Source organism: Chelonia mydas, chromosome 2, assembly GCF_015237465.2.
Source record: "Chelonia mydas isolate rCheMyd1 chromosome 2, rCheMyd1.pri.v2, whole genome shotgun sequence".
Classification (NCBI taxonomy): domain Eukaryota; kingdom Metazoa; phylum Chordata; order Testudines; family Cheloniidae; genus Chelonia; species Chelonia mydas.
The window spans coordinates 213,781,724-213,925,902 of record NC_057850.1 but is presented as its reverse complement, the minus strand read 5'-3'; the positions used below and the strand labels follow the sequence as shown (position 1 = coordinate 213,925,902).

At 42.8% G+C, this 144,179-nt stretch overlaps 2 protein-coding genes and 1 long non-coding RNA gene across 3 annotated transcripts; 1 reads left to right on the top strand and 2 right to left on the bottom strand.

Annotated features, from left to right (window-relative positions):
- Positions 1–90,514: 90,514 nt before the first annotated feature.
- LOC119565407 lies at positions 90,515–122,662 on the bottom strand. Its single transcript, XR_005224042.2, has 3 exons — positions 122,359–122,662; positions 120,276–120,755; positions 90,515–90,690 (listed from the first exon to the last, which is right to left on the bottom strand). It is a non-coding gene; the product is annotated as an uncharacterized LOC119565407 (long non-coding RNA).
- On the top strand, positions 115,023–119,576 carry DLX6 (distal-less homeobox 6). Its single transcript, XM_037890624.2, has 3 exons — positions 115,023–115,535; positions 116,702–116,895; positions 118,497–119,576. Exons 1-3 carry the CDS (start codon positions 115,172–115,174, stop codon positions 118,746–118,748), a joined length of 810 nt encoding a protein of 269 aa, XP_037746552.1. The 5' UTR covers positions 115,023–115,171; the 3' UTR covers positions 118,749–119,576.
- Positions 122,663–124,879: 2,217 nt separating the features above from the next.
- Positions 124,880–132,498, bottom strand: DLX5 (distal-less homeobox 5). Its single transcript, XM_007061798.4, has 3 exons — positions 131,903–132,498; positions 129,973–130,157; positions 124,880–128,880 (listed from the first exon to the last, which is right to left on the bottom strand). The coding sequence occupies exons 1-3, from the start codon at positions 132,396–132,398 to the stop codon at positions 128,554–128,556; spliced, it is 1,008 nt and encodes a 335-aa protein (XP_007061860.1). The 5' UTR covers positions 132,399–132,498; the 3' UTR covers positions 124,880–128,553.
- Positions 132,499–144,179: the final 11,681 nt, after the last annotated feature.

Below are 144,179 nucleotides of genomic sequence, written 5' to 3'. Positions count from 1 at the left end.
CCCAGATGACAAATAGCCCTTGCATGATAGCCAAGGTTCATCCAGCTGCTCGGCCCCATATTATGTGATTGATGGTGTTGATGTTCTAAATAGGCTTAAGATATGCCAAGTATAAGAGCCATAACAAAGTCCTTCAGATTTATACTGTAGATAGGCAAGAAGGCATGTTCCCAGCATATGGCAGTTCTAAGAATGGTGTTGAGATTACAAGTAACCTTGCATGGTTTGTCTGGTTTCTTTCAAAGTTAGACAAAAACTATTTTCTGTTCAGGAATGAATAGGGTCACATAAGGTCTGTCTGAAGCTTCCGATTACCACAGATTCTGAGTAACTGGACACCCTTTGGAACTATAACAACATTTGATTTCTTAGTAGAGATCAATAAACTGTTTTTCTGCCTGGGTTCAGAGAAAAAAAAAGTAAGACATGGTTGAAAGTCTGTTTTTTTTCCCTTAAAGAAAGAGGATCATAGCTGAGAGTTTTATCTTAATAACATGATGGTACAAATTCTTTTTTACTAATTCAAAGAACTGTTCATTTAGTATATCCCAAGAGCGCATGTAGTCACAGCACCGAGGTGCCATTTCCATTGGTTATTGCTTTCCCCCAAACAAGCTGCTTTTATTTTTTCTTCACTTTAGCATAACTCTGGTGCATTTGAATGTGAGGGGCTGACTGCGTTGGCTGATGGAAATGGAAACATGGTGTGGGAACTGAGTAGATATGATTGCTAGTGCAAATTATGGCCTGATCCTGGATTTCTTGAGCACCTGTAACTCCCGTTATGGGTGTGCAAGGAATACAGGATTAGGCCCTTATTCCTGACCTGCAGCTCTCTTACTGTCCATAAGCAGGGGAGAGACTTCCTTGTGGTGGATCCTGCGGTAGGTTTAGGAGGCTAGGTTGAGACCGCAGAAGTCATTTTCACTGAGTGATCCCAGAAGGGTTTAAAGCACTATTTCCAGAGGTGAGAGGCTGTTAGGTCCAGCTGTCTCTGCACAGAATTTTTAATCCATCCTCAGGGCAGTAAATCTGTCTTCAAAACTGACCTTTTCTTAAAACAGGTGTTGCCCCCAAAATACCCAGACACATCTTGGGCCAAATTCTGTGCTCAAACATATCGCAGGAACCCAATTAGTTATACCAACAGGTATAACTGAGGCCAGAATTTGGTCCCTGACTTTTTCAAGGAGCAACTCGCCCCTCCTTTAATGTTTAAAGAATAATTGGATGGTATGAGAGACACCTCTAATAAATACCTACATAGGGATGAGAAGACATTTATCAGTAAAGCACTGAATTAAAGGTAAATATGATACTCTTGAAAAAAGAGATCCCCTTGACAGGTGCCATGTCGATACAGATGGTACCTCTGTATGTGAGGCTCATGACACAGCCTGCTCTGTTTTAGCATAGTCCTACAGAGGATAAGTTCAGTTTCTCTCTCAGTGTAGGCAATTTATATACCTGAGGTTCTGACTCAGGCAAGCACTTAAGCACATGCTTTTCGGTAAAGTGCCACTGTTCATCCCTGTCAAATGTGCCTACTTACTGCAGGTCTTTAAAAGTCAATGGGCCTGATTCACCGCAGCATTGTTCTGGTTTTACAGCAGTAGAACGGCACTGATGAATCAAAAGAAATGTTTATTTTAAGGTACAATAGAGAAAACATACACAAAATGAAAAGGTTTTAAATGTCAGCCATAAAATACAGGAACTTGGCAGACCTAGTACATGAAATTCAGTATGTTACCATGGGTATTCCTTTTCTCAGATATTATAGCTACCTGTTTATGACCTGTTGTATTCATTTAGATGGACTACATAGGCCAAAGGTGTTAACATAATGCAGTCACTGTCCCACATTAAATAGTGTTAAACAAAGTCTGGGGTTTGCTAGGCAGAGACCTCAGCCTGCTTAGTGCCATGGCAAACACACCATTACAAATCCTCTTAAGTTTTTATTAAAGATAAAAAAAGAAAGGAAAATAGTTAAGCATCTTAAATGTAAAGTATTAAGTAAGGTCTTCATTTTCACAACATCCCTTGTTTCCTTTCCCTTTAGCTGGAGAGAGTTTTTAAGAAGAAAAAAAGCCCTTGTTTGACAGTCCCTTAGATGGTTGTTGCTGTTGTTGAAGTTCAATCCCATTTCCTCATGTTTGGGATTCATCTCGAGGTGGCAGAGGTCTTCTCTCTGGCCCCGTCTGCTCAGGACAACTCTCAGGCTCAGGACATTCTGGGGCCCCAGGAGATTGTGTGGGTAGCAGCCATGATGGTGAAGCCAATTTTGCTCCCTAAAATCTTCTTCTTTAAGGACCCACAAAGGGAATGGTGGGTGGAATAGTCCATCCTTTCACTATCTTGTCCACCACTTAGGTGCAGTTTCGGACACACCAATTTTGGTTCACTGATTTCTGGTTCCACACTTTTCTTGTTTACCAAGCATGATCTTAACATAGTCCTTGAATCATATCAAGAGGTCTTTTTGTTAGGACTAATTCAGTCCATCCCACTTTTGTACCTTTTCCCATCAACATTTGTTGTTATAGGTTATTGGGACCTCTTATGAACTTTTTACAATTGAGTTCACAATTAGGGTAAATTTGTAGGCCCAGTTTTCATAACAGATCCTTCCAGGCAATTTTCCCAACCTAAAGACTGTGGGCTAAATTAAGAAGTCCAGACTGTGAACTCCTTATGCTGATAAGCAGTTTTTTACACAGGCAGTCCAACTGAAATCATTGGGACTGCTCATGTGATAATTAATTGTTCCCTGTTATGGGTAAGAGGTTCACAATCAGCCCCAAAGGTAAATCAAAGAAATTCTAGAAGGACTCTAAGGTTGTGTAACTTAAACCTTCTTCTTGGCTGCTTTAAGGTATGTATTAAACTAAGTTAAACTAACTTATTTCCTTTGACTTGTTTAGTCTCGCACCTTCTCACTAAGATTCTCCCTTACAGTTCCCCTCCTCCCCCCAACTTTACCCATGGTACTGTGCCCTTTTCTGATATTTCCATTGGGAAATGTGACTGTCCCTGTCCCTGAAAACTGTTTATCCACCACTGTAATATCACTTCTAGGACGATAATCCATGTCTCAAGCATGTGTTTGAACAGTTTTCTAGGAAACTTATTGAGGAAAGTATTTTTTAGGAAAATCGTTGAGAGCTCCAGATAACTATTTCCTGAAAAAAGCCATTTCCTGAGGCATTTACAGGGTATGAGTCACGTTTACACACATGGGGCCTGATTTGCCACTATGTCACTCCAATTTTATGCTAATGTAACTCCACTGAAGTCAGTCAATGAAATAAAGATTTAGGGACAGATGCAGTGTACCATCTAGTTGCTTTACACTATCCTGCTAATACAAATCATCAATAAACCTGGGTTTTTGTCCGGGTTTATGGCTGCTTTGCAACACAGTGTAAACCAGCGAGACTACACTAGTACATCAAAGACCAAGTATTCCACGGGACAAGAATTCCAATGCACACATGTATTCCAATGTGGACATTCTTATTGCAGATTAAGAGTGTTCTATTTTGATATAATTTAAATTGACTTTTTACAGGTTTAAATTAAATCAAAATAGGACAGCCAATCTGAAATAAGAATGTCATACACAGCCTTGCACTGAAATAAGTAAAGATGTGAATTAGAATTTATTTCATTATTTTGATTCTGGTTTGTATGTAAACAACTAAATCAATTTAAGTGGTTAACCTTTAGTTATTTCAATGGAAGTCTCTGTGTGGATGCTCTTATTTCAGATTGAATTCTTATTTTGATTTAATGTAATCCTGTTAAAAATTAGTTTAAATTAAGGTAAAATAGAACACTCTTAATCTATAATAAAAATGTCCATACATACACTTGCACTGAAATTACTAAGGGTTAACCATTAAAATTGATTTATTTTGGTTCTAGCTTGTGTGTAGACAAGCTTTCAGTATGAGAATACTTGCCAAGACAAATTCTAATACTACAGTACAACATTACAAATTATAAGAACAGATGCAAAAGAGAATAATATTGGGCACATCACAATCCCTTTCTAGACTTCCATAACATATGTTCTCATAAACTTGATAGATTTGAAGGCCAGATGGAACCACTATGATCATCTAGTCTGACATCCTGCATAACAGAAACCAAATAATCTTACCCAGTAGTTTTTGTATCAACACCATAACTTCAGTTTGAGCTATAGCAGATATGGAGAGAGAGATCCAATCTTGATGTAGGGCTGGTCTACACTAACGCTATAAGTCGATCTAAGTTACGCTAGTTACGTAAGTTATGTAACTGAAGTTGACATAACTGAGGTCGACTTACAGCGGTGTCTACACTGCGCTAATGTCAACGGGAGACGCACTCCCATCGACATAGCTTCTGCCTCTTGGGGAGGTGGAGTACAGACATTGATGGGAGAGTGCTCTCCCATCGACTTAGCATGTCTTCACCAGACCCACTAAATCGACACAGCTGCATCGATCACAGCTGTGCCAAGTTAGCCGGTAGTATAGATATGGCCTTAGTCTTCAAGTGATGGAGAATCCACCACATCCCTAAGTAGTTGCTCCTATTGTTAATTCCCTCAGTATTAAAAATTTGCCCTTTATTTCTATTCTACCATATTTTTTCCAATTTTGACACTTGTTTTGCATAACAGTGAATTGTGTTCTTCCTTCCTCCACAACTTAATTTAGCTCCTCTGGAAAAACATCATCATCTTACTATGGGTGACTTATGAATAGGTCATTTACCGAATGATTCCATTTTTGATAGTGTCCTTACTATTTGAAAACACAAGGAAATATTTGCCTTTCTGAGCCTGATCCTGCTCTCTTATATATTGAAGTAAATCAGGAGTAACTCACTTGAAGTCAATGGAGTTTATACAAGTGTAAAACCAATACAAAATTAGAATTAATCCCTTTATTTATCTATAGGCTTTTCTATGGTTTCCATCACTGTAATATATGAATGCCTAACCAATATTAATTAATTTATCCTCACACCATTCCTATGAAGTAGGAAATTACTACTTCCATTTTACTAATGGTGAAACTGAAGCACAGATGGGTTAAGTGACTTACCCAAGGCCAAACAGGAAATCTATGGTCAAGCTGGGAACCAAACCCCAATCTCTTGACTTCTAGGCCAGTGCCTTAACTACAAGACAATCCTTCCCTCCTTTGCCTCCTTTTTCCCTTGCAACTTTGTAATAGAGTACATTTTCCAGCACTTTTCTTTTTTGTGTCACTGGTGTAATTTAAACCCCATTAACTCTTGTTCTGTCCTTGTAGATTAATGAAAATAATTGGTCCCTGTCTTCCTTTTGTATCTGTAGAGAATTGTCATGTCTTCCCTCAAATCTCTTTTTCTCTAGACTGAACATACCAATTCCCTTAAGGTTTTCTCATGTCAATTTACGCAAACTTCTTATTTTTACTGCTCTCCTAAAGTCTCTTTCAGACAATTTAGTGACCCTCTCACTATGTCTCCAAGGGTATGAAAATGGTTTGGAAAGAGATCTTTATAGAGACCTGACCCCAGAAGTCAACCCCAGTCTTGAGGATATCAAAATTACAAACCTGATCCTAGTGCTTGCAAATGCTCCTATCTTTATAACGTGCCTAACCAAACCCTGGCTTTGAATACCCCTGAACTTTAGGTATTTGAAGTTGATCTGTTTTGCAGCTCAAGTCTCTCTCTAGTTACTTACAACTACTTATTTGTATACTCCACCAGATCTATGGTGTTAGGAAACTGTTGTAAAATCTGTTTTAGAAGATGAGTTCAGTTAATGTACTTTTATCAGCGGTATGGTCAGAGCATAAGTGGTTTTTTTTAATCTGGATTGTATGCAGCTATGTAAATATACCTGTAAATCAGAGTCTCTAACTTGCTGAGTGACTTCATGATGACTGCTGTTTTAAAATGAGTCACATATGCTATGTGGTCTGTGCTTTGCTTCCTTTTGTCTAGAATGAATGTAATGCCATGGATAAAACAATGTTAGCAGAATGGTTTCCTAATAATTTTTGGGTACTCATGTAGGTGCCAATATGGCCCCTGTCATGGCAGTACCTGGGCATTTCCTATATATTTCAAAGAGAATTAACAGTAATAATGTGTGTGTGTGTGAATGTTGGGGAGAAGTACTCTGTGTGCATGCAAAGAACTTACTGAGGGAAAGCTACATTGAATAAATGACTTTTGCGTTTCATTCTGAAAGTGGCTAGCTCCATTAGCATTCTTCTTTCTGCAGACTAGGATCAGTCCCTGTGGAAGTCTCTTACACTCACAAATCTCCTTCTATTGATCAATACTTTCATTGTTGCAGTGGAACACCGTTGTCGTGGAGTTTGTGGTCACGGAAGGACAGGTGATCTCTCAGGTAGCTAGGACCATTCTCCTGGAGGATTTTGATTATCAAGACAGAAATCTTAAAGTGGATTATATTCACTGTTTGCAGAGAGAGGAGCATCGATAGGATGTATGCATAGGACCTGTAGTGTTAAAGAGATGGGCTACTCTATTTCAGACCAGTTGGACTATTTGAAGTTTCATTCCTAGATATGACAAATTGCAATAATCAAGCCTGGTGGTCATGAATGCCAGGTATGGCTGGATCTGTGTCTAATGGGAAGGAGACAATCTTTTGATCAGCCACAGGTGGAAAAGCGTGTTTTTGACTGCCATGGTTATTTGGGTACCCAGTAACACTGAAGAGAAAAGTAAGAGAGGATGATTGTTCCATGAGCAAGTGATATAATGAAATACAGTATAGAGAACTAGATTTTCCGTGTAAATTGCCATAAGTCTGTTGACTTACACTACCTGAACATCTGCCCCAAAGGACAGAATGACAGAAGAAAGACAAGGGAACAAATACATATTGTTATTACATTATAGTATATTGTTGTTATATAATATTGATAATACATATTATTATCATTACTATTGTAATCTGATAGGTTAGTTGGAACCTCATTGTCTACTCCAAGTGTCACTGCAGTGCCATGAAGTTGAAATCACCATGCCTTACTTTGATTTCCCAATTGACTTGAGCTTCATCAGAGTCTGTGGTGAAATCATGTACCCAAAGCAGAGCCATCTCCTAAGCATTCCCCATCCCTACTTTGAAGATATTATGGGTGGATTTTTCACTCTGGGCACTGCACTCACACAGCAAGGCTGAATGTTCCCAGATTTCCTGCAATCAATGATCCCTATAAATGTGTAGCGATTCACTTTCTTGGCTGAAAATTTGTTAATTGATATGTTTAAAGTATCAAATGTGTTAATTCTTATAAAGGCCTATACAACTTCAAGTTACTTGAGAGCTCTTTGAGATTTTTTTTTTTAAATCAGATCTATTTTTTCTCCTCCTGTAACTAAAAAAAAAAAGATCTTTTATGTCAAGTTTCAGCCTGGAGCAATATTTTTTGGCCAAGTTATAAAACAGTCAAAATGTGGGTTTATGCTGGAAATGCTGACACACACTTAACTTCTGGAGAGTGATTCAAGCGGCACCACTGTATTTGTAAGACTAAAAGAATATAAAAGTTCTGTGGATGTGCATTTCTGTGTGTATTGCAGCATTCATTTGATGGCCAAATCTACAGTTAAATTGTTTGCTGAAAGCAAATGTCTGGCCTGCAGCCAGAGTCATTTAGTTGTATTACAAAATTCATTTTGCAAGGTATAACCTGCTCTGGAGTGGAATCCATCTACAAGATGCCACAGATATGAGTGCCTTAAAATAGATACAAACTAAGCCTGACTTAATCCTCTAGGGCCCATTGTCTTTGATGAATAAGATTTGTGTCAAGTGCGGAAATAATACATCTGTGTAAAATATTCATCATGAAATTAAAGATGCCCAAATGTTACCCCTTCCAAGTTTGTGTAGACTCCAAGAAGTGCTATATTTTTTGCAGTAATTTTTGAATCAGAAGTTGGGCACAAAGAGTTTTTTCCACTAACTCATATAAACAAAATGTTCAGTGCAGCTTTGTATGGTTTTGTGTTTCCAGATGAGTTGGTTGAGTTTCATCACATGACTAAAGTTACATAGTATTTCTTGAGGATCCCTGAGTGGCTGAGCCTGCTCATTGTCATGTTCATGTATGCATTGGCAGCTGTCTTCTCTTGGTGTAGGATGTGATTGGACACTGAAATGTGGAGCCAATAGGAACCTTTGTGGGTGATCTTAAGATGGTCCATTATTCCAAGTCAGGAGTAAGTCCACTGAAGTCAGTAGGATTACTCCAGATTTACATACATGTAACTCCGATCTGGCCCCCTCACCTCTCAACAATAGAATTTTTTTCAAATTTTCCTGCCTTTGCACGTCTTCTGTTAGAAATTTTGGAAGTGTTAAATTTCACATTTTTGTCTTTATTCCCTGTTGCAAAATTTGATACAAAACATATTTGGCAGGGAAAATAACATTTCAAATGCATGAAATGACTTAAAATGGAACTGGGGTGGGGGTTTTTTTTTGGCATGCTCCATTTTGCCAGAAAAATGCGCTTACTCTCACACAGCTCTAGAAAATAATTTGGTTAAGAAATAAAGACACTAGAAGTGCCTGGAAAAGATGTACTGAGTCGTGATTTTTTTCCCCCTAGCAAAATATGTATGGAAAGTGTAAGTATACACAGCTGTGTTTATGTCAGTGATTAGACATTCTAGTCCTATATGACCCCAATGTGCTGAGACCATGAGACACCTGGGTCTGCTTATGAGTGTCTCGATCAGACATTTACATTTGCATTTATTCAACTAGGACCTTTCTTTCCTTTTTCTTCTCTAAAAAAACACAGAAAATCCAGTGCAATCCTCTTTCTCTCTTTCCTGCATTAATAAATTATCACGGTTAAGAATATAAACACACAAATTTAGAAATTTAAAAATTAAGGTACTTTCAGCCATGTTAACTTGCTCAAATTTTTCATATAGTAGGCACATATTTAAGATTTCATTTAGTCGTACAAAATTAGTATTATTAACAATTTTGTATTACACTGGTGCCTGGTTCCTGTTGAGATCGGGGACCCATGGTACTAAGAACTACCCATCAAAATAGTAAGAAAATGTCCTGGCAGAAAGATCTTATAGTCTAGACAGTCAAAGATGTACTAATATCTCCAGTTTACTTATGGCGAACAGAGGCATAGAGAGATTAAGTGACTTGCTCAGTGTGACACAGGAAGGCTGTGATAGAACTGGAACTGATCTTCAGAGTCTAAATCCAATGACTTAACCATCCTTCCTTTAAAAATACAGAAGGGAACTTACTGGAAACCTAAAATTTTGAATTTCCTGAGTTGTAGCATTAAATACTTCAACTTTATTATAGTCTTAGTCCTCCTCCCATTGCAGTCAATGGCAAAACTCTCATTAATTGGAGGTTGAAGGATTGATGGTTCAGAATTGGTCCCTGTAGGACTAATATGGTTTTTTAACCCCCGCTGAATAACTAGATAATTCTAGTGAAATGTTTTATTAGAATTTAATTTATTGTGGATCAGATTCTGCTTACAGTAACTCCAGTGTAAATCCTGAATAATTTCACTGGTTTCCTTGGAGTTACTCCAAATTTACACTGGTGTAACAGAGTTTTTGACCCTCTATATACAGACTTAGAGTAAGTTGCATGAAGATCTGAAGCATCCATACATATGGCACTCATTTCATTTCCTTCATGCTATCTCAAGATGTTGTGGTTAAACTTTATATAATTTAATGCATCCAATAAAAAGTCCCGTATCTCCTCTGCTTGGTGAAATCACCTTTCTTTTTTTTGCTATGATTTTCATGCTTCAAAACCGCACAAGTCATATTCTACCATGCTGTAACTGAGACCTGATTAAGGGTCTTTCTGGTTGTTCACAGCTTGGTAACCTGTAGTATTAGATCATCCACAAGTTTTTTATTTGGTTTATTTGATGTTGGATTTTAATTTTTTTTTTTTGACCAGGAACTTTTTTCTAAGAATTAAAGGAAGATGAGAGATTCTCTTGAATGATGATTCCTAATTTGCTTGTGACCAGAATTTGCTCACCCTCACCACAAAGCTATCCTTCTTTTCTATGGGCTCAGTCCTGCAAGGTGCTGAGCGCTCACAAGTTCCACTAACGTCAGTGGCAGTTATCCACCGTCAGCACCTAACAGGAGTGCACAGCACCTTGTAGGATCAAGCCCTAAGTGCCTAGCAAATACATGTAAATAAAACAAAAGAACGTTGCTGAAGAGAAAGAGGAAAGACACTTACTGCATTGCTGAAGCACACAAGGTCAGCAGTGCTAGCTACACATCCTAGAACTTGGCCACAACAGAAGCAAAAGGTAACAGATTGTCTTAAAATGCCCCGGTGAAATCATCCCTGGATATTGGAAAGATAGGCAAATTGAAAGGAGCTCAGAGAACAGCAACAAAAATATGAAAACAGCTATCTGTGAGACTGAGGTTATGTCTACACTAACAGCCTTTTACCTGTATAGGAATACTAGTATACTCTACTGGCAAAGTGGTTCTCATGTGAGCATAGCTATACCAGCAAAGCTTCACTTTGTACCGGTACGGTAAAACCACCTCACTGCTGAGTGAAACAAGCTATTACAATGGAAAAGGGCCCGTGTAACTGAGTCTGCATAGCTGTGTCGGGAGAGGATCTCACCTCTTCATACCCCTGACCAACACTGCTAAACTAGCAGAAGTCTGTCGTGTAGACCTGGTAGAATGATTTACAGCATAATTGACTGGTTTGCCCCATGTTAATCTATGGAAAAGTGCATGCAACGACAATAAAGGAACTTAAAAACCAAGAGCTAAATATGTGTAGCTTGGCTAAGCCAGGTAGGATAATTAACAACAACCTGAACCATGCAGAGGCCTAGGCTGGAAGAGAATTATTTAGGAGGGTTAAATTAGGGTTAGTTGAGTGAAAGAAAATAAAAGAAAAATTAGGCTGAATAGTATGAAAAATATCCTGAGAGTAAAATAGGTGACTGGGATTTTCTTTCAAGAGACGGGTAGGGAGCCTCTTTACTTGATATTTAAAACTGGACAAGACAAAGCACTTGCAAATAGACTGGAAGGAATAATGTTGCACTGGTAGAGGACAGATTAAATGGCTCAGTGGGTGGTTTTGTTTTTTGTATTTTTTTTCATCTCTAGGGTCTACTGCCTCCTGCAGGTGGGATTTTTCAAATGTGGCAAAGGGAGTTAAACACCCAACTCCTATTGACAGTCAATGGGACTTTCAGCAATGTTCTTTATTTTTTATTCTGTTTCAAAGTATTTGGTTGGCATATAAGAATGAGGTGCCTATGGTCCCTTAAGCACTTTGGAAAATCCCCTTTGAGTGTACGGTGGAGATTTTCAAAGGGACAAAGGGCAAACAGGCACTTAACTCCCCTTGAAAATTAACTGTGTTCCTAGCTGCCCTTTGTGCCCAATATTCCTGCGTGCGTTTGGGATGTATGTGCGATGCTGTCCGTATAAAGATAAATTGTAGTTTTCATGCTTATAAGAGGGGTTATAACAAAATTCACCCTGGTGTGGACAGCCAGCTCAAGGCATTCTGCACCATATGTACCCTCTATTGGAGCTGCGTACAGCTGGGAAGCCATGAGCAGGACTACAAGGGGTGGTGCCATGAGCCATGGAATGCAGCAATAAGAGCATCAAGGGAGAGCCTGCAGCAACTGTGTTTATGCAAAGCTCTTGGGCTCAATTCAACGTGCAAGGGGCATGCGGGGTTGAGGTGGGGGTGTGCGGTCACTTTTCCAGCCCATGGTCTACAGTAGCAGGCATGGAGGGAAGGAGATGGAAACAGCACTGCAATCCTATGCCCTGGCCCCAGGCAGAAGGGTGGTGGATTTTACCTATTCACTCCTCCCACATTTCACTTACATAAAACCTGATTACTCGCGCTTTATGCAGGTGAAGTGGATTTCATGCTCTATGTGGCTCATGGATTTGTTACCCTAGGGGCCAGACTGTGCCCAACCTGCACTGGCCCACAATGGGGTACGCGGGTGTGGTGCTACAGGTGGGGGAAAAGGCACATTTGCCCCCCTCAAACAATCTGCTGTGAGTCCCATATTATTGTCAGAAAGGCCAAAATCTGTTCAGCATTCTCCCCCGTGAAGCAAGTGAGCAGCAGGAGACTGGATATAGAACCCCATATAGATTAGAAATCACTGCAAAATACTGTTACGCAGTCGCCAAATTTTACTTTTGTAAATGCTTAAAAATCAAAGATTTTCCAGAGGTCTAATTTGCCTCAGGACTCCGGGAAGATTGTTTTTTAAATAGCGACATCCAGGGGCCCCAAAATATCCAGTTACCCCCGACACTAATGGGACCCTTGAATCAGCTCTGGGGGGAGGTATTTAGCCATCCCATTCCAAGGGAGAACTCCAGCAGGGATTGTGCCTCAGAGCACTCCCCTAGCATAACATGCATCCTCATGCATAACTGACTGGTGCACAGAAGACAGCCCTGGCTCTTTGCTGTTACCCCTGGGCTGGCTTGTGCCTATAAGGTACTAGGAGGGGGTAATCCCATTGCTCAGGAGGGACTGCAAAGACACCTTGCACAAGCACCAGGAATAAACTGGATGTAGATGCTAAGTGATTTCTCCCCCTGCCCCATTAATTTGTTGCATTCTTTTACTAGGGGCAGAAGTTAGACTTATGGGATGATGACTGCTAGGGTCACTCTGTCTTTTTTTGGTAATTGTTGTGTTGCCAACTCATGATTTCATCATGCATCATCTCAATATTTGGTGTCTTAAAGTCCCAGCTGCTTGTTGCAGGAGATTGTATGAGAAACTCAGCTTTCAGTTTTAAAAAAAATCTGTCCCTCTCATGCTTGCAGAGAAAAACTTCAGTCATGAAATGATTGCACCCATAAGGCTCAGAAACCAGAAAACAAAGAAAAAGAATCCAAAATATAGTATTATTTTTTTTAAATCTCATGATTTTGGGGGCCTGATACATAATTTTTGAATACTTGCGGTTGGTAATACCTAATTGTAACCAGCAGGAGTTTAGTTTGAACAAGGACTTCAGGACTGAGCCTCAATATTTACAAACATTTGGGGTTTTCTTTGTTTGGACAGTAGAGACACTTATTTCAACAACAGAAAAATAGAATGATTTATTTGCAAGTAAAGGAGTTCCATAGTACTATAACTACGTACAACAGGAGAGCTCATAATTGCTCCAATAAATATATTATCTGCATAATTGGATTATATTAATTAAATTCTAAGAGACATACAAGGGACCTGTTGCATGGGGTAACAAAGAATTCTGGGGTGAAGAGTTAAAACAAATGGCTTATGAAGTAAATAATTTGCTGGCCCTAAATATTTACTGCTTGTTTTGTTCATATGGCAAAGCTTGCCTTCAACTGGCTGAGGAGCGAAATGGGAAACACAGAGAAGAGGGGTGACAAATTTACTGTAGGAAGAAATCAAAAAAGAAATGATGGAGAAAATCCATTCGGCCCACCCTGCCTGAAACTGCTTCTCTTCTTTGTCAGACAGGCCACACTGCCTCAAGCAGAACGAGTTCTGGCATTGGGAAGTGCAGAATAAAAGGAGAAAGAAAGAAAGAATTAGCTGATTTAGATTAGGAAAATTAGGGACAAACTAAAAATCTGATGGGAATCGGGGGTGGGGTCATATTTATTCTCCCTATTCAAATGCTTGTACTCTAGATTGTATCAGGTTTTTCAGCTGCAGGGCTAGTGCCTCTCTATAGTTCCCATCCAGAGCTCTGTTGCTGGACCCCCACTGGGACCTCAGCAGTTCCAGCCCAACCCCTATGCCTTGCCAGGGGATATTTCAGTAGGGATCCTGAGAGCGAAACATTGCACTGACTGCACTGGAGATTGCATTTGGACATCTCTTTGTGGGCCGCAGGTTCATGCAACTGTAAGTCAGATTTTATTACCATAATGTACCCACAAAATATGCAAAAACCTGCACATACAAAAACCTGCTTTTGTGTACACAAGTGCATTATTATCCAATTTGTGGATGAATATCTTTGTGCAACCATGCACGTTTTTGTGGGTGCAGCAAGTTCACTCTCCTCTGAAAATTTGGCCATGGTGTACAGAAGAATAGCTACAGAGGTGAGGGTAGATCATATTCCAGCATGGGTGTAATCAGAAGGGAAATGTGAACTAATGAGGCTTGCACTGCAAATGTGAGACACACAGGACAGCCACAGGGTGTGAAATCACAGAGAGTAATTCATTAGCTAAATCTCTTTACAGGTGCATTCCAATCAGTTTTCCCCCCAACCCCAAATGAGACCTAAATTAGCTCTGGCAACACCTCTACTAACAGAACAACATGTCTGATGGGCGGAGGAGAAAGAGTGGGAGGGAACCACACTTAAAATGGCAGTTCAGCACTTTACAAATATTAAAATGTGGAGAATGGAGTTTCAAGCGCAGGCAGAAGTTCTTAGGGTTATTTTGGCCTGGTTTTTCTTTTTGCTTTTCCACTGGAGACTTACCATATTTGTTCATTATTAATGGGAATGCTCATTATTTTCCCATCTGATATTTCTTTCGTTATTTAAAAAGAAATCCCAGAGGCTTGCTTTCACAAAATAGTGATTGCATAATTGATGTGATTATGATGTGTTTCACTGTGGCACTGCAGTTCAACTGATTACTTTGAGAAGCTCTGTATACTGTTAATATTTTGTTTTTGTGCTTGTTATTCCATGGCCCAGATTCCCACAATCTTGACATGTCACAAATAGCACCTCACTCAGCAAGTAGTCCAGTTGGGACTACACCTGGAGTAACAGACTACTGAATGTGAATAAAGGTGTCCGTAACTGGCAATGTATCTCTAGTGCCAGTTAAATGAATGATGTCAAAGGCTAGATTGTAGAGCCTAAGTTTACAATGGTGAACACTTACTCATGTGAGTAGCCCCACTGAACTCAGTGGATTACTTGCATGGGTGAGCACATGAGTAAGAAGTCTGCAATTTGGCTCAGAGTATTTTCACATAATATGGATAAAACTAACATATGTGAGCATTGGCCAGGGATGGGTCTGAGAAGAGGGGTTTGAGAATGGGGGTGGGGGGGGGGGTTAAAGAGAAGTAAAGTAAAGCAAATAATTAATTGTAACCTGGGGGAGAACATGAGCAGTTGAAGAATTCACCAAGGCAAGTTTTCAGTAAGAGCAACTCTTTCCTTTTTTCATTTGAACTTGTTAATTATTATTGCCCTGAGGGCTAGAGAACATAATAATCATTTTCTTCCTCCTGATGACATCTTTTTTTTATTCCTTCATCCACTGTATTCTCCTTTCCTTGACTTCTAATGCAGAGATGAAACATTAACCTTGTTAAGTCTTCCGAGCCTGATTGCCAGACCCCTAAGCCTTTGTTTTTTCTCAACATGTGTGCAATTTTCACTATTTTTGTCCAGAGTGACCTTTGGAATTCCAGAATAATTTTCCCTCCCCTTCCTGGTGCCCTCACATGACCCAGGAACACAAACATCTGAGAGACCTCTGGGCATCTTCACATCTGTTGCCATCTAAGATGAAGGCCATTGTGTGATGTATTTTTAACAGCAGGTGTTGGGCTTGGAGAAGGGTGTGTTGATTTTTGAGGGGATGGGCAGAATCTGCACTTAATTCTTAGTTCCCAGGCTATTTAGGAACAGCTTAAAAACATGCTTAATCTGTTTGTACAAATTTAACATTGTAAAACCACACTAAGGAATTGCTAATCAAGCGCTAGCCTGGATTTAGTTTCAAGCTGCTAAATTTGCGTCGGTTCACCGTCTAAAAATAAATACTTTAAATCTGACTCCAGGATTCCAGCTTATAAACTTATTCCCGTGAAATACTGTTGACTGATTAGTTGAAGCCTATTAATTATTAGTTCGTCACAGTTTTCAACAGCAGCAAAACAAACAGTGTGGATGTTTTATCTTTTGACAATCAACACAGTCCTGATCCTGACTTAAAAATAGGTTGTTAGCTAAGGGTGTGATTCACCACTGTGTCCAGTTCTGAGCCGCTGGAACTCCATTGATTTCAACAGCATTCCCAGTACTTAGGTGTGAAATAGGAGTAACATGCCAGGTGAACTTAGCCCGCAGTGTAAAAGAGTGTGTGGTTTAGAAAGACACATCGTTCTTTTATTTCCTGCTAGTAGTAAAGAGACCAACTTAAAGAAACAGTATGAGCGCAATGTTTTACCACAAATATCATTGAAATGCCATTTTAACAGAATCTTTCTATTTCTTTCAAATTTTGTCAGAACAAGTACGAAATACTGTTTGGTGTTCAGTTATCTGCCAGGTATAAATGGTGTAAATGGATGATTACTTTAAATACATCTTCTTTGAGAAGGGAGTTATGGAACTTCACAAAAGCATCAAGCTGTGCCTACTTGCAGTGAACTACCCAGAAATAAATAAACTGATGTAAAGGTTGTTAGCAAATCCTTAGATTCTCGTTACTCTTTTAGTCAGATAATTGACAGTGACTCTAATGTGAGCTGTAATTGCTTTCTAGTATAACTAAATGAAAGGATTATTTATTATCTGGGGGAATAGACCAAGTGGCCTACTGGTGCTGTTCAGCCACAGAATCTATGATTATCATTTGTATACCACCCAGTATGTTGGCATATCTTTTATAAAACAAAAGGGGTGAAATCCTGGCCCCATTGACATTAATGAGTTTTGCCACTGGCTTTAGTCTGGCCAGGATTTCAACCAATGTGATTTTAGGGATAGATTTGAGTTTTACAGTCTGCCCCCAGTACAGGGCTGTGTGTAGCCGCTTCTCCAGTAGGCCCTATGGAAGGAATCATGTCTGGTCTCTACTGTCCCCTAGAGCAAGGGGATCTGTTACTGGCACAGGTCCTTGCTAGTATTCCTTACTAAGGCTCTGTACCAGCTCAGCTGTACTGGCTGGTACACTGGAAGAACAGAGCCAGAACACCACTCACTCTTCACCCTGTCTCCCCATACCCTACCCATCTGCTGAGAATGGAGAGTAGGAAGCATCTGCTTGCCCCTATGTACCTGGCCCCAGTGTCTAGGGAGCCCATGCAGGTGTTTCTTACTGCCACTGACATCTCTGCCCGGCCATAAGGCCTGGGCCACAATATTTAATATTGCACGGGGCAAAAATTTGCTATTCCCATAGTCAACCCAGACACACATTTTATTTTACTTTCTTAACCACTAATGGCTTAAATCAGACACTTTATTTCCTGTTGTTAGTTTTAAACACTTTTGTCTCGAATTCTAACCAAAAAATATCTTGTTTAAACAATGGAAGTGTTTCCATGTCCTTGCTATTTTAAACTGTTTTCTAATTGTTTCCTTGTTGGGTTATGAAGCTGCTCTTCAAACCTTCCTTTTAAGTCTTCTCCTTTTAAAAATGATCAGATGCGGAAACTGAGGCACATCGACTCTTAACTATATGCCAGTGTTTTCCCCTAGGAACTGAGGGCCTGATCCTGTATTATTATAGTCAATGGGAATTTTGCCATTGACTTCAATGTAAGTAGGGCTGGGGCCAAATTAATAAAGGGCCAGATTGTGAAAGCTCCTTATTAAGGTGCACAGGCTGGAGCATTGCCAGAATTGTAGCCCCTGCAGTCCAGAGATCCAAGGCCTTTTTCTTACTGCCTGGCACCAGACTACAGAGTGGGACTTGCCCACAGTGGATAGTATTCTGCATCCCATAAGGAAGTGCAGAAGTGAGTGTGCACCTCATATTTACCCCAGGTTCCACCCACAGCTTACCATGGGATGGAATGACTCTCCAAAGCGCATCTGTGCCTATTAGGCATCATGGAGCCCATTCTTACTGACCATATTCATTGCATAGTAAAATTTGCACCATAATTGAGCTGAATTGACTTGAAGTGGCAATTAAAAATCATTAGGCTAAGACTGCCTGTCTGACTTACCCAAGTAACCCCGCTGATTTCAGTGGAACTACATGTGTAAGGTGAACGGGCTAGACCTAAGCATATGTTAATGCACAATGAATAAACATTATAACTCTCCCACTGACATTAGACCAAGTTATTCTGACTTAATAAAATACCAAAGGTTTCATGCCAACATGCGGTTCCACCTTTCAATATTATAAAGCTGGCCCTGTTCTAACTAAAGTCGGTGGGAAGTTTGCCATTGATTTCAAAGTAAGAAGGCTCAAACCCTCCATGTGTTAATGAGAATAGTGTGTGAAATTCCATTGATTTCTACCTGGAAAAGAAAAAAATAATAGATATCACACTTTCAAATGAATGAAGCCTCCATTCTCAGAGTCTAATGGAACTAGAAGGGCTCCAATGGACCATTCTAAGGATTTTGCATGACTGTATAACAGGATTGTTATCATTATGGTAGCCCCTAGCTATCTTATTCCATGGCTTTGTCCTTATAAGTTACCTTGGACCAGGAGGGAAAATGTCTCTAGAGCACTGGTGGCATAATCAACTACACTTTTAACACTGGTTGAAATCTTACTGGTTATCTAGGAAGCAAAGAAGTGGTTCTTTGCCTCCATTTTACCACCTGGAGATCAAGATTTTGGGGATTTGTTCTGGGTTGTGGGCAGCCGGATTAGTCTATGTCTGCTGTAGTGTGGAAATTCTAGGCATTTTGCAGAGAACATTGTTCATATTTGGACCAAACTACCTGTATTTTCAGGATTTAAGGGTGGGATTTTCATGGTTGTCTAACGGAGTTTGGAATAGGAACTGGGAATTCAGCTCTGCAAGGCAGCTTTGAAAAAAAATCGCTTAAAACTATTCAGAAACTGAAACTAGTCCACCATTCACCGATTCAATGAGTGGAGTACCTTGTCAGGAATATATAACTCTTGTTCTTCATAAGGTACTCTGGTTGCTGAGTGGCTTTTGTGTAGAATTTAAGGTGTTTATTTTGACATAGAGCCCTAAATGGCCTGGAACCTGCCTACTTAATAAACCACTTTTCTGATTGCTAAAGATGCTGTCAGCAGAGGCCCTTGAGCTGCAGCTCTCTTGACATATATGTGAGAGAGCTGCCAGCAGGACAGTCTCCTTGACGGTCCCTCAGCTTTGGAATTTATTCCTTGCTTGGTCCAAAATAACCAGAATCTGTTATGGGTCCTGTGTGAGTAATGTTAGACTCATGCTTAAGTATTTGCACATTCAGGGCCAAGGTTTGATAACTTACCTTTGTTCACCGATAAATACTGAAGACAGTTGTGCTGTGCCTGATGTGCTTTGCAAAACATGGTTTTCTTCTTGGCCTTGTCTTATTTGTTGTGTGATGTATCGATATCTGAGCTAAAGAAAATCTATTGATGTATGTATTCCATTTCTTGAGAAGGGTTTCTGCTTGACAGTTTGTTTTCACAGAGCCCAAGTGGTGTGCTGGAACAAAACAGTTTCTTTTTACCAGGCACAGATCACACTACTTCTTCCAAATCTGGCAAAATGAGCGCTATTGTTGTTGCTTCTCTCTCAGCACACAGTGCAGAAGACGTGCTGCAGAAGAGAAGACATAAAATAGATTTTTCAAACAAATTCCAAACAGAACAAAAGAAGGAGAGCGACTCTGAAAAGGTTCTGTGTTACTGAATATTACGGTTGGCACTTTGAATGCGATAATAGTAGCTACACTAATTAGGGTCGCATGATGCCACAAACAGGTAATATGAAAAGACTGTATGTCTAGTAGGCACTAATAATCATATTCAATAGCTGTATTTTTGACATTCTTTATTAGTATAATGAGAGTTCTGTTCTGCACATTAATAATCATGTATGTCCTTAATAAAGAATGGAAGAGCGTGAATGTTATCTTCTTGAGTATCATATTCATTTAAAATCAAGTAGGCAACTCAAAGGTTAAGAGGTTTAATGCTCCTGAACTGTACTATTGAAGCACCATATAGTCCACTTTATTGATAGCAATTATTCAGAAAAATTGGGGAGAAGGATATTAGAAACTTCATTTTATAGACGAAAGCCCCCCACACCTTTAGCCTGCTTTGCAGTGTCACTGGTTAACATCCAGATACATTTGCCCGCAGCACATCATGTGCTGTTTTCAGGGCATACCTTGCTTCCAGCTATTTAAAAACTGTTAAATAACTGCCCTAAACAACGTTCAGTCTTCTCTTAAGTTTGTAGCCTTCAAAGATTTCCTGCGGTATTTGGAAAGCTCAAGAACCTACATATTTACAATTTAATGTGATATATCTAATGTGCGTTGCAATTTATTTCCTCTTTAAAACCATGGTTGTTAAAACATGCAACATCTACTTGCTTACAATTCTACAAACTCAGTAAGAAATGTTGTAATGCCCAGATACTTTAATAGCTTCAGGCTGTAGCAAATCTCATGGAGCTGAGTTGCTTTCTAAGCTGCAGTGTAAGCCAAACAAAGGGCTATATAATTCCTACTTAGTCCACTACCGCATAAAACAGTGTGGAGGGGAATGAAACTCACAAACAGTAGCCAACTCAGGGTGGTAAGCATAGAAAGAGCAGTGAGCAGAGCTGGCCAGGCATAGTTTCCTTTCCCTCCATTCTTGTGCATGTATTTTATTCATTTATTTAGATTTTTATGTTTCAGAGTAGCAGCCGTGTTAGTCTGTATTCGCAAAAAGAAAAGGAGGACTTGTGGCACCTTAGAGACTAACCAATTTATTTGAGCATAAGCTTTCGTGAGCTAGTGAGCTGTAGCTCACGAAAGCTTATGCTCAAATAAATTGGTTAGTCTCTAAGATGCCACAAGTACTCCTTTTCGTTTTAGATTTTTAAGTGTATTTATCCTGTGTCCATGAGCATACACATATTTTATATTAAAATTATACCAATTTAATACTAATGGCTGAGCCCTCTCGGATCTTTTCAACTCCCTCCAAAAGAAACTGTCCCACCACCAATACCCCACCTGCATGTTCCACTCCTTAGGAAAAGCCGGGGAGAACAAACGGGCTTTGTGGCGGAACCGGAAAGTCAACGACCCCAGGTGGTGGTGAACTGAAGCAGAAAGGTAATTCCACATCCACAGTATGGGCTCCTCACTGGGAACATTCTCCCACTAGCCCCCTCATGGGGCCTGTTAGTTCAAGCATGTCACCTGACTGAACCGCTGTGGTGTTAAGCCAGGAGAGAGGTAACTTAGACTCACCCATTAAGGATGAATAGGAGAGAGTGCAAACAAAGAGTATCGCCCCTATAGCCCAGAGGTTGATGGATTGAAATCATCCCCTGCCAGGTGACGGCTCCTTTCCAGGCACTCAGCTCCTCCAGCGATGGTGCCTGCCGTATAAGAACCTAGAGACGATTCAAAATCACCACCACCTTCAATTGCACCCAAAAACAAACAAGATGCTAATGCAGCTCCTGGAGCACAGATATGTAATATGCTGCCTGCGGGAACTACTCCTTCACAAAGAGTTTGCCAGACAATGCACCAGCTGAAGTTTGAGGTGTTTTAAGGCACGTAGCCCCAGCTACACCACAATGCAGTAATCCAGTCGCCAGGTGACAAAGGTCCGGATGACTGTGACGAGGTCTTCATCCCACAGAAAGTCTCACAACGTTTTAGACAAGCGTAAGTGGCAAAAACCCCTTTCTTGCCGCAGTTACGTGATCATCCAGAAACAGCAAAGGAGGCAACAGGACTTTCTCAGGACTTAGGGTGACCAGGTGTCCAGTTTTTGACTGGAACACTCAGTGGAAAAGGGATCCTGTTGGTTCCGGTCAGCACCTCCGACCGGACAGTTAAAAGTTCGGTCAGTGGTGCTGCTGAGCTCAGGCAAGCTAGTCCCCACTTGTCCTGGCTCCGCACTGTGCCCCTGAAGTGGCCATCAGGTCCAGCTCCTAGGTGGGGGGCCACGGGGCTCCTCAGGCTGCCCCCGCCCCAAGCACCAGCTCCGCACTCCCATTGTCCGGGAACCACGGCCAATGGGAGCTGTGGGAGCGGTGCCTGTGGGTGAGAGCAGCGTGCGCAGAGCCACCTGCTGAGCCTCTGCCTAGGAGCGAGACCTGATGACCGCTTCTGGGGTATAGCGCAGTCCGCAGTGCTAGGACAGGCAGGGAGCCTGCCTTAGCCCCCCCGCTGCACTGCTGACAGGGAGCTGCCAGAGGTGAGCGCATGCCCCAACCCCTGCCCCAGCCCTGAGCTCCCCCCCAAACTCAGAGCCCCCTCCTCCACCCCAAACCACTCATCCCCGGCCCCACCCCAGAGCCTGTACCCCCAGATGAAGCCCTCACCCCCTCCTGAACCCTGTCCCAGCCCAGAGCCAGCTCCCACACCCTGAATCCCTTGGCCCAACCCCCCCAGTCTGGAGCCCCCTCTTGCACCCAAACCCCTCATCCCTGGCCCCACCCCAGAGTCTGCATCCCCCGTTAGAGCCCTCACCCCCTCCCGGACTCCAACTCCCTGCCCCAGCCTGGTGAAAGTGAGTGAGGGTGGGGGAGAGCAAGGCACCAAGGGAGGGGGAATGTAGTGAGCAGGGGACAGGGCCTCAGGGAAGGGGAGGGGCTAGGGTGTTTGATTTTGTGGGATTAGAAAGTTGGCAACCCTACAGGTATCACACCTGCATAATAATGGGGTGAAAGTCCCCCAGTCCAGCTGAAGGAGTTGATACCAATTCTCTTGTTTCCACCACATGGCTATGCCATCATAACCCCCTCTTTGTCTGGATTGACACAGATCAGACGTCAAGAATTATAACATTCAAAAACCAGTCAGAGAACACTGCAACTTCCCTGGACACCCAATTACAGACCTAAAAGTCGCAATTCTTCAACAAAAAAACTTCAAAAACAGACTCCAACGAGAAACTGCAGAACTGGAATTAATTTGCGAACTGGACACCATTAAATTAGGCTTGAATAAAGACTGGGAGTGGATGGGTTATTACACAAACTAAAAACCATTTCCACCTGCTAATTTTTCCCCTACTGTTACCCACACCTTCTTGTCAACTGTTTGAAATGGGCCATCCTGATTATCACTACAAAAGTTTTTTTTTCTCCTGCTGATAATAGCCCAACTTAATCGATGAGTCTCATTAGAGTTGGTATGGCAACCCCCATTTTTTCATGCTCTCTGCATATATATATATATCTTCCTACTGTATTTTCCACTGCATGCATCTGATGAAGTCGGTTTTAGCCCACAAAAGCTTTTGCCCAAATAAATTTGTTAGTCTCTAAGGTGCCACAAGTACTCCTCATTCTTTTTGCTGATACAGACTAACACGGCTACCACTCTGAAACCTGTCTCTATACAGAAACCTTTCCTTTCAGCCTTTGGGACAACAGCATTATATCAGTGCAAAAGAACCAGGACGTAAAAATGACTGTTGGCTCAGTCCAAACCCCTTTGGACTCAATAAGAAGTCTCCCATTGGCTTGGTATCAGGGCCTACACCTTTGCATAGTCACTTATACAAAATGGTGTAAAATCATGGAAATGTACGCCTGGAAGGGACCTTGAGAAGTCATCTAGTCCAGTCCCCCTGTGCTGCGGCAGGACCAAAGATACCTAGACTGGTGTTTGTCTAATCTATTCTCAAAAGCTCCAGTGACTGGGGTTCTACAATCTCCCTTGATAACCTCTTCCAGTACTTCACTGTCCTTATAGTTAGAAAGCTTTTCCTAATACCTAATCTAAATCTCCCTTGCTGCTGATTACTTTGTGTTCTACCTTCAGTGAACATGATCACCATCCTCTTCCTAACAGCCTGTAATATATTAGAAAACTGTTGTCAGGTTGCCTCTGTTTTCTTTTCATAGGACTAAACATGCTCAGTTTTTAAAGACCTTCTCAGAGGTTGGGTTATCTAAATTTTTATCATTGTTGTTGCTCTCCTCTGGACTATCTATTTGACCCTCTTTCTTAAAGTGTGGGGCCCAAAACTGGACACAGTATTCCATCTGAGGCCTCACTAGCACCACGTAGAGCGGAACAGTTACCTTCCATTTCCTACGTATGACGCTCCAATTAATACACTCCAGAATGATATTTGCCTTTCTCACAACTGCATCATATTATTGGCTTGTATTAGGTCTGTGTTTCATTATACCCCACAGATCCCTTTCTGCAGTACTACTGCCAACCCAGTTATTCTCCATTTTGTATTTGTGTATTTGATTATTTTCCTTCCTAAATGAAGTGCTTTGCATTTCTCTTTATTGAATTTTATCTTGTTGATTTCAGACCAATCCTCCAATTTATCAAGGTCATTTTGAATTTTAATCCTGTCCTCTACAGTGCTTGCAAGCCCTCTCAGTTTGGTGTCATTTGCAAGTTTTTTAAGCATACCATTCACCCTGTTATCCAAGTAATTAATGAAAAATATTGAATAGTACAAGAACCAGCACAGACGTCCTAGATACATCCTTCCAGTTGGACAGCATATCATTAATAACTACTCTTTGAGTACATGTTTTAACCAGTTGTGTGACCACTTTATAGAAGTTCCATCTAGACCATTTCCCTAGGTTGCTTATCAGAATGTCACGTGGGACTGTGTCAAAAGTCTTACTAAAATCAAAAATCACATCTACTGCTTCCTCCCTATCCACTAGACCACTAACTCTGACAAAGAAGGAAATTAGGTTGGTTTGACATGATTTGTTCTTCACAAATCCGTGTAGGCTATTATTTATCACTCCACTAGTCTCTAGGTGTTTACAAATTGATTGTTTAATAATTTGTTCCAATATCTTTACAGGTATCAAAATTAGGCTGACTGGTGTATAAATCCCCAGATCCTTGTTGCTCCCTTTTTTTTTAAAGATAGGTACCATATTTGCCCTTTTCTAGTCCTCTGAGACCTCAACCCAGCCTCCATGAGTTCTCAAAGATAATTGCTAATGATTCTGAGATTGCTTCAGCTAGTTCCTTCAGTGTGCTAGGATGAATTTCATCAGGCCCCGCTGACTATTACTTCTAATTTATCTAAATGTTCTTTAACCTGGTCTTTCTTTATTTTGGCTTGTGATCCTTCCCCCTTGTTGTTAATCTTAAGGGTGTTAAGCATCTGGTCACAATTTTTTTAGTGAAGACTGAAACAAAATAGGCTCCTCAGTCTTCCTGGTGTTGCCTGCTAAGTAATAGACATATACTTTCCTTCATCTTTTTCTTTCTCCTAATGTATTTATAGAACTACTTCTTATTGCCTTTTATATCCCTTGCAATACATAACTCATTTTGTGCCTTAGCCTTTCTGATTTTATCCCTGAATGCCTGTACTATTCTTTTGTACTCATCCTTAGCAATTTCTCCATGTATCCATTTTAGTAGAATTTCTTTTTGATGAAAATGCTACCGAGGTAGAAAGGTCACATTTTGCACCTACTTTGGACACGTGTAAATGACCACACAAGACAGAGGATGCAACCCAGAAAGTGAAACTCACCGGACTAGGTCCCTCTGTTCATGCTGAGTGAAATACAAAAAGAAAACAAAGAGCATAGCTTATGGCAAATAAATTATTTTGGCCTGAATCTCCTCTTACATTAGTGAAACTCAGTAGTAACTCTACTGAAGTCAGTGAAGTTAAACTGGTATAGAGCCAGTGTGAGTGAGAACAGAATCAGACCATTAGTTTTCAACTTGACAATGCACTTTTCACTTTGTATTTCAGCAAATTACGTGTACAGAGGGTGAGACACAAATGACTGCACTGAGATTCACCATGAAAGATAAATGCAAAGATGATATGATCAGACACGAAGCAGTTCTTAAGCAGAACTTGAGAGCTATCAGAGTTCACTGGAGCAAGCGTCCTGTGACAGATACTTGTCTTATTTGATAACAATAGGTAATCAGATATTAAATATTTATGAAAATATCCAGTACACAAGTCACATAGCACTGTGGAGAAAACATCTTTTACAATAATGTTAAAGAAATTGTAAGTTGCTGCACCTACAAGTTATTTTAGCAGCACTACACTGTTAACCCTGGAATTAAGCCATGTTTTCCTAGTTAAATATTAGTTTAAGGTCCATTTGTATGGTTCTGACCGTCCAATACAAACGTTCCTAAGTGCTTCTCAAAAAGTGCTAAATGGAATTCACACTTCTCAGCTTTCTTCTTTTTGTTATTATCAGTATGGTATTCAAAAGGTAATTTTTTAAAGCGTGGTAATAAAGTAGACAGCAGTAATCGTACACTGTGTCACATTGAAAAGCTTGTGATTTATGACTTTCACTTCAAATTATAAAATAGCATACAATGAAATCAAAGTTTGCTACTTTGCTCTTTCTCCCTTAAATTAAACACTTCTCACTATAGTTTCAGAGAAAGATTTCCCTCCCCCCATTTAAAAAAAGATAAACAAAACTACATCTTCTCATGCTTAGGTCTCCTGAACAGGTATATAACATTATGTATTATGTAATTGGCATGCAGCCTTTAAAGAGACAGCAAAAATGTCAACACATGTCTTAGAAGAAAGGCTGTAAAAGTCAGGCAATTTGATACTTCAGAGTGTGGGTCAAAGCCACCCATCAAGGGCAAGTCTACACTTTGTGTGTATAAAAAGATCTTCTACACTTTCCACAGTATGCATCCGATGAAGTGAGCTGTAGCTCAGGAAAGCTTATGCTCAGATAAATTGGTTAGTCTCTAAGGTGCCACAAGTCCTCCTTTTCTTTTTACTTAAAACTCTGTATCAGCGCAGCTGCACGGATGCAGTTGTGCTGCTGTAGTGCTTTAAAGAAGATGCTCTACGCTGATGGGAGAGAGCTCTCCCTTCGGTGTCGTTAATCCATCTCCACAAGAGGTGCCAACGTAGCACCGCCTACACGGGGGATTATATTGATACAAAAAGTCTGTAATGGAGACCAAGGTACAGGTCTCATTTTTCAAACCAGGAAATTTTGCTTTTAGTTTAGAATCATCTGGAGTTCACTGATTTTAGATAGCAACTGATTAAGGTAGGTATGATTAAAGCAGGATTAATGGATCTACAAATCCAGACTCTGCACCCAGGGAGCCAAAAGTATGGAAGGTGAAGATTAACTTCCAGACAGTGTTATATTCTGCCTTGAGGACCGGAGAGCAAGAAGTAGCATTGGCACGGCAGGGAGACAGGAGTACCACAAGCTCTTTCGCAAGGAGGGGAAACGTGCCTTTGCCTGGGTGAGATCTTGTTGCTTTGACTGGATCCAGGCCTCGTTTTATTTTTTACTCTTAACCCACCACTGGATCTAGGACCACGTTTTCAAAGGGGCCTCAACCTGACCTGTATTTATGGATAAGCACAAATAATTTGCATTCATTTGTTGAGCATTGTTGTTTGTACGTACTAATACTAGAATTTACCTGCTCAAAACTCATTTGTGCTCAGTTTTCACAGGTAAATGCATTTACAGATGAACTTTCTATCATTTGCATGCACAAGAAATAATGACCCAAAATTGTGTGAATGAGATTGAACGTATAAAGGTGTTTATGTACAAATGAAGGCCATTTTTTAAAAGCGTCCCCCTTAAAGTAAGATACAAAATCCAGATTTCATTGCCTAGACAGTAGGGAATTTACACTGATCATTCATTAAAATTAATCATCGAAAAATGAAAACATACAGCTATATTAATTCATATTATTATTTGTCATGTGAGGATAGTGTGCTCACTATTACACAAGACTTAGAAAACTTGGTGTCTCCCCAAACGTGCTTACTATCTAAACTAGGGGTGGGCAAACTTTTTGGCCTGAGGGCCACGTCTCGGTATGGGAATTGTATGGAGGGCCGACTGGAGCAGGGGATTGGGGCGCATGGGGGGGATGACAGCTCTGGCTGGGGGTGCAGACTCAGGGGTGGGGATGGGGATGAGGGGTTTGGGGTGCAGAAGGGTGCTCCTGGCTGGGATCAAAGGGTTTGGAGGGTGATCAGGGCTGGGGCAGTCGGGGTGTGGGCGGGGCTCAAGGGTGCAGGATCCAGGAGCCTCCTGGAAGCAGCAGCTCATCTCTGCTCCAGCTCCCATGCAGAGGTGGGGCCATGCTGCTCCGCACGCTGTCCTGTCCGCAAGCACCGCCCCCATGGTTCCTGGCCAATGGAAGCTGCAGAGTCGGCGCTTAGGGCGAGGGCAGCATGCGGAGCCCCCTAGCTGCTCCTGCTTCCAGGAGCCACGCAGAGCTGCTGCAGAGCTGCTGCACGTGTGGAGCAGAGCAAGGCAAGCCCCGACCCTGCTCCCCGTCTGGAGCACTGGAGTGGGGAAAGCTCCCAACCCCGTTCCCCAGCGGGAGCTTGAGGGTTGGATTAAAAAGTCCGATGGGCCGGAACAAAGTTGCTTTGAAGTTAATTTTGGATGTGGAAGCAAAACCTGATCACAAATATGGTTTCAAAGGGTCACAGGACTACAGCAGTTGTTGAGCTGTTCTGAAATTTGCTAATATTCGAGTCAGGAAAAACGTCTTTTACCATGATCTAATATACTGAATTTACTCAGGCTTTATGGGTTAAAAATATGGTAATAGAATTGACTTTTTGAAGGGTTTTGTTGAGTTGTTTTCACTGCTCCTTTCAGGTCTTATTGATCCCATTACTGCAAGAGTGAGTCTAAGCTGAAAAATTAGGATATGTAATTCTCCACTAACACAGCTTCTCCAGCGATGGCAAGCATGGCAGCTGTAGTAAAGTAATTGGTACCGTTGTATCATCTAACCCAATAGTGACATAGCTAAATACACTCACAGCCTAAACTATATATAAGTCTCTTGATAGCTCTCTGAAACTGACCTTTCACCTTTCAAGTCACCTGCTTTGAATCACCAAACTCAATCACAAGTATACTTTAAAAAAAGGGGAGAAGAGATTTTCTCTCTCTCTCTTTCTTTCTTTTTAAATCCCTTCAATAATGATTCTTGGCTTCCCAAAATTTCATTCATGTTTTCCTAACAAACTGGTGGTTGCGAAGGAGAAAGATTAACTGGCACCTCCTTTCTGTCCCTACTCCCCACTTCCTGCCATGCTGGCAAGTTTCCCCTATAAAAGCAATGGCTGTTAGGTCCACGCCCATCTAGAAGGCACTTCCATTCGCTCAGCAATGCAGCCCCACCACAATGTCTCCAGAAGGATTATTGCACATAATATTATTCCCCAAATGCATAGTCTATATAAACTCGTAGATATTTTGGTCAGGTTCCCACAAGGTTAATGGGATATTTGGTTTTATAGAAAGAATTAGGAGGGGGGGGGAACCCCACGCAAACAAAAAGGCTGAGTTGTCTCCAGCCTATGGGGGGAAGGGGAGGAAATCTCTATAGGAATTTCCAACACTAACATGAATATTTTACCACCTTTCATCCCAAAAGAGCCTGAAGTGCTTTATGAACTATGCAATGCCAAGTTTCACCACTGAAATGCAGCCATCTCAGGGGTGGAGGGCAGCAAACAGGCACATAGAACAACAGTAGGGGGAAAAGAAATTTGGGGCAAGCCTCTATGCTGAGAAAAGTGCCATATGATCTTTTATATCTGTGCAGAGCAGTGGGGATTTTGGTTTCTAAAGTCTTAAACTGGTACCACTCACTTTACTGTAGGCAAGACGGTGTGCCATGTAAGCCAGCAGCAGCTTTAATGGTGTCCCACTGCACATCCACAGTAAAGCCCACCTTGTGGGTGCTCTGTATTTAATTGTGAATTTGATCTCATTATTGTAAGGACCCACAGGGTAATACAGGTGTCTGCTCACTCCCAGTACATGTCTCTGAGCACACTGGTAAAGCTTTCTTTTTGGATATGCATTTATTTTATTCTGGCTATTTCATATGATAACTGACCAAAGTGGTGACTGTGCCTAGATTATTCTACAGTATCAGGTCCAGGTGTGACTAACTAGGGGATTAATGTCAGAGGATCACAATTCACATCAGTCTAATTCCCCCACATTTAAAATAATCAGTATCAACTTGTATAGACTGTAAAAAGCATGAGCATTCCAGCCCCCCTAATCCTCGCATTGAGAAGCCTGGGGGATGGAAATATGGACCCTCTTTTGATCATCTAAATAAAAACAGCCTATGAAGGAGAGCAAAGAGTAGGAACAAACTGACCCAGGTGAAAGCAATTAAAACAATAAAACCAGTGAAAGCTTCTGCTAGCACCTTGCAGTGTTATTGACTGACTCAAGATGAACAGGGCTAAAAGTGTCCTATAACTTTCTGTGGCAAAACCTGCAAGGTGTGACTGTCCAGGTCTCAGCCCCAGACTTCTCTCTGTCATATCTGGTCAGCCCTTACTCATGCAGTGGAACCATCGGGGTGTGACAATACTCAACTTTTTTGCTGTTGCTGCTACAGGTGCATCTCCACTGATGGTGAGAGCACTAAGGTAAACCAGTCTCCAGCTTTGTAAACATTGTGACATCTAACCTGAGTCAATAGGATCAGATGACACGGTGGTAAAAATCCCAGAACCCTGTGGTTCTCCCACCATTGCTAGTATCTTCGGAGCTGCAGCAATGGTGGGAAATTTTAGGAAAAGACCCAAGGCACAGGAGACACCGAAGGTTGCACTTCCATGATACAGCCTCGACAGGCTTTTCCCAGAATAAGGCAGTGGTTTTACTATGCTCTACAATCTATTTCCTGTCTGCCCAGCTAATCTGGTCAGAATAGCTCTAACCAGACTGTGCTGACTCTCTTGGATAATGTCACATGCTTCAAGGAGATCCGAGGCGTGGAAACGCTCTTAAAGATGGTGCTGTCCAAGTGAGTTATAATGATGGTATTTATTAACACTGTTCACAGGGTAGACATCATAGCACCAGGAACAAAATAAAAAGGGAATGTGTAGAAACTGTGATACTGAATCTAAGGAAATGTTGCTTGTGCTCTTATAAACCTTTGTAGCAGAGAAAGATCAACTTAATAAAACTTACAAACAGCCATTCTTAGTTGTCCTAACCTGATCTCTTCTCTGGAGTCCAGAGATAGGTTGGCACCTGCATGAGCAAACAGTTTACAGGGAAGGACGGACCCGTTCGCAGCTTTTCACATGAGAGTGAGAATAGGGCTGTGAGAACCCCTGGCCAGCCACCATGGTATAGAACATTCTGTGGAAGACTCTACAGGCAAGCCCACTTCTATGTTGGCAGTGACTCCTGATTACATGTGTGTGGGAATGACAGGTCAGAAAGACTTCCATGTCTTCCTGCCCACGTTGGGGCTATTGAAGCCCCTAATCATGGGTGCAGTTTTCCTGTGCAGAGAGGACAAGATAAGAATGATAAGGCTCACAGGTCCTGGTTGCAGCTTTTGTCTACCTTTGTGCAGGGCTATTAGTGGGACAGCAAGCGAGGAGTTGAGCAGAGCACAAACCTATCAATCTCTAGCTACATGAATCCACCAGCCAAACCAGATATACTGGAGCACTTCAGCGGTTGCTTAGGTTACTGAAGCCCTGAGGTTGCTGGAACAGTTGCAGAGGTGCAGCCTGGGAGCCCATGCTATCATACGTGCCCATCGTCTATGGAAACCTCTGCAGAGAGCTGCAGTTTACACTCGTTAACGTTCCACAACTGATGCAGCCCTGGATAATTTAAGGGGAATGTTACTGAAATACTTTTGCTTCACTTGTTTCTAATAAGCTGTCTAGCTATCTCCTCCCACTTTGCTCTTGTAGGAGAGCTAAGAATTCATTCTTTCAGCCCTCAGATCCAAATGAATTTCAATTAGCTTCTTTCTTCCTTCTCATAATTAAAAAAAAAAAAAAAAAGACAAAGGGCCAGATTTTCCCTTCAGTCTGGTTTTACACCAATGTTAATATATCATTGACTCCAGTGGAATTTCTCCTGATTTACACTGGCATGAGGAGAGTATCAAGTCCCCAAAGTTGCAAGTAAAGGTCACATCACATCTTTATACCTATATTCATCTATAGTAGATGATATAGCAAATGTCTGTAAACATTTGTCTCCTGTTAACCTCATGCTGTGCAGCTTTAAATTGGCTGTAATATAAGTATAGTGTAATGGTTTCATGGGGTTAGACAAAAATTTACAAACAAGCATTGCTTTTGGTCAGGTGCTTCAGGCAATTCTGGATGAAAAAAATATTACGCAGCTAATTACCACATACACAATTAGAAAGCAGGATTTCCCATTGCATCTGAATTGATGGGAAGCCAAGATTTGGAAATAAGATTTGCTTTGTTTGGATTTAGTTAATGAATCTATTTCTGCTCCCATGGGGTTTGGTGGCTTTGGAATGGTTTTGAAACAGTGATATCTCAAAGCGTTAACTCAGCTTGGAGCACTAGAACTGTAAACAGCTCTTCGCAGCCCCTATGTTTTTATTGTAATCGTGGTTCTATCAAGAGCTCTGTGGCCATTTCCCTTTTGACATGTGCGAACAGCAGACCTTATAACATTTTTTTTTTGTATGAAAAAACTCACACTGCTGACAAAACTGGTGAACAATCATGTTTCCAGTCAATTCCTAAAAAGCAAAAACAACAGCGGTGGTGAAAGCCTATGAACTCCACACCCAGCATTGCACCACACCCAGACTGTTTTGATGCTGTAGGTGCAGGCATATAGGAACAGCAACCCTAAGTGTCTTCCTGACTCCTCGGCAACTAAACTTGAGCTTTTAGAAGTCTTCACTCCCTGATGGAGTAATGGGAATGTCCCATATCTTTCCAGCTGGTGGTCCACCCCAGACTGGAATACATCGTCAGTCACTATGCTTTTGAGGTGTGAAGGCTCTGTGCTAAAAGCATAGAGCCCGGAATGAGGAAATGTGAGTTCTTTTAAGCAACTTTACCACAGACTTCCTGTGTAAATTGCTTAAGATATTAGTGCCTCGGTTTCCTAATGTGAAAAATAGGGGAGGGAGTGTTCTGACAAGTAATAAATATAAACGTAGGGGTAATGCAAAGGATGGGAGATATTATACGCAGAAGATACTATTGGAGTGCAAAATAGCATTGCCTTGTAACATCTCCAAGTGTTTAAAGAATGCACTTGAGACTGCAGGCAGCATCCATTTACATTTGCATAAATCTTTCTTCACCCCCCAAAAATAATTTGTGACGCTAAACAGGGTATGTAGACTCTTGGCACAGAAGCATCCTTCTAGGCCTCTGGCTGCATATGACTGATGTTAGTAACATTTTTACCAGCAAGCCAAGGAAAGGATTTGCTTCTTTTAGTAGCTTTTCTTTGAAGTGCAGTGAAATCCTACTGCTTTTATTTTCATGGTGAAGAGTGTGTAAGAACTCCCCTAGCTTTGACCCCAGATGGAGTCCTATAATCTAGTCTCTCTTGGGGCACCAGAACCTTTTAGTCCATCACTGCTGAAATTGGCACTGAAAGGGAAAATAACATCTCTTGGAAGAGTCAAAAGAGGAAATTCTCGGAGAGGAGAATGTGAAAAGGAGGGAGGTGGTTTGCTTCTTTGTTATTCTCATTTTAAATTTAACTCTTTACCGTTTGCAGTAATCTAATCAGGCGAGTTTTGACTGGACAATTGGTATGGATAGAATGGCTGTTAGTGGTGGATTCGGCTATGTGTGCATTTTAAAATAAACTGTCAACTTGAAGTGTCTGAGAGAACAGGGTGCTTTTGTGTAAAAGTCTGATAGAGCTGGGGGAGAAAGGGATTTGTTTTGGTTCTTTGTAAATTCCTTTTGTGATAGTTGATGGGTTTAGTTGGTTTAATAAATCTGGCACTGATTGTGCAGCAAGTTGGGAGGCGGGATGTGAACTGATTGATTTTTACATTGTGCTTCATTATGTCTTTGTTCTTTCAGATGATGCTTGTGTGGGATCTAGGGACAGCGAGAGCTGCGGGATTAGAGAAGTAACATGAAGAGCAGCACTGCGTTTTGAACAGTGAGGGTTGGGGTTCTTTCTGCGTAAAAACATCAGTGTAGGCAGAGGCAGAATAAGGTTTCGTGGGGCCCTGGGCCAGAGCACCCCTTCCGCCTGCAGTCCTGCCCCCATTCCGCCCATTCTGCCTGCAGCCCTGCCCATGTCCCCACACCATTCTGCCCCTTCCTCCCGGGGCCCTGCCCCATTCCACCCCCGTCCCACCACATTCCGCCCCTGTAGTGTGGCCCCGCAACCCATTTGCTCCTTTCTGCCCCCCGCAGCCCCAAGACCAGAGAAGCTCTGTCCCCCGCACCAGGCCTGGAGGCTGCGGCAGGGAGTGAGAGGTCCCCCAGCCATGAGGTCACACTAAGGGTTTTTAAGACATTGATTGGTAAGTGGCACAGAGACTGATTCCAAGAAGTACTAGAGATGATCGAATATTTTCAAATTTTTGAAACGTTTGTGCAAAAATTTTCAAAATTTGTAATGCATTTTTTCCCTTTTTCCCCTGTCAGCTTTGAAAGTGGTTGAAACGTTTAGAAAATTAGAAATTTTCAATGAAAACATTTTACAACTTTTTTTAAACTTTCCCTAAGCTTTTTTCCTTTTTTTTTCACGCTGATGTTATTGTGTTCTAGGACCATTTCTCAAGGATTTTTTTTTTCCTGTTGTGATGCTGGTAGACCAGGTGCCAGCTCTCGCCAAGGATTTAGGTCTCAGCCGAGCACTGACAAATTCATTGCTGGAAACCAGTCCAGCTCACCTGTATGTTAGTATGGTTAAGATGTGTACTAGATTTTATAACAATGTGTTTAGTGTTAGACTTTATGAAATGCTTGTAAGTTGCTACATGTATTAATCCTTCTTATAATTTCTTTATCACATGCAATAAGGTAATATTTAAGTTTTTGCTTTATAGCTGTAAAAAATGTTTGCCCTGAAACTGTCAGCCTGTCAGAAGAGATCTCTCCTGTTCATTAAGAAGGCTATCAATACTAAATGGGCCATTGTGGGGCATCACAATACAAAGACTTTGTTAATTGCCCCTTCACATCCATGCAGAGGCTATGTGCAAAAGGGCATGTCCCATCAGCATGAATTCTGGAAGAAGGAAATAAAGATAGCTGACAAGAAAATTTTTCAACACTTTTGCTGTTTGGACTCTCTCGGGGCTGGAGCAATGAAACAGAAGCAGAGATCCCCAGGGTCAACCTGGAGTTCACCCTAAAAGGCATTCAGTGCTGACAAATTGCTACAACTCTGTCACCTTTTGGAACCATAGATTGTAACTCAGTTGTGTAAGTATGTTGCCTACTTTAACCTGTAAATAACTCTCTCATTTCTTTTTCCTTGTTAATAAATCCCTAGTTAGTTTACTATGGGATTGGCTACATGTGTTGTCCTTGGGATGAAATCTAAGGTACAGATTGACCTGGGGTAAGTGACTGGTCTCTTGGGACTGGAAGCAACTTGAATATTTTGTGATCTTTGATGTATGGCAACCAACTATCACTCAGTCCAGCTTGCCTGGGTGGCAAGATAGACTGTGACTCCACGGTAAGACTTACAGTGCTCCAGGAGTTCACTGGGTCGGTGAAATCTAATTCTAGAACATACCACCAGTTTAGGGTGTCTGCTTTGCTTTTTTGGCAGCCTGCCCAGAGGCTGGCACTCACGGTGGTGAACCACTCCAGATGGTGTGACGTTACAAATTTTTCTGTTACCAATACCATCTGTTGCTTTTACATATTGAGCCCCAAGGCATATTTATTTATCTGGAGATATTCAAATGCTGGAAAAGGATGTCTGTTCATTCTCTCTCTATCCTTCTCTCTCTCTTGACATATCTCGCAAAAGCCCAGCCTAACTAAAGTGCGGCAACATCATGCAGTCTTCCCCAGCTTTACTTCTCCCACAATTCACCACCTTCAAAATTTCCCTAGTCTGAACCCTAAGGTGAGCCACAACTAGGAACAAATAGTTGTGTCTTGGAATAAACATATGTGAAAGGTCTACATATGTATTTACAGTCATATTAGTTAAGTCAAGTGAAGTGTCGATCAATTAACTTGAGTTACAACATGACCAAAACCTCTCATCTAGACGGGGCCAATGTTTCCTGGTAATTATCTGTTTAAGATCTGTCTGCTACCCTTTTCCAATAGCACAACATCTGCTATCCTGCTGTTGAACAGCTTGTATATTCTAGCAGTTGAAGGTTCCAGCTTAGATTGTTGTCACATATAATTTTTGTATCGCATATTGTTAGTTACACTCTTAGTTTTGATCACTATAATTTACTCGGGCAGCATAGCAGGTGGAAGTATTTGAGTAATTGGCTATTGGATCATTTAAAATGTTGGATAAGATCTATGAATGTTGTAATGTGGTGGTTAAGTCTGTTAATCCTTTTATGTGCCCTTGAGGACCAAAGCACAATTAATACTGCAGGATTACGCCAAATAGATACATTTGTGATAATTTATATGCATATATAAATGTCTACGTGTGTGTAAATATAGACAAATACATATCTATCATATATTGATAGTCGTCGTAGTAGTATTTTTCAAATTACACTAAGATTCCAAGTACCTGTCTCTTAATTACACTTATTTAAAGTGTGATTATGGACAGAAAGATGACTAGTTTCAAATGACATCTTTTTACCCAACATGTCTATCTCATATGTATTCAAATTGACAGCTGTACTCTTGTTCCAAAAATAAATTTAAATTTAAAATACACTAAAATAAAATTTTACTATTTTTTATCTCTGTTAATAAAGCCCATTGAGCTACTAATACATGAGAGAGAGTGAGATTCTTTTCTTGCTCATAAATCTTCAGTGGAATTGTTATTTGAATTCTAGCTGTAGAAACTTTACTTAAAAGTGTACACAAGTGTATAGCTAACTTGTGCCTTAACTACAAATATAATACACCTGATCTGGGTCAAATTTACTGGTAGGGATGCCAGCAAGAATACAGCCATATTTCCATATTCTAGAATGAATATGTAGTGTTGGCAATTAGATCTCAGTTACACTGATATGGGATGAAATCCTTATTCCATTGTAGTCAGTGGGAGTTTTGCTATTGACTTCAGTGGGGCCAGGATATCACCCCTGATGTCAATTTAAACCAGCGGAGTTACTGAGGTTTACCTTGGCATAACCGAGATAAGAATCTGGCCCACATTCTTTTTTCTTGTGAGCTGAGAAAATGCCCTGTGGAGACACAATGGACACAGAACCATACAATGCCATTTTCAAAGTCATTTTCAGAGTACAGGTTTCAGAGTAGCAGCCGTGTTAGTCTGTATTCGCAAAAAGAACAGAAGTACTTGTGGCACCTTAGAGACTAACAAATTTATTTGAGCATAAGCTTTCGTGAGCAACAGCTCACTATGCTCAAATAAATTTGTTAGTCTCTAAGGTGCCACAAGTACTCCTTTTCCATTTTCAGAGTAGAGCTTCTCTTTCAGGTTGCACAGGTTTTAGACATGGCAAACCTTTGTGAGCTACCCTGTTTAGCCTGTAATAACCACTGCTCTTCTGATTGGAAAGCTTGACAAAGGACAGCTGCCCTTACAGAAAGCCAAATGAAACTAGGATAAAGGAGTATACAAGCCTTTCATTTCTGGAGACTCCGTTTCAGAGGCTTATATAGCGTGAGATCACAAGCTGAACTGAGTTTGGTAATCTCAACTAATTTAGCACCAAACAATTGAAAGTAGTTCAACATAACTAAGGCCTGCTCAAGTGAGACCGAGGACTAAAATAGCAAAGGTGATACTGGTCAGAATTTAAGCGTCTGAGGTGTATTGGAGCGTGTATCCACTTTCAGTGTTTTCCTACCACTAGTCAATGCTATGAGGCCTTCACTATCATGAGCATCAAATTCATTTACAAATTTATATTTTTCAAAGAATGCTTATACTATAATGTCAGACAATACATCTGAATGAATGAAAAACAAATAATTGAATTCCATTAGAAAGAGTTCTGAAAATGAAAAAGTGGTGTAAAGGTTACTTATAAGCAGTGTATGTATCTGACGTGGGATGGAATATTTACAAAAAAGTGCCACATGATCGCAGAGTAAGATAATGAACTCTTGCTGCTCATGCCTTCAGTACTCAGTACTTCAGACAGAGAAGTTCAGTCATTAATGGAAAAGAACTAACATGAGATGTCCACAATTAACTTTGTTTTTTTTATCGGCACTGACAGAAGCCTGATCAGCAAAGAAAATCCATGCTGGATCTAACACACTAATGACATTGTCCAAGAAAAGTTACACCATAAGGGCTGGGTTTTGTTTTAACTTACACCACGGTGAGTCCAGAGTAACTTGGCATTTAAAAGCATTATTCAGGATTTACATGTATGAGGTCGGACGCTTGTCCTCTGCACTTCGAGACAGGAAATGTGTCTGCCTTTATGTTTGTGTAAATTTCCCAACAATTCTATACATTATTTTTAATACTAATATCCACCTGAAAATATGACTCTTGGGATGCAATTGAGGTCAGGGAGTCCTAGTTGCTACTGAGAATTAACAGGTTTTGCAGGTGGAACCTGCCTGAAGGCAGCTTCACGCTACACACCCAATTTTTACAAAACATCCCTGGTGCAATTTCATTGCATCCAGTGAGTTGACACAACGATTGAAGTTGTCCCAGAAGAAAGCAAACCTCAATGGGGCCATTTTTTCCCTCTTTCTGTGTTCTTTATTTTCCTTCATCACATCACAACCCACCTTCCTCATTACAGGCACAGCCAATATCTTAAGGCATGCACCCAATTCTAGTGAGGAGGATGCCAGCTGTGAGTAATTTGAGCAAGAAAATGGCAGCTCCCTTCCTTTAGCTTGCAAGTGATATGGAAATCTGAGCTATGCGGTTTGTACGTCATCATAATAGAGACCTAATTATGGGGCCTGTATGTAAGTGGTTTGGCCAGTACATTGCAGAAAGGCCATATAGTTGTGGCTTGGAGCACCTCAGCCTTTCCATCCACACAATTGATCTCCTGCGCATTGTAGGATTGTGTGAGCCAAACCTGGAATATATCAACTACTTACTGTGGTGGCTTCAGTTTCAGATTTGAGCATGAGTTACTACTTTATCCACATGAAGAGATGGCCAAGTTCATTGCTGCTTTGCTGTGTTGTGGTCATGCTCGTTTGTTACTCTACCTCTGAGCCTCAACAGTCTCTGATACACCCATTCAGACTGTGCTGCCGTAAAGGAAACTAGCTGATCCAGTTATAATGCTCAACTTGTACTGTCAGCATAGTAATGCAAACGTAGAAAGTGTTGTTTCTTGTTGCTCAATGCACAAGAGCTTGAAAGGGCTGTTGAGTGAATGTGGAGCCAAAGTGTCTGGCTCCTCCTGCTCCGGTCTTGCCAAAGAGGCAGGAGGAAAAAAAAATCCCCCTGTTGTTTTCTGATTTAAATGGACTGGTTGCCTTTGTATGTGTGTGTGTGTATGTGTTTGGGAGAGAAAGAAGTGGAACTGCTATAGCAAAATATCTCCTCTATTCGGGGAGAAGGGACTCTTTTCAATTTGCATATTTGAAGCAGAGATTCATTTGTCATGTGAAAAGAGGTTCAAAATAACTAAATTGCAATACATTGAAATTACATGGTGAACATAAAATACAGGTTTTTTTCCACTGAATGCATCCAGTGAAGCTTATGCTCAAATAAATGTGTTAGTCTCTAAGGTGCCACAAGTCCTCCTTTTCTTTTTGCGAATACAGACTAACACGGCTGCTACTCTGAAACATAAAATACATTGTAAAGGAGATTTCAGCAGACTTGACATGTTCCTCCTTCAGGCCTTGTCGACACTGCAGAGCTTTGTCAGTAAAAGGCAGCTTTTGGTGGCAAAACAGTGGAGGTGTACACAAAGCAATGCCACTTTTGGCCACAAAACTCTTCCGTTTTGATGACTAAATAAAACCGCCTCAGTGAGAGACATAGGGCTTTTTGCACAAAAGTTTTGTCAACAAAGTGCCAGGGTAGATGCTGCGATTCATTATGTCGACATACCTGGCCTCCCCCAGTATCCCACAATGCCCGCTGTGACCGTTCTGCTCGCTGTTTTGAACTCGGCTGTTCTGCAGGCATGCATCCCTCCCCTTTCAGAGCTCCAGGAAACTTTAGAGACTAACCAATTTATTTGAGCATAAGCTTTCGTGAGCTACAGCTCACTTCATCGGATGTTGCATCTGATGAAGTGAGCTGTAGCTCACGAAAGCTTATGCTCAAATAAATTAGTTAGTCTCTAAGGTGCCACAAGTACTCCTTTTCTTTTTGCGAATACAGACTAACATGGCTGTTACTCTGAAACCAGGAAACTTTGACATTCCTGAGCCTGGAGTGCTCACAGAGCTGCTGAGGATGCTGCTCCTGGGAGCTGAGGAGGCTGTGGGAGAACTCAGAGGGAATCACTGAACCATTAATGTGGAATCGGCAGGCAGGCAGAGTGGGCTGCTGCTGCAAGAGGGGAGAGGGGGGAGAGACTGCTGTGCTGTGCAGAGCCAGGGGCTGATGTGGGGGGTGGTGTCCCCTTCCCCCAGGATTAGTTGATCAGGCTGCTGTCTGAATTTAAAAAGATATCATACTGACACACTCCCCCAACACACACTTACCCAGCACACACGCTGTCTCTCTCACATATACACTCCCTCCTCCACAGTCTCTCACACACTTCCCCAACACACACTCTGTTTCTATTTCTCCCCCCTCAATACACACACACACACTCCCTGGCACACACTTCCCTCCCCCCACATACACTTCAGTTGAAAAGCAGCTGGCAATCTAGTAGGATGCCCTGGAAGGATGGGATTGAGAAACCTGCATCACTTGATGCTGTACCTGCCCCATGAAGCATTGCAAACCCTTCCCAAAGTACCCTGTGACCAGTTGCTCAGTGGGATAGCTACCCAGGGTGCACTGCTCTCTGTGTTGATGCAAGAGCTGCTAGTGTGGATACACTCGGCTGACACAAGGAGCATAGTGTGGACATGCAACAGCAGTTTAGTTAAAGCGCTTTCATTAAAGAGCCATAACTTTTGTTGACAAAACTCTGCAGTGTAGACAAGGCCTAATGGAGTTAGTTTATTTTATCCACCTGGAGGACTGGATGCATCAAGTGGAGATGTATTGTATCTGGCAACTTCAGTCTTGGGCCTGGTCTACACTGTGTGTGAGATCGACCTAAGATACGCAACTTCAGCTACAACAATAGCGTAGCTGAAGTCGACGTATCTTAGGTCAACTTACCTCCTGTCCTCACGGCGTGGGGTCGACTGCCGCTGCTCCCCCGTTGACTCCGCTTCCGCCTCTCGCTGCGGTGGAGTACAGGAGTCGACAGCGGAGCGATCGGGGGTCAATTTATCGTGTCTACACTAGACACAATAAATTGATCCCCGATAGATTGATCCAATCCGGGTAGACAGTCACTTAGGCCCCAATCATGCAGTGTATGACATGTGGGAAGACTGTCTGCTGCACATTGTAAATTACAGGATCGAGACCCTAATTCTCAGCCTGCCTAGCACCAAATCTGAGACTAAAAAGAGGGGCAAAGACAGAGAATGAGAGACATGCCAAAATAGCAGCGAGGAAAGATTAAAAACTTATAGGATGCATTTCTTTAACATGAAGTAAAAGTTGATAAAAATAATGTTTTTCAAAAACTCCATTGTCATGCGTCCGCATATCTGCTCCAAATAATGTACACTAATTTTGGATAGGATTATGTCGGCTCCCTGTGGGTGGAAGTAAGGACAAATATCTGAGAGACAGCTGTATATTTGGTGGGCCTCCACAGAACTCTCCCCCAAATTCTCCAAGAGGATATTAGCTCAAGTGGCAATGCACTTAAACACTAAATTGGTAGCATTACATTATCAATAAACTGGGAATAATGATAATTTCCTGTCTCTGGAAAGTTGTATCCTGCAACTGAGTCTGGGCAGGCTGAGAAGAATGGGTCTTAACTGGCATTCATGGTGCTACCAAAGCTCCCACTGAAGTTAGAAATTGTTTTAGGCGCACAAGAAAGTGGTATTGACTTCAGTGAGCAACATTGAGTTACGCCAGCTGAGGATCTGGCGCATAATCTTTGAATTCATTTTAGAATGTGCTATACTTCTTACATTTTGTTTATTCAGACATTTTGGGGGAATGGTTATTGTTAGAGAAATGTAATGTCTTCAATTTTGTTCTGGGTTACAGCATGTGTGTAGAATCACTGTAGGGTCAATAATACTGGGATAAGGATTTGTCAGTCCTGGGTTTGAAGGTCATGACCTTTTGGATTCTTCTTTTTGGTGTTCTTCAGGGAACCATTGAAGTTACTAGGAGGTGACATGTTTGATTGGAGATTATGGCATATGTCATGGTGGCACTGCTTTGGGGTTTAGTTAACATTAATTTTCTTAATATAGTTTTGGTCACTGACAGCCATAAATAGTAGACATATGGGAAGAGCATAGTGACAGCCAATCATACAGAGAGGGGATCATGAACCTGAAAGAGAACGTTGACCCCCCCAAAATGGAGAGTTCTTTGTTCCATTTAGATGAGCTTTGATTCTCTTTAAAATAATCACTGCACACAGCAAACATAATAGAATGCTGTGTTTAAAATGGTTGCAGCTTAGTAACATTTTGTTTTATGCTGGAACTGACCTGACTTTAGTCATTTGGTTTTAGCAAATAATATATGTTAACACTTTGGGTTGTAGAAGTATCTCTAGAATACTCCTCCTTGTTGTGGCCAGAGGAAAACTGCATTTCACTTGGATTTTGTGAGGAAACTCCTGGGATTTATGCAAAAGCTTAGGGAGAATGGTCTTTGTGTGGCTGATTTTTCAATACATAAAGGAAAAAAATACATTTTGGTTGGAAGAGAAAAGAAACTCTTTGCCACCAGAAACCCTGCATTGTCACATTAGGATCATCCTGCCTAGCAATTCTGCAGAGTTCTAGTTTCAAGAAAGTGGCATGATAAAGAAGTTGGTGTATTTTTAAGTTTAAAAGTTTTTGTAGGTTTAAAGAAGAGATTTTATTTAATGGCTTTTTATACAGTGATCATTACTGTTGTCTCATAAACAGATCAGAACCCCTGTTGGGTAGGCAGGTATTATTATTCCCATTTTACACACAGGGACTGAAACACAGATAGGACACACATCAAAACAAGCAACCAGGTTTTCTGAATGCCAGCCCTGTGCCAGGACCATTTACCCTTTCAGATAAACTCCAGCTGCAAAATTTGGACCTGAAATGTTGGCCCCTCTTTCCCTTGACTTTTTGGTGATGAACTAATCCAAGGTTTTGACTCAGCCCAACTACAGGGATAGTGCCTAGCCATTAAATTCATATCTACTCTTGGGTTGGATCCTGAACTTAACCCCACTAAGCTCTAGACGTGTTTGGATTCGGGCATTTGTTTCAGGGTTATCTATGCTTAAACACTGAAATTCGAACACATCTTCCACCTCGTTCCTTCCCCCTGAGCGGTCCAATAATCCCTCCATGTCAGACATGTCATACACAGTATGATCACAAAAACAACGTTTTCAGTTAGTGTAATGTTCATGGTATCTGGGGAGCTCCTTAAATTAAGACACTGAGACTCACTTGAGAGGCACCACACACAAACTCTGAGGGACACTATTTCAGAAGTGGCCTTTAATTCTGGATGCCTCGACATGCAGGACCTGGTTTATGAGAAATATGGAGCACCTATGATGCCTAGTGAAGTCAGTGCCCTAGGACAAAATTTCAAACTTGGGTGCCTAAATGTAGGTACCCAAATCCATATTTAGGCAGCTAAATAAATGGACTTATTTTCACAAGTAGTTAGCACCTGCCAGGGATGGAGGGGTCTTCAGCATTTCTTTATAGTATTTCTTCTTTTACTCTTCTGCATACTCTCAAAGCTGTCATGGCATCTCTTTCCTTGCCAGGAGGTCTGTATACAGCCTGTTCTGAAATTCTACACAACCCACTGCCTCAGTTTGCCAAGGAATGTTGTTAGAGACTGACACAAGGTGATCCTAGCAGTCCTAGTGTCCCATTTCTGGTAGGCTCCGTTCCTGCTGGCTAGGCAAACATGCTCAGAATCCATCCCATACCTCCAGGCTGTCCCACACAGGCACAATTACAGTGTAAAAAATTATGCCTTGCAGGAGGTGATTTAGTCCTTTACTATCAGTCCAGTTTGTTCAAGTATGGGTTTCAGAATCATAGAAATTAGAGATGAAAATGCCCCCTACCAAGTCATCTAGTCTGCCTTTTGTCAATGTGGGATTCTTCCCTAGTATATATTTTTCTGGTGCTTTGTCAGACACAGCATAGTTCGTATCAGACTTGCTGTGAATAAGTTAAACAATTAAAACTAAAGAGAGCTGATCTGGAGTTCTTGCAGGGTTCTGTTCTGTTGTTCTGCATCTTGTCTGTACCAAGCAAGCTGGTCCATGCTTTTGTCGTGATGACTAATGACCTGCCAGAAGAAGGAAAATAAGCCTTACGAAACAGTGCTGCATGCAAGAGAAGGTGGCCCTGCCCTGCCCTTCCAATTTCTTTGAAGGCAGACTGTTATTTCTAACCTTTGTAAAGAAGCTCTTTGAGATTCAGAATTCAAAAATGCCATTTTCCTAACAATATTGATGACTCAGCAGTCATATGGAAATGGTCAACTAAAGCTTTATTTGTGTCTAAAACATAATCCAGGCTTTACTTTAAAATGTGTCTGTGGATCAAGAAGGTAATTAGTACCCATTAACTGTGAACCAATTTAATTAAATGACAGCTGTTTGAAAAAGTTATAGTTAAGTGTATTTACTTCTAGTCCAGTCAAAACCAAGACTCACCAAGAATTATAATGCCTACATCTTACCTAATTTTAACATCCAGACATCTCAATGCACTTTAACCCCATTTTACAGATGGGAAAACTGAGACACAGAGATGCAAAGTGATACCTATCAGGCCAGTGGCAGAGCTGGGAATAAACCCTAGGTCATAAGAATGGGTCATCTAGCCTAGTGTCTTGTTTCTCTTGTCAGATGCTTTACAAGAAATGAACAGAAAGGGCAATTTTGAGTGATCCATCCACTGTCATCCAGTTCCAGCTTCTTGCAGTTGGAGGTTGAGGGATACCCGGAGCAAGGGGTTGCATCCTCAACTATCTTGACTAATAGCCATTGATGGACATATCTGCCAGGAGGATAAGTGTCATAAATCCTACTCCAGAACACCGCCTCTCATGAAGTATAGGGGAAGATGAGCAGTTAATCTTAGTCCCTCCACAATACACAATGGGTTAAATTTTGCCCTCCCTTATCCCCCTACAATAACACTGACTCCTCTAGTGGCAGCCCAAAGAGGTTACACAGAAAAGTAAGTAAGGCCAAAATTGATCAATTATGGCCTTCCTGTGCAACTCATTTCTTCATGGGCGGTGATTCCTGCCACACTTACATTGTGACTTCATTTCTCACTCTGCTTATTTTCTGGTATTCACAGCAATGATTGAACCCCTTTTGATTTATCTTTCAGAAGGGGAAACTCAATGACTGATAACGACCTGAAGAAAAGCTCTGTGTAACTCAGAACCTTGTCTCTTTCACCTACAGAAGTTGGTCCAGTAAAAGTATTACCTCACCCACCTTGTCTCTCTATTTACTGTACGTGTCATTTAATTAAATTGAAGTAGGACGGTAATATCCATAATCTGACTCTTCTAGCTTTTTAAGCCTGGTTAAGAGTAACCTTTCGAAGTATTGCTATTCAGCTGCAAATGCAAAGAAGGTTTCAAGGACTTGATGAATTTGCGACAAAGATGCCCTATGTATATATTAATTCTGAGTAACTTATGCTGGACACAGTAGATTGTTTAAACTTGCTATGAAAACCAAAACTACTACATCACTAGCATTCCTCATTGTTAGTATGTGACTGTCGTCCACTGGATCAGGCATGACATAGGGAGTCAGGAGACCTGCATTCTATTGCTGGCTCTGCTGTGTCACCTTGGGCCAGTCCCTTCACGTGTCTTGTCTATTTAGATTCCACAGTCATTGGGGCAGAGATTTTCCCTTACTATATATTTTTGTTCAGTGCCTAGCACAGTGGGGCTCTGACCTCACCCCAAGAGGCTACTCAAATACTACTAATAATAATCAATGGATTATACTTTAACAAGAATTTTTTAAAAAAATCTATTCAAAATTAGCCAATATGTTCAAGATCTTGTATACTCTGTAGAAAGCTACATCCACATTCTGGGGCAAGGTTCCTAGATTCCACAGTGCTTTGGCAGGGCAGCTTGCAAAGTTTGCAGCAGCTTCACTGACATTTTAAAAAATTCATCTTTAACAAATTAGAAATGCAGAAGCACCCATGTTATTTATTTTGATATTAATTTCAGTTTATTTTGTCCCATTCCCACATTTCCACTTTTCAGTATGCTGCAGATTTTTGCATTCATGATGCAGGACTACATCCTAGAAGTTATCATAGGGAAAACTAAGGTGCAGCCCCATATGAAAAATTGGGGATACCTGGAATGACAATACATGAGTCCAGTAGCTGTATTAAGAGAGGGATCAACAAGAAAGGGAGAATTTAGGAGCACTTCATTTACTGAATGCCATCAATGTTCCAAGGCACATGGACAGTCATTCCCTGAGCCAAGCAATTCATACTCTAAGGGGCAAATTGTATCTCTAAAGGGAAAACCCTTACTGAAGCTTAGAGACTCTTACTGAATTTTCTTTGAATTCTTCCATTGGGGCGAGAGTCTGCTTTCCCCACCACAAACAAGAGAGAGGCAAAGGTTTTGCTTCCCCCCCCAGCCCCCTCAATAAATCACATGTCCCCTAGAGCCAGTGTCATTCATACACATGCCCTAAGCCACTTGTGCTGTCTTCTTGAGTGCCATAGGGAGGAGCATCTCCACACTCTGTTTTGGCAGAAAAGGTTCAATGCATTTTTTTCCAGGTGAGGAGAAATGTGGCAGCCCAGCAAAGAAACTCTCTGCAGGAATTCCTAGTGACACTAGTATGCTGTCACCTACACAGGCAAAATGTCATACTCACACACAGGCATGTCGGTATGTATATGATAATGTCTGCGTAACAATTGTGGAGGGATTCTGTTTGCACACAAGCAAGAAGTCCTTTCTTTGGCCAGCAGCGTCGTGTTGCTGTCCCGTTTCTTTTCATTGAAAGACACTTGTTGACACTTCTGACAGTAGGGCAAGAATCCAGCCCATGAAAAGTGAAGCGGTTGTTTGTTTTAAGTTTGCAAGTCTCTGGCCAGTGAAGATATGTTATTACTCCCCAGTTGAGCACTACATTAATTTCATAGCTGGAGTGGATCTTCATCTTGTGTTACTCAGAACAGTGGAGTGATGTCAGTTCACACCGGCTGAAGGTGTTTGTGTCCATTTAGTCAGGACAATGTTCTCTACATCCTTTGAACTCACTTATGGGTATGTCTATACTAGCCGCTGGATTGGTTTATCGCGTCTAGACTAGACGCGATAAATTGACACCCCCCCTTCCCGCCGAGCACTCTCCCGTCGACTTTGATACTCCATGCGGGCTAGAGGCACAAGCGGAGTCGACGGAGGAGCGGCAGCAGTCGCCCCATCACAATGAAGACACCGCGGTAAGTCAATCTAAGTACATTGACTTCAGCTACGTTATTCACATGGCTGAAGTTGCGTAACTTAGATCGATCCCTCCCCTAGTGTAGACCAGGCCTGTCAAGGCTGAATCCCACTCTGTCACTCCGAGTGCTGAAATGGGGCCCGCAAGGATTTAAAAAAATTAATATTGGCCACTCCAGGCTTGAATTAAACTCCCAAGGTTACAGCTTTTCTCAGACCTTGGCTTGGTAAACGCTGCCACCATCCAAATGCAACAAAACTCCCTTTGAACCCAGGAAGGAGCACTTGGGAATTCCTCCCTGTGGGGTGCCCTCAAGCCCTTTCACCCCCCTCCAGGGGAGAGCTGAGAAATAAAACAAAGGAAATTAGTTGTGGCTACCAGCTAATCAAACAACATGCACAAACCTCTTAGGACACCAAAAATCCAATCCTGTTCTTCAAAAAGGTAAATTTTATTAAAACAAAAAGAAAGAAAATACATCTGGAACTTAGGCTTTTGCTAGATTTTAAAAGAGCAATTCCAAAAATCAAGCACCTAAAATAGCTTCGTGGGGGTTCAGCTTAAAGGTTACAAGCAAACAAAAGCATCTGGGGTTAGCACAGAAGAGTCCACAAGCCAATAAAAAATAAAAGAAATAACCCTAATCACATCTAGCTAAACATTCTGATCTACTTACACACTGGCGTTCAGATAAGTAGTTCTAGGCATGATCTGATGACTTATAATCATACCTGGTTTAGCTGCTTATAACATGGCTGCTCTGTCCCATCAGCCTAGAGTAGGGTGACCAGATAGCAAGTGTAAAAAATTGGGACAGTGGGTAGGGAGTAATAGGTGCCTATATAAGAAAGAGCTCCTAAAATCAGGACTGTCCCTATAGAATTGGGACATCTGGTCACCCTAGCCCAGAGAGAGAGACAAAGGGAAAGTTTCTTTCCCAATTTTAAAAAGTTCTACCTTCCCATTGGCTCTTTTGGTCAGGTGCCCACTTTTTTTTCTTTACCTGGGGGACTTTTAACCCTTAAAGCAAGTAAAGAACAGCTACCAAGAGGGATTTTACAGCTAACTGGTTGGCTGGGTGCCCATCAAAGGGAACTATTCCCCCTTTATTTATTGCAAGGCCTGTGGGATATCATGTCTACACTTACAAGCTTACAGCAGCCCAGCTGTACCGATGCAGCCGTGGTGCTGTAGGAGCGCTCATGCAGCCACGTTATGCTGACGGCAGAGAGCGCTCCCGACGACATAAGAAAACCAGCCCAGCAAGTAGCAGCAGCTATGTCGGCGGGAGAGCGTCTCCTGCTAACATAGTGCTGCGCACTCGAGCGCTTATGTTGGCAAAACTTGTGTCACTCCGGGGGCTGAAGTCTGGGGTGCCAAACCCTGCCACTCAGGGCAGAAGCCGAAGCTTGAGAAACTTAGCTTCACGGGGCCCCCTATGATATGGTGCCCTGGGCAATTGCCCTGCTTGCTACCCCTTAATGTTGGACCTGCCTTTTATATGCAGAAAAACAGCTGTTGTGGTACAGGTGGGCTGTGGAGTTTTTATACCACGTTGTGCGGGACCTCAGAAAGAAAAATGTTGAGAATCCCTGATTTACAGTTCACTACCAGCATCGTGCCAGCCCGCCAATCCTACTGTAATGGGTGTGCTGAAGAAGAAAGGGATTAGAAAATCAGTGGGCTTGGAGGAGAGAGAGAAAACACAAGTGAAAAGGAGAAAAGGGAGGCACAGAGCAGAGGGAGAGAATGAGAGAGACAATTACAGGACAGAGACTCAGAAAACAACAAAAGACTAAAAAGAGAAATGGAGCCTTTAAAGCAAAGAGAGAGGGGGGAGAGAGAGAGAGAGAGAGAGAGAAAAGAAATGTGTGGCCCAGTAAGCGGAGAAAGTGGGAGATAGACAGAGGGCCCTGTAAACAGATAAACTCTTGGAGCACTATTCTCTAGCCACAGGATACAAATAATACCCCATTGAAGAAAATAATAGCTACTCATATCCTGCTGTGGGAGAATATGTCCCCTAGATTCAGAGCAAGAGGGAGAGATAAAGATATGACCTTAGAAGCATAGGTGGGCAAGTCCTAAGCAATCCAGCCCTAAGATGTCCATTAAGCTAAACAGGCTGCTGATCTGAGATGTTTGGTTTTCTGTCGACAATTTTCATGCCACAAAATGTAAGCTTATTAAACAACAGTATTGCCTTTCCAGGAAATAAAAAGGCTGCTATGTCAATCAAACCTGGATATGAAACAAAAAGAAAAGAGAATTCGCTTCTGGTTTATAGCTGTTGCCTCAATAGCAGTAAAATATTAAAATGGTCTATAGAGTATTAATTATCAAACCACAATCACATCACACTCCACAAATAAAGAAAGACCTAGCGAAGAAACGTCAGTTCTGCTGGAATAGTGTTAAAATATGACTTCTTAATTTGGTCTGAAACCAAGTGCAGTATTGCCAATCTTACAATACAAAAAAAAAAAGCGTACAAAAATCACAAGCAGTGCCCCCAGGAAATTGGCTTAAAAGTAATTAAGTTTTTTAAAATAGTACATGTTGGGTTCTTTTTAGCCGAGATTCTCATGAAATCAAATAACTTCAGTATCTGGGGCTATAAGAAAAAAAAAATCAAGTCACTACAAATGCAATCAAATAATGAAAGTTGATAACACTGTAAGTGTGAACTGGACCGGAGTGAGTAAGAAAAGGAAAGCACAGGGGATGTGGCTGGCACAAGGAGCGTGGTGTGGACCAGGACTTTGGACAGAACTTTGGCAGTTTGTGCTGGATGAATTCTGATATAGAATTTATATACTGTACAATCAGGTCTCAGTACCTTAATTTAAAGATCTCCGAGTAAACTGAGATATAGCAAGAGTCTGCTTGGTATGAATTTTTTGGATGCTATTCTTTCACTCTGTTGTTATAAAGTGCCATCTTTTGTTTTATCTCAAGAGAATTACTAATCTTTTCAGCTAGATAAATACACTTCTTAATATGTTCTGAGCAAATTGCCTTCGAAAACAATGTTTTAGGGAAATAATCTGAAAGTTCTTAAAAGGAAAATGTCAAGATATTTTTCATAATTATTTCAATATGTTTCCGGCAGATGTTTATAGGAAACACTTGAAAGTTAGAAACCAGCATAGAGCCTGAGGTTGTCTAATCTGCCTATGGACACCCACGTCCTATTAAAATGTATGAGAATTGGGCATCCAGATCCCCATGGCACTTTGGAAAATCTCAGTTATAATTCTAACCAAATTCTTGCACGCCCACACTAGTTTGATATTCTAGGGGTTCTTCTGGATGGTGGGTAGGAATCACTAGTTTGTTTTGGGAAAAGATTACATAAACCCAGATTCAGCAAAACACTTAAACACATGCTTAAATCCATCCCTGTTCATCAAGGCTCTGAATCCAGCAAGATGTTTAAGCATGTGCCTATAACATCGAAGTAACTGAGACCATTGAAGTCAATGGGACTCCTCACATGCTTAAAAGTAGGTACCTCTCTGAATCAGGGTGAGAATATTTTCTTTTTAAGGAAACAAAAAACATAACAAGGATTACATGGAATTTCCAAACAAATCCTCCTGTTGACTTCACCGAGACTTCCATGTGCAGTGGCCTTGCAGAATCCAGCCCAAGGTGCAGAAAGGAAGGTCAGTTGTGTGCCTACCAACTTCAGCAGTGTCTGGCTTTACATATTATGTGAAGTATTAACAACCCTTCAGTTATATTTTAATAAATCCATTCTAATCAGAATGTGTTAGGCTGTTCCACACTGTGCTTAGAACTGAAAATGCAGCCATGAGCTGAGGAGACAACTTTCAAATGCAGGGCCAAATGCTAGCCTTATTCATACTAGTAGTCCCAAAATCTTGAATATTCAGGTGATTACGGTGAGCAGGACACAGAACTTAATCTATATGCAGAACTGGTGCAGTTTGGATTTGTTGTCAGCAACTATTTTTACTTGATATTGTAAAACTGATAAAACCATCTCAACAAGGATGTTGATTCAAAATTCTTATCTGCATCTGGACCTTTGTCTAACAGGGTGGGAAAAGAAATTTTAATAACTCTGGACCCCAATTCTACAAACACTTAATGAGTACCACATGCCCCATTAAATGGGGGTACTCACATGCATAAAGTTATTTATGCGCATAAGTGTTTGCAGAATTGCAGCCTTGGGTTGTATCAAATTTAACAGATTCAAAGGCTCATTTGCATAATGGCCAATTCTGATGACATTGTCACAAATCTTGTGATATTTGGCATTTTTCTTAAGGCCCCAGCTCCTGGAGTTTTGTTATTATTTAAGAACCTCAACTTCTAAAAGAAGGGAAAATAGAACATACCCACATGGCATACAGGCCCTTGAACTCAATTATGGGCCTACTGGTGGCCTTCTGTCAGCCTATGATTGATGGAATCCAACAAAAGCCACCACAGCCATCAATCTCAGTAAGGCATTTGATAGAGATGGTGGCATGATAAGCTCTTAGTGAAACTCAATGGGTTGGGAGTCTGTGCTAGAATGTACCTTTTGATAAGAGATTTTCTATGTTATAGGAAAAAAACCTGTAAGACTAAATGGCATTTTTTCACAGACCAGCCCATTCAGGATAGGAGCTCCTCAGGGCTCATTTAAAGTCCTATTCTTTTCCTCCTGTACTCCTCTGGACTGTCAGGCTGCTTGACATCATCTGTATTCACATATGCAGATGATTTTACACTTTGTTTCACAGGTCGTGAAATAGATGTATTGGAGTATGAATTGAATGAGGACTTGGAAATTGAAACTAGATGGACAAAGGGACATAGACTCCAGCTGAATCCAGCAAAAACCACGTCCACCTACTTTACCCAAATCATAGGAGGTTTAACTACAATCCAAAATTAATATTGGATGGAGACGCTATTGCCACTGAGAGGAACCTGGTTTATCTTGAGTACCTTGAAGATGGAACTAAGGTTTGGCCCACAAGTCAGAAAGATGGCAGCCAAAACAAAGAAGAAATTGAAACTTCTATGATGTACTGCCAGCACCAACTGGGGTTCATGTGTTAGGACACTGAAAACAACATACAGCATACCTGTTTGGTCACATACTGCTCCCACTAATCTTCCGAAGATCAACCTTGTGCTGTCATCTGCAGTTCACACGATAATTGGAGCTGTAAGATCACCCTAACAGCAATTTCTGAACTAGGGTCTCATGTGTAACCTCTTGAGAATCATAGAAAAGAACAGTAAATTCAGTATGGACATCATCTTCATTTCCTACCAGAATGTCATCACTGTTCAGGTCTGCTGGGAAACTGGAAAACCAAATCAAGGCTGAAACGATCATCTTGTTTTGAAAGGTGTGAAAAGGCTACTGAAGAAACAGAAGCACTTGATAGTGTCAAGAGGATAGAGTGCAGAAAGAAATTTGTATGCCTAATAATTGCTCCACATGAACCTATTTGCTTTAGATAATGTCTCTCTTTTTGGAACCTTGCTCAAAGGAACACATCGTCCTGGCCATGCTAAGGAAAACTGTAGAAAAGACCACTCAACAGTATTAGTCACGAGGCAAATAGATTCATGTTTACACTGATGGTTCACAAGAAAACTCCTTCAGGATTATTGGTTGTGGTGTCTTCAGCCAGTGGCCTAATGGAGAGAATATAAGAAAGAGCACCAGTTCAGGATACAGCAGCTCAAATTACATGGCTAAGTTGAAACTATTCTCACTGCACTGCAAGAAATAAACAGAGCAGAAATAAAGGCAGGTGTGGTGATGTTTGTTGACTCCTTGGTGATCCTTGGTTCCTTTACAACAAACCAGAATGCTATCAACAATGCAATCTGTAAGGAAGCTCGAAGGATTGGAAAGCAAGGCAATAAATTGACTTTTCAACGTGGGAGTGAGATAGATGGTGACCTGCCAACACTGGAAGATTGGAAACTCAAAATGGAATGACAATGGTGGAGGATGTTGACACTGCCTCAAGGAAAATATCAGCTGAAAAAAATGGTCAAAATAGAAAAGATCCTCTGACTGATATCAAAACATCTTGGAAAATGACATCCACTATCATAAGACTGCAGACAGGGCACACTGCAGGAATGAAAATCAATAGAGATGGAACCAAAATATAGGTACTCTGCAGGATGTGTCAGGAGCAGGTTTTGATACCAGCCAATGCTTTATATGTAATAGTACAAGGAAAGGGAAGCTTTTCTGGTTGGACATCTTAGATCAAATCCTCACAAAGGACCCTGTACAAGTTGTTGAATAAATTCTTGAGCTTCATGGCAAGACAGCAACAAACATCACCTCAGCTTGCTTTTTAAAAAAAAAAATATTCTTTTTTAATTTTTTTTTAAAACTTCTAGTCCTCTTGGTTGTGGAGAAAAACTCACCACCATGAGCCCTAAAGACTCAAAACCAGAAGGCAAATCACATGAACTCAATATTTGTTATATTTAAAATCTCATGATTTTAAACCAGTCTCTTCATTTTGGGGGCCTAACTCATGAATTTTGAATGCCTGGGGTTGACCATACTGTGCTTGTGCCTCCAATTGAAGTCAATAGCAAAACTCCACGGGGTGAAGGACTGGGCTGAAATCAGGAACTTGCTCACCTTTAGAACTCATCAAAGACATTTTGTCAGCAAATGCTGTAGGTTTTTATTTTTTCATACAAAGTGCTATGTCTATTTCCTTTTTTATCTAAGTTTTTACATTATTGGTTTCAAATTTATATATAAAGTTTCAGTAAATACATTTAATTAACAGCAAGATGAACTAGCAGAAGAGCAGTAACACTGTCAAACTACAGCTATCACTGTATCTATTTCTAACTAGAGGTTACATTCAATCACATATATGTTTTCTTGTGGTTGTAGAGAGCCATCACCTTTTTACCTGTACTATAGAGAAATCACTATAGCACTGGTGAACTAATAAAAGGAAAATGTAAAAAATAAAGAGTGTTTGCATTCCTCAGTCAGCATTTCATTACTTCATTCTTTGTAAGAAAAGTGAAAAATGCTGTCAGCAGGGGCGTGTATTTTTAAACCTCAAGGTTTTTCTCCTCCTATGACTCTGCTCCTGTTCTCTTTCATTGTCTTTGCAGATCAGTACAAGTTTGGCCTGAAGAAAATCATGGCACAGGGGTTTTTGTGTCTTTGTTTGTTTAAATATTTCAACCAAAAGATAATTACCTTTTCCAGTATAATATCTGATTACATTCAGTACAAATAGAAGCCAAAAGCTTGTGACCAGTCTTTTAGGATGGAAGATTAAAAGCTGACCTCAGCTACCAACCCCTGCAGCCAGGTAACTGTTATAGAACATGATGTTTACAGCAGGATGATTTCCTAACTGATAAAATCCATGGATAAATAATGGTACTCACAGTTCTTAGCAGAACTTTGTATGCCTAATACAAGGTGAGTCTACCTTTCTGTTTCTGTTCTTACTTAGCACTATCTGGGAGTTCCTTCTCATTTCTGGAAGGAGAAACCCTATTATGTTATCATAAAATTATCTTTTTCTGGGCTAAATACCACAGTTGTTTATGCATGTTTTACTCAGCAAAACTCCCATTGATTTCAACGAGCAATTTACCTGAGTAAGGACACTGGACCCGAGCCTGTAAATCCCTAGTAATCCTCACTTATGTGAGTAATCCCATTGACTTCAACAAAGCCATCTGACCTCAGAGGAACTACCTGCATGTGCGAGGGTTTGCAAAACAAGCCCAGGAAAAGGATTGTAGGATTCAGTCTTGTCATTTTTAAAAAACACACATAGAGAAATCTGGAATTATATATAAGTAAAGTTGCTTTTTGATATTACCACTTAATTTCCACTTCTGGCAAAGAGACTTTGCGGAGGCTAATTTGGACACATTTTCAGTGAGCACCTTGGCACTCTTATGTAATTTTCATAGAGGTCTTATTCACTGAAGACCCGTTGTGGCTACCCGTTCCCTAGTTCTTCAAACAGAGCTATTTCTTGAGTCTCTTGAACTGCTGTATGAACAGATAAACATGTTACACATGAAGTACATTAGGTGGAGGTAAAATACAGATGATTATATTTAAGGGCTTACAATAGTCATTAAGAGCTTCTAACCACAGGCTCTGGCAGAGCTAGTTTTGGGCCTGCACGGCAGGTCTTGGCTACATCCTTAACTGGCTTTCTGTTTCTATGCATTGACACATGGCCAATCCTGTCAGTCTGGTGGCAATGAAAAATGAAATTTTGTTAATAGGATTATAAGATTTAGGGAATATAATGTTGTTGCAGATGATTTATTTTGAAAGCTGATTTTGTTTTAGTCCAAACAAGCTCAGCCCAGCACACTAGGGGTTTACAGCCATTATGCCAAACACAATCATTGCTGGTTTGAAAGATGTGATTGCTTTTTAATGTGGAAATTTCACAAGGTTACAAAGAGGAAAAAAATTAAACTCCTTTCTTATAACAAAGTCACTTTGGGATATGTGCTACAATGCCCTGACAGTGTCCAGACACCCTGGCCACATTACACATCAGAAATGTGGATCCGTTTGATTTACACCATTTCTCAATTGTGTTTCTGCTATGCCTTTGAAAGAGCCTAAGTTTTTAGCAAAAATAAATATGGAGGTTTGTAAAATGTATTATGAATTGCAAAACCACAACGCAAGGGCCAACCAAGAACAGGATGGATAGGAAGAGCACAGACAAGCAAATACATATTATGGGGACAAAATAATCTCTCACCATTTCATAGCTGTGGGTCCAGAATGACAGCTGACAATTTGGCATACGCAAAACTAGTGGGATTGTCTTGGTTCTTCAGGGCACTAGACAAGCTTCTTTTAATTGGCTAGCAAGATAAACAAATATAGTACTAAACAGCCCAATCATTTCAAAAAGCAATCTCCCTAAGGATGTAAATAGATTTCCGAAATGATGGCTAAGCCCTGTTTCTCCCTGAGTTTTAGCAGAGATTGTATCGCTGGCTTTGCAAAATCTTTGTTGTGACAAGAGCCTAATGGCACATACTGGATGGGGCTTCTTAGGAAAACATGCGTTGAGCCGGGATAAACTACATCAAGGAATTAAGCAGCAGAGCCAGAAAAGAATTAATTAATTCACATCTTTCAAGTGTGCCCTGAAAATAATTATGTGAATGGAGTAGCTATGCTGTGTGTATGGAGGGCAGGATGCAATAACTGGACCTATTTCCCCCCTTTCCAGCAAAGACATTCCTATTGCTCTGTAGCGCAGGGACTTCTCCTTCCGGAGAGAAATTGGGGTGTGGGGGGAGGGCACACAAATGATGAAGCTGAAACCTTGCCTTGTAACCGTGGGTTGAATTGACATGTGCGCTACGGAACCTTTTTCTTTTCAAAGTAATTTGCTACCATTATATTGCCTGTGCATTTTGAATCCATGTCAGCCTGTTCTCTTTTACCTTGGGGGAGGGGAAGGTGGTAGGATTGCAAGACTCCTTGCAAAAGCTCAGCAGCCATTATTATTACATCTGCTGGCTGTGGCAGAGAGAGCACAAAACGATGCGTGTTTATTGAAGGGATAGGGGAAGAGGGAAGGAAATGCATTCAGTTGTTTTTAGGGAAAGCTGAGTTGGGAGAGGGGTTGAAGGATTTAGCATGAAGAAATATTCCAAAGACAAATTTAGTCTGGCTTCCATCTCTGTCACTGCCATTCAGCGTCTAGCTAGTGCCATTGAAATACATTCGCCTCATTTGCCTGGATGCATTCAATGGGAGATATCCAGAGACTCTCAGCAACAAATCTGACCCAGAGTTTAATTCAGCTGTGGCAAACAACAGGATTCCTATTGCCTCAAGTATTTTCATTAAGACTCCCCTTCTATCCCACAGTGTCCTGTTCTCCTTCTACCTGGCTGGAAACATTGTGCGGCTATTTTATCTGTACAGTCCACTCCATTTATCCAAATGGCCTGGGAACATCCAAAACTTTCGGATAACTGGGCGTCTGGATAAACAGAAGTGCTATTTTGAGCTGCAGTTTCACTGATCCAGAAATATGGGGAACAAGGACTAACACTGATGCTTGCTTAATATTTTGCACTTGATGAAAGAGTTAGAAAACAACTTTATTGATCTTATTAAAATCCCAGAATGGGATTAAAGCCACTGTGGACCTAATTTAATTCTGAAGAATTTATCTTTAAAAAAAAAAAAAAGACTAATCACAGTCTGTCATTTGTGAGCATTTCTTTTTTGTACACCCTTTTGATGGAGTTGACACAACAGTAGAATTTGTACATCATCTGCGTTAGCCTGCTTTTCTAACGATAGCTTTCTCCAGGCACCAGTCAGGACTCCCACATCACCAGTTTCACAAACTTTGGTCTGCTCCTGCTGTAACCCAGATTACACAAGCTCACTGCCGGACTAGTCTCTGTACCCCACATCAGCTTTGTCTGTCTCAACCCGGTTTTCCGCCTCCTGGGCATGAAAAGAAAATTGTTTGCGAATGGTGCAGAGGTTGCTGATTGCTTCTTGCTCTTGATCAGAGGCATCCGATACACCAGGGGTCTGGGAGCCCGATATTCATAGGTGCTGGAAGTAGGGATGCTGCCGCACGCCCTGGTTTGAAGTGGTTTCCATCATATCTAGGATTTGCAGTTTGGTTCAACGGCTCTCAGCACCCGCACTGTACAAATTGTACCAGCACCCCTGCCTATGTTTCCATAATCTCCAGCAGCTGGCTACAGAAAGGTGTGATTGGAATCATTAGCTGTGCTCATTATTTCACTGATACTCATCTGATGGGTGCCATGCCGCTGTTCAAACCAGTTGAACTGTAAAAACTGCCTCTTGGCCATTCATCTCTCTGTGGAAGTGCTTTACCTTCTCTTTAAGCACAGAGCCGGATATCAGTGTACCTTTCATGCAGCTGTGTACAACCCACATGTGTACTGCAAAATCCAAGACCTTGTCATGGCACACATGCATGGTTTTCCTTTCTTTCACCCAGACGCCGCTGTCCATGCTCACAGCACAGCTCTGTAGCTTGTCCCTCACCTCCCAGATGTTGCACATGGTGGAGTGATCAGTGTTGCACCCAGGAGTGGCCGAAGCTTCCTAAAAGTGGGATGGGGGCACTAGAGCCCTAATGGTGGCCCCTCCCCTTACACCACCCCTCCCTCCGAGGGTCAGCCCTCACACCGCCCCTTCTCCCCAAGTCACCACCCATGCACCACCCCTTCTCCTCTAGCCCCGCTCGCTCCTCTCCTCCCCTTCCCACCGTCTCTCACCCTTACAGCCAGTAAAATGTAGGTGGGGGCCTGGTCACCCTGTTCCGGCACCCCTGATTGTAACACTGCATGACGTCAAAAATATCAGTAAACAACCTCAAGAATCTGTGGTTTCTGCTCTAGATCCAATACAGATCTTTTTCTTTTTGACATTGTCCTGCAGCGCTGCTGTTGCTGCTGAAACAGAATTAGGTCTCACTAACCACAGGTAACCTCTCAGAACCACTATACACATGCAACACTGTTTATTAAAGCTAACAGGTGCTAAGAAGCTAATTGAGAGGTTACAGGTGGATAACAAGGATTGTCAGATAAAGGGCATTTGGATAAATGGGAGTGGAGTGTATATATAATAATGAGTGGGTGTGTGTTTGTGACAAAGTGGGGTTTTATTCACCATGTTATGTTGCATGTGAGTCTTACTGTCCTATACTAATACTGTGTGTACCTCAATTTCCCTCTGTATTGCACCAATGCCTAGGCGGTGGGAATTGGGTGTGTGACTTTTGCTGAGGCCCTCAGGGCATGGGAGGCTGCTCAGAGGTCTGCACGTAGGTGATGGCTGACACCCTTTGTAACCTGAGACCCAGGAGGGGGATGCGACAAGGTGACACCTTTTGCCAGGGAAACAGGACAAAAGACCAGAGGAGGAGCAATGGGCTTGTCAGAGGCCAGGCAGGAGGATGCGGGGTAGTCTGCTGTGGGGGACTGGAAGAGGGGGAATCCAGGCCGTCTGGCCTGGAGTTCCCCCAAGACGGACTCTGCTGAAAGTCACTGACTTCTGAACAACCACACTTTGTGCTATGCTCTGTTCCTGTTGACCAGTAAAGCCTTCTGCTTTACAACGCTGGCTGCGAAGCACTGATGACTGCAGAGTTGGGGTGCGGGGCCCTCTGGCTTCCCGCACCAAGGTGAAGTATGTGGTGTGAACCGGGATGCTGAATGCTCCAGGGTCAGACCAGGAAGGCCATCGCCAAGGTGGCTTTTTACCCTGGACAGCATGCCCTGAGTGGAGTCACGCTACCCAGAGTCCTGTCTGGCTTCCTACCAAGCAGTTCCAGAGCATCGGGCCTGTGACTCTGTCACAGAGTTGTGTTAGAGAGAGGGCAGGATGTGTATTTTGGGGGCAGAAAAAGATTTTAAACAAAATGATAATGTTTCACTTCTTCAGCTGTTTCCATTCCTGATCAGATCCGTGGTAGTCGAGTCTATATGGCAATGTTCCTGGGGTGAGCAAGTGTTTGCTTTGAGGCCTGACCTATATATTCAGTATTCGGAGGTTTTCGTCTCCGTTTCTGTGCTTCTACTTATTATGAGAAGGAAGGGCAAATAGATCAGGGAATCTAGTTTTGGTTTACGATTCTATTTTCCCCTCGTGTTGATTTGACTGAGAATGACTGAGCTATTCCTACAAAAAGGCTTTCATTCTCTTTTTGGATTAAAAAGTTAATAATGGTTGGAAGTGACCTTCAGGTGGGAGAAGGGCAAATCGTGACCATCTCTGACAGTTTTGCTTTCAGCTAAGAGATTCTACTTAGGGTTCTTAATGATACTGAGAGGTGATACAAATTCATTAGCTTCTCCTGGTCAATTATATATAGCATAAGTTGCCTCTTCCTGGGTTTCAGTGGTTGACAAGATATAGGATACTAGAATAGAAATCTTATGCAACCAAAACCCTACGGCAAAGACCATTCACCAGAAAACTGCAGTGGTATTTTGCAATACAGACCCATTAAATCCTTCTGCAATATTGCGGTTCAGTAGTTGACTTCCTTTTTATTTTAATAATAATAATAAAATGGTGGTGATTTACATTTGTCCCCATCTGTCTCAGAGCCATTGACAGAAATCTGAAAAGGAAGGTGGCATTGATGCATGGTGATGATGCCTTTAATACTTCACTCTGTAATGATAGCCTCATAAAGTGCTTTAAAAGGACTTGAGTGGTCAGGGCCAGGATTTGGGTTTGGAAGGAGAGGCAAACAGGCCTCGCTCTGTGGTTTGTCATGCGATCCTGGAGGAGTGTTGAGCTGTGAGGAGCCTTTGTGTGCGTGTGCGTGTGTGTGTGTGCGCACAGAAGGCCCAACGAACATAATGAAAAGCGGAGCTTGAAAGGACACCACTGCACACAGGTTTCTTCTGGTATGACAGGCTATTGCAGCCCTAATGGTAGGCTGCTGGACTAGAAGCAGTCTTTCATTGAGTTTGTCTTACTGAGAGGAAAAACTGCTTTGTGTAATAACTTTATGGCAAATGTTGGCAGAAGATTTGCGCTGCATACTGAAAGAGAGACATTTCTGACCGCAGCTCATGAACCACACGTATTTACTCTGGCACTGGTCCATTATTTGTTCACAGGCTTTCTGTCTCTGCTAAATGTGTTCCAATTTTGGGGGCTAAATCGTTGCCAGTAGTTTCCAGGACATTCTGCTAGGCTAAGCAAAATTGTCCTGAGCAGTAGTCAGAAACCACTGGAGTAGTATTTTAAATACAGAGTATTTGCAGAAAATGAAAGATACTGAGTGCCCTATCTGTCTGGCTCATGGCGCTTGTGTGTTGTAAAAAGTCATGTAGGACAGAAGAGGAGGGATTCAGGCTATATGTCTTCCTTTAACCATTTCTTGTCACTTCACTTTAAAACCGGAATAAAAGGGAATGTTTTAAAATCTGCATCAGTCGTTCCCCAGGTATAGCATATGCTCACATTAGCAAACTGTAGCTTGCAGAATTCTAATTATTCAATTATAAGATCTCTTTGTAGCCAAACACATGAAGAAAGCCATGGCTGTTGTTGACAGTCAATTGATATTATATAGCCCAGCAAAAACACCTATCTAAGCTCAGACGGCATATGAAAACAGGAACTGCTATAATGGGTCAGACCTATGGTCTGTCTACTCCAGTATCCTGTCTCCAACTGTGGCCAGCACCAGATGCTTTGGAGGAAGGTGGAAGGAATCCCACAGTAGGTATATGTGGGATTATCTCCCTCCCTGGAAGGTCTCGACTTAATCCCTAATACTTAAAGATTGGCTCAAAGCATGAGGTTTTATATCTTTCCATGCTCTTTTTGTTAGCATTAACTATGATAACGCTGGATATTGTTGTCCATATGAATGTCCAGTCCTTCTCTGAAGCTTGCTGAACTTGGCCTCAGTGACATCCTGTGACATCCTGTGGCAAGGAGTTCCCACAGTAAGCACTGTGTGGGGGGAAATCTTTCCTTTTATCAGTGTTAAATTTGCTGCCTTTTATCTTCAATGAACGTCCCCTTGGTCTTGTGTTAAGAGACAGGTAAAACAGAAGCTCCTGATCTATCTTCTTAGACAATTCATTATTTTATATATTTTTAACATGCCTCTTCTTATCCTTCTCCTTTTTAAGGTGAACAATCCCATCTCTTTCGATATGAGACCATTTCCATCATTCCTCATGTTCATCTCTGATCTCCCTCTTATTCTGCAATGCCCTTTTTAAGATGAGGTGACAAGTCCTGCACACAATATTCCAGATGAGGCCACACCATTGATGTATATAATGGCATTGTAATATTTTCTGAATTATTCTCCATCCAATTTCTTATGCTTCCTAATTTTTCTATTTTAATGCAGTTGCACATTGAGTCTTCAGTGAACCAGCCACAATGATGCCCAGGTCCCTTTCTTCAGTCAGTATTGTTAATTTAGAATCCTGTAAGCTGTCTGAGAAGTACAATTTTTTCCCCTTCAATGTGCATTACATTGCATTTGCTAACACTGAATTTCATCTTCCACTGTATTACCCATTTACCTAACTTGGTTACTACCCTCTGAAGTTCCTCACAGTCCTCTCTGAATGACTAAGAAATGAATGACTAAGAAAAATAATTTTGTGTCATCTGCAAATTTTCTGGATTTCCCTTTTCCTGATCTTTAATAAATAGACTAAATGTCAGGCTCTGGATTCCAGATGGTCAGGTCTGGTGGTTGGAGCAGTGGTCAAAAATAGTTACCAAGGGTTGAGGCCAGATGTAGAGTTGGAACCGGGCCAAGAGCAGTGCTGAAACTGGGGTCCAGGGACAGGTCAGAACCAGGATCAAAGTCAATAGACAAGCCAAATCAGGATTGTAGTCTGAGTCTGGAAGCAGGCCAAAGGTCAAAGCTGGGTTGGAGTGAGTCCAAGGGTCTGGGTTTCAGGAGGCAGGTGCAGGGCTGGAGCAGGTCAGGAACAGGATTGGATAGGCTGAAGTGGGCTGGAATTAAGCTCAGGCAGGGACAGGATCAAGGGGGTAGGTTGGAAGTCTAGGGAGTCTGTAACACCATGAGACAGCAGTAGGTTTCCTAGCACAGATTAACCTGTGGCTCTGATAGTGAGAGTGAAATACCTGTGCCCTGGGGTCATCTGACCCAGGCTCTGCCCAGGGATAGGCTGCTGCAGCATGCCTGAGAGATGAGTCACTGCACTTTCTGCAGCGAGCAGTCCTGGTCCCGCTGCAGGTTTGCCTTTGCACTAAATGACATTGGTTCGAGTATGGAACATCGACACATCCCACTCTTAATGTTTTGCTCTGTTGAAAACTGACCATTTAATCCTACTCTTTCTTTCCTGTCTCGTAGCCAGTTTTGGATCTATGACAATACTGTACCTCACCCCTTTTACTATTTTGTTTCTTCAGTGGCCTTTTGTGGGGGACCTTGTCAAAGTCCTTTCATAGATTCCAAGACCAGAAGGGACCATTGTGATCATCTAGTCTGACCTCCTCTAAAATGTAAACTGTAGAACTCCCCCCCCCCCCCCCCCCCGCAACAAAAAGAAATCCAAGAGCGTAACTTTTAGAAAAGCACTCTTCTTGATTTCAAAATTACCAGTGATGGAGAATACACCATGACCCTTAGTCAATTGTTCCAAAGGTTAATTACCCTCACAGTTAAAAATTTACACCTTATCTGTAGTCTAAGGTTGTCTAGCTTCAGCTTCCAGCTGTTGGATCATGTTATACCTTTCTCTGCTAGATAGCAGAGCCCATTATTAAATATTTGTTCATCATGGAGGTATTTGTAGACTGTAATTGCATCTCTCCTTAACATTCTATTTTTTCAACTAAACAGATTGACCTCCTTGAGTCTACAAGACATGTTACCTTACCTTTTAATCATTTTTGTGGCTCTTCTCTGAACCCTCTCCAATTTATCAACATCCTTCTTTTAGAAGACTAGACACAAATTTAAAGAACTCTAAGAGACTGGTGAGACACAATTTCCCTTTGCAGAATCCATGCTGGTTAGACTCTATCAGATCATGATCTCCCAAGTGTTTGATTATTCTATTTTAACTTATCTTTTTGACCAGTTTACCAGGGACAGACGTAAGGCTTACTGATCTGTAATTCCCTGGATCACCTCTAGAATCTTTTTTTATGTTAGGTACAACATAACTGCTACCACCCAATCTTCTGGAATAGTAGCTATTTTTGCTGGCAGCTCTGCCACTTTATGCTTACTCCCCTTCATGAACGTGTACCACCCAGCTCTGACGACCTATTGCTTTTTAATTTATCATTTTGCTCCAACATCTTTTTTGACAGCTCAGTCTCTGACCATATCTTATCTTTATTACTAGGAGAGAACAGGGCCAGGGTAGACTGTAGTGAAGACTGATGCAAAGAAATCATTTAGCTTCTCAGCCATTTTCTTATCTTCCTTAATTGCTCACTTTATCCCTGGTGATCCAGTGAATACGCTAGTTTTTTGCAGGCTTCCTGCTTCTGATATACCGAAATAATGTCTTGTTAGTTTTTACGTTTATAGCTATTTGCTCTTCAAAATCCAGTTCGGCCCTCCTACTTTCCCTCTTTTATCTTGCCTGCTGTAATTCGGCAGCACTACAGTCTGCTGGTGTATTACAGTTTTCTATTTAATAAGGGAAAGGGACTGCAGTGGGAAAGCGAAGGCATCTGGAAAAGTCAAACAATATGAATTAGCAAATTCTTTGTGGGCTAGAGGAAGCAATGGAGTTCAGAGAGGCCCTTGGATGTTATGTTTTACAATGCCTCTAGAGGCTTGAGACCCACTGAAGCCTGTTTTCGGCCACCTTTGACTGAACTGAAATTAAGTGATAATAACCCATAATTAAAAGTGTGTCCCCTTGCTGTATTTCATTCCTTTTGTGCATTTTAGCTTTCAAAATTAGACAGAAAAGAAGAGATAGGCAGGTATACAGAGCAACCACATCTCTTAGTGGGGCCGGGGGAACATTTGACACCTCTTGGTTTCAGGGCCCCCTGGCTGTTTTAATTTCACTAAATCATTCCCGGCTGGGGATTGTGTACTTTCAGTGGCCTCTCCCAGCAATGTGGAGGTGCATTGTCGATGTGCCAAATCCATCTAAGCTCCAGGGAAGTGTTGCAGTTTTATAAGATGTCAGGCACATGAGGAACGAAGGGACTCGTCTGCTCTGGGGACCAATCATTAACAGAATTTAACTTGGATCTAGAAATAAAGCCAAAAAATCTCACTTTCATTTTTACCTTAAAGCTATTTTAACAGAGCAGGTGAATGGTCTGTGTAACAAATAGGTTAGTAGACTTTTTCCATGATGGCTTTGAAAGCACAAAGGTGGTGCTTTGTGTCTGAAGGTCCCTTGTTAAAGGGCCCATGACTGCCGTGGTTTTCATGCAGGCAAACAAAGCTCCTACTGCCTTCAACAGATCAGGATGGATATGGCTGTAGGTAACCTACAGGAAAATGGGTGTTGCAAACAAGGAGAATTCAGATGGATTTCACAGTGCAACTACGAGGTAGGGTGGAGAGTCTGGGCCCAAATCCGTTCCCCTGAAGTCAATGGAAATTTTGCTAGCAGTGTCAATGAGGGGAAGATTGGACCCCAAGGGTACAGCCACGCTGCTATCAAGGGGTGTGATTGCAGCTTACATAGACATACCCAAGCTAGGTTTAATCTAGCTAGCACAGGTACCAGAGCAGTGAAGCCACAGCAACTCACATTTCAATGAGGGGTAACCCCACTAGTAATTACCCAGGTGCACCCTGAGCTGCACTATTGCAACTTCACTGCTCCTGTACCTGAGCTCGCTAGAGTAAAGTTACCTTGGGTTATGTCTATTTGAGCCGCAATCACATCCCACAATTGCAGAGTAGCCATGCCCAGAGTGACACAGAGCGTGAATAAACTTGGAAGAGGCACAGACAGAGGGAGACTGAGCAAGAGATGCCGATAAATAGGAAAAGACATAAAACTCAGTCATCTGCTCTTCAGAAATTGCATATTGATCTCGGGCTGAATCTTGTTCCTGCAGGACATGAGCCAGCAGACCCTTGCTGAGGAGAGCAAGCCTCATCCCGCGAGCATCCCGCCGACAAATCGTGAATGATGAATCGTGAATTAAAAATACACTTGTTTGTGCACAAATCCTCCTGTTCATGTGTGAATCCTAATAATTATATGACTAGCCATCCCCACATATACTTGTTTGAACAAACAAGCTGGCGCCTGCTCATGAATAGAAAGGTGATGAGAACATGCTTATATGGAACAGTCATTCAGAATTCATATAACCATTCACAAACAGCTTTTGTAATATCGGAGCAGCTCTACTCATGGGAGTCAAAGGGCCAGATTCATCCTTGAGAGAACTCTAACTCCACTGAAGCCAATGTAGAGGGTGACCATATTTCCCTAAAGTGAAAACAGTACATTGGGTAAGCAGCAATGCCAGGCGGCTCAGGCCAGCACTGCATGGCCCTCTGGCGTGGCCGCTTGCCCAAGCCAAGATCATGGACGTCATGCCTTTTTTGGCAAAACTGGGCATTTGTCCCATTTTCTCTTGCCCCAATGTTTCTTCGTTGCCCCGTTTTTTTTGCCAGTTTTGCCAATGATGTCCAGCACAGAGCTTGAAAAGGGGACTGTCCCAGCCAAAACGGGATGTATGGTCACCCTCCAATGTAGTGACTCGAAGGATTAATTTGGACATGTGAGCAAGCAGGATTTGGCCCTAAGTACTAGCAAAGATCCCACAGCTAGAGTATGCAGCCTTGGGAAATTCACAGTGCTGCTGTATAAATGTTCTCTTAGAATAAAATGAATGACACACGTGACATGATGGCGAGAAGATGAAACAATAAGATACCAGAGCCTGTGCAGTTTCATTAACTGAAAGTATTTTTTTTCCATTCTAAAAGATTTTTTCTTCCTTGAACTCATTGAGATTCTCTGTGCCTTTAGCATTATAGTGACTTTGACTGTAACAGTAATAATTATTTGCCAGTGCTAATGTTGTGATCTTAATGAAAGGAAACAGAAAAGGGGGTATCATCTCACATACACAGATCTGCACTTCATTTACACAAAATAGCTTCTGAATGGCTTTTCTCCATGTTTTTGGTCAACATCACTCTTTTGGAGAAATGATAAATGTCTAGAATTGTTGGCTGTTGAACAGACGAAGCAGATGCTAGTCATTACAGTCTTTGCAATGCATGTTTTGCTACTTTCCAACAAGCAGCCACTGTGGGTCATATGTTTACTTTTTTTTAAAGTTCCTTTGTCCTTAAATTATTACCCTTTTCATAATTAATTATTAATATTGCAATAGCATTATTTTATTAATGAAGTCACTGACACTTTATAGAGTTATCAAGATAATCAATAAATAAATACAAGCCACATTTATAAAGAGTGCGTGTGGATAAAGATGTACTGGGAGATCACGTTAGAATAAACTGCCGTGATTTTGATTTGATCACAGTAGACCTTTCAGGCAGGCATACGGTAAATGAAGAAAACCATAGAATTACTGATCATGCAGATGTTTTGAAAATCTTGCACTAGTGTAGCAAACGAAAGAAAAACAACATCAATTTGGACTCTGAATTGATGGGGGCATTTGGAGGGAATTATTTGGTTTAAGTAGTTTATATGATTGCAAAGAAAGAGGCATTGGGGGTTTTAAGGTTTTGATTTATTTAAAGAATAAAGATTTGGAGTTGGAGCCTGAAAGGGAGCTGTTCAGCACCTCCCAGAGATCCGGGCCAGCAGCATGAGCAGCCAATAGTAAGGAAAAGAGAGAGGAACTCTTTACAATCACGGTTGTATCACTTGCTTTCTGTTTTGGGCATGGAATTAACCCTCAGTTACACAGTGAGTTTATAGTCCTTACTAATGCAAAATTTCAATTAAATTTACATGAGTAAAACAGCTAAGACTGGGCACAATTAAGATCATCCAACCTTCCTGTGTGAAGCCAGGAGGAGAAAGGAGTGCTCTAAAGTCTTCCTGTTAACCTCAGCCTTTCCTGCTGCCTGTACCCAGTTATTCACACGGCATAACTGGTGGTGGTGAGTCGAACACAAGACTCAATCCTCAAATAAGCCCACTAACCCCAAACTACTCTAAACTTCACCGATCTGGCTATGGCTCTCACGTACCAGCCAGGGATCTCCAGATTGCAGTGGTATTTGAGCTGTGCTCCCTGGACTGGGGACCAGAAAGGGACATGGCAAAGTAGCCAACTACTCTGGCTCAAAGCTACTCGGGAATTCTTCTACACCAGGAGAATTCCTGGAAGATCTACCTGAGGAGCAACAGGCCAGAGCATGACTCACAATTGAACCAGAGGATCTGTTTCTCTACTGCTGTATATAGTCACTCACACCTGTACCAAGTGAGTGTAAAATGAGACCTAATCAGAATTCTTAATGGTAGCATTTTGTATCCACTTTACACAAATATAAATACAAAAGGTGCAGAGCAGTGGAGTATCTGTCCCGGAATCTTAGGATCCTCCTGGTTTAAGATCAGGGAAAAACCTGTCTGGAGCGATCACTGTGTATTGTTTAATAGAGGTAATAATCACAAAGTTCCTCAAGAGGGACTGCCCTGAACATGCTACAGAACCTTCTCTTTCAGTTGTTCTTTTCTTTGTGGCTCAGTTCATAATTCTATAGATACTGAGAGACTCAGGTTAGTTGCTTATATGTACTCTGCAAAGTAAAGGGCCCCCTTATTGAGTGTTGTGTGCTTTCCAGGCTGTTAAATCTATAATGAATTATTATTTTCCTGCACCAACTTGCTCCTTATCACAATTAAGGTTAGATCTTCAGAGACACACATTTCAGGTCTTCTCTCTAGGATTTTTCATTCTCTTGGGACATTTGTCATCAGATACTGCCATGTTGGCTGCTAAGTAAAATATCACAGATAATTAGGTCTGGCCCTGACAATGATTCCTATTTCAGCAGTTCTCAAACTGTGGGTCAGGACCCCAAAGTGGGTCACAACCCCATTTTAATGGGGTCGCTAGGGCTGGCTTAGACTTGCTGAGACCCAGGGCCAAAGCCAAAGCCCAAGCCCAAGGGCTTCAGCCTTCCGCAGCAGGGCTCTAGTTACAGGACCCTTGCCTGGGGAGATGGGGCTTTGGCTTTGCCCTCCCCCACCCCCAGGGCAGCAGGGCTCGGGTGGGCTCAGGCTTCAGGCCCCACTCCTGGGGCCTGTTGTAATTTTTGTTGTCAGAAGGGGGCCACGGTGCGATGAAGTTTGAGAACCCCTGTTCTATTTCATCATAAATAAAAGTTACTGTGAGGTAGATTTTGCCTTCAAGCTCAGCCCAGCATAAGGGACATGTAACTGTGCTACCCAAGGGAGGATCTATGACCCTCTCTGATTCCCTCCCCTGCTTGCTCCAGCAGGAAGCAATTTGCTAACGCACCTTACCAGGTGTGACATATTCCCCACCTTGCGCTGGCACAGGCTGGTGCATTGTGGGGGAAGACTCAAGGTTCCATCTTCTCCCCACCCAACTGATTAAGGGTCTGGCACAATAAGGGCCATACTACATATGGGCCCATCACTCCTTCTAGCACCTAGAGTGCAATGCAGGAGGGCCAGGCAGCAGTGGGAATGCCTTACTTTCTCTTATACCCCTGAAGAGTCACTTCTGGATGAGCTAAAGTCTGGCCCTGTCTCAGATCAATCAGTCTTTACTATATTTGCTTTCTTATCATGGTAAGCCTTGTACCTGAAAATTTTTGTTCCTATTCCTGAACCTGTGTCAGGCAGAGGGAGGGCAGGGACTATTAGAGCAGGTGGAGTTCAGTTCCATTTTCCTTCTCTTTTAAGCTTAGCGCTGTTTTTGGTGCTCCAGCTACAGAAAAGCTGTGTTCATTCTTTCTCAGAATGGTGCTTCCCACTGCTACCCTGGGCAATACAGAACATCCTGAGCTAGCAAGAGCTGTTTGCTGAGAGAAGAAAAAAAAGCAACAAACTAACAGTAATTGCTTTAATGAGGTAAAACCCTTTAGAATGCAAACATGCTTGACAATATAAAGAGAAACAATCAAAAAGAAAGTGTTTTTATACAGGCTGCTGTAAGAGAAGGTAGTAAAAACCTTTGTGCCACACACACAGTTGCATAAACACTCTCACAATGGAAGGCGTTTGTGAGCGAGCAGGACTCTGAACATGTAATTGCTCTCACTGGTCTTACTTTTAGTATAGAACTGTGCACTCAGAACCGAATCTGGGGCCTGATTTTTAAACAAAACATTTGTTTTTCAGTCATACTCTAGAAAAGATAGTGAAATACAGTATTTCTCTTTGAATGCTATTTTATTGCTTAAAATGTCTAAGGGATTATATTAATATAATAATACCTAACTCTTATTTTGCACTTTTTATCTGGAGATCTCAAAGCACTTTACAAAGGAAGTCTGTATCATTATTTCCATTTTATAGGTGGAAGGTAAAAGTGCTGGCATGAGACCAAAATGATGGACAGTTCTTCATTCATGCTACTGGATCTGATCCAAAGCCCAGTGAAGCCAGTGGGGTCTTTCCATTTACTTCAGTGTTCTTTGGGCCAGGAGATGTAGTATTCAAAGGTTGTTGTTTTTTCATTCATGAATCTGTTACCACGAACCCAATGAACACAGAGAAGCAATAGCAGTAAATATCAAACATGCTGATTAGTAAGCTGCAGAGCACAAGAGTGCAAAAGGCTTGCAATGCTTAAAAACGTTAATTACACTCATGAAGCATTAATGTGAATATTCTTTGATGTATCGGGAGGTCATTCTCTGCATTTAGTGAATTCTGATATATACTCTTATAGTTAGTGCATCGGTTCCATTTGGACCAGAGTAGTTTGTACATGGTCAGAGACAGGTAAACTCATTTGCCTCTTTCCTCTCTTGACTTTTCATCTAAGAAAAGTATAGAATTGCCAATGTGGCGCTGTGCACATAAATCAAAGGACAAGTCTGAAAAGTTCCAGGGAAAATGGCTTTCTCATGTATGAATATGAATGAGCCAGGTTAACTTAATTAATATTTGCATGTATTTCACTGGCTGTGTACGTTGCTGTACGATTTATGTAGTACTGTATGGGCCTTATTGTGCCAGTCGTTTGTAAGCAGGACTCGCCACGGAAATCAAGGAGGAGTTCTGGTTCCAAACAAATGGTACAACCTGGCAGTAATCTTGACTTTCTTTGCTCATGTTCATTCTTATTTTTAACAGTAATTTACAAAAAGAAGAAGCCCCTCCTATATAATACATAGTAACAGCGTGAGGGGGTTTCTATTCTATAGATTTGTGCTTGTCCTCTAACCTACAATAATTGGCACTTTTGCCTTTGGACTCTACTTTGGTGCTCATTTCCACCTAATAAATAAGAGCTGTAGGTTGGGATTCACAAAGGTATTGAAGCACCTCACTCCCATTGATATTAATGGGAGTGGGGCACCTAAATAGGTTTGTGAAACCCATGCGTGGTTATGTTCATTATCATCATTACGACAACCAACCAACATAGTAGTATCTCTCATCAAAAGGATGGTACTAACTGTGCACTGCTCTTGGGGTCATTGTTGCATTATTGCTTTATATCACGGCTGCCCAAGTGCAGGTTGTTCCTGAAACTATAGAATTTGGTAAGAAGCATGGACCTTATTCCCCTCCCTTCAAGAATTAAATTACCCACAAAATTCCACCCCAATGCACTCGACTGGGGTGTCCAGGAGGCCACCAAGCAGCTCAGTTATGTACACCAATTTAAGAATAGCCCATCAAAACAGCATGGCACTCTCATAGTAACTCTCTCTCTCTCTAATTTATGGCTTGTTCACTGCAAGGTCAAGTATGGTTTCTAATCTCCCAGTGTATGATCTCTGGACCCAAATGGGAAAAGTACAAATCAGAACAACATGGATTCTGGAAGTTCCACAGTGCCATCCAGTCCTACTTTACTTTAACCAATGGCTTGAAGCTGGTTCTTGATGATGGTGGAAACTGCTTGTGCTGCATGATGAGGGTCATAACACATAATCCTGGTCCTTTCCTAGGTGATCCAGATTATGCCTTCATAGTATTGCAGCTGCGAGCCCAGCCTCTTGGTGGCCAGGAATTTCTAAGCTCAGAAAAAAATTCTGTGGTCAGCAGTCCAAACACTCCAAGGGAACACCCTGTAGAATAAAATATAGTAGAACAATTAGAAAGGTAAATCTGTCATTTACTGTCACAAAGCCTTTGCCACATCCTGGCAAGGACAGACTCCACTGTCAAAAGAAGCAGTACGCCACATTTCTGTGCTACCCACACTTCTGCCTGCCTGGTGAACTCCCTAAGCATGTTAATAGATTCATAGATATTTAGGTCAGAAGGGACCATTATGATCATCTAGTCTGACCTCCTGCACAGCGCAGGCCACAGAATTTCACCCACCATTCCTGCAAAAAACCTCACACCTATATCTGTGCTATTGAATGAAGGCACTGCTTGCCTGAGGTGGAGGAAGGAGGTCATAGAGACTCTGGAGCAGCTGCAGATGCTCTGGCATGGTATTCTGCCCCTCCATCCCTACTCTCCATGTACCTTGATGAAGGCAGACAAGTTAACTGAAGCTTTGACAGCAATAAGCACAAAGCCCTGTGGACTGAACGGCTGCTGAAGACTCTCCTAAGGAACTTGGAGTGCTGAGTTGCCTCCCAGGAGTCAGGGCCACTGTTAGTACCAACACCTACATCCCACAAGTGTCTCTGAGCAGCACTCTTGCGAACCAAGAAACACTGAGGATTAGTAGCCCATGAAAGTGCTGGCAGCACCTATCAAATTGTGTGAGGGGCGCCAGGGGTGACCAAAGAAAGTGCGGGACAAGCAGTGGAACCCAGGGCCAGGAGCAAAAGGCATGGTGCCTTAAGACTTCCATAAAGTTAGACCAGCCAATGGAAAGACCATCTTAGTCCTTTTCCATAATGAATGCCAGTCAGAGGCAAGCTGGCCACTCCTTCAGTCCACAATGGTCCTGAGACGCAGCAGGGGAAAACAGAGGCAGCCATTGCCATATGCAAGCTTGGCTCAGATGGTGGGCTAGTTGTATTCAGATTTCTGGCCGTGACCCATCATGTTAACATACTCAGTGATTAGCTTTATTTAGGGCCTTGAAGTTGCACGAGATGAAGCAGACTTTAATTCCTTAAGTCTTATGCATTTGTTTGTGTTGTTAATTGTGTATTTTAAATAGTAGATACAGTATTGTTTTCTGGAAGTACACAGAAGAAAAAAGCCAAATGCCTGATTTTGCTCCGCATGACACAATACAGAGAACACAACTTTTAATGTTTGTAACTCCCCTCTAGATGAAAGAAAATACACTGAGATTCCACATTGCATAATCTCTAAAACAGGTGATTTACAAAGTATTGCGGGCCAGATCCTTGGCAGGTGTTCGTCGGCAGAGCTCCAGTGACCTCAGTGGATCAATGCCAACTGAGAACAGCTGAAGAGCTGGCCCTGTGTCTTTATTTTTAACACAGCTGACTTTGTTAAAGTTGCTGACAGAATGAAAGAAGACGGCAGACTCATTAGAAGAAATGTAGCCCAAGCGAAGTTTACTTCTCACGTTATTTGGAAGTCATTCCACATGAACCATCTTAATGATTGGTTTTCCTGGACAGAGACACTTATTAGTAGCAGTTAATGTTAACAGATTGGAAGAATGCCTGAAAATGATGGATGTGCTTTCTGAGAATATAGGTTTCTGGTCATTTTCCATGGCAGCTGTAAACATTAAAATAATGTCCGGTTAATCAACGAGTAAAGAACAGAATTTTCAAATCTGATACATCTGCTGACTTGTTCATTAATCATTTGCACTGAATATCCTTGTTTGCTATGGTAAATTGAGTCACGGTGGATCTGACAGCAATCTCCCCACTTATTCTAAAATCTGCATCATGTCAACACCCTCTGGAAGAGGTGTGTTTTGGCACAGAATGAAGATGTTTATCAAATGCTAAAATTCCTCCCATGCTACAGTACCATATTTCCCAGCAGACTTTGACCTAAAGTAAAACATTGAGGAAATAATGTATTTATCTAAGCCTTTTCCTCAGAAGGATAGCCAATAAGTCACTGTTTGGCCATGAATTTAAAAACCAGCAAATTAAATCAGATTTAAATGACACAGTCTTGCACTCAGAAATATTCTGGGGATTTCTGATATTCTCTGGAGAATTTGGAATTCATGGGCCAGATCCTCTGCTTATATAAATTGGCATAGCTCCATTGAAGTCAATGGAACTATACTGATTTATCCCCTTGAAAGATCTGGCTAATACTGTGTGCTTCATAAGTTATTTCAGTCTTTGAGGTCTATGTACATCTTGATTCTACTGTCCCCGTTTTCTGTAACCTAACTTGTCAGATCGCAGTATGTGTGAGAATGTCCCACAATGGAAACTACTTACAGAAAATGTTGCAATAAAGCCATGTCATGCGGTACTGTGTGGCTGAAGTATACTTTAGGTTTTAAAAAAGACACAATTAGGATATTGCCAATTTTTAGAACAAAATTTTCATATCTTGGCTTTGCATTTCTTGGTTATACATTTTTGTCTCCTTCTTCTGATAAAATTTTTGGATAATTTCCCAATACAGATACATTAATTACATAGTAGTTACACAATGTAATTGCAACATAATTAATTTGTACATGTTATTACCATTAATTTATATAACCAGATTAACTATGTGACTGAATTACTTATCATTACTGTTTAGTCTGATATTTAATGTATTTTTAAAATCTAAGTACAAAGTACCTTCAAAGTAATACTTATCGATACATGTATCTATTCCAAAATCAGCAGGTTTACTTCAGGGCTGAATGACTTGTGCGTATTCCCAGAGTTTGGCATGCAATACTTTTTTTTTTTAATGTTGGTATATTTTACATACCAAAGACACAATTTAATGGAAGTCAATTTCCCTGGAGTTATGTTAGATTTATTGTGGTAATATATGTTTCATTCAGTTATGTAACTTGAAGCATACCAACAACATAGATCTCTTGGTGTTCAGTCTATGTCATTTTAGCATGTACAATGCATCAGCTTTTAGCATGAGATATTCAGATCCCCCAGGCAGCTTTGAAAATCTAAGCCTTAATCTATAATGTAATAGGGGCTTTGTTTCTGAATATAATTAATGTTTTTTCTTTTGTTTTGTTTGTTTTTTACATTTTGCTGGTTATATTAACACATGTTTTTGCTTAAACATCTGTGACAGAATTTAATTCATAATTCATGTTATGCAATTATTTATTTAGATTTATAAGTACCTCTGTGGGTACCAACCTTATGCTCTGGAAGCCCATATAAATTAATATGCACAACACAAAACACAGCTTAACAGGCTGCTCATTGTTTTGACCTGGAAAAGGGAGAAGTGCCAGAGACTGCATCAAGTCCACTGTGGACTTTGCTCTTGCTATTGGTTTTATGCTTAGATAGTTCTAGAGATGGGCAACATCTACCCTAAGGTAGATAGATCCACTTGGCCACCTAAAATTATAGAGAATATACCAGCTGAAAGTCAAACTCATATGAAAAGCTTCTCGCTGGCATTAAGGCTGCTTAGAATTACTTTGATTCAAAGCTTCCTTAAATCCACTGTGCCTGGCTGCAGGAGAATCATTCCAACATAGCAGGACTTCAGGGAAGGAGAAGAGCATATTTGAACACAAACTGTCTAACCTAGTGAGGAGGGCTTTAAACTAGGGTTGACGGGGGCAGGTGACAAAAGCCCACTACAACGGAGACCGGGAAGAAGAGTCAGAATCAGGGGGGAGCATGGTCTGTTATAGCAGGTATAAGGGAGGATCGAGAGAACATAGGGAGGAAATCAAATCAGTATCTTAGATGTCTGTATACTAATGTGAAAAGTATAGGGAATAAGCAGGATGAATTTGAATTCCTAGTTACTAAACACCACTATGACATAGTTGGCATCACAGAGACTTGATGGGATAATACGCATGACTAGAATATTGGAATAGAAGGGTACAGCTTGCTCGGGAAGGGCAGGCAGGGAAAAAAGGGAGGAGGTGTTGCCCTATATATTAAAAATGTATACACTTGGATGGAGGTTAAGATGGAAATAGGAGACATGCTTGTTGAAAGTCTCTGGATAAGGAAAAAAGGTGTAAAAAAACCAAGGGGATGTCATGGAAGGGGGTTTCCTACAGACCACCTAACCAGGAAGAAGAGTGGATGAGGCTTTTTTTAAACAACTAACAAAATCACCCAAAGCACAGGACTTGGTGGTGATGGGGGACTTCTACTACCCAGACATCTGTTGGGAAAATAATACAACAGGGCACAGATTATCCAACAAGTTCTTGGAATGAATTGGAGACAATGTTTTAGTTCAGAAGGTGACGAAAGCTACTGGGGGGGAGGCTGTTCTAGATTTGATTTTGACAAATAGGGAGGAACTGGTTGAGAATTTGAAAGTGGAAGGCAGCTTGGGTGAAAGTGATCATGAAATGGTGGAGTTCATGATTCTAAGGAATGGTAGGAGGAAAACGGTACAATAAAGATAATGGATTTCAAGAAGGCAGACTTTAGCAAACTCAGGGAGCTGGTAGGTAAGATCCCATGGGAAGCAAGTTTAAGAGGAAAAACAATTTAAGAGAGTTGGCAGTTTTTCAAAGAGACATTATTAAGGGCACAAGCGCAAACTAGCCCACTGTGTAGGAAAGATAGGAAGTATGGCAAGAGACAATCCTGGGTTAACCAGGAGATCTTTAATTATCTGAAATTCAAAAAAGAGTCCTACAAAAAGTAGAAACTAGGTCAAATTACAAAGGATGAATATAAACAAACAACACAAGTATGTGGGGACAAAATTAGAAAGGCCAAGGCACAAAACAAGATTAGACTAGCTAAAGACATAAAAAAGTAACAAGAAAACATTCTACAACTGCATTAGAAGCAAGAGAAAGACCAAGGACAGAGTAGGCCCATTACTCAATGAGGGGAGAAAGACAATAACAGAAAATGTGGAAATGGCAGAAGTATTAAATGACTTTTTTGTTTCAGTTTTCACCAAAAAGGTTAGTAGTGATTGGACAGCTAACATAATGAATACCAGTGAAAATGAGATAGGATCAGAGGCTAAAATATGGAAAGAACAAGTTAAAAATTACTTAGACATGTTAGATGTCGTCAAGTCACCAGGGCCTGAAGAAATGCATCCTAGAATACTCAAGGAGCTGACTGAGGAGATATCTGAGCCATTAGCGATTATCTTCGAAAAGTCATGAAAGAAGGGAGAGATTCCAGAGGACTGGAAAGGGGCAAATATAGTGCCAAATCTATGAAAAGGGAAATAAGGACAACCCAGGGAATTACAGACCAGTCAGCTTAACTTCAGTACCTGGAAAGATAATGGAGCAAATAATTAAACAATCAATTTGCAAACACCTAAAAGATAATAAGGTGATAAGTAAAAGTCAGCATGGATTTGTCAAGAACAAATCATGTCAAACTAACCTAATAGCTTTCTTTGACAGGGTAACAAGCCTTGTGGATAGGAAGGAAGTGTAGATGTGGTATATCTTGACTTTAGTAAAGCTTTTTGATACTGTCTCGCATGACCTTCTCAAAACAAACTAGGGAGATACAATCTAGATGGAGCTACTATAAGGTTGGTGCATAACTGGCTGGAAACTGTTCCCAGAGGGTAGTTATCAGTGATTCACAGTCAAGCTGGAAGGGCATATCAAGTGGGGTCCTCCAGGGATCAGTTCTTGGTCCAGTTCTGTTCAATATTTTCATCAAAGATTTAGATAATGGCATTGAGAGTACACTTATAAAATTTGCAGATGATACCAAGCTGGAAGGAGTTGCAAGTGCTTTGGAGGATAGGATTAAAATTCAAAATGATCTGGACCAACTGGAGAAACAGTCAGAAGTAAATAGGATGAAATTCAATAAGAATAAATGCAAAGTACTTCACTTTAGAAAGGAACAATCAGTTGCACACCTACAAAATGGGAAATGACTGCCTGGGAAGGAGTACTGTGGAAAAGTATCAGGCAGTCATACTGGATCACAAGCTAAATATAGTGTAACACTGTTGCAAAAAAAGCAAATATCATTCTGGGATGTATTAGGAGGAGTGTTGTAAGAAAGACACAAGAAGTAAGTCTTCTGCTCTTCTATGCACTGATTAGGTTTCAGCTGGAGTATTGTGTCCAGTTCTGGGTGCCACATTTCAGGAAAGATGTGGACAAATTGGAAAAAGTCCAAAGAAGAGCAACGAAAATTATTAAAGGTCTGGCAAATATGACCTATGAGGGAAGATTGAAAAAATTGGGTTTGGATTGATAGATCATTTTGATCATCTCAGAATAGAAGGTTAGATTAATACAACCTGCAAGCATTACCATGAAAATTTACCATGTTAGACAAAATCTACTAACCTCCTCCTATACTGTGATTAATGATAATGAAAAAAAAGTCAATATTTTACTCATCTGTCAAAAAAATTACATGTGGGGCAAGTGAGCAAGTAGAATTTTGCAAGGCTGGATCAAATGTGGACTTCACTTCTTATTTTTTTCTACACTATTATTTGTTAAGAACTGTCTTCCAAGGAGGTGGATTATTACTGTATGATCCCACCTGAAGGGTTGTTATAAAGCAAGAAGTTTATCAGAAGTTTAAATAGTGTAACAAAGCATAGGTGACAATTTGTCTTGCAACACTGCAGACTGTAAGATAGATATCAGCTGCTGTGTCTTTGTTATATATAATCCTGAGGTGAGATTCAGTCACGGAAGAGAACTAATCTTAATTTAGAAAAATCTATCATGAAAATATTGCCAGCATATATTTATTGAATTACACAGTGGTATAAAAAATATGCCTCAATACTAAATTTAGAAAACAGTTTGTACCACAGTAATACCTTCAGACATGTCCTGCTTCTGTCAGAAATGACAACTACATAATTAAGCACTAGCACCCTTCACAACTCCTACTTTGAAAAATATTATGTTTTATCTGCTGCAAACTTGATGAGCCAGATTCTCATCTCAGTCATGCTGTCATAAATCTGGAGTAAATCTATTCGCTCCAGATTTATACCAGTGTAACTAAAAGCAGGATCTGGTTATTTGCTTTATATGGCTAGAATGAACAATCTGCCACCAGATTTAGAACTAAATAGCATCTTTCAGTTAGTTCTGAAACTTCTGAAACAATTCTGTCACTGGATTTAGAACTAAATAGCATCTTTCCGTGAGTTCTGAAACTTTTGGCAAAGTCATATTACAATGTCACTTTGACATCAGATGATCTGTTGCGTCTATGTAGAATTACCGTGATGCCTGACCAGTGAACACTGTAGCTTTTGTATAGGTACTAAGGAGGTCACTAATGTACGGCACAAGGAGCACTGGCCTGAAGATGGGGCTTTGAAGAGCAAACGCAGTTAAAGATTGCACAGAAGACATTAGACATTATGTGGTTGACAGCTACTTACAATAGCAATTAAAATGATGTGATTCCAACCACATGACAGTTTAATACAGTAGATCCTCAGTCAAACAATCTATCACTTTGATTAATGGTAGCAGCAGCCTTTTTTGAATTTTATAGGTATACATCTTTACTATTGTCTAGGAAATCAACGAAGACTAAGGCCCTGCAACAAGATCTACTAGTATAGACCTGATTACAGAATCAGGGCCTACATATGGTCTCCGTGTTTTTTAATTGTGTTCAATATACTAATTACAAATATTTATTTTAGCATGCGATATGTTTTCGTAGATGTTTCTTCCACCTGAATATTTCTAGCTGCAAATATCTTAGCTGGTGGTTAAGCCAATGATTTTAGTGAAGACCCTAGAAGGTGTCTTCTGATGAATCAAAATGATTCACCCCAAAGTCTATATTTTGGAAATACTGGCCCAGGCCACTCTAGGGCTCTTATAAAATGCTGAGCACCCTGAACTACTGCTGAAGTCAATGTGTCCATGGGAATAGAGGCCATAACCAGAGTATAAGCAAGAAGCCAAGGAACTCCCATTCCTAGTAGCATTATCCCACTTCATTGCAATGCTAACTAGTGTAAAAAAAAGGACTGAGCTAATGATTTTTTAAATTAGCACTACCATCCTGCTATGGGAGGATTCCCAAAGAACAGTGTATATCCAGTGGTAGCTCAGCCAGTAGGCACTTATATTGCCAGTGCTGCCAGGAGAGACCTGCAAAGAGCATTGAACAAGAAACCATTCACATGTCTGTCCAGGGATTTCAGGGTTTCCCATGGGTTGCCAGCCTCCACTTATTTCTTGGCCCTGCTTCTTGTTACCTTGTCCCCTAGACCCACCTCAGGGTGCAGCCCTAAAAGCTGAACTGTAAAAGCTGTATAAGAGATTTCTTCTGTATATTTTGAGGAAAGAAGGCAGCAAAGCGGCCTGGTTTTCCACTGTGTAAAGAAATAATGCTATGCATTTGCTGGAAGGATTGTTTCTGCTACTGTAGTTATTAAAAGCAAAACAAAACAAAAACCACACTTTTCTGCTCAGGCATCTTCACCGAGATCACAACCTCTGAGCTGGAAGACTTCTGTGCATGACTGTAGTGAATATAGTTCTGCTCCCATTGTAGCCACGGCCATTTTGTAGGAATGCAATGAAAAGTGCAGTTAAAATTAAGCTAATGGAAAGGTTCTGTCAATGGTATCTGCCATCTGCAACAGTCCATTCTTCTGTATTTGTTATTTAGATTGCCTTCACTGTCCAAGAGACTATGCAGTCTTGTTGTAGCTGGGTTGGTCCCAGAGTATTAGAAAGACAGTGTGGGTGAGGTAATATCTTTCATTGGACCAACTTCTTTTGATGAGAGAGAGAAGTTTTCAAGCTTACACAGAGCTGTTCTTCTGGTCTGGGAAACTCACTCAGAGTGTCACAGCTAAATACAAGGTGGAAAGTAATACAAAGTAGTGAAAACATATCTCAAGGGACCATTCATGGTGAAGTGGCGCATTAACAACCCTCCAGTCGTAGGGAGGAAAGGAAGGGAAGGGGGGGAGCTGCTGGGGAGGGCAGCTATGCCATCTTTCTCAGGATGTTGGTGTATACGGAGGTGACATCCATGGTGGCAAGGAAGATGCTCTGAGAGAGGTTGTTAGTGCTGCGGAGTTTGTGGAAGAAGTTGGTTGTGTCCTGGAAGAAGCTGGCCCAGTGTGTGGTGAGTGGTTTGAGGATGGTTTTTTTGAGTCCCAGTATATAGCTGTCTGCCTCAAATATTTACAAGACAATGGACAATCCTCAGATACCCACCCCAAACACATAGCCAAACTCATCCATGTCATCCTCACCCTTAACAATTTTTATATTCAACAACAAAACTTTATCCAAACCATGGGAACAGCCATTGTTATTAGGATGGCTCTCCAATATGCCAACCTCTTCATGGACTACCTTGAAGAAGAATTTCTGGACAAATGCACCGTGAAACCAATGATATACCTGAGATACATCAATGATATTTTCATCCTCTGGACAGACAGCTTAAACTCCCTCATAGAGTTCCACCACAACTTCAACAACCACCACCCATCCATTAAACTGTCTCTGGAACACATCCACACCAGCATCAACTTTCTGGACACCACAATCAGCTTCAACAATGGAACCCTACAGACAGCTACATACAAGAAACCCATGATCAGCACCCCTATATTCATAGATCCAGTAACCATCCCAAACACACCAAGAAATCTGTTATCTACACCCAAGCATTCAGATACCATGGAATATGCTCTTAGGAGAAAGTCTGGGATATATACCATAACACACTCAAAACCTCCTTCACCAAACAAGGACACTCCATCAGAGAAGTAGATCACACCCTGAAACAGACCACCCAAATACCCTGAGAGAACCTACTTCAATACTGAAATAAAACCCCCTCCCACCACACACCTCCAGTTGTCACCTATCACCCCCCACTGGAACCTATATGGGGTATCATTAAACAGCTACAACCCATACTTGTTGGGGACTACATCCAGAAAAAAATCTTTCCTGAACGCCCTCTTTTGGCCCTCAACAACCCCCCAACCTCTCCGAGCTCATCATCAGATGTAAGATTCCCAAAGACTAGGACACACCAACTCAAAGCAGCACCAGATCCTGCCAAAACAACAGCTGCAAAACCTGCAGACATATCTCTAATGCTACAGTGATCAACACCCCTCACAACATATCTTTCAAGATGTGTGGGTCCTGCACATACCTATCACAACATGTGGTGTACCACATCCAGTGCACTAAATGCCCCAATAGCAACTATGGGTGAAACCAGACAATCACTACGCTCTCGAATGAACTCCCACAGGAAAATGATAAAAGACAAAAACACCGCATTACCTATGGGTGAACACTTTTCACAAAGTGATCACTCAATATCTGACCCATCAGTCCTCATCCTCAAAGGAAATCTGTACAACACTTTCAAAAGAGGAGCCTGGGAGCTTAAATTCATAACTTTGCTAGACACTAAAAATCATTAACTGAATAGAGACACTGGTTTTATGTCTTATCAGAACATCTATAATCCACTAACAACTCACTCCCCCGCCCCAGCTGCTTTCCCCCCTTCTTTCCTCCCTGTGACTGGAGGGGTGTGAGTGGGCCAGTTCACCTTGAATGGTCACTTGTTAACTATGCTAAACAATCTGTTCCACCTTGTATTTAGCAGTGACACTCTGATTAAGTTTCCCAGACTCAAAGATGAGCTGTGTGTACGCGCGAAAGCTTGTCTTTCTCACCAACAGAAGTTGGTCCAATAAAAGATACTACCTCGCTGGTCTCTCAAGAGAATATGACAATTCAGAATCTTGGGTGGGTTATCTTCATATGCATTTTAGAACAGATACATGTCAAATTTAAGGTGTCTTCTTGTGGGGCAGCTAATGCATTAAAATGGTTCTTCCATTAAATATAATAGATGTACTGCAAAGAGATGAACAAAGTACTAATGGGCATTAATTAGTTAATGCAGCTAAGCAGCTAGCCATAGTACCCGCTAAGTTGCCCCTCCATCCCCCCAGGTTAACACTTCTACGATATAAACAACGATGTAAATAACCTTTACTGTAAGTTGTGGTCATTTGTTTGCACAATAGATGTTATGTTATAAATGAAATACATTCACATTTTAATTTTCTAAAAAGAAGTCTGCAGGCTTGCTGGCAAATTTTTTGGGGGGTGGGGGGGGAACTTGCATATCATTAGACCTATATACTGCCTCACTGCAGAAAAAATGTACGTCAGCTGTGTTGACTCACAGGAGCCTACCTGGCAATCAGACATCTCAAGTTGCACCACAACGTACTGCATTTCCCAGAAGACCACCTGAGCATCCAGAACAGGGATTATAATCAGCAAGAGAGAGTGAAAGGTCCCCCAAATCCATACAACCAGCCCCCTATGTTTTCAGCACTGATGGCTTAACCTCGTCTGTTGCTCTGGGCTAATTAAAATGGTTATTCTCTCAGCCTCTTAAGGACAGAAAATAAAAACTTGCCAACAACAACCAACCTGTGTTGGTTTCCTAGACCTTAAATTGAGCAACAGACAGAGCCACAATTGAGTGCAAGAATGTAGTGGACAAAGTGTCCAAGTGATAAGAGAGCCATCCAGTGGACCATAAAGAAATACACAAACAAGTCAAATCTGAACAAAAATGGAAAATGTTTATGAAAATGCCATCTCTGTGTTTCTCTGTTGACTGCTGGGTATTGCCTCTCAGCTACTGTTGCCCGACTCCATGGCCCGCTAGTTAATAGAGCAAGTGTTTTAGAGTTGTCCTGTGGACAGATCCATAGCCCCAGTGTCTTTGGTAATACCACTATCCACACCAAGAGTGCACATATCAAGTGACAGCACCGCTGCTGTAGATTCAAGGAAACAAATCACACAGCTCCTCACAAGGCAAGAGATAACGACAGCCAATAGACTCTGAGAGCAGGCAGAGCGTTTGTGAGAGCTGCTGGAGTATAGGCAACAGATTGCAGTTTAGTGCTGCCTGACGCATGTGCGGACATGTGCATCCTCTGTTGATTCCAGGAACTACGTTATTACAGTAAAATAAACAAACTGGAGGGACTGCAGACATAAGCAACGAAAATTACCAATAGCCAGGAAATACTGACATGATGAAATATTAAAACATCTAAATGTGTTTACTACCGCTTGGTGATGGCTAAGGGCAGCACATATTTTAAGAGGAGAAATTGTTTAGTGTGGCACATGGCAACATATCATGGAGTAGTGGGATGAAATTAAGAGAGGGGGAATTTAGGCTGAATAGAAGGAGAAACTTCCTGCCAGTGAGATGCATTAGGCTTTGACGTAGTCTCCAAAGGGAAGTGGTGGAAGCCCAATTGCTTGGGCTTTTAAAATTAGAATGGACAAAGAACTAGAAAATGTGCTGTGGGGAACAATTTGGCAGGGAGATGGGCTGGCTGAGCTAACAGATCTTTTCCATTTCTAACTTACAGTGTGATGCAGTTGGATGGTATTTAGCAAGTAAAAAGCAGGTTCTTACCACGGGCTTCACTGTGCCTTTGTGACAGAGCTCCATATTGGAAGTGGCGTGAAGTCTTATCACCCCAGCAGGAGCTCTGGGCACTACTCTGCCACTAGGAGGCAGGGCGTGGCCTGGAACAACTCTGCACCCAGGCAGAATGTGCCCACTATTACACCCCTGTAGGGGCTGCAGCACACTCCCTCCTGCATGGCCAGTCAGCTGGACATTACACATGGGCTCAAGACCATTGACTTGCCTCCTCTCATCTCCGCCCCATTCATTTGGAGAGTATCATGTCCCAGAGCAAGGAGTCCCTGGAGGAAGCAGTCCCTGCCCTCTGGGGAACACAAGGACTGTACTTGTATCCCACCGATACATAGCTATGCAACAGGGTGCTCCTTGTGCCTTCCTTACCCTGTGTACATATTGAGCAGCAGGGAATTAGCTGCCCCCATGTCAACTGAGCACACTTACAGCTTCTGATTAGCTTTGGGGCAGGGGCCATCTTTTGCTCTATACAGTCTCTAGCGCAAAGGCACCCTGATCCTGAGTGGGGTCTCCAGGTTCTCCCATAATACAAATGCTAAATAATAAATGGGACAGTTAGTTATGCCAATCCTTGCCCATGTATCCATTATAAACACATAAATATGCAGTTATCTAGTGTAAGTGCACAGGTCAGCACGCTTTAGCCATATTACCCTCCTCCACAGACAAAAGAAGGCAAGAAAATTATGGAACTATATTTACTAGTTGTTTAATAGTATCTTTTCAAATGAACATGACAGGGATTTTAGGAGTCTGGTTCCTAATATATATTTATGTATTTATCTAATTTCTGAGGATAACTTTAGCAACATTGTTTGAGATGTTTAGGAATCTGTCATTTTTTTAGTGAGAATATACAAAATGCTTGAGATTTTCAAAGCAGTGTAGAGGATTTCACCACACATCTCCCATGTCTGAGAGCTTGTCTACACAGTGGGGAAACGAGCACTACAGGAGTGGGATTTCTAAAGCCGCTAACTTGGTGTGCACTGATTGGTCCATTACGATCCTGCTACTGCACACCAATGGTTCCCTATTGTGCTTTAGCATAGTACTGTCTCAAACAGCCCAGAGTCCTTTGCATGGCTTCAAAAGTTTCAGCCAGTGTTCTCACAGCACCTGTATGTCACAAATCATTTGAGGGCCTCATTCCATGGTTAGATTCACATTGTGGATGCCCTGTTTTGGTATAAAGAAAGCAGGTGTGCAGTTACTATTCATTTGTGTTCGTTCCCACAGAGTGTTAGGTCCTTTCCAAACATACAAGAAAGGATGGTCCCTGCCCCAAAAAGCTTACAGTCTAAGTAAGGATAGACAGGCAGACAAAGGCAGGGAAGTGAAACAATAGAGGGGTTTTTCTACACAAATCAGTGAGATTCACTATAGGCATCATGGGAAGGAAATTAGGCAGTAATTTAAAGTCTAGAAGATTGGCATTAAACTCACACGTAGTGCTGCACTAGGAATTATTTTGGGGACATTCTATGGCCTGTGTTATACAGGAGGTCAGACTAGAAGTTCACATTGGTCCCTTCTGGCCTTGAAATCTATGGATCTAAGACACAGAGAAATCATCCAGCTCTTGTTATCTTCAGATCAGAAGGAAGTAAGCTGACCTCCACAATTCACGAAAAGCTGCGATCTAACCGGTGTACATATCTGTGGAGGTGGCATGCTAGAAAGCACTGGGTGATATTTTTGCAAAAATGAGAAAAATTATCAAAATTCTGAAGCTCTTCAAGGGCTACCCTCTTTTTCCCATTGGATCCCTCCCCACCTATTTTGGCTGTCTGAAGCACAAGTGACCTCTGATGGAACCACATGTGCATTTGGGCTTCTTCAAAGTTGTAACCAGTTGGGAGCTGCTTCCCTACATGCGGGATGAAAGTCTCCTTGCTTGGTAATGCACTTGGGCTGGCATCTGAAATGACATTTGAAATCTGCCCATGCCTCTTCAACCTTGGTTGGGGGTTGTTGTTTTTTGCGGGGGGGTTCCCCCTCCTTGTTGTCAGACAGATCATGATGACTCATATCTTCAGCTTGATCATAATGGTTATTCTGAAATGTCAGCTGTTGCTCTTTTCACACTCACATGGTTTCAGATTTAGGTTGAGGTTTCCCTAATGCATAAACAATTACTAAAATTGTGGTTTTTGACAGTCTAGGTACTGCAAAGATGCTATTCCATTGTAAAAACCTATATTTTCAAAGTTGTAATGAAAGGCTGGATCAAACTGACCTATATGTTTCTTTATAGTTCACCCAAAAGGAAGTCCGTATATGTCTGTCAAATGTGTTTTGGCCATCAGATGTTATTTGACAGGAGAAATAGCTAACAGTGTTATCATGTAGTCCCTTACTAACTGTGAAGAGCATTATTTGAAGAATATGACTTGAATATTCCTAAAGATTATTGCTTGATTAAGAAACGTGGTCATAATTTATATGATCTTTCATATGTGATATAGTTCCCTTGAGATTCTTGTACAGACCTCTCTGCTCCAGTGATGCCCTTTAAAGTCAGCTTTTGGAGCCTTGTGGTTTCAGCAGAATAAGGATTGGTTCTCTGCCAATGGTCTTACTAAACTGGTCCGTGTTATTGCAGGCAATGAAATGATTCTCCACTCATTTACATGAGTGTGTGAATCAGGAGCCAGTAGAATAACACAAGTGGAAGCCAGTGTGAATGAGAGGAGAATGAGGCCCTAGGAATCTCATTTGTTACCTTAAAGCCAAAATAAAGCACACTTGAGAAGCAAAATATATGTAAATAGAAAACCTTGCCGGGACCAATGTAGGGGGTGAACAGGACCATGTTATTATAGATAGATAGAAATGCACTAAAAGAGTAATGCCACTCAAAGCCTGATCTGCCAGTGCAGAAAACTAAGGGCTGAATACCATATAATGTATAGAATGTGTCCATCCCATTTTCTAGCCACAATAAACCCTGCAAACACACACTAAACTAAAACACTGCAAAACTGACACAAGTAAATTGACCAGAACTCAACAAACCCTCCAGTAAAAGAAATTCAGCCCTACCTCTCCACAGGGATAAACCACCCCTCAAGCATACTCCTGAGTGACTGGATAAGGCTTGCCCTGAAAAACAACATGCTCAGGCCCTGTGAGATCAATGAGAGAAACAAATTCTGGATTTGTGTGTCCTCCAGTGAGAAGACCCTGCCTCCAGATCCAACATATGAAAATCTAGGGATTATCTCTGAGAGCATCTCCTGATCTCATCTGTTGGGATAAAATAACAAGGAGAGGTGAGTGCTAGGATAACCCTGATAATAACCTACATTCTGTATCCTTATGGCATACAGTTATCAATACTGCTATCTTGGTCATCATTAAGAAATGAACCTGGACCTCCACTGTTAAGAGCATATTAAGCCTCTACAGCTTGAGCTAAAGGGTTACATGGCCTTTGCTGGTAGTTATAACAAACCCAGATCCTCTCCGGATCAGTCACAAAGGGAAATATGTAACACACTGAACAGTGGGTTACACAATCACAGATGATTTTTTTGTTTTTAGAAAAGGGTAAGCTTTTCACCAGGATCATTTTTCTTTGTCCCAACGTACTTCCTTTGGATGACCTTTCTCTTCCCCATTTTCTGCTTTACATTTGCCCCCTTTTGTGTTACTGCTGAGTGAAGGGTTTGGCACCCCCTCCCCTGAACATTGCTTTTAGGTTCTCATACCACACTTAACACAGCTCTTGTCTGATCCTGTGTGTTTAACAAGACCCCACAAAAGGGTGCACCACCTGAGATATAACAGGCTTTGAGAAGGACACCCCAAACCAGGACTCAATAAACGTGCCACTTGGAAAGGAAGCCGGTGAGCAGAGCTGAATCAGCTTGTTCCTATGAACAAGTGCTGGTTGTCGTTCTGTGTACTCAAAAGACGTGAAATGCCACAAATGAAATTCTGCTTCTCACTGCTCTCTAATGTTGTGGTCACTGTTATGAACACATCGCGGATGGCCATGCAGTATATCATGAGCTCCCAATCTGTACAGGACTCAGAATTGTCTGATCTGCTGTGTGCCAGGGAAAGAAACAACACAGATTACTTTTGGCATTCACAGAGCAGCTGAACATGGTGCACCATTGCTTTTGGGCTCAGGAAACAAGCACAGAGTGGTGGGATTGCATCATTATGTAAGTCTGGGATGATGAGCAGTGGCTGCAGAACTTTCTGATGTGGAAAGCCACCTTCCTGGAACTGTGTGTGGAGCTCACTCCAGCCCTGTGGCACAGGACACCAAAACAAGAGCTGCCCTCTCGGTGAGCAAGTGCGCGGCAATCACTGTGTGGAAGCTGGCAAGTCTAGACTTCTACTGGTCGGTCGCAAATCAGTTTGGAGTTGGGAAGTTGGGACTGCATTAATGCAAGTGTGCAGGGCCATTAATTGCTTCCTGCTACAAAGGACAGTGATTCTGGGCAATGTGTGGGAAATAGTGGATGTCTTTGTGGCAATGTGATTCCCTAACTGTGGCGGGGCAATAGATAGCACACATATCCCAATTTTAGCCTCAGACCATCTTGCATGGGAGTATATCAATAGAAAGTGGTACTTCTCTATAGTATGCTGGCGCTTGTGGATCACCAGGGGCATTTCATTGATATCAACACAGGGTGATCAGGGAAGGTGCATGATGCATGCATCTTCAGGAACACTGGCCTGTACAAAAAGCTGCAAGCAGGGACTTTCTTTTCAGACCAGAAGATTCCAGTGCGGGATGTTGAAATGATCATAGTGATCTTGGGAGACCAAGCCATGGCTGATAAAGCCTTACACAGGAAACCTGGACAACAGCAAGGAGTGATTCAACAATAGGCTGAGCAAGTACAGAATGACTGTGGAATGTACCTTTGACAGATTAAAAGTGCGCTGGCGCTGCCTTTATGGCAGGTTAGACCTAAATGAGGAAAATATTCCCATGGTCATAGCAGCCTGCTGTGCACTCCATAATAGTTGTGACACTAAGGGTGAAACGTTTTCCTGGGGGTAGAATGTGGAGGCTGATCACCTGGCAGCTGATATTGAGCAGCCAGATACCAGAGCTATTAGAGGGGCATAATGGGGGGCTATTTGAATCAGGAAGACTTTGAGGCACCATTTGGACAATGAGTTCCAGTAAGGTGTCTTTCTATACAGCACTCTGCTATGCTTTGTTAACTTGCAGGAAAATGTTGATGATTCCTGACCATGATTTGTACTCAGCAAATGATCAAATTGCTGCTGTGTATTAATTCCAGCAGCAACCACCATGTGTAGGACACAAATAAAGATTGGTTATCTTTTAGAGAGTTTGTTTTTATTAAATACTAATTAACAACACACACAAAAGGCTTGGTGGGAATGGAGATAACAATGAACATCAATGTAGGCTCTTATAGCTGTGTGTAAGTCCAGCTATCATTCTGAAGCTGTCAGAAGGGATGGAATAAATGGGGTACCTAGACAGGCCAGGAAGTTGCAAGGAATATATGGGAGGAGTTTCAGGAGGGCATGGAAAGCAGTTCTGTATCGGCTGTGGTGGCGGGGAAGCATCATGAATGCCGCGTGCAGCATGATTAGGGACTTAAACATCTGCATTTGCTCTTCCATCACTTTTATAATCTGCTCCTGAACCATTAAAATTCACTCTTGACTCTCCTTTCTGTCCTGCCTGTATATTTTATAATTTTCTTTTAAAGTCTCTCTCCATGCCCTGCATTCTTGTTTTTTGGCCTCTGAGGATTGGCGCACCTCTTGACTCATGTCCTCCTTACTCTTCCTTGGTTGCTTCCTTATCTGGTAGAGGCACTCTGCTGGTGTGTAGGGGGTTCTCCTGAAGGCCACATCTGTAGAAGAACGAGAATCAATAAACAGAAGTATGATTTTTAGTTCATGCACAACATCAAATCATTATAGTAAAATGCACTTCTTTTTAAATACAAATCAGTTTCTCACTGTCCCTTGACAATCTGGGCGAACAGGGTGAGTTTGGCCCCAGGGAGGGGGATGACCCTGCGTGCTCCATGTCGTCCTCCTACTCAAACTCCTCATCCATGACTTTGTCCTTGGGGTTAATTCTGCTGTCTGCTGTGTCCAGCCCCACCAAAGTATCCATGGGCTCTTGGTGATGGAGGTGAGGTCGCCACCAACGAGGGCATCTAGCTCCTTATAGAAGCAGCAGGTCTTCAGCACAGCACCAGAGTGGTGGTTTGATTTCCTTGCTTTCTGGTATGCCTGCCTCAGCACCTTTGTCTTTGCACAGCACTACATGTTCCATTTGTATCCCTTATCCAACATGCCATGAGAAATCTGCCCATAGGTATCGAAGATCCTATGGTTGGAGAGGATCTGGGACTGCACAGTCTCCTCTCCCCACAGTGCCAGCAGATCCAACAACTCATGTGTGCTCCAAGTGGGACAGCGTTTGCTGCATGGAGCCACCATGGTCAGATGGGAAGATGCAATGTGAGCTCTCCATGCCGAGCAAACAGGAAGTAGAATTTCAAAAATTCCCAGGCCTCTAAATGGGGAGGGGTGGATACCTGTATACCTAGGTACTGGGCAATGGAATTCGAACTGCTGACCAGAGCAGTCAGGATGAGCATTGCAGGACACCTCCTGGAGGCCATTTACAGTGACATAACCAAGTGCAGTGTCTACACTGACACTTTGCTGCAAAAAACTCTATGCCTCTTGTTAAGGTGGTTTTATTTTGTCAGCAAAGCAGGAGATTTTTATCATTGGAAGGAGCACTGTAGTGTGTACACTTCCACCATTTTGTCAATGAAAGCTGACTTTTGTTGACAAAACTCTGTAGTGTAGACAAGGCCTCTGTTTCTCCAAGCGGACAGCCAATCAGATACATTTCATAACGTCAGAAACAAGACAATTTAACTATTCTGCCTTTTAGAATGAAACAAGGACTAGAAAAGTATCATATCCACTATGATATGTATATGTGACTATGTTGGACAACATATTTCATATGTAACAGACATCAGTTATGGAGGGCAAAAGCATTTTTCCCAAGAGAAGCATGTTAAATTCAATATGTTTCCTTACATTGAATGGCTGAAATTTTGATGCAAAGTGTACTGGTATGGCAAGGAGGCAGGAACTAGGGTGGGACATGTAAAAATGAAATAGTGGAGCAAAGAGATCTAACTTTGGAGAAAAACTACTTTTCACAAGTTGGGTAACCTTAATTAAAAGCCAAAGGGCTCTGTTCTCCTCTTCCCATGCTTAACTCCATGAACCAAAGTCAATGGAAAGACTCCCAATGACTTTAATGGGCATTAAACCATTGGCCCAAATGGGACCAGCCCTTATAGAGGGAGAGGAGAATAGCTGATTATTTTCCCTTTTTCATCAAACCCCTATATAGTAGTTAAAACTGCTTCCATTGGGTAGTCCAGCAGTATAATGGTTTGTCTCTTACATGCGGGAAATTGTTTTAAATATGATCTTAAAAATATTTTTCAGACAGTGTAAGCATTTAGAGGCAGATCCTCAGCACAACTTCATTGACTTCAATGGACTGGTGCTGATTCGCACCAGCTGAGGATCCGGCCCAACCCATTAGTCATTCTCAGCCAAAATTACTATTTGATTTCAATGGACAATTTTATCTGAGAATTGCATGTAGGATCAGGCCTACAAAGCAATAAAAAAGAAGCCTTGTTAGGTATGATTATGATTAATCACTGACTTGGCTTTTCCTTTCTCTGAATCCAGGCTTACATAGACAGATTCCTGCCACATGTGCCCCATCCCTCCTGGGGATTTAACAGACAGAAGCTGAAAGAATTAGATGGAAATATCCTATCTGAGCACCTCATAACCTTTAGAGTGGTAGCCGTGTTAGTCTGTATCAGCAAAAACAACGAGGAGTCCTTGTGGCACCTTAGAGACTAACAAATTTATTTGGGCATAAGCTTTCGTGGGCTAAAACCCACTTCATCAGATGCTGATGAAAGCTTATGCCCAAATACATCTGTTAGTCTCTAAGGTGCCACAAGGACTCCTCATTGTTTTTTCATAATCTTTAGTGTGCTTATCTGCATAACAGCCCTGTAAGGTAAGGGAATGTTGTTAGTCACATTTTAAAGATGGGGAGCTGGTACAGAAAGACTAAGTCACCTACACAACATCACATAAGAAGGCTGTGGCAGAATGGAGAGTTAAACCCAGGTCTTCCAAATCCGAAATTAACACCCTACCCACTGGTCCATCCTTCTGCTCCTTTCTTATCACTTATTCATCCTTACAACCTCTGCTATATAAATAAATCCTGAATAAGATCTTTCTTTCTCTTTTTAAAAAAAGAAAAGGAGTACTTGTGCCACCTTAGAGACTAACCAATTTATTTGAGCATGCTCAAATAAATTAGTTAGTCTCTAAGATGCCACAAGTACTCCTTTTCTTTTTGTGAATACAGACTAACAAGGCTGTTACTCTGAAACCTTTCTCTTTTTGTCTCTCCTGATTAGATAGTCCAGTTGGTGGGTCTACCATCATCTAGGCCATGGTATCTCAACCTAAAAGTCACAAACATGTTTCAGGGGATCATGACCACTCTGCTTTTCCTTATGGTTGGCTAAATGGGAAGTGGGTCCTGAAATATTTTCTGTTGTAACTTGGGGTCATGATATAGAAAAGTTTGAGAATCGCTGATCTAGTAGAATTTCACATTTTGTATATTGTTCTTTTTTTTTTTTGTATGTTTACTCTGAAGGCTTAAGTACAATTTTTTGCAATGTTTGGATAAACTTTGTCAAACAGTGTTTTGAGTTTCAGATCATTACAAAATTGCTCTGCCTTGAAATGTTAACATGTGTGTAACATTTCTTTGTATCCCTCTAGCTAAAAAATGGTTTGTGACTACTCCAGATTTTCCACATGGTTAAATCTCCTTAAAAACATGTGCAGACTGTATTAGAAGAAAATAGGTTGTAATTAAGTACAGTTATTAATAATTGTATCTAATTATAATGGTTGTAGTGCGTGTATAAGTAGTTTGCCTTCTGGTGGTTGGTAGATGAGTGGTGGTTTTGTGAATACCAGCGGGGGCCTAAATGTTGGACTTATGCACCTAAAGTGGCATCCCCCTTGTGAATGGATCCCCTTGTACTTTGTGGAGTTCATGACATCTGCAGGGCAATGGAGTCTGGTGGTAACCAGGAGCCTTGCAGAGCTCATGGGATCTGTGTTATAGAGACCCTGTGGACCTCTTACACTATATATTAGTCCTACATAGTTATTAAAAAAAATTTGACTCAGTTAAGGTTGCTGCTACAGGATGTAGTAGTCTAAGGAATGCTACTGTTAATAAAACCTAAGTATTTTGAGGTATCAGTAATGAAGAGCTAAGGAAAGATAGATAAATATTCACCTCCTAAACACTCAGATATGTGATCTCTTAAATAGTGGTAGCTGAGGAGGTGATGTTTTGATTCACATGTAGATCCAGTTTAGGCCAGGTTCCAAGCTGTGTTCAAATTCATAACAATGAGATTTCATGAGCTATTGCCATGAGACTTTGGCTACATTTGAACCAGAGTCACAAAACAGGATTTAGGCCAGACCCAGACACAAAACTGTAGGAACAGATCTGTTCTTGATACTCAAATCCAATGCATCAACAACCTCAGATTCAAAGGGATTTACAGACAAGGTTCCAGACATATTCATTTTGGTTCAATTTATATAGAGATTACACACACACAAATGACATTAAAATAATGCTAAGGTTGCAAAGTCAAGCATCCAAAAGTTAGGAAATTCCAGAATTAGGGCTGTTGATTAATTGCAGTTAACTCATGAGATTAACTCAAAAAAATTAATTGAGATTAAAAAAATGAATCACAATTAATCACAGTTTTAATCACACTGTTAAACAATAGAATACCAATTGAAATTTATTAAATATTTTTGGGTGCTTTTCTACATTTTCAAATATATTGATTTCAATTACAATACAGAATACACAGTGTACAGTGCTCGCTTTATATTATTATTATTATTATTGATTACAAATATTTGCACTGTAAAAATGATAAATAAAAAATAGTATTTTTCAATTCACCTCATACAAGTAGAGTAATGCAATCTCTTTATGTGAACATGCAATTTACAAAAGTAGATTTTTTTGTTACATAACTGCACTCAAAAACAAAACAGTGTAAAACTTTAGCACCTATAAGTCCACTCAGTCCTACTTCTTGTTCAGCCAATTGCTTACATTTATGGGAGATAATACTGCCTGCTTCTTATTTACAATGTCACCTGAAAGTGAGAACAAGCATTCAGATGGCACTTTTATAACCAGCATTACAAGGTATTTATGTGCCAGATATGCTAAACATTCGTATACCCCTTCATGCTTTGGCCACTGTTTCAGAGGACATGCTTCCATGCTGATGACACTCATTAAAAAATTACTGTCTTAATTCAATTTGTGACTCAACTCCTTGGGGGAGAATTGTATTTCTCCTGCTCTGTTTTACCCACATTCTGCTATATATTTCATATAATAGCAGTCTCAGATGATGACCCAGCCCATGTTGTTCATTTTAAGAACACTTTCACTGCAGATTTGACAAAACAGAAAGAAGGTACAATATGAGATTTCTAAAGATATCTGCAACACTTGACCCACAGTTTAAGAATCTGAAGTGCCTTTCAAAATCTGAGAGGGACAAGATGTGGAGCATGCTTTCAGAAGTCTTAAAAGAGCAACACTCCAATGTGGAAAATACAGAACCCAAACCACCAAAAAAGAAAATCAACCTTTTGTTGGTGGTGTCTGACTCAGGCCTTGTCTATACTACCCGCGTAAGTTGACCTAAGTTATGCTACTCCAACTGCATGAATAACATAGCTGGAATCAACGTAGCTTAGGTCAATTTACAGCGGTGTCTACACCATGCTGTGTCTATGGGAGACGCTTTCCCATTGACTTACCTTACTCCTCTCATTCCTGTGGAGCATCAGAGTTGACCAGAGAGTGCTCTGCAGTCAATTTATCGGGTCTTCACTCGACCCACTAAATTGACCAGTGCTGCATCGATTGCAACACCGTCGATCCCCAGTAAGTGTAGACATGGCCTCAGATGATGAAAATGAATATGCATCAGTTCACACTGCTTTGGATCGTTATCGAGCAGAACCCATCATCACCATGGACATGTCCTCTGGAATGGTGGTTGAAGCACGAATGGATATATAAATCTTTAATGCATCTAGCATGTAAATAGCTTGCAACACCAGCTACAATAGTGCCACGTTAAGGCATGTTCTCACTTGCAGGTGATACTGTGAACAAGAAGCGGGCAGAATTATCTCCTGCAAATGTAAACTTGTTTGTCTGAGTGATTGGCAGAACAAGAAGTAGGACTGAGTGGACTTGTAGGCTCTAAAGTTTTACTTTGTTTTATTTTTGAATGCAGGTTTTTTGTACATAATTCTACATTTGTAAATTCAACTTTCATAGAAAAGAGATTGCACTACACTAGTTGTATGAGGTGAATTTGAAAAATACTATTTCTTTTGTTTTTTACAGTGAAAATATTTGTAATCAAAAATAAATATAAAGTGAGCACTGTACACTCTGTATTCTGTATTGTAATTGAAATAAATATATTTGAAAATGTAGAAAACATCCAAAAATATTTAAATAAATGGTATTCTATTATTGTTTAACAGTGTGCTTAATCACTATTAATTTTTTTAACATCATGATTAATTGCAATTAATTTTTAAATGCTTGACAGCCCTAGCCAGAATTAAGGTTGCCTGTGTAACCTTAATTCATTTCCCTCGTGTGAATGGATTATGATATAGACTTTAATTATATGATCACATTCTATTTTTTTCCACTGGACAGGAAAATATTCAGCGTGAATGGTTAAAATTTGTCACTGCAAAAAACTGAAAACAGGATTTTATAATGGAAAGTGTCAGGCAACCTTAACTATAGGCAACACTACCAGCTCCACTAGATTAGATAGATAGATAGATTAGATAGATAGAGTGGACTGGGCATGGTAGTGTGCACTATATCAAATACCAAGGAAGAAATGTACAAGACAACGAGTGCATGTCTGCATAAATGTTTCTCCTTCGTTTATAACACATTTCCTTTTTCATATTATAAATTCAGTATTGACAATGTTTTGACAATGGCAATGGCTATGTTTTGTTGTTGTTTGAAGACTCGGCACACCACTTCTGAAAGGTTGCCGGTCCCTGTTGTAGACTCTATTTGCAGGCAGTTTTCGTGACTTTTGTCACCTCTTCTTTCAATATTTCGTAGTCAAAAATTCAGTCTGGTCTTTTGAAACTTACCCAGGTCTTCTCATCTTTGTCTTGGTAGTTCTCTCAACAGATTGGGTGCTATTGCACACACACAGTGCTCTATGACCCTGTCTAGCCTAGCGGAAAAGGAGCTTTAAAAAAAGTTAGTTAATTTATTTTAATTAATTGATGTTAGCACCAAGGTTGTCCTCCTTTACAAATAAATAAACTGTTCATAATCAACCCTAGACTCTCACCCCAGCCCCTCCTCCAAAACCAAAGTGAGGTTTAACCATTGATGCTATTACTTTCCAGGCCATTAAGCTTGCATGCATCATCTTATATTTTCTAAAGTCCAACAAAGTTAATACCTTTTGGATGGCTAGGGGTGGGAAGCACAGACACCGGGCTGTAAATCTACTGGATAATAGCAAGTGCTTGGATTGAAGTAGCTTTAATCTCTACCCGCAAATCGCAATTTATTCCTTTATATTGACACGTCTGCGGTTTGCCACCTGGCAATGGAAGCCCTGAAGTCAAGGGAGATATCCTGCAAAAAGCTCATTTCCACAGCGGTGCCTGTCTCTGTGATGACCTGATTTCTGCTGTGATCATCCTTTAGACTAGAGATCAAAGCGGGATTAATGTAATTCTTTACACTTTGCATCGCACATCACCCAACTCTGGCGAGGGGGTGGCAAATAAGGACGGAGGCAGCCTAGAGATGCTGGGGGAAATGGAACCCGGCGAGTTTTGAATTAAAGGACACCAGTAAATGCTGACAGGCATTTCCCCATCGAGTAGTTTTTAAATCCGTACCCATGTAGAGTCCTTTCCGTTTCTTATGCATCAGGCTAATACCATCCTGACATGGGGCGGATCCAAACCTCACTGAACTCAGTGGGAATCTTGCCACTGACCTCAATGGACTTTGGATCTGGCCCTTCATGTGTAAATATCCCAGGGGCTGAGAGTAGGTAGTGGGGCTGGTGCAGTTCGGGCCAGGCGGTAGGTTCCAAGTTCCATCAGAACTAAGTGTGTGTGTGTGTGTTTGTGTGTGGGAGAGAAAACATTATTAACATGATCGTTCCGATAATGACTTCATTCTGACACATACACACACAGCTGCTGTTGCTGCCGCTGTTCAGCGGTGCCAGGGCAAGGGAACTCGCGGCGGGTTTTCACACTAAAGCGTTTTAGCGGAAATCTGACTCCCCACGACCCCCAAATCCTGTTAAAGATTCACAGTGTTTCGCTTTTCCATTCGCTCTGGGTGTCACATTCTGGGGCGCCGCGAACCCCGAATGGGCTTGTGCGACTCCAGCTTTTTTAAGCCAACCCTGAGAATAAACGCCACGCACGTTGTCTAGAAATCGCGGGACGGTGATCAAACCCGCCCCCGTTACTAGTGCACACTGTACACCCCACCGGGGACGGGAAAGCGGTCCCTCCTCCAAAGCTTAGTATTTTAACTCCAGTACCTATCGGAGAGCCGCCCCAGTGCAGCGGACCCGCAGCATCGGAGATGATACAGGCGAGTGTGATGGTTCCGATACCCAGAACTGGGTCCCCTACACTCACACACTGAGTCAAGTAGCTAAACTCTCGCTTTCAATGGGTAGGGAATTGTGTACAATTGTACCCGCTGATGGTTCTTTGCACACAAAAAAAGTATCTAAAGAGCTCGTTTATACTGAAAACTGAAGGGATTTCTCTTCCTCTAAGTGTTTCAGTCACTTTCCTGACTTTAACAGCCCTGGTGGGTCGCTGGCTGTGTTTACGATAAGCCTAATGTAACAACACTGCAAAAATGTGTGTCTAGGGAACAGTCAATTAATCCTGGTCTCTAAACTATTGCATACAGACCGGGAGACAGTTCATTTCAATGTCTCCAGAGAGAAACTTTTATGCAAGTGTAGATTCAGGGCTCCATCCTGCTAATCCTTACCAGGGGACTAGCCCGTTGACTTCCTTGAGATTCCTCTTGAGGGCAAGATCTAGTCGCTTCAGCAAGAGTTGTAAGATCAGCGACCCCTTAGCTTTATGGACGTAGTTCAACATTTGCAAAGAAAGCATTTTGCTTCCCACGGGGCAGACCGTCCATTCCCCCACAACAGCAAATCAAACTATCTACGCTCATTCTTTCATTGGAAGGCCAAACTGGCCAGGACGTATCCTGTCAGCGTAGGGAAACGACCACAGCCCATGAGAGGAAAAGAGTCTCGCAATGTGTGAACACAACTTAATGCTCCATAGTCTAAGACAGCCTGGGAAATGCATACACTGTACATGTACTGCACTCTGGGGATACAAAGTTCATTCCACAGTGGCAACTTGTTAGTTGTGATTCTCCTCTGCAATTAAAGAAAATCTGAAGAAAAAGAACAAGGGGGGAGGGGGGGGAGATTTATTGGCCTTCCCCAATAGCTTTTCCATGAGTGTCCAATCCAGGAGAAAGTGTGTATATATGCATATACTTTTCATCAAAATATCCCCAGAGACCATATTAAATTAGAATGCAAGCTTGAGCCAGCTAGGTGTATGTTGAGCCATATAAATGGCGGTTTTTTTGTTTGTTTTGTTAGGATGTCCCATTTGCAAGCGCTAAAAGTCTTGGACCACAATAACAAACGCTTTGTAGAGTGCAAACAATTAATATGTAATTATTATATATGTACAGTGTATATATTGTACATGAATATATCCAAAATTGCCTGTTGGGGAGATCGTTGATGTGTATGCTCAGGGACAAAGGCATATCCCCAACAGGTAAGTCTGCAAGAAACATCACCTTAATCATTTAGAAAAATGAACATTCTTGAGCCCTTGGATTTGTGTATTTAGTATAATCTAATAGCAGCAGTGATTATATTTCATTGTTATCTGCAGTGTGATACTTTCAGCTGAAGAGAGATTTAAAAATCAATAATGAAGTCTTGTGCTTGGCTGGATTGGACACGCAGGGAGAAGCTATTGGTGAAGGCCAATAAATCAATGTCTCTCACTCATAGTTCTTTCTTCTTCTTCTTCTTCAGGTTTTCTTCAGTGGGGACGAGAACCACATCTAACAAGGTGCCACTTTGGAATACATTATACTTGAAGCCAACGTGCTAATTATAGATTAATAGGAGGCAAAACTCGGTTGAAATGACATAGTGAAAAAATCCCAGCGGATCAAATTTAGTATGTCACCATATACATTATGGTCACTTAAAATTCTGTGTTTAAGAGGACGCTGCATAATCTGCAAAACCCCATGACTCACTGGCACCAGACTTTGCACAGACCAGTGCAGTTAGAATTCTTTAAAAGTTATTTTGTGGTAAAAGGGCGCTTTGGGAGTTTTTACAGCTTCAGTCAAGGTATGGCCAACGTTTCTAGCCTGATACAGCAGCAGCCTGTAAAAGAAACAAGAGATTCAAATTGTTTAAAAAACCTCTCTTCCGGTTTCATGAATTTGTTTTTAAACTATTCAGCTGATCTGAAAGTTGGATAAACATCAAGGAAGAACAGAATTATTTATCATTTTAATAAATGTGGTTTACAAATATGAGGCCCAACTTATTTTTGCGTTTTCTAGCTTTTAATGTATGTAAACAAACCCCGCTGGGCTAAATATTGAACGTTAGTCATGTGCACTAGTACATAGCTGTTTGGCAATCAGAAAAGATCTAAAACATAACCAGTGTGTTACATAAAGTGAAAATAGAGGATCAAAAATAGGCAAGTGGATAAGAAGTGTAAATACTCCGATTTAAATACTTCTGTTTTAATAGTCTTAGAATGGCATATGTTTCCATAATAGTCAACACTTAAAAGCCTTGGTAGATAATCATACTTATTGAAAGACTGTTGAAAGATCATTTTTGCAGTTCTCTCTCTCTCTCTCTGCGTGTGTAGCTATAGACATACAGATAAAAACTGTGGGTGGGTGTGTATACACACACATATGCATACGTTTCTTTAAAATGTTTACATGTTCAGTAGCGTTAGCAGCTCCAGAATAAATGCCCCTTGATTTACAACACTTCACAGGTATTCCAACTACTGATTAACAAAAAATGTGATGTAAGAAATGAAGAGCTTCCCCATCCCCTCAAAAAAGAGGGAGGAAAAGAAAGAAAAGGGGAACTCCATTTATTCTCATTTGTTTATTTCCAGATTCCCCCCCCCCCCCTTTCTACACATTCATTTGAATAGCTTTCAAGCTGCAAAATGGAAATGTGGCTCCTGCCCTCTATTTCAGCAGCAGCGTCCTGGCAACAGAGCAATTTTCTATCATCAAGGATAAATGGCATCGAACAGAACATTCTGATAAAAAAGAAAAAAAGCTTTAGCCCAAGAAGCCCATGATTGCTGCCCTTCCTGTCTGTCATCCCTTTACAAAATCCTCTCCTCCAAACCTGAGCTGCATGCTGTCAGAGCTAATAATGTCTTCTAAAGAAAAGGGGAAGAAACAGCATTCATGCACAATGTTCCCATTTATTACATAGAGGGCTTATCTAAAAAATTGCAAATATCTCTGTTTGGTTCCCTGCAAATTAAAACCAAGATGTAGGAAGTTACATGATGCAACAATTATTAATGTCACATCAGAGCATCAAAAACCCATATCTTACTTTCTACTGGTTAATACTTTTTTTTTTTAATGTAGGAAAAGTCCCTTGTTATGAAAATACAGCCACACTAACCTTTCAGGTATGTTCGTGTTACTTAAATCCAAAATAAATGATTATTGAAATAAAGTAAGTGGTATATAAAGACTGCATATTACCACTTACATTTATGTAGAGGCCATGGCCCTCAGCTGATAAAAAAAACAACAACCCTTTAAGGAAAGTATAGCTTCAAGGAATTGTAATGCTCGAGCTCAGGTGGCATAGGGATTTTATAGTAAACCAGTAATATTGCGTGTCAGAAATCTAGGGCCCGATTCTGCGTCCTTAAGCAAAACTCCCCATAATGGGGTCCTTGGTTCGTGGTGCTGAATTATAAATAGATGGCGGCAGTTCGGGGCTGCTACTTCGTAGGCTGGGGTTACAACAAGTGGAGCTGCAGTAAGGCGAGTGAATCTTTCCCAATCAAGTGGCCGATGTGACTGCGATGCACGACAACCGTTTGCAGAACAGGCTTTCAAAACGTTCACGGTGTTAAGTGAAAGGAGCATCTTCGTTTGACAATGGCCATGGAGATTAAGGCACGAGCCCAAGCCTCAGACAACTCCCTTATGCCGAAACATTGCAGTAATCGGGGAAATTTCACCCCCTACAACAAGCCGTGGCCTTGAGGTTGGGGCGCCCGCTTCTTGAACCGGGGAAGGTTTAAAGCTAGTTTGCGGAATGGAGAGCAATCGCGGCGCTCACGCCTGCTAGGTTGCAGAAGAGTGTGGGGGCATTTAGACAGCTCCTTAAACACGTGCTTTAATTCGTGAATGGCAATAACTGAAATGAGGGGCCCAACAACAAGAGCGTGACGGTCTCACATGATGTTCTACCTTCTCCCTTCTCTCTGTAGATAACAAGATGTTATTTGTCAGCGGAGATGCTGCAGGCCATTAGCCCAACGGGTGGATTACTGAAGGCTGGGGGGGGAGGGGAAGAGAAATGTCCTAGATTATATGAAAAATCGGCTACTGAGCATGCTCGGTCACTTTCTTTCGACAAAACCGGGGCAAGGCTGTTTCTTGCTGGGCCTCAGCGCGCATGCCCAGTAGCTGAGTTCACACGAGGAACTGCCGCGGCTCTGAGAGTTCAGGGGCAGCGGGGCTGTGGCAAGGCCTAGGTGAGGCCTATCCATAATCCCCGGTGGCGGCCGCGCTCCCTGAGGGGCCGCGGTCACCGGGCAATGGGCAGGCGGCGGTTCTGAGGGGGCCGCTGATCAAGCCGCTCAAAAGCCCGCTCAGGAAAGTGGGGGCTTTGTCGCCTGTCTGTGCGGGGGGTCGGTCAATAAACCACGTGTAGGCGAGGGGGAGGGGAGAGAGCTGGGAAATGCAGGGGCGTGCGGGCAACGCTGCCCGCCCGTGGAGGGGCAAGTGGCTATTTGGCCAGTCCCCGGACAGCGCGCTTCAACAGGTTCCCTTTGCAGCGCCGGCCGCTGCAGGGCCGGGGCCTCGCGCTCCCTCCTCGCTCGCCATCCCCGGTCCGCCCGGGAGTTCCGCTGTCCCGTCTTCGGGTTCCCTGCTTTCACCGCGGCTGGCATAAGGGGGAAGGGCCGCCCCAGGGCCCGCCAGCGGGAGGGGGAGCTCGGCGGCCTGCGCACTCCCGGGAGCGGTAGGACACCGCGCGCTCTCTCCCGGCTCAGGCTAACTGAGCCGGCTTGACTGGAGGCACGGGAGCTGGGCTCGGCCTGGGGGCAGGGCGGGGGAAGCGGCCTGGTCCCCTGCACTGACTGGGCAATGGAAGAGCAGCGATTTCAAGGACGGGCGGCTCTGCAGGTTCTGCCTTCTTCTTCAGGTTTCCGTCGGTGAATTAATGAGAGTCTAACTGCACCAAGCAGCAGGGCCCCTCCCTGTATCCGGTCCGACGTGACGTTTTCGCAGATCTCCCCTCTGCTCCTGGGCTCTTATCTCCCACACTGTAAGGGGCAGAGATCGGCGGATCTGCCCGAACGTGCTTTTGCGTTTGGCAAACTTGGTTCGGCAGTTGCAGAAGTTTCCTCGCCAGTCCACTCCGGGCCCGATCCTGCGCTCTCTTAGTGAGCCCCGCGAAGCTCGCCAGTGGCTTCCCTGGGCATGTAAGAAATGCAGAATCGGGTTCCATATTATGGGGCGGATTTTCCTCCTCTTCCACGCAGTCACCAGTGTAACTCCATTCATTGCAGCGGGTGACTCCAGGTAAGGGGAGAATCAGGCCCAGTGATCAATGCCTTGACAACTTGTGAAGAGCTGTTTGCGGGCTAGTCTAACAGGACCTTCCTGAAATCAGGGATGAGGAGGGGCAAGGCCCTTAGGACACACCAGTAAGAGCTGAAGTGACACGTCTCTGCCTCGTTTGCTGATAGCAACATTAATGAGCGCTTTCAGAGTAGCAGCCCTGTTAGTCTGTACTCGCAAAAAAAGGAAAGGAGGACTTGTGTCACCTTACAGACTTATCAAATTTATTTGAGCATAAGCTTTCCTGAGCTATAGCTCACTTCAGCGGATGCATTCAGTGGGCTGTAGCTCACGAAAGCTTATGCTCAAATAAATTTGTTAGTCTCTAAGGTGCCACAAGTACTCCTTTTCTTTTTATTAATGAGAGCTGTGGCTTTCGGAGGAGAAGGGGGTTAACTTTAGTCCTCTAAAACTGCACTTAGGTCATTTAAAACGCTTTCACCAACTTTTGCTTAGTGCCACGTAAAAGTGAATTTTTTTTTTTTTTTTTTAAGTAATGGAAACGATTTTTTTAAATCATTTCTTCGGTCTTGGGAAACACTTACTAAACAAATTGCCCCTTTGAGCGTCCTATCAGCCCAGCTTCCACTACTGCATGTTAATGACTGGAGGATTAATGATGCTTTTTTACCAACACTTGTCTTCTTCAGCAGTCGACACAGCCAATTAATATTTTTAATTACCGCTACATGGAGACTAACCAGAGCCTTTCTGATTTGATTTGACCGCTGAATTTTATCTCCTGTGAAATGAAACAGTCACAACCGTGAGGTAGGACTGCTGCTGTTTTCTTTTCACGCCTTTATAATGTCTTGATGCCCCCTTAAAGGGAAAAAAACTAGCTAAAATATCTTAATTACACGTTATTGGGGCACACATAGTCATTTTTAAGGATATCAAACCGTACTAAGAGCACCAGTTACAAAAGCACACACAGAAAGGAGAAAGATCTAGCAGCCTGTGAGACAAAATTTGCTGGAGACAGAATTATTACCTAGGGCCCGATCCTATCCCCACACATTCCCTGGAGTTTTTCTATTCACTTGGACAGAAGAAAGATGGGGGAGGGGGAGAAGGGGCTCTATAATTAAATTATAATTAAATATCCTTGCCTGTGTAAATATACACGATAACCAACAAGTAAACCTTGCAGTAAGGCTACGGTTTCCATTTGGAATTTACGAGATGATCTTGTGCTTTTACTTTAAAAAATACTAATGATGAACACTCCTTTCTGAGCAGAGCAGCCTTGGTGTTCTGCTGAGAGTTCTTCACCAAATGCATACGTTTTGGGATGTAGGTATTTCTCCCCTTTCTTTTGGGGCTAAACCAGTATTATGACATTGGATTAGTCAAAATACTGAGAGGGGAGGAGGAAAAAACTTCAATAGGAAATTTATCAGCGGTGCAAAACTCTTCTGGGAATAAAAGCTTATAGATCCCATGACGGTACTGGTGGTGCTGGCTCTTTTCATACACACACTGATCAGCCGTGTGTAATACAACCATTTCCAAAAGTCTGACGTTTAAATGAGCAGACAGGCTATTTGGAGTTTTGTGTCTGGTTTTCTAAGAACTCGGTCCCTAGCCGCTTGTGCACATGCACAGAAAGAACATTGGGCTAGGGGCAGGTACTAGATATTGAAAAAAACAAGTGCATTCCTGCCCTTTTTTCGTATGAACTGCAGGAAGTTTCAGAAACGGCCCAAGAGCAACCCGCTTCCCCCTGAAATGTGCCATATATTCTAGACCCGATGGTGTATGTGTTCCAAAACAGTCCTAAGAAGACATCAGCGCCGCAGAGTGAAGTGATAACATCATACAACTGTCCCAGAGATTTAAACTGACCTCCATCCTATACCAACCGTTATCTTATTGTATTCCTCTAAATTATTTTGCTCGGAAATTCTGAATCATGAACCAGAGAGCAGTGGTATTTAGGCAAAATAAAGGAACCCCATTTATTAGCTCTTCAGGTACTATCGTTTTTCCTGACGTCCTTTGCGTTATTTCTGGTGTTTCCAGGCCTCGGAGAAGGTGATATACTACAGTAAAACAATGTGAATTCTGTCCTGAATCCTGAATGTGAATGAGGTTATGTGGTGATATGACTTCGCTTTTAACTGTACTTCTCGGAGTATGGCTTTAATTAAATGTCTTCCGGCTCTGAGAGATTACATGTTATGCAAAATATATCCTAGCATGAAATTTACTTCCACGATACGAAATTAGGTTACTTATGTTTTCGTTAAAAAAAAAAAAACCCAAAAAACCCCAAACGTTTCTACTTCTTCTGAGCTTTTTTGTTTTATTTCACCGAGAGTGGAAATATTCCAATGTGTGAGAGAGGAAGGGAGCGGATCTTTAAGGAGGGAGAGGGGGATCCAACATTTTTAAAGGCGCTTTGTAACAAAACCTGCCAGGGGCAGAGTTGGGGAGGCCTGGTTTCTCAAATGCAGACAATTCACAAAGCAGGCACGTTAACCCAGATCTGATACGTTTCAGATCCATCTGTCAGAATCCTTGGATACCTCCCTCCTTTCGTGCTACAGATACCTGGCCTATCCCTACCCCCTTCCCTCCGTCCCTTTCTTATTGCATTTGTTCAGTGCACGATGCTCTTTGTCGTGGGGTGATGATTCAGGGGGCCATCCAGGTTGGGAAAGGTGACGATCTCCACTCACAGAAAATTAAATCTCAGTGTTGTATGTGAGAGCAATTAATCAGGCAGGCGAACTCAATACTCCAGTGAAAGTGAATTAGTGACGTTGTCAGGATCTTTTTTGCTCCAGATGATCAGACCATGAGGAATTTGGGGGAGACGGTTGCTAAAGAGGGTTCTACCTTTTTTTACGTCCCAGTCACTGGTTTCTGCTTAGGTTTTTCTCCAGAGAGTTTTTAGATAATGAATCCCTCTGGGATACCTGTTCCAGTTTTATTTTAAGCTTTGTTTTTTACTCTTTACCGAGATCCTGAAAAAGAAACAACAATATTGAAAGGAAAAATAGGAACAGCTCATTGCAATCTCTTCCAGATAATGAGGACGGCCTGAAGAAAAAGTAAAACCACGATGTTTACCTCCCTTAATATTAAATAAACCTCAATAACGGGATTGACTTTTTTCAGTGTTTACTACATTGCCAGTCAGTGGTGGGTAAATGGATCCCTAAAGGTAGAGTAAATAATTGCACTGATCCCAACAAGGGAAATGTGTAGGCATTTGAAGCGCACTAAAAATAAACTGGGGCGAAACAGAATGAAAAGAGGACCTCGCGATAATTTGCTGCAATTAAAGCGTCTGCTTTCACTTGCCAAGGGGCTGGCGATTTTGCAAACGGTGCTGAAGTGACATACTAATCGTGAATGCTACTAGAAGCCCTATGTTTTTAAGAGACACGTTCCGCTGAGCGTCTAAAACATTGACGAAAGAGCTGCAACTCGATCAGAGGAAGGTATAAGAATTCTTGAAACCCTGAGCGCTGAGTTTGGTTTGGGGGTAGACTGGCTGGTACCGCAGAAGAAATTGTAGCCTGTGGCTGACTTAAAAGGGCCTAGAGTTTATATTAGGTTCTGAGCTTTTCCAAGTCGGGCATTTCGGAGTTTGAAAGTTTGAAGTGTGTTTTTCAGAAGGGTTTTTTCTTTCTTTCTATATAATAAAACATTTATTTCAGCACCACCAGAGCACTAGGGGGGCGTGCCAAATAAAAAAGCTTTGGAGACATCTTGACAGAGATCTTGAAATATTACTCTTAATTTTTGGAAGGTTTTCAACAAAAAAAAAAAAAAAAAAAAGGAGGGGAGAGGAGCAGGGTAGGGAAAAAAAGAACCACAAGTTTCTCTTGTCTGTCACCCAGCTGCTAATAGAGAGAGGGCACCGATCATTTACACTCGGGGGAGCATTCAATCTGAAATTGTTTCGAGATAGACTGGGGAATTTTCCCTCATGAATCTGGGGACAGACGTACGTGTCTGTGTGTGTCTGAGAGAGAGAAAACTGAACACGATCAGTCGTGTTGGTGTGTTTTGCTCAATCCTCGTATCCTTGCTGTTTGCATGGCAGGTATATATTTACCCCTCACTGCCAAAGCCACCATGCTTAGCTCCCTGCTCAAAGCATTCTATGGGTCCCGCACCGATCATGTTCCCCAGCCAAGTCGACCCCTGGATCTGGTACCTTGGGAGAAGACAGAATGTGCTAGGCAATAACATTATCTCCCATCCCCTGACAAATGCGAAGAGCCTCGCAGAAATAGTCCTTAAACCTAATTCAATTGTAAAGCGGATTTTGACTATTAAAAAAAAAACCCGCTGCAGAGCAACACATTGAATTAATCTGGCTGTAAGGTTTTAATTACAGCGCAGGCTTCGCTACAAATCTGTACAAGAGACAGTGGCTGGCTCTCTGCGGATCTTTCCCTTCTGAGTTCTATTATTTTGACCCACGTTACAATACAGAAAGCTGCGTGTGTGATCCATCTGCAGGCTCGGAGGGTTTTTTCCCCCCCCTTGCCACTTCCTTCACACTAGCGGTATGGAAAGCCATCGACGCCTGCCTGTCTGTTATGATGCTAGTGGGTTGAAATCCAGAAAAACCTCCACGCCGCTCTTGCTCTTGGACTGGCAGCGTTTAACTCCCCAGCTTCTCCTTAAAATAGCTTGCTTTCATATTGAGGAGGTGACCTCTTTTTGTGGGATCCTTTGCTTCCCACTCAGTTGCTATTAAGGCGATGGCAATATGACATCCTGGCAGAAGAGACCAGTAATGTGTTTTGGGGTAAACAGGCGTTATGAGCCTGAAAAGAGAAATGTGATCAGCAGATGTAGGGAGAGAGATTTTGTTTAGCCTTTCTCTGCTCTCTGGGAGCAGTAAATAATGAAGGCAGAGCGGTGCTGCCAAGGAAGGACGGTTTTAATCAGGCATATTTTTGCTTATTTGTTGTGGAATCGTCATTCCCGGGCAGTTAACGCTTGTGAACAATGTCAAAAGTAAAGTATGTAGGAAACATGCCTCCCATGTGAACCAGTCGCCTTCAGACCGGGCTGTAAATTTAGAATTTATGCACATGCATAGTCCGTGTATTTAGTTAGTCAAGAATTTACTGTCAATAAAGGCGATACACAATTAACGATAGATAGATAGATTAGATAGATAGAGCAGGGTGTATTTTAATATATCTTTATCAGGTTATCGCCAGGAGCAGTATTTTCCTCTCTCTCTCTCTCTCTCTCTCTCTCTCACACACACACACACACACACATGCTTTTTCCACGGCTTAAAATAAATAACCTCCCTTTTTAAGCTCTTTTCACTATATCACCAACAGCTCCATAAAGAAATCATACAATATTACCGGCCTTTTCCCCCTCAGAAACTAAGTAACTAGATGCATTGTTCTGATAACTAGAAAATACACATGATAATAGCACTATAAAATTAGTTCCTATCTGACTTTTCCAGCAATTCTTGGGTAAATAATTCCCTAGCTCAAAATGTGTCCATGTTTGTATGTGTTGATGGGGGTTTACCAGCTCGCGTGTTGGCCTATGGGGGGGTGCGCCGATGTCCAAAATGCATAGAAAACTGCTTTGAGCCCTTTTTACAATAAGACGGTCTAAAATGATCATTCAGCTAGCGCCTGTATTTACATGCTTAGGAGTTTTAACTAATTAAAGACTCGATTTCAAAACAATAAACAAACAAACAAACAAAAAGCTTCTGGATTTTAGGTCCCTGATACAGCAGAGAATAAATCTCAGAAATCCATCCCTATATTGTCAGAATAAGCCTTAGTGTAAAGAAAAAGAATAAGAAATACAAATGTGGTGTTTTGTTTTGCTTTGGTGTTGTTGAATGAATGAATGAATGAAACAGAAGATGCTCGGAGGCATTTAGGAAGACTCTGGCTGATTATATAACTCCATATTATACCCTAAAAATAGATTCCTGTTTCCTGTTGTTGTCAATTCCTTCAACCGGTTGTGTCCGTTGTGTTACATGTAGCTTTTGTGGGCAAAGAAACATGACTTAAAATAACGTAAAAATAAAATAAAATAGGAGAGAGAGAGAAGTGGCTTTGTTAGTATTGCATGCTTTACATTTTCGTTTAAAAAACTATAAACAGATGTATACTCGGTATGTTCATACATGCACATGCAGATGAGGATAGTGTGTGTGTTTGCATATGTGTACGAATGAATGTACATCATCCATTTCTCTTCAATTAATTATTTTCTGTTTCTTAAGGCCGAAATTCCATGGTGGAGTTTTCTAGATAGCATTGAGTTATTTTTCCATCTAGCTGCCAGCACCGCTCGGAAAACAACAACAACACCACATCTCTCTTTCAAATGCCAACTTGCCAGGCATTTAACTTAATGTTTCAAATACAGTGACATCACACATGCCTAATGCATTTTATTTCTGTTATATGAAAGTCATTGTGCTTCGGTAAAGCTGCAATGAAATCAGCGTTGGCCTACTATTGACTAAAGGCCGGTTAAACCTTTGAAATGGTTGTAGTTTGGGGTTTGTGGCCGTGAATAAACATTTTCTGGAACTCGTCTTTCTACCTTGCTTCGGGAGCTCGGATTTGGCAGTCAAAAGAAATGTACACAAACCAGACAATTAGAAGAAAGATCATTAATGATTAACTGCTGCTTTTCATTTTGGGGAAATGTTTGTTAACGGGTGACGATATTTAAAAGTGGCTCTTTAGCTTTTGTCTAAATCCCAGAGAACCCAGTTGGTGTCTACTGAAAAAAAAATTCGAAATCTTGAACAGTTCCACAAGGGACTGAAATGTACGAAGAGCTTTTCTAGTGTGGCTAGACCCTCTCACAACCCATCAAAACTAACTTTGCAAACCTCAGCCCCGAGAGTGTCTGGAAAGGAGAGCAAAATTGTCTTTGCTTCAGGTTTGGGAGCAAGGGATTTCTTTCTCTGTGCGGATTCACGATTTGCTTATTGATTTTTGATATATTTTCAAACACTTGAAGTCCATACTAGAAAGAGATGAAGGCTTTTCCCATACCATCTGATTCTTTAGTGACCAGGTACATTAATACCAAGTTATTTCTGTGAATTCAAAGGCTATTTATACAGGTCTAATTTCTTTAGAACCAACCTGGTAACTGAGCCCAACTTGGCAACCAACCACTTCTCTGCTTTACTAGAGCTTCATACAACACATTGAAGGGCACACACACCTCAATGATAAAGAGATAGATTCTCGGTTCAAGACTCTTGTTTGAGACAGAAATTAGTGTGAGAGCCCTTTTCAGAAATTCTTTTTCTTTCTTTCTTTCTTTCTTTGCCACCCCCCAAAAAGCTTAGGCCTCAAATCCTGCCTTTCCGTATGAGAAGAAATATCATCTACACCTGCCTCCTCTCCTCTCCCCCCCCCCCCCGAAAGGCTTCGGCATCCAATCTTCTCCAAATTGCCTTCCGCCCCCCCCCCCCCCTTTTAGAATAATAGAGGTCCCTTCCCGGGCAGGCATCGCCCTCCCTTCTCTGCGGGGGAGAGGACACCCTGAAGCAGTGGGGGCCGCAGGGACAATAGGGCGAGAGAGGCGCAGCCTAGCTCCTGCCGGCGATGAAACCAGAGTTCAGGAAAGAAAAGACACACACACACACACACCCCTTTTGTGCGGCATTACAACAACCCCCCCCCCCCCCCAGCACTCTCCACTCCCTAAAGGTGTGGTCCCCCCGAACTCGAGGACAAAAAGAAAACAATCAATATTTACAACCACCATCGCTCCTTTTAGTCAAGAGTTATTAACATCAGCCAATCAACCCTGAAAAGCGCCGCTCCATACTGACACATTTGCCTAATTAAATTGGGGGAAATTACCAGTATACGGCTTGATGTATTCAACCCTCCTATAGAAAATGCCAGTCCTTACTCTGTAAATTGCTCAAGGGACATCTTAATCTATATCTAGAGATACACCTTGAGAATGTGTGTGTGTGTGTGTGTGAATACACACCGTGAGCAATAATAAATCACTAATAAATAAAAAGTATATCTATACTTTATACTTTTATTGTTATTTATACTCCTGTATTCTTTTATTATTCTAACGTGAAAGTCTACACACACACACACACACACTCCCCTATGTGTTCTACGTACAGGTGCACACCCGTCACTTAGCCCAAGATTTGAGATGAAACACAGCTATACCCCTAGGTTGCCTATCGATGAAGCAGTTACTTTAGGCTATTCCTGTCTCTTGTTTGTTTGTTTGTTTTGCTTATTTGTTTCAGGACTAGGATGTCTAGTTCCTTCTTAAGCGTGGCATGTAGATTTTACTAAAAAAAATATGTAAAGCGTTCCACCTGTCGCAGGCTCTAATCCAGAGCTATACAGTATGCAGCCAGAGTCCTTCCAAACAAGGTGCTGAAGAATGCATTCTTAGCCCGTTGTCTGACATCTTTTGTCATGCATGCTTTTGCTGTTGCCGAAAAGCGTGGAGAAAATGGTAGTATGCGCACCTGCAGAAAAACGCCTTCTTGATGTTAACAGCAGGCTGGAGGGTATAAAGCAATAAAACTGCCAAATGTACCTGTTCCTATTGAGTACGTTACCTACACCCTATGAATCAAGAGTCCCAATAGGAACTGGAGGCTGGAGCACGAATCTTATAGTCCGCTCTTTCCCTTGTCTTCCTCTCTCTCTGTATTACTATGAGCATTTTTATTCATTGTAGATTTGTAAACGCGTGGATCGGATTACCCTTTCGCGTGTTAACTTGGAACTCCTGTTAAAAGAGGAGAGCAAAAGCGAGACACTTACAACTGCATTCAGAGTTACTGAACCGACTCCAGAGGCTCAAGAAGTTGAACACCGATGGAAGGGGGGGGGAATAAAACATCCCGGCCTCCCTAAAAAAAAAAAAGACACCCCCCTTCAATTCCCCCAAATGATCAGATTGCACTATAAACGTCGAGAGATTAGGGCTATGCACCGGGGGGGAGGGGGGAGAAATATCTTAAACCCATCGACTGCATGTACGGTGCAATATGCAAATGGTGAGATCACGTTCTACCACTTCCACCTCTTTCCTAGGGCTAATAACCGTGCTGAGAAGCAAAGCAACGGTTTGTTTGTTTTTTAAATCCCTCTTGATGTTTCCAAAAGCGATGCGTTTTTAAACATTCTGCAAAGGTTCGAAACAAATCCCCTGGAAATGTCGCTCTCAGAGATAGTGTCAGGACATGTACTTCGTTTTGGATACGTTTCTGGGCTTAGTCCTGAAAGTTGTTTTGCAAATTGCGGCTGCTGGTGGTTTTCAAAGCCCGAAGATTGATCCCATTTCCCAATCTATAGAACTTTCAGCTTTCTCTAGGTTTAACCAGTTGCACGTCTCCTTTCTTTCTCTACCTGGGTCCTCTTCGGTAGGGTCTGGCTCTGGAGTTCATGCTTTCTCTAGCTGGACGCGAGGAGATTTAAACAGGGGAAGCAAAAAAAAAAAAAGGATAGATCCACAACAGTGCTGGTTAAAACTAAATGTCTTTCCCCAGTCCATCTTTGGAAGAGAAGTGGTAATACCACCTGGATGTTCAGATATAAATCCCCTAGCAAATAATAAATGGATTAATAATAACAAGGTATGAAGTTCTTTTTATAGAAAAAAAAGGAGAGAATTGAAACTAAATGCGGCAGTTAGACAACCATTTTGATAAGAGGATAATTGAGGCGGCACTGGTGTATAATTAGAGGATAATTTATGCTATATCCACTTTTATTCCACCTCCCAAAATAAACCCAGTCCATAATCATTACAGGCAAATTGTTCTGAATTTTATAGCAGCAATTTGAACAAAGTACTGCAGTTAATCATGGGAGATTTTTGTGTATTCCTGATTAGACGTCTAATTGCCTCCTTCCAGAAAGTAAAAATAACTGTAAAACGTCTCTATTTTTATCATTAACAATGTTGACAATAAAATAAAATCAACTGGAATTGTAATCTAAAGACAAATTTAGGAGGAAGGCACTTTTTCTTGGGTAGTTTATATTGTAATCAAGATTTGCCAAACCACTAACCGCATGTATCATTTGCATATATTTGAAAGCATTACAGTAGCTTCTGTTTTCAATAGGAAAAAATGCACAACTGTCAGATCTCCAACGATTCGCTGCTGCAGTGAGCAGGCTGCTGCTCTTCCTAAAATATTGAAAATATTGTCTTGATCAATAAGGAGCCAGTCCCAGGAGGAACAAGGCGCTGGAGCATGCACTTGGGTTCTGTTTTTCCACTTTTAAATTTTCCTTGTCACTCGTGTTTACTGCGTGTTTTCAAGTACAGGAAAGGGAAACCTAAGGTGCATTTCGACTCTGGGCTGTATAGATGGACTGAAATACCTTTAGTAGGTTAGTAGCTGCGTTACACTTGGCTGTCTGCTACACTGGCTCGACAATGCACACGACACGAGCAAAAAATGCCCCCCGTGACAGCAGCATACACGCCTTTTGTCTCACCGGAGGCTCGGAGGAAGCGAGCGGCGAGGAAGCCTGCGTTTGCAGGGGCTGGGGGGCTGCTGGCTGGCGGGGAGCGGCAGAGCCCCGCGGCAGGGGAAGGCAGGCGCGCGCGCGCACGCCGCCTCGCCGCGCTCGAGCCGGGCTTTGGAGCCGCCGAAAGCGGGCTCAGCTCAAGCTCGCACAGACGCCAGTCGCAGCCTCCGGGATGGTGACGTCAGGGGTTGACTGACCAATGGGGAGGCACTGCCCTTTGGAGACAAACCATTCGACTTGTGGCGTCTCTGCCTCAAGTCTAAAAGCAGAAGCTCAACTTTACCAGCATCCACCTTCGAAAATCTCCGCTTTAAACTCCGCCAGCCAAAAAACAAAAACAACAACCCCCCCCCAAAAAAACAACAACCCCCCCCCAGCCACCACCAAGGGGGGAATGGAGGGGAAGAGGAGAGGGAAAAAATCACAGGACTAGCCCCCCCTTATACACCCCTCCCCTCACCCCTCCCTCCGGGAACAAGGCCCCTCTCACTCCTGCTCTCCCCCCCCCCGCTCCAAAAAAAAAAAAAAAAAAGCCACCTCACTAATTCCCAGCGCAGGATAATAGGCTCTAAGGTGGCTGGGGAGAGAGCGAGCGCGCGGGGGGCGAGCCGGAGGGATCCGCTCTCTCACTCCCAAACTTTGATGATGACCATGACTACGATGGCTGACGGGCTGGAAGCGCAGGACTCCTCCAAATCCGCCTTCATGGAGTTCGGGCAGCAGCAGCCGCCGCCGCAGCCGCCGCCGCCGCCGCAGCCCCACTCCCAGCAGAGCTCGCCGGCCATGGCAGGCGCTCACTACCCGCTGCACTGCCTGCACTCGGCGGCCGGCTCGCACCCGCACCACCAGCACCACCACCACGGCGCGCCCTACCCGGCCAGCGGCAACTCCTACAACCCCCGCTCGCTGGCCGCCTATCCCTACATGAGCCACTCGCAGCACAGCCCTTACCTCCAGTCCTACCACGGCAGCAGCGCGGCCAGCCAGACGCGGGCGGACGATGCAGGTGAGCGCGGCCGCTTTCTTCTCGCGTTCGGCTCCTTCCTCCGGCCGGGCTCCGCGGCCACCGCCGCCAGCCTGCGGGGGCCGGCTCCAGCGCTGGCCCCGGAGCAGCCGGGGCTCGCGTGGTTGCACAATGCGGTGCTTTCCCTTCGCTTCGCCCTGGGGGGGGGGGGGGGGGGGTGCAGCGGTGTGCATGGCATGCAAATGCAGGAGCCGGCTTATGCATTGCAGACGGTCCCTATAGCTATGCGTGTCTATGCGGACATCCCGGTCTGGGTGGCTTTCAGGGGGGCACATCTATTCGTGGGGCTATAAAGCCCGGGGCGTCTATTTCCCAGGGCGATATCAACAGCCCTGCCTTGCTTTGCTGCGATCTCTCCATCCCGAGAGCGCTCTTTGGCGGTGGGCTTGGACTGTTGAGGTGTGGGTGTGTTTGTTTGTTTGTGTTGCCCATTAATATACTCCGAGCGCTGGCCTACTGCTCAGCTAAATTTAACGTGAAACTGGCCATTTGCATTTCACCAAGCGCCCTGCTTCTGCAGCCGCCTCTTTACGGCTGGGGAGCAATGCTATAGATTGCAGTCATCCCAGCCTCAGCTAAGGGGTACGAGACAATGTTTGGTACTCCTTTGTGACACTCGGCAAGGGGATCGGCATTAGGCAAATGACTGTAAACACCTGATGAGTGAAAGTTTCAAGATGAGTTTGTTGTGATTCCCTCCCCCCGAAGTTAGCAGATTATTTTTATGTACTGATCTGAGGGGGGAAAAAGCATTGTTAAAACTGCGACTGGTGATTCACTGACCACCAAACTGGCGACATGAAGTCAATTAGCCGTGTAAATGGCCAGGCAGTTTAGCAATCCATTCATTAAACAAGTACTGTATTTTTGCAAGTAAAACAAGCCATCCAGCACACAGGCACGGCTTCTTTATGTCCGCTGATTCGCACTATTCTAATAAGAGGTATTCCGGTGTGATGCCTTTAAGCACTCAGACCGTGTGCATACTAAGCCAGTGGGACTGAAACAGCAATGGGATTATTGCATGCGGGCTGTTCCGGGGGGGGGGGGGGGGGGGGGGAGCAACAAAATGCCCAAGTTAAACAGTCAAGGAGGGTTCTCTGCATTCTCTGCGGTGGTGACATTTCAAATGTGTTGCTTGCTTGCAGATCAGCAAAAAACAACAGTGATTGAAAACGGTGAAATCAGATTCAATGGAAAAGGAAAGAAGATACGGAAGCCTCGAACCATTTATTCGAGTTTACAACTTCAGGCTTTAAATCATCGCTTTCAGCAGACTCAGTACCTGGCACTTCCAGAGAGAGCTGAACTGGCAGCTTCCTTAGGACTTACTCAGACACAGGTAAATTATGGGAAACCCAAATCATTGCAATCCTGGTCAGACAATACAAGGCCAACCAAAGAGAGATCTTCACTCGCAAGTACATGATAGTAGAAAAGGTAACACACATGTTACTACTATGCCAAATGGGATGTGAGTTATCTTATTACACAGTACAAAGTAACTGGCTTACTACTGAAATAACTGACTGAATCTGCACTTTCCCCTGCCGACTAGTTATCAAATTTTACCCTTTGATGGCACAAATAGAAAAAATAAATGGCTCAGAATAATTACTGCACCAACATGAAATTGTTCAGTTGTGACAAGAGCACAAAACAAAGGCAAGAAAACCTTAGGCCTGAGGCAGAGGTAAAAATAAAAAGCCAGATCGTGGCAACCTATAAAGACAGAGAAAGCAAGAGCGCATTAGAAAATACCTGTAAAATCAATAGTTAATTCATCCTGGATGACTAACTCAAATGCAGTGGTTACCCTTGGGCAAAATGTACAAAAGGTGATAATAGATCTGAAGATCAAAGACAACCGTGTACAAAATTATAGCATGTTAAGCCATAGTTAAGTGTGGTTGGTGGAGCTGTCCTAGCTTGGCTAATTTAAGCTTGAAAGACACATGGTGGCCTTACAGACTTCACAAGCAGGGGTTAGTAGAAAAGCAAATGGATAAATACTATCAATTCATTTAAAACATATTTATGTGCATTTATGACTTTAATAAATAATGTATATATTTTATAATTGCAATTGGCAACAGTAGCTTACCTGGGCAATTGAGCGGATATGAGCGGATATGAATTTTGAAAATATGTTTGCTTATTGTACAAATGGCATTTGTTCTGACACACACAAGATGTGGGCTTGATCCTGAAAATCTACAGGCAAACGAGTAGTCCCACTGAGATAGTAGCCTTGCATAAAGACTAGGGTTGCAGGATCAAGAGTTTGAATCTCTAAATTACACCCATATACCTTTTGAACATGGAGGGCCCGATCCTGCAGACCCCATGCAGGGAAAACTCAATTTAGGGGAGTTTTACTTGTCTAGAGAGGGCAGGATGCGACCCAAGATGATTTATATCAGTTGCTCGTTCTGAAAAGGCAATTTCCCATGCAAAATTGGTTTTAAAATGAAGATAAAGCACTTGCTCTAGTCAGCCCCTTCCCCAAGGATATAAACAAGGACAGCTTGGTGGTACAAATTGTCTGATTCAGGTTTTACTTTTAAGATGCCCTTTGACTATTATATATATAATCTGTGCATGTAAGTAATTAAATGTACACACATAGGTAGGTGAGAGAGTGAGAAATTAAAACAGAATAAATTCTACTGTGCTCTACTTGTGGTCTGGACAAGAAAATGACACTCAATTTTAAAACCTACATCTCGATTCCCAGCGTCACTATTCCTGTTATTAACAATAGGCTAGTTCCAATGCTGGCGTGTTTAACCCCCTAAAAATGCCAGCTTGACCCCACATCTCCATCCCTACCATTTGGAAACTCAGGACCCTCTATATTTCAAAAATAACCCCCTTCGGGCGCTTCCTGCTGTCAGCTAGGTGCTCCTCAGCGGCCTAATCTCTTCTGCCTTTTGATTACAGGTGAAGATCTGGTTTCAGAACAAACGCTCCAAGTTTAAGAAGCTGCTAAAGCAGGGCAGCAATCCTCATGAGAGCGACCCTCTGCCAGGCTCCGCGGCCCTGTCCCCGCGGTCTCCAGCTCTGCCTCCAGTCTGGGACGTTTCAGCTTCTGCCAAGGGAGTCAGTATGCCTCCCAACAGCTACATGCCTGGTTATTCTCACTGGTATTCTTCTCCACATCAAGACACAATGCAGAGACCACAGATGATGTGAATTGTCCAAGAGAAATAATCTATCAAGAAGCCCTAGTCTCGACATGGCAAGCAGTCCGCTGTCTTGCCAACGGTGCCAATTTAACAGGCTCTGTGTGAACTTGTATGTGTGGCAAGGAGACAAGGTGGGGCTTTCGTTTTGTTTTGTTTTTCTTTTAGTAACCTCAGTGATTGATCTTGAACAAAAAGAAACTTTTTTTCCCCATGCTGGCGCACATAAGACACTTCTCTTTAGGATATTTTAATTTGGACTCGAAGGAACCAGCCTCGTCGCTTTGGAGTATACTGTCAAAGCAAACTTTTTACAGACTTTTTCCCACCAGAAGAACCTGAGTATACCCGGCAACGTTTTTACTTGTTTAATGAGCTAAAGATATTACATGATGAAAGGGAGGCTATTCAAGCTCCTGCATTTGTATTCACTAAACCCAGACTGGAGGGGAGGGGGCGCGAAAGTGCTTGAAAAGGAAAATATACTGTACGATTAAAACATTACCACGAAGCAAAAACCGCATGCTTTATCAAAATGGAATGGACAGCAACCAAGAAGAAACCACTGTCTCTCCCTCAGATCTCTCCCCCCAACTTCCCCCTCCCGAAGTCCCCTGAAATCTAAGAGGGAAAAGGCAAAGGAGGAACCCACCAAAACAACCATCCTATGGCTTTGAAAGGTTCAGTACTTGATTGGTGGTATTCTCACCAATTCACTAAGCTATAGAGACGTTTATATCGAGCAACCTTTTCTGTATATATTGCTGAATTTTAGTTGTAAATATACTTTGTATGTTTTTGTCTTCTTTCATATATAGAGTAAAAGCCACAAAACGTCCCTGTGTCCTGTATTTCTCTCTATATTATAAAGAACACCCGCTTAAATAGCTAGCTAGATATTCACACATTTTGTGACATAGAGAGCAATATATCTAACAACAAACCCTTGAAAAGATTTTTCTTAAAAAGAATAAACCTGAGACAATATATACGTAACTATTGCAAAGAGAATCGTGGATGTTTCTAATCGCCCGGTCATTTCTTAGCCTATGTTACTTCGGTAATTCCAATATTTGAAAAAACATTATGGTGTCATTTAATCTGAGGTTTATCTCAAAGTAAAATTCAGTGCTTTGCATTACTTCCTACACAAGTAGGGCGGGGGGGGGGGGGAGAGAGAAAGAGCTGCCCTCCTTTTGATTTTGATTAACAGACGGACAATTAAAGCTGTGCAATATTTTGCAAAGCTTGAAAGGTGCATAGGTATACAATGCACTGACCAGGGCGAATTATATCTTTATTATATTGTATAAAGCACAGAAATAATGAAAATGAAAGTCCTTTCGTCACACAAGCCCCATACTGCGAGAATTAATGGCTAGAGACCTGGGCATCCTTCAAATTATGAACCTTGAAACCACTGAGCCATTTATCAGAAGTCAATAGAGATGCTCAGAGTGCTCCATATAATGACAGCTACATACAGTCGTGCAAAAGGACAGTCACTATAATTAGACACAAAGCAAAGACTACTTACCAATATACGAGTTCCTTTTTTTTGTTGAGCAACTTCCACGCTCAGTCAGTCTTCAGAATGGTTTAAAACCGATCAGTCTTGTCATTTTCTACCACTCGCATTGTTACATTAAGAAAAATGTTTTCTTTTCTTTTCCCCCCCTTCCTACTGTGAAACTTTGGGTTCAGAGCTCCCCAGGATCAATTCTGAACAAAGCCTCCAGCTGCAGTGCCATCCAATTTGAAGCAGACATTGGGGACAATTTAAGGTTTTTATCCACAAGAAGGTTTTTTTCCATTCTCTTAAATGCAGCCATAATTAGAGTAATTTTTCATGTAGCCCGCTGATTACAGCGTTTTTACCGTCAAAGATAATTACCTGTAATTTTCTTCCACTTTTAATACTAAAAAGCCATCTTTATTTAGATTCAGGAACAGGAAAGGCGAAACAAAAGAGGAAAATTATTCTGTTATTCATACACAAATTGCAGAGACGTAGGACCTAAAATTGAAAATTAACCAAAATTATAATGCTGAAAAGAATGGAAGAGGCTTCAGAAGTACAGCTGGTAGTGGGTCTCACTGAATTATTCAAATTACGTGAGAGAGAAAGCTACCATACATTTAAACAACCGTATTTTTTCTTTTTTCGACAATCCAGTGCATATCTACCTAGTCTCTATTTATGCAGGTTAATCCTAAACCAGTTGAAACATTGCAAATGTATGTTAGATCTATCTATCTATCTATCTATCTATCTATCTATCTATCTATCTATCTATCTATCTATCTATCTATCTATCTCTTCACTCACACATACTATAACCTAAGAGGACCATTTCTATCAGAATCCAAAGATACAGCAGTTGTCCCTTAATTGCGTGGGCTAATACTTAACCCTTTCCTAGCCACTGACTTAATCGGTGTGAGTGATCCATAAATATGATGAATCAGAAGAGCTTTACTGGTGTATTTTAGAGTAGATGTTGCTGCTGTAGTGTAAAATACATGTGCACGCTTTGTCAATAGCCATTACGTTGTGGAGTACTGCATAGAAAAATGTGATACAATTTTTCTTGTACTTTATGAATATTTCAAGGATAGACTTTTTTTTTTTAAAGCAATGAACCCAATACAGACATGTAAGATGACACAAGCAGGCCTTTCCAAGAGTAATATGGTGAGCAAATGATAGCAAAGACAGTGTCATCTAACATTATATAGCTGCCACCAAAAGAGAGTTTCATGAAACAGCGTCCTCTATAGATAGAATTGGAACAAGTCTCTCTGTATTCTTTCCTTATGGCTTCCTACAATTTTGGTTTCACGGAACGGTTGTTCAGCAGCACGTTTGTATAATATTCGGTAAGCAATACATTTTTCTTCTAACACTTTGGGGTGCATTAAAGTTTGGACCTCAAGAAATAAAATGATGGCTCCTTTCAAAGCCCACCCTTTCTCAGATAAAAGGGGAGAGCTTTGAACCAAGCCTTTGGCAAAGGGTAGTTTACATGTGCCTCTTTGCAGATGGAACGGTGCTTGCCTGATCAGAAACTCTACCGCCTTTGCAATAACAGTAAGCAAATCTTCGGAGTTAAATTGCAAGGTTAAAACGACAGCCTGCCTCTCAAAATGTACGGTGTATTGATGACAATGAATACGAGGTACACGAGTACAAAATACATGGCAGCAGGGAAAGATCTGAATGACTATATCGTGCGCTCTTTGACTAGCAGTTCAAAAAAATGGACTCACGATTTACACTCAGAGTTATTGCCGTATAGCGATCAGCCTTCTTCCAACGCATCTAAATAGAAACCAAGTCCACTCTGAACGTCTATCGAGCCGACTAGCAAACCTACCTAGAGAAAGAGAATTTCCTATAGGTCCCCAGCTTCTGGAGCGAAAGCCATTGTCACAGAACGTGAACCAACCCAAATCCTATCGACTATGTAGAAATACTAATAAAAAGGACAGATTTCTGAATCTATGAAACAGCGGTCTAATAGGATGACAGAAATTACAAAAACCGCAAAAGTAACCACGAAAGTGTGAAAAGATAAAGATGAACTGTGCGTTGAAGTATACAAAAAATAAAAACTTACCCCCAGTGAAAATCTGTTAAGCAATGATCAGGGTCTAGAAATCTATACTGAACAGAAGCAGTCTCAGGGCAGAAGCTCTTTCTCTATATTCTTGGTTGAGTGAGCACATCCAGGTGTGAAATTGTTTGCACACCCCAGCACCTCTTATATTGCCAGCAAAATTAGCTGTTATTACTGTCACTGTTTAGTGATGGTTAGCTTGATAAAAAAAAAAAAACTGCTGTAATCAAGACCTGGCGCATCTTTGCAAATTACAGATAATTGTAAACGTCCAGATTATGATAATAGCATCCTAATCCAGGCTGCAATATAATTATTACAGAGTGTTACATCTGAAACTGTCCAGTAGGGCTAATTCAGCCATTATTTAGACCCTATTTTTGCACTGCAAATGGGTTGCTGAGTTGAAAATGTAGGATTGTAATTTCACGGGGCACTCAATGAGTAATGGTATAGGAAGAGAAAAATACAAAAGTGAAATGTGAACAGTAGCGATCAAATCAAACTCTGAAGGACAAAAGACTGTTTGATTCATACGGAATAGGAAGAGCGGGAATTAAGAAAATAGCAAATCAGTGGTCTGCAGTGTTACGTGTCCAAATCTCAGATAGAGTGAGTCTGTTGTGCATTCAGGGGATGATACTTCTGCTAGCTGCTGTCTGAAATCATTCTTTTTCTCAGCTCATCTCGTCCCAGGCAGTATTTCCCTAGGTTTTTTTTAAACACTCCTATGGTCCCTCCCATCCCCAAAAGAAAGCAAATTTGTCAGTGGAGTGATTGCTTTCTCTCAGACGAGTTAACCATCTGCACGTCACCTTTCTAGGAACAGAACCATTTTCTTCCTAATAATATAATAATAATAATAATAATTAATAATAATAATAATTAATAACAATAAAAGATCCAAATTGAATTTGCATCCTATCTGGCCATCGTGGAAAAAGCACACGAGTATCGAGCCCATAGGCCTAATTCCCTTTCGCGTTCACTCCGTGGAGAAGTCATCAGGAGTCCTACAGGAAATTAGCAGAGAATGCCTTAATGGTAATTAATTAAACAAAGGAACCTGACTAACACGGCTGCCTAACAGCTAGTCAGGTTGACTCCATGGGCTATTGGCTTTAGTCTCACGATTAGTTTATATTCACCCCGAATGTGAAGCAAACCATCCTGCTTCGTTTTTAATGGGCCAAATCATCGAAGTGCTTTTGTTTGTTTGCTTGTTTTTAATAACCACTGTATTAATGTTAAGCCTTTTAAAACAAGTCGATCCAGGAGATAGATGTTGGGTTAATCACTGTAGGTTTATGGTAGCAAACGGGGTATTTTCTTGCCTATAGTGTTGGTCCCACTCAGTATTAAACCTGGAAAGGAGTTCGAACTGTTCTATAGGTAAATTCCTATAGTTCCTGCAGAGTCCATTGTCCTGGGCTCCTTATAGGGTGGAATTGATTAATGCAGTGTGGATTTATGACCTTTAAGGACTAAATTCGTTCTTGGGAATGTTAATAATGTTACTGTTAATGAATATTAATAATATGCCATTTGTATGCGCCTGTTCCTCATGGAAATCAATAAGAATAGCTTGAAGAAAGGAAAAGGGAGGATCAAGGGATAATACAAGTCGAAGGCTACCCAACACATTATATGGTACATGTAAAGGGGACCGTAAGGATTTCCTGGAATCTGACGTTTAGCGCCAGATCCTCAGCTGGTGTACAGCAGCCATGAAGTCAATGATACTACCTCGATTTACACTAGCTGAGGATTTGGCCCTTCAAGTGAATTTGTATGAGAAAGGCTTCCTTATCGCTATTGCAAACGCATCGACTGAAGTCTTATGCACATAACAGGCTTTTCTGAACGGCAGAAAACAATGAAATCCTACGATGTGCAGCCCATATTTCAGGTTGCAGTTCCCTGTGCTCAGAATGTAATCTGGTGGCTGGCCGTGCACAGCTGAACCTAAACTGAGCTTCCTCATCCGAATGAAATGAAAACACTATGGTGTCTTGAGGAGGTATTTTTCTTTGATTAAAGGTAGTAATGTGTGGTATTTTACGGGTTTGTATATTTCTTGCCTGAGGATGTGGATCAGGCCCAATAAGGTATATATGTTTGGCAGATAAAATGCTGCTTATCCCCATAAATCACATGTAAACAGAGGCACCGCAGAACAAAGAACAGAAATATCTAATTGCTGTCGCTCAGGATCTCCCTTACCAAAAAAGAGGCTCCATGTAAATTACCCAATTTCTATCTCCAAGGTTCTCGTCTGACCTAAAAACCAGGTTATTACGTTACTGCAGACATCGCTCCGATGACTAAAAGCAAGGAGGGGTGTGTGTGTGTGTGTGTGTGTGTGTTTAATTTAACTGAAGCAATATATATATGTTCTGTAATCCACAACTGAACACCCTAAAGACTGTCAGTCGCAAAATTGCGTGGTAGAAATATTTAATAAATAACACATGTGCGAAGCCCCTTTCTGATATATTCCTACATCCGTGCTGCCAGATCTGAAATGTGTAACGTCTGGAGGCCCGAGTGCCTGTACAAAGGAATAGTTGCAGCTCGGGATAATTTATTGGGGAGCCCTAGAGAAGTGAAAGCGAGAAAAATGCCTGCCTGCGCTGGCTGGGGTTTGTGTGGTGACAGGTTGGCGTGTGTGTATGTGCTCGGAAGGAAACTTGGACATTTCTCGGGGGTGAAGGGCTCTCCATCCGGAGAAAGGCCCCGGGAGATATTACGGCGAGTGACCCGGAGTCAGGAGGGGACGGTTTGTCTGTAATAAGGGAGCCCAGCAGAGACACGGGATTAGGGGAGCCCGGCAGAGAGAGGCTCCTGGATGATTTATCCGACATCTGTTACTGTGATATCCGGAGCGATCGGGTGCCAAGGAGGACGCTGCAGGGCAGAGGCGAAGCGGGGACTTTGTGTGTGTCGCGGCGGCAGGGGTGTGTGTGTGTGTGTGTGTGTGTGTGCTTTCCAGGGGCGAGCATGGTGGAGCCGCGTGGGGGTAAACTCCTGTGTGGGTGCACTGTCAGGACGGGGTGTGGGTGTGGGTGTGAGGCCCTGCGGCTCAGCCCTGGAGCCGCTCGGCACCCACAGGAATGCGGCTCCTCTCGGCTCCCCGGGTTGCCCCAACTCCACATGGCCGCCAGGAAAAAAAAAAAAAAAAGAAAGAAAAAGGCAGCAAGTCGCCGAGTACAGACTGAACGTCAGACAAAGGCCAGTTCATCTGGTCTCTTACCCGGAGAGGGCTGGAGAGAGCCCAGAGCTGGACGGGGACCGGCTGTTGTGATGGAGAGGAGCACACAGGGATGGGGAGAAGTGTCCTAACATCTATCCCGTCCCACGCGGGTCCAAGCAGCGTTAGCTAGATATTGATGTGCGCGCATCTGATCTGATGATGGCTTTCACACAGCAGCTCCGGCAAGGGTGTGTACACAGCCACCTATTTCAGTGATGGGCATATACACTAGTATACACCGGGGGATTTATACCTAGCCTCTCTCCAGGCCTAGTCTTCTTGACATACCTGGCCTGAGAGCTCCGGGGCATTACACCATCGCAGATCTGCCCAGCATCAGGGGCAGCGTGTTTCTGGGGGGAGGTTATGGGGGGGGGCGTAATCAGAAGCAATTAAATCCTGGAGTGGGATTGACGCTGAATCCAAATATCTACGAGCAGAGCTGGTTGTTTTCGCGCAGAAACGGGAGCCGTTGCTTTTAATAAGAGGCTAAACAATCCTAGACCCCAAGCTTCAAGGTCAAGGCTGACCATGAAATGCCCCCCTCTTTCTTCCTCTCCCCCACCCACCAAAGTGCCTGGGATCAAACATAAGAAAGAAAGAAAGAAAGAAAGAAAGAAAGAAAGAAAGAAAGAAAGAAACGGGGAAACTCTGGAAAATATATTTCCACTTTTTATGTCCTAACCTTGAAAACAAAAGGGCAGAGAATCACAAAAAGGGGGGAACGTCCATAGCAGGTTCAAAAGCTGTTTTGAGAATAACGCTTGCCTAGAGCAGCGCCAGGACGAGCACAGAACAAGAAAGAAATGGAGAGGAAGTTAGCAGGAGTTAAAAGTTGCGTTTTTTCAGCAGCTTCAGAGTAATGGAAATTCCCTCAACCCTTACAGTTACAATCAGCAGGCAATACTCAACAAGCAACCGAGGCGTACCGGAACAATGCGTAAAATGGAGCAGGCTGCCCCGTAAGCAGCGAGTTAAAAAAAATGAATGAATGAAAGAAAAAGAGTAAATGTTTACAGATAACCGACCCCCCTCCCCAGCTAAGGCACACGTATGAAGTCATTGCATGCTGCATGTGTCTGTGGGTCCGCGTGTGTCTGCACAAACCTCCCTCCTACACACACACACACACACACACACTCCCCTTCCCAACGTCCAAGAAGAAGTTCTAACGAACAGACTAATCCATTGTACTAAAAGTCAATTCCTCTCTCCCCCACACGCCCACCCCCAACCTGCTGCAAAACAGCAAGCCTTGGCTTCTTTCTTTGGAAGGGGGAAAAAAAAAAAAAAAAAAAAAAAAGGACGGAGGTCAAGAATGGAGGGAGAAAAGAAGGAGGGGGCCGGGGAAGAAGGGACTAGAGACAGGTAACTGTGCCCGAGGGTACAAAGCGTGTCTTTTCAGGTCTTGTCTCCGAGCCCTGGAACAGCTCTTACTGAGCTCCTCAGCTGACAGGATGCCATTTTTAATGTTCTTACCCAGGGGAAAAGAAAAACAAAAAAAACCCAACCCCTTGTCACATTGATCGCTGCAGTTTTCCCGCATTGCAATCAATTTCGCATACATTTTCTTATTTCTAGCCCAGGTTTTAATAGCGATGGCTCAGTTCTGCCCCAGAGCTGGCCAACTCCGCTAAAGGCCCATGCAGGGACTGGCCCTGCAGGACACTGTGCAGCCCTGGGAAAGCAGCTGTTCTGTTTGCACAGGGGACGCCTGCCTGTCCGCTATTTTATTGCAAGGGGGGGAATTCTTCCAGGTGAAAATAAATAGTAATAAAGGGTGTTGAGATGGTTTTATTCTGCAGAAGAGGAGGCCGACAGCAAAGCACACATTTTGAAGTCACGTCCCGCTCACACAATACAATCACTGATGCCCCCGACTGGAATCAGTCCGGTGTATTGTGGGAAAGCCATTTCTCCTGCCCCATTATCAGCTCTCCAGCCTCTTATCTGAAAATTGTCCCCGTTAATTGCAGTAAGACTTTAAATATGAAGAAGATAACGATCGCTTGGAGGTCTGGGCTTTTCCATGAACAGAGTTAAAAAGGTTCCTCCAACATCCCTTATTCACAGGATACCGCTGGCCTCTACCCGACGCACGCTTTTTAATAGGCACAAGGGGAGTTTTGCCCTCATTTTATCCTTTTGTCGCATTCAGAAGTCTCCTTTGAAGGAAATGTAATTTGTATAATTACCCTAGCGCACACAGCGACTGACGAGTGCGGAGCTCTCAAGGCTAATTGCTCTCGGCCCAGGATTCAGAGGGGCTTTACTGGGAGATTTCTCTTTCCCAGTGTTAAAATTTGTACTTTTCTTTTAATGGTAAATAATGTTGGGTAAAGTGCAAATTGTCTTTGAAAAGCCCATTCTCCAGATGAAAGCTGCCCTAGCGGGCAGCTCTAGATTTACAAGGGGGGGCCTACACGGGCCAGAGCCTGTAAACTTTTACAGTCCATAGTGCTTCCAATGAGGCTGCGCCTTTGAGCAAGGAGTCGTTATCTGCACAAGGATCGGGCCCTAAAAATCTATCTCGCCAACAAACAAGAAAAGCAAAGGAAGCTGTTCTTTTTTCTCCTTGCAATGGAAGAAGGGGTATTTTGGAAACGTCTCTCGTGGTCGAAATAATTTTATTTATTCAGAATATACAGTTTAATCCCTCTATCTACACTTATTTACAGGGTTAAAATAACATTGGGAAAAAAAGTCTCTGGAAAAGTTGAGGTCATAGATTTCAAGGCACCATTGATAGTGTCCACAGCTGAGCAAAAATTGTCCGTCTGTAAAAAAAGGGTCTCCTTTGAAATGCAATAAGTTACATGCACAAGCGTTACACATTTAATCTTTTTTGTTTTGTTTTGTTTCCCTTTAAAACTCCCCCACAGGCATTCCTTTCGTTATGATTCCTTAACAGTAAAACACAGGAGTCCGGGGAAAAAAATAGTCTAATAAATTGTCCCAGAGGCCAGCGCTAACGGGTGTTGTAGGGAGCCGTGGGGCTGGAGGTGGGAATTGAGGGAGTTAGCACTGGAATACCAGGAAGTGGAGGTTTCTAAGTAGCTGGATGCAGGGGATGGGTTGGAGTTTGGAGCATGAGGATGAGGATGATGGCTGAGGGATCTGGAAGAGCCCTGAGGTTCCCAAACCGCAGGTGACTGTGGAGAGTTGCACGCCATGGGGTCGCTGGAGCTGGGACTGTGCTCCGGAGGCATCTCCCCGTTTTTCATAATCTTCTTGATCTTGGATCTTTTATTCTGAAACCAAATTTTCACCTGAGAGGAGGGGAAATCAAGATGATTAATACCAGCGTAATGTGAAACGATCTGAGGCAACAGGCTAAGATTAGGGTCTGTCTTCAGTCAAGGAGGGGAGAGAAGCGAGTTATATCTTTCCGAACACCAGCTGGTCAGTTACCCAGCGCAATCTACTATCGAGTGTGGCATTTACAACGACCGCGTCGGGCCCGATCCTGCGGGCCAATTTAAAGCTCCAGGCTCGAGGGATGCAAGATCGGGTCCGGTCGGGAGGTACTCTGCCCCTGCGGTACCCCTCCCTTGTCTGCGGACGGCAGTGCCTTGCCGCAATTACCTTGCGAAAGCCACCGCCGTCTCTTTCTGAAGTATTTTGTTTATGGGAGGGTAATAGAAGCCCATAAAAACATTTCAAAGGAAGCGGGTGGGGGTGGGGGTGGGAGGGGAGTGAAGGCAAGCGAGAGAACCGCGTCTGATTCAGATTCGTCTATTGCAGTCTCTGCGCTCTCTGGCAAACTGAGCCGGCTCTGCACAGCCACCAGGATTATTTTTGTTCCAGTGCCTTTCCGGAGACAGATTGTAAACACCACCAACAACCGCGCCAGTCTCGCCCCAGAGAAGCAGGCCGGGTGGGCGGCTGGCCAGCGCATCGATCTATCGCTTTCTGTGCCATGAATTCAACCCGGAAGGTAACAGTGACAGGTTATGTTTGTAATGGGCAACGTTGGAGATAGGTGCGCAGGGAGTTGTTCTCTGCATATGGATCTGAAAGCCTTCAAGCAGAGAAGTGCGAGGGACCCCATCACATCCCCCCGCTCCCCTTTTTACGCAGACTCCGGCTCCTGCGTGTGAACGCCAGCGAGCTCCTAAGCCTTTGAATATAGAGCTGTATGTAACACACAAATAGGAATCAAAAATCAACCATCACAACAAGGAAACAAAACCCACCCGGCCTGTTTCAAGAACAGCAGGCCTCTCTCGCGCCTCTTAATGCATTGGATCCGGCTACTGTTTCTATCCCTCACCAGTGGTGTCGACTCTCCTCTCTGGTGGGTGAGAAAGACCGTCTTAATACCGACAAGGAAAACGCAATAGGTCCCAAGGCTGCATTACCTGTGTCTGTGTCAGTCCCAAAGAAGCAGCCAGTTCAGCTCTTTCTGGCAGGGCTAGGTACTGAGTTTTCTGAAACCTCCTCTGTAAGGCAGCCAGCTGGAAGCTAGAGTAAATAGTCCTGGGTTTGCGCACTTTCTTTGGTTTGCCATTCACCATTCGCACCTCGGGCTCTGCCACCTCTTTTTCTAAACAATCCAAAATAGACCAGGTTAGAGTTTCCCGGAAAAATCAAGTCCCCAGTGGAGAAAAAGAGCAAAGATCCAGCCCACTCGCCCAGCCACTGCCGCCGCCAGCTCTGCAAACACAACCCGCGCGGGGTAAGGGCTATTTAAAACCACTGGTGGAATAGAGGTGAAGAAATGAGCAGGGGTAAATGGAGTAATCTCCCACCTAACCACTTTCCGTTCACTCTTTGTGAAATGTATTGGGGGAGAGCTCTCGGGGACGGCAGATCAGTTCCTTCCAGCCTACAAGTCGTTCAGGGTTGTTGTTGTTTTTAAACCTCTGAAGTCCCATTGTGAAGGAGCCCAGTTATGGGGGGTGTGCACGGGGCAGTACATTTCATCCCTCCATTCCCCCCTCGGGCGAGTGGCAGCCACTGCGTTGCAGGCTGCACTGTCTCGAATTCCAACCCGCAGAGCCCAGACGGCCAGGCTGGGAAGACGCGATACTGAGGTCTACACAGTTCAAAGGCCCACAAGAAAACTGGCCTCCTTCAGCTCGACAGAAAGTGGCCGGCTCCGGCTCAGACAGAGGGCCGATTATAGTTATAATCATCTCGCCGCTGATCTGCAAAGGGCGCGCAGATGCGTCTGGTTTCTTTTACAAATAGCCTTAATACGCCAGTGGCCTTTATTTTCCCTTTGAGTGGATGAGCAAGAGCAAACGACAGGGAAAAAACGTGAAAGCGAATAGCTGTGTCTCTAATGACGTAAGAGGTTGGCGGGAGAGAATTGCAGAGGCTGCAATCCATTGGGACTGCTACTGGAAAAGTCTGGTTTGCGATCCACTCTGTTTCACAAAGGGGTGGGGGCAGGGGAAAGATAAGGTACCCCAGTAAATCCGTCTGCCCCTGAGTGTGCATCTTGACCCGTGCGAGAAGAGCCCCAGAGAAGCAGATTCGCGCGCGGGCGGGTGGTTTTCATTCCGCACACGAACGGGATGCTAAACACGAGCAGGATTAAACACGAACTTCTGGGACCAGATCAGATCGGACCAGAAACCTTTCCAAAAGCTAGATCTCTCCCCTCCACACCCGAGCCTGCCCTCCCCCAGCCATTGACCGAGCCGTGAACACCACAATGTCCTCACGACATGCATCTCGAAGCAGGCTCCGAGCGGCTAAAGCAGAACATTGCAAACGGCACAAGCAGTCAGACATTTCAATGTTTTGGGGGTAGAATTCCGGCCAGATCCGCACCCTGCCCTTCCTAGGGATTTTCCCAGCCGCGGGGGCCGGGAGGGGTGGGAGAAGCAAACTTCAGAGTTTCGCTTTCCACGGTTGCAGGAAGCCGGCGTTTGAGACAAGCTCCCGACATTCTTTCTCTTTCTTTACTTACATTTCTCCGGAGGCAGCCCCAGAGGCCCTGGGCAATTTACAAGCATTTGCTTTGCTAATGGATGGCTGCTTCTGAGAGGAGTTTTCAGATCATGCAGATTAATTCGGTGGCTTTATTCCCACCCCATTTAAGGATCGCTAGCTGCGCAAGATACATGTTAAAACGCCATGAAGCCAGGCACCCAGAACTGTCCGAGGAAGGATCCATCCCAGCAACCCTCTCGGGGAATCATTCTGCTCTGAGGTTTTGGGTTCCCAGCAGCCACTTCTCCCACAAACCGTTTCTCATCGCGTCAATTTCCTCCCCCTCCGCACCAGCAAGATGTCCCCCCATTAATCCAGGCCACCTCCACCCCCCACCCCAGCTCTCACCTGGCTGGTTTGAAGAACTCTGAACCCGGTTGTAAGCCCCGCTGTACTGGTGGTAAGGACTCGCGTAGCCGTAGTCTGCATAGGCTTTGGCAGGATAGTTCCCAGCAGGTCCATTCATGCCGTGGTACTGGTACTGGTACGGATTGAGCGCTTTGCCGTAGGAAGCCGAGGTAGGCGAGCAGTAGCCGTGCGGGGCTCCCCCCGTTGGACTATAATAGTCAGAATCCGTAGCCGAGGACTCGGGTAAAGTTGGAGATTCCTGAGACGGATGGTGCATGGCTGCAGACGTCTGGAAAGGAGCCTGGAAATCGCTGGATCTGATATTGGGGACCCTTCTGTCAAATACTCCTGTCATAGCTTGGAGACGGCTGCTTGCTGGGGCTGGCTGCTGGGGCTGCTCAGGGCTAAGCAGACATGTCTGGGGGAGGAGGCTGGGAGTCTTTGAGTCTCTGTGTCTGTCTCTGTCTCTGGCAGACTGCTGGCTGGGGCGCAGCATAGGCTTGGTTAAATCCTTAATTGCGCTCTTACGCACAGCAGGGTGGATCGGGTTCCATTGGCCAGAGCAATCAGGAGCAGCGACACCCTAACTCGTCCAACTAGTTTTGCACAACAAAGCTTTGCTAGGGGGGGGAAAAAAAGTCCATTTCAATCTCTTTTAAAGTGAATAACAACAGCAATGCACAAGGCATAACATCGGTATCAGAAGATTCTCTGCTCCCCAGTCAGCTGGAGAGAGATGTGCAAATATTATAGACACCACGCTTGGTGAAAGATCGTCACCATTGCTGCTCAATACATACAAGGAGCTAAATTCATCCCTGGTGCAAGTCCACGCACTGCCGTGGATTCAGACCAGGGATACATTTGGCCCCATATCGCCGTACTGTAGATTGCTGGGAGATCAATAACGAAGGGAAGTCCAGAGAGAAAGGGGATTACACTGGAGTTCAATGTGTTGGCTTCTTCAGTATTTGTAACTAACGTAGCGGACATTTCTGATTTAAATTCTGAATTCTGATTTGGTGGGAAACAAATCAGTAACTTTCTCATCCGGGGGCTCTTCCTCCCCTCAGAGACATGCCGCAGAACTTCTGTTAAATACAACGAATGAATGTAAAATAGATCTAGTCCAATCACTGCATGCAATAAAGACCTCATCCCGGGGTATCAGTTTTCCAGCCGAACTCCCCATTGATATCAACAAGGGTTTGCAGGAGACTTGAGCACGGGACAGGGTCTAATAAGTTTCTCTGTTACGTGGGTTTCATGGCTGTGCAACGCTCGCCATTGGAATAAGTGTGTAACACAGCCCCACGCGACTGCCAGGTGCCTTTCACACAGGACCGAATCCCAACGGGCCGGATCCTTCTCGCCTTCCTCAAGCCCCATGGCTCGATAATGCTACTGCTCCACACGACCATAGCTCTGGAGGTTTAAAACTGTCTCGTTGCAAATGAGCCCGCTGTTGTTGTGACCAGAGAGAGAGGCTGGGGAAATCGATGGCACCTAAAGAAAGGACAGGGTGACACGTAGAAATGGGAGAAAGCGTGCTGTGCTTCTTAACTGAGGGTTTGTCCCAAGAGTTATTTCTGGAGCTACTTCCATCAAAAAAAAAAAAAAAAAAATGGCTGGTGGGAAGATGTTTTGTAGTTAAATCAGTTACCATTCAGGTTTTATGCGGTCTCCTCTCCATCCCAGAACTTTCACTCATCCTTCTAAGTTCTATGTACTAAGATACATATATAATGTCCTTTCCAGTCTGCTTGGGCTTTTTAAATTTGGTATAAAATATTTCCCCCCTTAGAACATAACAATCCCACTGCCCCCAAAGACTGGTTTAACGAGGTCTGCTTTCAAGAGCCATTCTTTTATTTGCAGCAAAACCATACACAACCCCCCTAACACTGGTCTCTCTATGATGATCAAAATATAGTCTTAAGTAAATGTAGCACTAGATCCACACCGCAGAGCAGTTAAATAAAAGTACACATACAACAACCCCCCGCCAAAGCAGCCCCAGGTCCCCTTAAAACAGAAATAGATCGGTGAGCGCCCGTCTCAAAGTATTTTACAATAGCACTGCAAAAATGTATCAGATTTTACTAGACATTAGGGAAAACAAATAAAAGGCTGTTTTCAGTGACCTGGGGACTTGTAGATTTTTCTGAAGCTGTTTACTCTCCAGATTTAGACTGTTTGCTCTCTGAAGATCTCCTAGCCAGCTGGGTAACACTTGTAACACAACCATGTATGTTGTGCTTGAACTCATTGTTTGCTTTGGAAATGTCCGCAGCTCATATAAAATCACATTAAACAAATCCCTAACCATTTAATTATATGAATCACTTACTCAAATCAATTGCAAATACTTTTTTAAAAAAAGGGCGGAGGATCTGTTTACCACTGGGGGGGAAAAAGCAAGTTTATTAAAATGTCCAATTTGCATCCATTTGGTAGGGACGGTGGAGATTTTAACCAGACGAAGCAGGGAGAGCGAGAGAAGCTTTTGTACCATAAATTCCTGGGCAATGCACCTCAACACGCCCAGGCAAGATAGTAACGTTTGAAAGACGAAAATAAAGCGCAATATAGTGCGGGCATCGCGCTACTCTGAGGCACGGTCCAGAACCGGAGTTGGATTTACCAGTCAAACCTTAATGACATGATCATCGGCAGCTGCCTTTGTGCATCTGGGTTACAATCCTCCCGAACAGAACGCTGGCTCCTTTTTATTATTCACAGGCCCCTGGAGTAAGAAGTTTTAATATTAAAATAATAATAGCAACCCCGCCCCCCTCCCCAGATAATCACACAACCAAACAGCTGATTTTTTGAAAAGGTAAATCTCTTGTCCATTAGTCCACCTGAGGGAGGATTACTGGCCCTCGCCAGTTTCTCTCCGGCTTTCCTGCCCCCATCTTTACCAGTCTGAACCCGATTTTCTTGACTTTCTTCTGTTTTTCTCAGTGGTTTTTATTTAACACATCCGGTAGGGAGAGAGCATTTTATAAGGAGCGGGAGTCTGTTTTCTATTTCACAATATGGTCATTGTTTATCAGCACATGGTTGGCTCAGTGGCTGAGGGAGACTCTGCCCAGGGCCCCTGCTTAGACGCCCCTGCAGCACAAGGCTCAAATCGCTGCATTTTTTATTCCTGCAAGATTTAAAAAACAAACGACTTTTGCGGAGTTTGTGCGACTGACGAGGCGAGTCGCATCTCGGCCTGCAAGCCGAGGGGGAGGCGCGGGAGCGGGGAGATCATGGGACAGACACTGAACTGCGCTCCCAGCTGTGACACGTAGGAAGAATGTGAGTTATTTCAGCATCCAGGGTCCCAGCTCTGGCAGCTGCTCAAGCGGACGCTGATGCCTGTGCTAGGAGCGCCACACAGTGGCCTAGAGGCGCACTGCTCCTGGCCCACCCCTCGCACAGGTACCTGCCTGGCGACGGCCAGGCTCTCTGAGCAGGGCAGGCTGCCCCTCCGCCTTTGCAGGCTGGGGCTCCTGCCTTGCTCAGCGCTTCCTGCACCCCCTGGCGGTGTTGCTCGGTAATGCCGGCCGGGAGCGCTGCATGGGCAGAGCAGAATCGCCCCAGCCGCTCTCCGCAGGGGGCTGAGGAGCTGCTGCTGTTGCGCACCCCTAACACGCGGCTTGGTGTTCAGGCCCTACTGGGCTATGCAGCTGCAGGTGCCATGAAGCCGGGGCGGGGGACTGAAGCGGGGAAAACAAGAAAGCAGCCGGCCTGAGCGCTGCAGCGTCACTGTGTGAGACAGGGAGGCCAAAGGCAAATGGGCTGAAGAGAGGCGGGCACCCCCTGCGGGCTAGCTAGGGGCCAAGGCATAAGGGCCTCGTGGATTCTCCGCCTCTGACATCCTGTGTGATCTTTGCCAAAGTCATTTACCCGGTGTGCACCTGGAGCGCCGACAGACCCAGGTCGGCAGCCGGTGGGATCGAACTGGAGACGTCTGGAGCTTGGTGCGTGAGCCTGTACAGCAGGCGCTAAAAGCCACCTGTCTGTTAGCTAAACTTGTAGAGCAGCCTCCTTTAACTCTCTCTCTAAGGCTACTGCCACTCGAAACTTCAAAGCGCTGCTGTGGGAGTACTCCGGCCTCAGCGCTTTGAAGTGCGAGTGTGGTCACAGTTAAAGCTCTCCCAGCACTCCTGGTAATCCACCTCCACCAGGGGAATAGCTCCGAGCGCTGGGGGGGGATGATTTTTCACACCCCTGAGCCAGCAAGTTAGAGCACTATAAAATGGAAGTGTAGACGAGCCCGAAGTGGTCTCGGTGCCACTAGATGGGACACAACACCACACCCAGTAGGTGTGTGGGTTACACACCCAGCCAGACTCACTGTGCTGGCAGAAGTACTAAACCCCAGGCTGACAGCAGGTGACAGGCCTGAGTCCTCTGGACAGTCTACATAGGGCGGGTTGAAATTTTTCCACCCAAACTCTGTTTCAAGAGAAAATTGGGTTGCTGATGAAACTATATAGTGAACAATGCCTGCTTTTCACAGGAAAACAATTGTTTTTTCATCCACATATTTCAGCTGAAGACCAAAAGATTTCAGATGACAGCTTTTGATGTTCAGACGAAATCTTTCTATCTTCAAGTTTTCAGGGAAAAACAAGTTTTGGCTTTGAGTTTTTGGTAAAAACTCAAAAATGTCCATGGAAATTTTCAATTAAAAAAAAAAAACAGAAATCAGACTATCTTTAGTTCTACAGCATTGGAGGGCCGGGCTACAAAGGAGCCAGGAAACTGGGTGGTCCCCAGAACATACTCTGTATCACATCTAAGGGCCTTGTCTACGCTGGTGGCAGAGTGTAGTGTAGGTGCAGTTACACATAAGGCTCTGGCAGTGGGGAAGCTGTGGGAAACTACTCTGCTGAAAATAGCACTGCAGACATGGGCAGCACTGCTTGACCTTGTAGAGAGCAGTATAGCGTACATACCCAAAGGTTCAGGCATGTCTTTATTCTCCTAAGCAGTTCCTCGCCATCTATGCTGCTATTTATATCCCTGCTAGGGGTGTGTGCAGTGTATATACTCTACATGCTGCAGAGACGCAGACTTCGGACTTGTCTACACAGGAACGGATGGGTTTTTTTTCTTTTGTGTATAACTTTGGGTTTTTTGACATAAACTGCCTGGCTTCCTCTCATCCCTGCCCCCAAAGAGTTTTTTTTCCAATTTATCTGGTGTCTGATCCCACTTTAACTAATCCACTTTGGAAGCAACACATCTCTATTTCAGAATGACTTAAACGTCTATAAGCAAGTTTACTTACTTACTTTACTACTTGAATCGCGGGACGATTGTCAAATAATTGCTCCAAGTTGCGGACAAGACACGGAAAACTGCGGAAAAGTAACAATGGACCTTTATTAATTGGAGTCATTTGGAAAAGCCAGAGAAGACTATTTGTTTGAGAAAAAGTATGCTTCAACAATATAAGCAATCAAGTATTATGTTATGCCTGCTAGATTTTTGACAACTAGACATTTTGCTGCAACTATATTAAAGTTATTAATGTGCGGGGCTGACAGCGGGAGCCCCGCCATGCATGGGGCTGACAGCCCAAGCCCCAGCTGCTATCAGCTTGGATAAATGGGGTTCTATGGTACTAATGGGGGGAAAAAGTGTGTGTTGTAGATCTCAGAATATATGCAAAATTATAGACTAGGCAAAGTAAGCTCATTAAAATCAAAATTGTGGTGGAAGCCTAATATTGTGGGATCTGCAATATCGCAAATTAAGTAGGGCCTTAGCTATATGATTTGTGTGGCTGTATCCCTATTTCAAATTAACTATGCCACTTCAGGCACTCCTCCCACTCTGCATTGCTTCACATCTGGATGAGCCTGTCTGCTTACTTGTGTGCCTTCCACTGATCCAGGGCAAGGACGCCAGAACCAGAAGGATCAGGCGAGCCATGCCCCCCCCCCCCAACTTTTAAAAGAGGGAGAGTCATGCCTGCCTACTTTTTAACATGGGTGTAGTTTGGGGGGCTGGGAGCCACGTTGCCCTCCCCCCCAAACTGCAAGCCTTGGGCAGGGCCTGTGCTTCATGGTAGGGGTGATCAGCTGATAAGGTGATCAGCTCCCCTTCCCTAAAGTGCAGCCCCTGCCGATGGTGCCAGTCATTTCCAGGTAGGGGGGCTGAGGTGGGCCTTAGCCCCCCCTTGCCATGAGGGTTGGTCCCTCTCAGTGGCTCCTCCTCTTTCCTCCGAAGCCCCATCCCCTGGCCAGGCTGGAAGCCAGAGCTGGGCTGTGATAAGAGGTGCCCAGGGAGCCTGGGCCACTGTGGGCACCCCAGACTCTCCACTTGCCCTGGGCTGTGCACCACTGTGGGAGGGGCATGCACTGGGGCCTGCTCTTGGGACCCCCAGAGCCCTGCCCATGGCAAGTGGAGAGTCCGGGGCTCCCCACAGTGGCCTGGCCTCCCTGGGTGGCTCTTACCGCCGCCAAGCTCTGGCTTCCAGCCTGTCTAGGGGTGGGGCCTCAGGGGAGAGAGGAGGAGCTGAGGGTGGGGCCACATAAAGTTACTGCCTGACCCCACTTCTACCAAGGTTCCGGCGCTTCTGCTCCAGGGTCGTCACCGCAGGACATCACCTCCCTATTTAAATCCGAGCACACACCCACGCATGCCCCTTGGCGATTCCAGCTTGGGGCAAGTTCATTACAGTGGCCATGCCCTCTCAGGGACCCAGGTGCGGCAGGGTCAGCTTCCTGGCAACACACTGGACAGAGCTGATCTCAGCAGGGGCTGCCTGACCAACTGCACTTCCTGACTGGTGGCGGGGTGGAGCTAGCTATGACTTCATCCAGCAACAGCCAGAGCTCACTGGCTGCTCAGCCCATTTGCCTGTCCTGCTTCCTGCGTCTGCCTATGCACCTTCCCCGCCTGCTCTTGTGCATTCTTCAGCCTGTGTCCTTCACATCTTTGACACCCAGGCTCTGACCAGGGGTGGTGCTATGGGGAGTTTGTGGGGGCTTTTGAGACCCCAAAATTTTCCTCAGGCTCCGAATAGCCACCCCATAGCAGCCACTGCTTTCCCTCCACCCAGCTCTGACGGCAGAGTGGAGAAAGCGGCAGCTGCTGGCCAGGTGCCCCGCTCTGAAGGCAGTGCCACCGCCAGCAGGAGTAAGCCTGAGTGGGAGGCTGGGGGGCCCTGGGAGAAGACCCTGACCCATGTCCCTGACCACTGTGGCACGCCGCCCAGGGCAGGTGGAGGGTTCAGGGCTCCCCACAGTGGCCCAGCGTGACTTGCTCCGACCCTGCGCCTGCACTTGCTGCTGCCCGAGGGCTCTGCTGGCCCTGGAGCCAGGTCCCCCTGCCGGGGCGGCTGTTACTGGGTGCGAACAGTTGAAGGGCAGTGGGGAGCTGAGAAGCAGCCACAGCCCTGGGGCCATGGGCACCAGCAGCAGCAGGAGGAGAAGGAGATGAGGGAGTGCTGTGACTGCCTGCACCATGGCACTAGCTAGTGCAGCAGCCACTCCTCATTGCCTGGCTCCAGCTTCAAGGCTCCGATCTGGCAAGGGGACAGGCCCGGGGTGGGGGGAAAGAAGAGGAGGAGGTGGGGCCAGCACTTTCCTGAGGAGCAGCAGGGGGCGGGGATGCAGACCCCCCAATTTTCTGTCTAGACTACCTCATCCCATCCCGCCCCCCCAGTGGGAAGAGGCTGGCGCTGACCCTGCCGCTGACCCTGGCTCAACTTCCCGACCATGTTTCTGGCTCACCCATTGGCTTTGGCATTCGGCTTCTGATCCCTGGCTTTGACCCTTGTCTCTGTGTTTGACTGCACCCAGAGGTATGCCGTGGTCCTGACTTTTGACTCTGCTCTAACCTCCAAGCCTGGCTTCCCCCATGGCTCCGACCATTGAGCCCCACTGCCCATGTCTTGGTCCCAGACTTGCCCCGTGCTTACATGTGATCCTGTCTGGAGATCCTGGACTCCCTTGCCCTCTGAGGAAAGCATCATGTCCAGTTCCATCTTACCAAGAGTCACCAGAATCTGAAGCCAACCCCGCTCACTTTGGCCTTATTGACACTAGAACAATTTGAGGTGCTAACTACCATGCTCCATGCCTGTAACACTTCACACACAGAAGTTCTCTCAATGGTACACGGATGGATCAATCACCATTTGGATTTGACTTGGTTTAGAGCCTTCCCTGTGCTAATCCCCACCAGCACAATACCACTGTCATTGAAAACCACTGGCATCAGAGTCCCAGTGATGCTCATAGTCTTCCCACTGCCATCCCACACTACACTGATCACTGCTTGGGTGGACTGTCTGGACTACTTTCTGCACACCGTTGCACAGGGGACATGCTGGACAAAGCCACTTACCTATACAAATAGCTCTGCACACTACACTGCATAATGGAGCAATTGCACACTGTTTTCACAGAGAACACCTTCTTCTATTTCTCTACAGTACTCTGATTCTATCAATATGTCACACAGAAAGCCAGTTTACAAGCATGGTGCCAGCTGGCCTGAGGCTACTGCTCAGACAATGGTGTTCACTTGCGGGGAGGAGATCCAGGCCCAGCTGAACTTGGTCATATTCAATATTTTAAGGTGTCTGAGTGACTGGGCATCACTCTGAGCAGCAAGGAATGCCATGAGAAGACAAAGAGATGGAAAGTCCTATATAATAAATGGAGGCAAAAAAGTTGGGTCTGGCTCAGGGTGGAAATTTTATGATGAGCTGAACGGAATTCTCTGGTGATTCTGGCAAGTATGTCGTGTCATGCATTGATGGGATGAGGAAAATACAGAGATAAATTCTGAGTTCATGAACAGGGCAGACCAATGGGGCAGGGAGCCCAACCAGAAGATCCCGGAAACTTTGCTAGGATCTCAGAATCTTTCTGTGGGTTTTCTGGATCCAGAGATGGCAGCTTACCTGGTTCAGAAGAAAAAGGAGGGGCTTTTTTCCACCCATGGATAAAATGTGCTGATGTGGTCTGATTTTGCAGGCCCAGGGGCTGGTGGAACAGATTCCTGGGTTCCTACGAACGCCACCATGACGTTGTCTGATTAAAATATGACAATAGAATATAGATCATTGTTGCAACCACTTATATATTTGCAGCAAACCTTGTACAAAGGTTGTCAAGTGAGGTGTCTATGAAAAGGTTATGATTTGCTGGTTATGATTATGCTATCTGTATGCATGCATCATTTCTGTATTTGAAGTTATAAGTATTGGCTCTATACTTGGATTTCAAATGTTTGCTCCAGGGGTACCGCCCACAAGGTAGCTAGCCCCCACGTCTTGGAGGGACTATTCAAATTGAGTGGCCCAACAAAAGGACACTTAACTCACAATGGACCATGGGAGATGCCCATCTACACTAAGTGGACTGTCCTGTAAATGTGCTGTCTGGAATATAGGCAATGGCTTCCTGCAATGGCTGAGTGAAATTGGGTATGAACATGTGGTTTGCTCATGTGACTCCAAACACTATTTGGTCACCTGTGATTCTCCACTAGCTGGACTGAGGTTTTTGTTTGAAACAAAAGGTTTTCCTCCACATGGCAGAGGATATGAATGAGCCTGGAAATCCCTCCATTTTGCCTCTATCCTGTTCCAGCCCCTTTCTTGCCCAAGACTCTGGACTATGGACTTATACTCATGGAGCATTCTAACCAAGGGACTGAGGTCCTTCCAATGTCTGGAAGCAATCAGAGACTTATTAAGCCAGCAGTTTATTCCATCACTGCTACAAGCCTGAACCAAGAACTTTGCAATTATTGTATGTATTTGATTCCTTTAGCAAATTTTAACTATCACTTTTCTTTCTTTCTTTTTATGGATAAACCTTTAGATTTTGGATACTAAAGGATTGACATCCACGTGATTTTTGGGTAAGATCTGAGTAAAATATTGACCTGGGTGTATGGCTGGACCTTTGAGATCAGCAGAACCTTTTATTTGATGAGACCGGTTGTAAAGAGTTAGGGTTTCCTTATTACATTTTAATCATTATTACTCAGTTTACGTACATTATGCCAGAGAAAGAGAAGAAGAATATGCTAGATTGTCTCCTCATTCCCAATCAATATGGTCTCCTAATTCCAGCTTTGTGTTTTTCCCTCTGAGAGAGTGGAGAAAATAACATAATCAGAAGTCTTGATTTTCTGTGTCTGTATCACAGACACTGAGTTGACTCTTTCACCAGCCCCTTCCCATTCAACTTGGGGCTATTATTTTGAGATCAGCTTCAGCTGATCTCAACTGCCGCAGAGCAGGGTGATCTCCAAGGTAGCTAAGATCCAAGCCACTTTGGCTTTATAGGTCAAGCTATCATATTGGATGAAAACCAGAAACAAAATATAAGCTAGTGCACATCATAGATCATGGGTGCAAATGTTGCCCGAAAGAAGCACCACAAAGCAAATGGGCTGCTCTGTGTGGCATGAGCTGAAGTTTCAGAATGGTATTCGGGTGGAGCGCCACATGGAGTGTATTTCAAGAATTTGGCCTGTAAGTGACAAAGGCATGGTGAGATCTGCATCAGAAAGAAAATGTCACAATGCTTCACCAAGCACAGGTGGAAAAAAAAAAACCACCTTGGGCCACTGTTGTTGTCTGGAAATGTAGAAGTAGTTGTGGATCCAACAAGACCCACACTTTTTTGGCCTGTGTCATGCAGGATGTCAGAGTAGATGATCAGAAGGTTCCCTTCTGGTCTTAAAATCTATGAATCTAGGTTGCTAACCTGAATAACAGGCTAATTCCTTCATTTGAGGGGCTGATTGATCTGTGCTGATATAATTTCCTCTGCTTCTTTCCTCTAACCCAGGGGTTCTCAAACTGGGGGTTGTGACCCCTCAAGGGGTAATGAGGTTATTACTTGGGGGTTGTGAGATATCACAACCTCTTCCCACCCCGCTTCACCTCCAGCATTTATAATAGTTTTAAATATAAAAAAAAGTGTTTTTAATTTATAACGGGAGGTTACAGTCAGAGTCTTGCTGTGTGAAAGGGGTCACCAATACAAAAGTTTGAGAACTACTGCTCTAACCTGTGAATATTACTACAGTCTTACCTCATTTCTCTCCTCCAGTATTTCAGAAGGGAAGAGAGTTGCTTCTTCTCAAGTCCATGGGCTTCGATACACCAGGTAAGTCTTTGTCCAGCCCTATGTTGAGATTGCTTTTTATGACACATGCCAGATTATCACTCCTGCCTTCGTAAATCCATGTTAAAGGATAATTGGTCATAGTTTTTGAAACACAGCTTCTGAAGTTCAAGAGCTCCCTTAGCTTCTCTTAGCCGAGGAAGCCCGGCATCACTGGTAGCTTACTCATGTTGTTCAAGGTAGCCTGGATGTTAATTCTCACGTCTTCAAATATAGAAGGAAGAGAGGGTTTTTTTTTATTTTCCTAATTTTTGAATTGTAGCTTTTGTCCTTTAAGAAGACCTTCTTGCAAGAAAGCAAACATGTCCTATTCTAAACAAGCCGTGCATACATACATCTTATATCCCCAAGTATGAGTAGGCTTTAAAAACTGAGACTTTTCCTACCAGCTGTGAAGATCTTCAATTATATCAAACTTGGGGATATTTTCTTCTCTCACTCAGATTTTTTCATTGAGCCTTACTCTTGCTACAGAGTGAAAATGGTCCTTCTTGTAGCATAAGGTGAACTACTGAGGCTCTTCTAGTCCTTAGGTGCCTAGGACTATTCTGTTACTTTTGATTAGGGGATGCCAAAGTTTTAAAAATGTTTGGTGAGAAATAGGGTCCCTCTTTCAGATTCTGTCATTCACACCTTCTGAGACAGGCAGGTGCTTTTAGATCAAGACCCATCAGGGTAAGTACCAATGGGGGGTGAACAATATTTTTGGTACTAGCTCTTTAATCTAGCAGAACAGAAAACATAGGGACAATCAGATTGAAAAGAAAAAGTGAATATCTCTAGTGATTTTTTAGTCAGTAATATAATTTGAGATTTTTTCTGACAAAGTGGAAACATTAAGGAATATGTTTTTTCCCACTCTTCTTTCCTTTTACTTTTTAAAAAGGAGAAAACACTAGAGCATATATTATTAAAATTCTGTAAGTAAAAAAGCTTCAGCAATCTCTGACTCTGCATCCTGGCCTCCACTCTCAAAAGTTGTCTTTGTATTTTTTTTTTGTAATATGTAACTAACATAATAAAAAAGACAGCATTGTTACAATCAGAAAGATATTCCTTCTGATGTTTAATTCGTTTAAATTTTTCACTGACTTTTCGAAACCCAAGAGACAAAT

Coding starts and splice junctions, on each gene's coding strand:
- DLX6 (XM_037890624.2), top strand. CDS start 115,172: ATGATGACCATGACTACGATGGCTGACGGGCTGGAAGCGCAGGACTCC. Junction 115,536..116,701: donor GACGCGGGCGGACGATGCAG/GTGAGCGCGGCC, acceptor GCTTGCTTGCAG/ATCAGCAAAAAACAACAGTG. Junction 116,896..118,496: donor TAGGACTTACTCAGACACAG/GTAAATTATGGG, acceptor TTTTGATTACAG/GTGAAGATCTGGTTTCAGAA.
- DLX5 (XM_007061798.4), bottom strand. CDS start 132,398: ATGCTGCGCCCCAGCCAGCAGTCTGCCAGAGACAGAGACAGACACAGA. Junction 130,158..131,902: donor GAGTTCTTCAAACCAGCCAG/GTGAGAGCTGGG, acceptor TGGATTGTTTAG/AAAAAGAGGTGGCAGAGCCC. Junction 128,881..129,972: donor TGGGACTGACACAGACACAG/GTAATGCAGCCT, acceptor CCCTCCTCTCAG/GTGAAAATTTGGTTTCAGAA.